At 42.2% G+C, this 144,179-nt stretch overlaps 6 protein-coding genes across 9 annotated transcripts in view; all 6 read right to left on the bottom strand.

Annotated features, from left to right (window-relative positions):
• Positions 1-24,426: 24,426 nt before the first annotated feature.
• On the bottom strand, positions 24,427-27,210 carry LOC117532949 (zinc finger BED domain-containing protein 1-like). The gene is made up of 5 exons (XM_034196566.1): positions 27,092-27,210; positions 25,251-25,482; positions 25,020-25,157; positions 24,866-24,937; positions 24,427-24,757 (listed from the first exon to the last, which is right to left on the bottom strand). The coding sequence occupies exons 2-5, from the start codon at positions 25,425-25,427 to the stop codon at positions 24,491-24,493; spliced, it is 654 nt and encodes a 217-aa protein (XP_034052457.1). The 5' UTR covers positions 25,428-25,482; positions 27,092-27,210; the 3' UTR covers positions 24,427-24,490.
• Positions 25,926-27,188, bottom strand: LOC117532948 (zinc finger BED domain-containing protein 1-like). Its single transcript, XM_034196565.1, has 2 exons — positions 26,802-27,188; positions 25,926-26,723 (listed from the first exon to the last, which is right to left on the bottom strand). The coding sequence occupies exons 1-2, from the start codon at positions 26,897-26,899 to the stop codon at positions 26,165-26,167; spliced, it is 657 nt and encodes a 218-aa protein (XP_034052456.1). The 5' UTR covers positions 26,900-27,188; the 3' UTR covers positions 25,926-26,164.
• A 35,324-nt stretch (positions 27,211-62,534) lies between the features above and the next one.
• On the bottom strand, positions 62,535-88,963 carry hace1 (HECT domain and ankyrin repeat containing E3 ubiquitin protein ligase 1). 2 transcript variants are annotated; one of them, XM_034196526.1, is made up of 25 exons: positions 88,677-88,963; positions 87,816-87,870; positions 87,480-87,569; positions 86,527-86,631; positions 86,315-86,390; positions 86,093-86,224; positions 85,367-85,449; positions 83,948-84,044; positions 83,752-83,853; positions 83,327-83,433; positions 82,658-82,808; positions 81,649-81,723; positions 80,111-80,415; positions 78,823-78,891; positions 78,592-78,679; positions 77,082-77,193; positions 75,256-75,353; positions 75,048-75,135; positions 74,312-74,461; positions 73,058-73,254; positions 71,562-71,693; positions 69,812-69,910; positions 66,408-66,478; positions 66,207-66,320; positions 62,535-64,988 (listed from the first exon to the last, which is right to left on the bottom strand). In XM_034196526.1, exons 1-25 carry the CDS (start codon positions 88,762-88,764, stop codon positions 64,886-64,888), a joined length of 2,787 nt encoding a protein of 928 aa, XP_034052417.1. In that variant the 5' UTR covers positions 88,765-88,963; the 3' UTR covers positions 62,535-64,885. The 2 variants fall into 2 exon arrangements, with proteins under 2 accessions (XP_034052417.1, XP_034052418.1); XM_034196527.1 differs by lacking the exon at positions 81,649-81,723.
• A 2,859-nt stretch (positions 88,964-91,822) lies between these two features.
• bves (blood vessel epicardial substance) lies at positions 91,823-107,564 on the bottom strand. 2 transcript variants are annotated; one of them, XM_034196558.1, is made up of 8 exons: positions 107,472-107,564; positions 105,927-106,168; positions 103,989-104,113; positions 98,981-99,168; positions 98,713-98,821; positions 97,826-97,993; positions 97,493-97,631; positions 91,823-93,917 (listed from the first exon to the last, which is right to left on the bottom strand). In XM_034196558.1, exons 2-8 carry the CDS (start codon positions 106,150-106,152, stop codon positions 93,784-93,786), a joined length of 1,089 nt encoding a protein of 362 aa, XP_034052449.1. In that variant the 5' UTR covers positions 106,153-106,168; positions 107,472-107,564; the 3' UTR covers positions 91,823-93,783. The 2 variants fall into 2 exon arrangements, with proteins under 2 accessions (XP_034052449.1, XP_034052448.1); XM_034196557.1 differs by lacking the exon at positions 107,472-107,564 and adding an exon at positions 106,287-106,306 and having other exon boundaries at positions 93,637-93,917.
• A 15,510-nt stretch (positions 107,565-123,074) lies between these two features.
• popdc3 (popeye domain containing 3) lies at positions 123,075-128,737 on the bottom strand. The gene is made up of 3 exons (XM_034196543.1): positions 128,135-128,737; positions 125,964-126,072; positions 123,075-123,856 (listed from the first exon to the last, which is right to left on the bottom strand). The coding sequence occupies exons 1-3, from the start codon at positions 128,641-128,643 to the stop codon at positions 123,578-123,580; spliced, it is 897 nt and encodes a 298-aa protein (XP_034052434.1). The 5' UTR covers positions 128,644-128,737; the 3' UTR covers positions 123,075-123,577.
• A 13,721-nt stretch (positions 128,738-142,458) lies between these two features.
• Positions 142,459-144,179, bottom strand: part of stx12l (syntaxin 12, like) — a 17,876-nt gene continuing 16,155 nt past the window's right edge. For both annotated transcript variants that reach the window (XM_034196508.1, XM_034196509.1), the window contains exon 10: positions 142,459-143,199. In XM_034196508.1, the coding sequence (XP_034052399.1) occupies positions 143,107-143,199 (93 nt within the window). In that variant the 3' untranslated portion in view covers positions 142,459-143,106. The remainder of the gene's footprint in view (positions 143,200-144,179) is intronic.

Here is a 144,179-nt window from a genome sequence, read left to right on the forward strand (position 1 = left end):
TGAAGTTGCATGAAGATTGTTCAAGTCTGAAGAGTTTCTCCATTGACTTCCATGTTAAACATTTGATGAATTATGGGATGTATCTCTGGAATTATGAAAGTTATGAATAAGAAAAGTAATAGCCATCGATTCCCGACCCAGCTGAACGTTTTTGATGTTTGAACGGAGTTTCTGCGATGTGGAATGTGGGAGAAGAAGAGGTGCAAAATAACCCGGCGGAATAATAAAGAATTTCGTGCGTCGCATAACAGATAGTTGGAATTCTGTATCAGCATTCCCACTAAATAATCTGGGAAGTGGGAAAAGGGGCAGGGCTAGATAGGATGAATACACTCAGTTGTAAATAGCCACATCGGTTATGGCACCCCATCACACCATAGGACAGTTTTTAATTAAACACAGAGGATGCTTATTAGTTTGCATGGCTGCATTTTTTATTGATTTATAGAAACACTACTCTGTTGAACTTCCAATGCTATGAAAAAAGGGCAAAACAGTGATATTGATATACACACCGTGTTGATTTAAATGTGCTAACAGTTCAGCGGCAGTTGATTTTGTTTTATCCACAGGGCTGGACAATTTTACAGAATAAGGTTTTTTAATTAGCAGGACCTTTTTAAAAAGATCATCGTGCACTTGATAATCCATCACCCTGTGTCTATTATGAGGATTTAGCCAGTAGGCTTGTGATATTCAATTGAAGATAGCTGGCTGCCAAACAGTGTTGTGACTGTTGCTATGACAGCTGTACAGGATGATTATTGTCCCAGAGAATTACTCTTTTTGATAGACATTATGGCTGCCAACTCATTGGTGATACTACATCTTTCAGTAAATAAATGTTTTTGGTCTTTAGAAAGAAAGTCTTAGCATCCATAAGCGTGTGCTGATCATCCTGTACATGCAGCAACATTTTCTGAAAGCTTTAATGCTACCATAACTGCATCCAAGTGTGATTTATTTGTAGGTTAATGCAAGGTTCAGTATGAGTCAAGGCCAAGTTTCATGTCACATCACAGCTTTTCATTCATTAGTAAATAGCAATGGGCTGGTTTGGTCAGAAGCAGTTAATAATTCATTCACCTGTGGAGCCTTCAGAATAATTTAAAAGGCCAGCATCAGCAGGCTCGCTGGACTTCAAATGAAGAAAAAAGCTTCTGACTTCACAATGAAAACTGATCAATACAATGAAGAGTAGGAGAAGCCTGGCTCCTTTGAATGTTGTCTGAGTAAAAACTATGAACATCATGGGAAACTGTTGAAAAGATATTCACAGGAGTCGGATTACATTCTTGATACGTTTTGTTTTCAACCTCATCCCCATTATTTCTCATGTTTTTGCACAAACAGGAAATTAACATAAAAGCAATACATTCACTTTAAGTTCAATGCTTTGAATGATAGCAGAGACTGACTTTAAAGGTCAAGATGGTATTATTTCATATTCTTGTTATTGTCAAATCTTTTTTTGTAAAGACACAAACCTTTGATCAAAGCCCATTGGTTCCTACTGTAGGTAAATCAGAATATGTTGGTTAGTTAAATAATTTAGTGGAACTGTTCACATTTGAGAACTCACACACATTTGGTGCTCTCGTATGTATTTACAATGGCCTGTTCAGACTAAAGGTTTGGTTTCATTACAACAATGTCAGCAAGGCTTTGTGTTCACATTCACCAATCTTTGTTTGAGAGATGGGGCTGTTCTTTATTATTCAATTTACAACGAACAGCTGTGTCTATCCATCTATGGTCTATTTGTCTGTTGCAATGTTTCATGATGTAGCTATAGAACTAGCTAGCTGTTCTGCAAGCCTTTTTTATGACTAATGACTGGCCGTTGATCTCTGGCTAGTTTGGAAATGTTGTTTATAAGTTTCTGCTTCAAAGGCTAGCATTTCATATTTTGGATGGAGGTTTGCTATTTTTTTTTTAGTTTGTATCTAAAACGATTGAAAGTGCTTATTTGAAGTATTCCTAATTGGACAAGTTATTGACACCAAAATTAGCCTTAATCTGTGTCTGTACTCTGCCAAGAGTCTCCTCGTTTTCTGCAATTCTACTCCTGCCCTTTGATTTGTCGGTTTGTTCTCTCACTGCAAAAAGAAAGCACACTGCAGAATCAGAGGTCTGGGATTGAGCTACTTTGGGTGAGCGATACAGTGCATGGGAGATCAGGTCAACCCTGGATAGGCTCCAATATGTCCAGAACTCTGCCGCCAGGCTTCTCACCCACACCAAGCCATGGCACCATATCACCCCCACCCTCATCCACCTACATTGGCTGCCGGTCAAGTCCCGGATTCAATACAAAACACTCATCCTCACGTACAAGTCCCTCCATACCCTCGCCCCCCAGTACTTATCGGACCTCCTCCATCCCTACACCCCTTCTCGGAGTCTGCGGTCCTCAGACACGGGCCTGCTCTCCATCCCCCGCTCTCGCCTCCGAACTGTTGGTGACAGGGCATTCAGTGTTGCGGCCCCCACCCTCTGGAATGCACTTCCTGCCGAGATCCGTAATGCTGCCTCCCTGGACATCTTCAAATGATCACTAAAAACACACCTGTTCACCCTGGCCTTCGGGCCCTAGCCCTTTTCTGGTCCCCTGGCTTCCTTTATTTATTTATTTGGTTTGCCCGCTGATTGTCTGTTTGTTTTGTTTGTCCACCATGTACAGCGACCTTGGGTCCCTTGAAAGGCGCTATATAAATATCATTTATTATTATTATTATTATTATTATAAACTACAGTGTGCGTTCATCCAGTGCAACAGCCTGGCTCATTATAGTTTTTGGACAGCATTGGAAATACACTGCACAGAATAGTGTGATGTATCAGAAGGACTGAGGACTTTGCAGAGTTTATCTTCTTGACCTACGCTGTTCTTGTTAATATCTATTTGAAGTATTTCATGAAATGTACTGAAAACAATTGAAGGCTCTCTCTCTGCGCCACAAAGCCATCCTCTGACTACAAGAGGTCATGTTGCTGCTGCCTCTCTACAGGACCAGAAGCATCCAGACGAGCAAACTAATCAGAACATGGACTCCCTGACTCAATCATCCCCTGTCAGGGCAATAATTACTCCACCGTCATCTTAATTAAAACTTGGCTTGGTAATTAAGAGTCATTGTTTACCTTGCAGGGACGGCATTGATATTCATGTCATCACACACTATTCCTGGCTTTCATTGCCCTTCCTCTGCTTCAGGCTCGGAGCCTGTCACTTTTCTCTTTTGTTATTGATGCTCTTTTTCCTGTCAGAAAGGCACTGTGCGCTTAAGGGGGACCTCCACCGACATCCAATTATCCCATGTTTGCTGATTGTCCCTGAATGGACAGCGGTGGAACTCTTTGATGAGTGGAAACCTTCCCAGGAGGTAGGATAGAGGAGGAAGAGGAGTAAAGGAAAGGCAAGTTAGGGGTCAGGGATGGTGCAGATGGAAGAGGGGACAGCTGCAGAAAGGTTGAGTAGAGGGAGGAAATAAAAAAAGAACAGAAAATGAGTTTGTGTTGGCAGTTGAAATGTCCTACCCTGGAAGATCATTCAGGGTGGCTGAGGGAGTTACAGTAAAATAACCAACACAGTCACCAGCTAGAGTCTCAATACTGATTGTAAAGAAACAGATGTTGGTGTGTCTTGATTTGATTCTGGAGGGAAAGCGTTCCCAGTTGGTCTGTCTATGGATTATGTCTGTACAATCCACACACACTACACTAACTCCTGCTTTGAAATTAATAACCTTTCTAATGTGGATATAAAAACTGCAGCTGAGTACTGCTGTTCCTGGGGATTCGCTGTGATAATGGATATTTATGCTGCATGAGGCAGAGCCTGGCCCTAGGTCGATGTTTATGCCATACAATCTTCTCTCCATTTTCTTTGAGTCTATTGTTTTTGCCCTCTTTTGCCTTGCATCTTCCAAATAATAACTGACTGTGGTGCCAACATTCAAAATCTAATAAGCTTGCAAACAATAAATGGGGTAAAACATTCTTCAAAGCTTTCTTAAGCTTTTATAACAACAAATTGGCATATTAAGACTCAGAAAACTCAGTTAATTTATCCATGGAACACTGACATTTGTATCCATTAAATATATTGCAAACCTGTATACTTGAAGAGGAAAATATAAAACAATTATTAAATAACAATACGAATTTTAATCAAATTCTGTTCAGCCTAACTTCAAAAAATGACTATCATCAATACTATTGTCAATAATTAAATTATGATTTGTTTATCTATTTGGATACTTATTAGCTGTTACAGCTCCTGGGGTCGATGAACACAAATGCTTCAGGATATACAGATGTAGAAACTAATATAAAAATATAACAGGGTACATTTTTTAAAACGTAATCATTTTCAGGGATTTTCTGATAAATTAGGCGATTTGGCGGGCTCCCTTTTTAATTCTGAATTAAATAATGTGAATAACAGTACCTTCTATCTCACACAGGCTCCACCCTCTACTGGACTCTATGGGTACTACTCTCATCAATGATACGCGAGCGTTCACACACTGAGGTTGTATAAACGTAGCCGGACAATCAGGGCGAGCCTACCTGAATGTGCGCGCAGCTCACAGTATATAAGGTGGCTACGCCTCCTGACTGTCATCATTTTCTCTTCAGCGAGAAGGACAACACCTGACAGAGAAAAGTTAAATGTTTGAAAGTGGAGGGGGTGAGACGAGAACAGTTGTCGTCATTCTGGTAGCCCCAGGTCGCCGCTCGGCGCCGTGGTACACAGAAGTGACACAGATGATGGTGGGCCAGCCATGGACAGTTCCTCAGTTCTGGGGGCGCTGTCTCAGGAAGCGGGTGCATTAGGGGCGTTACCCACTCTGGGCCAACCTCCCCAGGCTTGGCTCCTGAGAGGGACAGGCTGAGAAGGGGTGGACTGTCTGACAAAGTTATACAGACTATCCAGGCAGCAAGGGCGGGATCCACCACAGCCTGTTACAGGATGAAGTGGTTGGGATTCCTACAGTCACTGGAACTGGTACAGCCGGGCGATTGGTTCACAAACCATCGACCTGAGGGACGCTTACTTTCATGTCGAAATTGCTAGAAAGCCAAAACACAGGAAGTATTTGCGTGTTTTGCCTTCCAGGGGATAGCCTACGAGTACAACAGTCTACCGTTCGGCTACTCCTGTCCCCATGCACGTTCAGCAAATGTGTGACCACAGCAGTGAACAACAACAAGAAGCCCGCGTTTTATCCAGTTTGTACACAACGATGGAGAAACTTAACAAGCAGCAGTGGTCCACTGAAGAGACCAGCTACCTACTGGGAATCTGGTCTTCCGAAGAGGTATAGAGGAAGCTGGAGCACAATCGGCCATTGTTGTTGTTCTCGGTGTGAGCTGTGAGGGGTTTCCGCGCGGTTTGTCTTTATGAAGCAGGCACGCAAACGGTTATGTCATGACGCAAACGATGACGCAGCACCAGTCGGACTGTGAAAAGAGCCTCCGCTAAACCGAAGAACCGGTTCTGAACCTAAAAAGCTCTAGCACGGAGCTTGAACCGGAGTTGCGTTGGTGTGAATGAGGTATCAGTTAAATGTTGAAGGCTGGCCAACCGTCATGGTCCAGAAGTAACAGGAAATAAATGTTGAACTACGATTTAAGACCAAATAAAAATGTTTAGGTCACCATGGCAAATGCTGGTAGGGCTGCTCAAGTCATCTCTTAAAGATTGTTCGCAAGAAACACCAGCCTGTTTACATGGTCTGGTTTCAGAGATGAGCGCAGGCAGGTGACAATATTGCCACCTGTACTGAAGACCCTCAGCCACGCCCCGACACATGGGGTGACGCCGGCCAATCACAAAGCTTTGATGCGTTCAAGTGCATTATTCTGGCACAGGAAGATTATGTTACAGGACATTAACGATAAAACAGAATATTGTTGTTCTATTTTTAGACCCATCTCGTGATCGACTGGTTGGGCACCCCTGGGCTAGACCATAGGTCTGTTGTGGTAGCAAAGTAGTCAGCTGAAGCCACATCTTTCTCAACTTCCCCACGGCATTTGTCATATAGCGCAGGCAGCGCAGACCTGCTGAAATAATACCGAGACGGCATCGTGTAACGCTTGTCCAACGTGTTGACAAGTTGCTTAAAGCCCTGGTTGCTAACAGTGCTAACTGGGCACATATCTTTAGCGATGTGAAATGTAATGGCACCTGTAATATCTCTGTGTCTCTGCGAGCTCGTAGCGTAGGCCGTTGCTCTGTACAATGCGTCCTGAATCGATGACTGTGATGATGCGGTGGATGAAGTCGAGCGGGCATCTGCTTTTTGTTGTATTATTGCCCGGTCGTATTGCACTTTGTGGTTGTATTTCAGATGATTAAAGAGATTGGTTGTGTTAGCGTGTGGTGCCAACACACCCTGGTAACAAATCCTGCACTCTACTTTGTTTTGCTCCACGTCGGACTCCTGAAAGCCAAAGTACTTCAAAATAGTGGAAATAGTTTTACCCTTCTTTTTAACGAGTTGCTGCTCTTGATCTGACATCTTCGCTCGCGCTGAACACTCACAACACATGTCACTCCCACGTGGCCGAGTGGGCTTTTAGGGAGGGGCGAAAGCGCACCCAGCAAAATAATCGTATTTAGTCCAATTATGCTGTTTTCATAATCATCGCAAGCCATAATCGTAATCGCGATTAAAATACGATTAATTGCACAGCCCTAGTATACATACTAACATATAAGGGTATACTTAGTGTGGTTACTCCATGTTTACTAGCTATAACATTAACGTTACATCACTTCTTACTCAGTCAGCCAGAGTGCAGATATCAGATACCCCTAGCGCCGCCACTGGACCACAGCGCTTCAGCCGCTTCGCGACCATGGTATGAGGGTTTTATTTTATCTCAACGACCTCATAGTCACGGCCAGGTCCAGGGAATGGGCAGATGTTCCACACAGCCCAATTGATCTTACACCTAACCAAGTTGGGGGGTTGCGGTCAATTGGAAGAAGAGCAGTCCCATACCTCACCAGCAGGTGGGGTATCTGGGGATTTTGCGAGGGGTACGCCCCCATCGAGAGCGAGGTGTACGCCCCATCGAGAAGAAGGGCAGGCTACGTGCCACTCTGTCAGAGGACAGACAGACCTGGTGCGAGGAAGGGAGTCTAGAGCCTCTGGCCGGTACATTGGGCTCTATTCTATCCTGGCTATACTGGTGGACAAGGGGCTTGCTCATGCCACAGTCAAGGTGTATGCAGCAGCCATCTCGTCCTGTCATGCGGGATTTGGCGGCAGACCAGTCTTTAGCCAACCGCTTATGAAGCGTCTTTTGCAGGGGATCAGGAGACAGCGCCCAGTGGTGCATGTCTCCATCCCGCAATGGGAACTGCCATTAGTGCTCGAGGCTTTGGTTACAGAACCGTTGAGCCTCTGGAGCTCTCCTCCCTGTAGGTGCTATCATTGAGAGAGAGAGAGAAGCAAAAAGAAACAGCTTTGCTGCTTGCTTTGACTTCTGCTAAGAGAGTATGCGAACTAACCGCTCTATCGGTGCACCCTAGATGCCTTCTGGTTCGTGGTGACCGTAGCGGGGCGACACTCAGACCGAACCCCTCCACTGTTCCCAAGAACCTAAGGAGTTCTTCCAGGTCAAGGGTTGTACAGCTATACGGCTTTAGTCGTCCACCTATGCACGGCGGCGTCTACGCCAGGCCCATTCATAAGGTAAGTATCTCTTAGACATGTCTGGCTCCTTTTTCATCGTTGGTGCTTGCTGGGGCAACACAGGACTGGTGAAAGGAGGAGGGCTGTGGGTCAGTAAGCTGTATCTGACCCCCTTGGACATAATGCACTTACGTTGTCCCATGCTCCTTAGGGACCTGGGAAACGTGGTGCGCAGTAAGCTCCATACAGGGCTGGAAGACGCAGGCGGGGAGAGCCTTCCCCACTAGGGTCTGTGCACACACTACACGAGGTAAGCGTGTGAAGGACATAGTACACTTACGTTTTCTCCATGCTCCTGAGGCACCTGGGAAACGTGGTGCGCAGTGTGTAGTCACTCGCGCTGGTACCTGCAGGGTGGAGCTATGGGCTTGTTCAGACCAATTAGGCTTTACCCAGCCAAGTAAGCTGCGGCCCCGACTTCTCCACAGTCTCAACCGGGTGATAGGAAGTTGGGGTGCGGTGGCTGTTAACCAAAGGCCGGTCAGGGGCGGTGTGGTGGGTCGATGTTGTTGGAAGACAGAGCGTTTATCCATCGGGGCTCCACCCACTGTACCCATAGAGTCCAGTAGAGGGCGGAGCCTGTATGAGATAGAACGGTGGTTTACGTATTGTAACCCTAGTTCTATAAGCACACACGGAGCCCTCTACCAAGGGGCCCTGTCTTTCCTATGCCGCTCGCTGAAGAGGGTGTAGGATGACAGTCAGGAGGCGTAGCCGCCTTATATACTGTGAGCTGCGCGCGCATTTAGGTAGGCTCGCCCTGATTGGCCGGCTACGTTTATACAACTTCAGTGTGTGAACGCTCGCGTATCATTGATGAGAGTATTACCCATAGAGTCCAGTAGAGGGCTCCGCCTGTGCTTATAGAACTAGGGTTACAATATGTACCCCACCGTTTGTAGCAATAAACCCAGAACTTAGTACATTTCCAATCATATCCATTCCATTTGTCTTATTTTCAACTCATTGGTGAAAGCTGTTTTGTCATCCTATCCACACTTATAGTTTTGGGTTGAGGGGCCACAACAACTGGTAATCTTTGTGCAAATGTTCCTCAGGGTATTTTCATATGTCCATGTACCCAGACCAGACCAGATATACCCAAAATGACAGTCCAAAAAACTTCCATCAGTATGAAAACACTCTCTGGTTTTGAACAGTGTAACGGAGGTGATCCCTGGGCCCATAGATCTCGGCCTCCGTTACGGGTAATATAGCACTAAAAACATTGCACAGGAAGCAGGGGAATATATGTAATTTATGTAACTAGTTTGTCTGTCTCTGTTTCCTGGTTTCATGTTAAAAGTGTTCCCCTTCCCCCATGTCTGTGGCTGTTGATTGTGTGCACCTGGTGCCCTGTGTTGTCTCATCCCCCCCACCTGTGTCGAATTGCTGATTAGTGTGTGTATTTAGGGTCTGTTGCCCTGTCTGTTTTGAGGCTGGTAGTGTGTGTGAAATCCTGGTGGCTGCAGGCTGTGCCCACGTGAACAGCAGCAGCAGGATTGAGGCTGTGTGTATTGTGTTCATGCTGTAATAAATGCCCACACCGGGTTATATTTGGGACGTGCTGCCTCTGCCTCCTTGCTTGGTCGGGCTGCTCAATTGTCAGCTTCACAAACAGTGTCCATAAAAGGTTTGCTTTTAAACAGCTGCTGTTGGTAAATTTAAGCCGCTGCAGGTGGAGAGACAACATCCACCCATGTCCCAAAAGCATTATTTAGCATATTTTTTTCTGTCTAAACATAGATTCTTAGTGCTAGCAACCGGTAGAGTTGTGAACAGCTGTGTCTTGGTTTGCTCACATTAGGGCATCGTCCTCGAGGGAATAAAGTGGAAAACAAATGAAGAATTACAGTAAGCAAAACAATAGCAGTTTAAAATTGTTAACATCTGTTGCTGTTCAGTGCAGTTTCCTTTTATTAACCTCTGTGGATCTCTACCGTTTACAGACAGCTCTGCCGTCAACCTGCTGCTGTTTCAAAGACACATTTTTCTGCTGATACTGAAACTTGAATAGTAATTTTGGTCATAAGTTAATCAACTGATATTTCAATAGAGCCAAGGCAGTAGAACAACAAACCACTCGGCACTTTTATTAAGACTGCACGTATACAGTATATTTATTAATTGCATCAGAGTTCAATATAAAGATACTCTCGGCTATTTTGTGATGCCAAAACAAAAAAACGTTCATGATGGGACAGTTTTATGACTTGTTGCCATTTGTGCATGTAATGATTACAGGCTGATATGAACAGCCAGGTCTGGTATTTCCTGGTCCAAGGCCAGTCTGTTCTGATGCTTTAATGTTCTGTGGGTTGGGTTATATTCTGTCATCATGCTGGCAGCAGTCCGGGGCTGGTGAGGACATAAGGAGATATTAGCTGTCCAGTAATAAGAACAAGATGTATCGATATATCATTCAACAATGCTTGGAGCACTGCAAGATCCGAGGGTTTCTTCAGGGGACTGTGGACTTATTTGTGTGAGTTTTCTTCAGCTCGGCTCTGTAACAAGGCCATGGAATCCTCCAAGGGACCAATTTCCTCCTGTTCTGTGGGCCATGTCCTTTTCTTGTGTTCAGTTGAAGAGGAGGAGAAAGAGGGAGTAGAGGTGAGATTCGAGTAATTGGTGTACATGTAAAACCTAGACACCTGTCACTGTTTTATGTCGCCCCACAGTCTGTCAAAGATCGGCTGTTTTTATTCTCCTGTGAGACATATGTTCACTTTAAGCTGAACAAAAATGGAATTTCAGGATAACAACAGAAAATACTGCAGTTGTTTTGTTCCTGATCTACCGAGTGAATCGCTCCATATTTCACATTATTACCATGAATGTGGTGGTGGTGGTGGTGGGGGGGGGGTGCTGCTGTCGGGGCTTCAAAAACAGGATGTGACTGGCAAGTCAGAAAGCTCCAGCTCTGTTTCTCCACATTGTGCATCAGGGAGGGTACACTGCCCTGCTGACCCTGGATCAGCAGCCCCCTTCACAAAACAGGATAGACTCATGGTCAGTGTTACAATGTTACATACAGATTATTATTGTTGCCTTTCTTTTCCTTATGACATAGGAAAGAAACACAGTACTTAAGTAACTATAAGGGAATAACTAGTGCGTAATGTCAGCTTTTAATATTTAAATAACTAGATGTACTCTCACTCCTTTTGTATTCTTGTAACAAAAATCCAAAAATATCATCATTGTAAAATGTAAGCTGCATGCAGGTCAGATTGACAGCAAGCCCTAAACATTTTACTATCTTAATTCCCTCAAGTATTTCACTTTGACTTAAGCAATTAATTCAAATATTGTATAACTCCTGTGGGGTTTTTCGTAATACATTTCCAAATGGTTTACTGTGATATTTGGCAAATGTCTGTTTCCTGTTGTTTTAGTACACAACAGTTTTCTTATTACTGTTAATGCATAGTCTCTAGAGTGCCTGTCTTTTCTATGAAGATATTAACATTTTCAGTGAAGATTTGCGTTCATAGCAGACATTTGCTGACCTGCAGTCCTCCCAGGGTAGCCTTGATGACAACACTAAAAGAAGAAGTGCAACCTGGGAAGATTTCTCAGGAAGACGGATCACACAGCCTCTCTGAAGGCAGAGTTGCTGAACTTGAGTAAAGAGTTAAGGCCTTGACCGACCAAGCTGAGAAAAGTGAAATAAGGAAGCCATAGAAAATATACGAGGTATCGGTCTAAAAGAAGGAGCAGAAGAGAGGCAGGAAATTATGGTTTACAAAGCCTGGCTTCCAAACAAGCTCAGACCAAGCAAGGCAAAAAAACGATATTACAGAGTTCAGGGGGTAAGGCACGCTCACATACCAGCGCAGCAAAATGTACATCTGCCAGGATCTAACGGCTCAGGAGACAGAGGCCAGCCGTCAGTTACATTACATGTTACTTTTTATCCAAAGCGACTTACATACTCAATACTGTGGGCAATCACCACAGGATCAATTTGGGGTGAAGTGTCTTTCCCAGGGACACCACGACATGCAGTGAGACTCAAACTCTGATTCGAAGATCAGCGCATTAACCCACTACGCCACACGCCTCAGTTCAACATGTAGAAATACTGGACTGGACGACTAACTCAAATCTTTCTTTTGGTAAATTCCAGAGCTACAAGGTTTGTGAGTGTGGGCCCTGAAATTAGATTCCCTCTCATTACGCTTGTTTTTGGGGAATTGATGTCGTGTCACAACGCAGAGACCGCTTAACCACACCGGTTACACTTGCTTGGTTTTGTACAGGATTGTTATGTTTTCTGATTATCAAAATAGTTGGATAATCCTTTTTTCTGTCTAAATTATGAAAACGATCAGGTATGTTGCTTTTATTTCTTCCATGTCATTTAAGATACTCATTTAATGTGTGTTTTTGGTGATCAGCGTGTGTGTGTGATGCTCAGCATTGTATGTGTACCTCTTATCAGTTTCAAGTTATTGTCACGATTTTAGTCTTGTCATGGTTTTATTTTGAAATTCTGTTCTCCCTGTGGGTGATTCTCAATGTCGAGGAGGCTTTCTTGGTAGCACATGTACCTCCGAGTGAGTTCCTTAACCTGTTAAGCACTGAGCCTGTTTTTCATGTCTCAGGCTCGAAAATGACATTCCCAGAACAAATGACCATATCTTCCCTTCTAAAAGGGTTAAATTAATCTTTTTTCTCAAAGTAACGATAAACCTGTGAGTTGGATGTAGAAAAGTCAGAATCAATATATATGTTTTTTATTTTAAAGAAAATTTAGATTGAACATAGTAAAAAACTGTAAATTATAGTGTCCGTCCAAAAATTATTTTTTACTTAGTGAAAACTACCCTTGGATGATGGTAAGGTAGACTAAAAGCTTTAGGAATCCAAAGTACAACATATAATAAGTACCCTGTATCAAGATTGATGCAAAACAAGTGACATTTGACCTTTTTTTTTTAGAGACTTCTGGGTCATTTGGGTGGATTTTCCATATCTCTGGCCCCACTTGGTCGATTTTGCTGATTGACATCTCTTTCTAAACCGTCAGAGCCAATGGAATCGAGGGAAAGTTCCCCATACACACACAGCTTACCAAATAAGGAGTGAGAGAGACGCGTAGAAAAACCGGAAGCTGCGCTAACCTCTGGTGGCTACCATTAGCAGCTAATTCTTCTTCTCCGATGTTTGCATAAAAATGGAATTATGGATTATCAATACTTTTTTCAAAGTGACAGACACATTGCTATAACCTATGGATTAACCTTCAGCCGCGTTTTCTCGTTTTAATGCCATTGAACACGACTTTTGATCAGAACGAAAGGTGTTTTGCAACCTAAAGCTACTCGTGTGTTGTCTGTATTTGCTTCCCCTGTCACGAGTTCAGATAGCTCAGTGATGATCCTTATATTTCTATAATCTGTGGACTCTCAGGATGTTATCTAAGCTTGTTTGTGCAGATCCAATAAGTATATTGATCAGTGTAGCTAGAGTTCTGTGCTAACGGCCTTAAGATTGTTTAGCTCGTAGCTAATTCAGAGGCTCTGCGCTAGCTTTGTGGGTTTTTTTGAAAAAAAAAAGAAAAATCAGTTAGCTGAATTTCTTCCCGTTACATGGATATAAAACATTCATAGTTTATTGAATATTAAAGGTGGGGTAGGTACATTTGAGAAACCGACTCGAGATACACTTTTTGTTGTATTCCATGGAATGCTCTTAACATCCCGATAGCAATGAATATCTTAAGTGCTTTGACAAAAAAATCCATAAAAAAACGTCATCTGTGGAAGCCGTAGTACTTTAAAAAGCACGACCAATCATTTTAGCCGGCCCGGCTAAAATAACTGGATGGCCTGTCAGCCTTCCATCTGTGCACAAACTTATCTCATGCCCTCATTAGTCATGTGCGCGTTCGTGTGTGTTGGAGGAGGGGCTCTGTAAGGAAGTGTCAGATTTTTTCCGGCTGTGTATTTTCAAATTCTAGCGCACTCAAGCTGGTTTCTCCAAAATTACCTACCCCACCTTTAAGATGCCCTCAGACGCTGTTTCCTGCAGATGACACGAACATTACAAGCTTCTGAAAAAAAATGGGTTGTTTTAACTCAAACATTTAAAAAGGTTAATTCACCGCACATTTTCTGATGACTATGAACCATGCTATGAACTGATTTTTAATGTTGTGTATACAGTGTTCAACCACTTTGGGTCATATTGGTAATAGTACTCAAACATTTTTACTGAATCTGTCTGACGTCACCACGTATGTCCTCCGCCCCCGACGTGCCTAGACGTTCTATCACCCATGCCTTCCATGATGCCTTCACCAGAGTCCGCCATTAGCTCCTCGCCTCGGTTGAAATCGCTCAGACTTTTAAGAATACTTTGCTCACCGTGCTCTCACCGCCGGAATCGTGATCTTTTTTTTGGCTGCACTACTCTGGTGAGTTACGTCTTGCCTTTGCACAGTATTTAAATGATGTGTTATTCATTTCTGCATAGATGCACTTTGTCGCATGGTGTGTTAGTTTGATTTGAGCTCTTGTTAGCTAGCCTACATTTAATATCTGCCTCACTTGAAAAATGATTTAACTTACGTGTAAAACAGTATTTTTATATTGTTTTAAGTTATATCTCAAAGTGGAACGTTTGTGTTGCAAAAGTTCTCTGGAAAAGTCGAACCTAAAATTGCGGCAGGCGGCGCGTTTGCTTTCTTCTTTTTGTTACCGCATGTCTGGGCATGTTTTATTAACTTAGAGGCATAGAGGATTTACGTTCATTTCATCCACTACAATGTACCATAACCGTGCGTTCTGCATGTTTGTAAAAGCAAGCTAACTTACTTAACACTAGACTATTCATTTTACAAGGTAATTTATACCCCCCAGCGTTTTCAAATACATGTAACTCAGCAAAGGTAATGATCGCGCAGTGATGATACTAATACTTCTAGAATCTGTGGAATCTCAGCTTTAATCTGATATCTCGTATGTGCAGTTACGATAAGTATATTAAAGTATTTCTACCGTGAGTTCTGTGCGGTAATTTAGACTCTTCTTGTGAGACTCGTGTTTTGTTTCGGTAAAAATGGTTCGTATCGTCAGTTAGCTGAGTTTCGTTAAGTGGATATGTCACATTAATAGGTTTTTAAATGTTAAGAAGCCCTGAGACAAAGTTTCGTGAACGAGAACGGATTTAACAGATTAATAGTCTAGCGTTTCAAGTTAGCTTGCTTTTACAAACATGCAGAACGCACGGTTATGGTACAACGTTAGTGGATTAAAATGAACGTAAATCCTCGTTTTTATTAACTTATATGCCTCTAAGTTAATAAAACATGCACAGACATGCATGCTGTAACAAAAAAGAAGAAGAAAAGCGCGCCGCCTCGAAAATAGTGTTTCTCATTTTGTGAAAACTTTGCTACCCAGCTAACCTTCAATGTTTTTTCTCTTAAGGAAACTGAAGCAACTGGCAGATATATGGCTTCTTCAATCTGGTAAGCCTCACAGTGGATAAACTGACGCGCTGGGGGGGTGCGAGTGGAGCCTCGCAGCGGTGCAACTGTGGCATCTTTACGGCCCCTACACACACGGCGGTGGGCTTGTCTGAAGCTCGACCAGCAACCAATCACATGAATAACCCGCCCCGGACACACAAGCACGCGGTTTTATTGGCTAGAGCTTGTACTTGCATATGATTTGATTGTCACAATGCAGTTTGGCAAAGCGTGAAGTCACTCCATTCAAAGTGAATGGAGTGATGTTACGGCCCCTACACATGGCGGCGTGCGTTGACGCTTCTGCCCATTCACTTTGAATGGGGTGACGTCACGCTTAGCCGAACTGCATTGTGGGAGCAAAGCGTAGCTTTCATGTGATTGGTCTAGCTTCAGACATGCCCGCCGGCAAGCGTCAACGCACGCCGCCGTTTGTAGGGTGCCTGTGAATATTGTTACGTTTTCCAATGGCTTGGAGATGCACACTTTGTGCTGCTGTCTTTGATACAAGGGCAGAGTTACTTGAACATTATAACATTATTATTCCCTTGATTTAAAAGTTAATGCAGACTACCTTTACCCTGCGGCGCAATGAGATCATCAATGATGATCTACCTGTTGGAGAGATCCTGGAACGCTGGCCTGCCTTGAAAAAGGAGTCACAGGTGAAAATATTTTATTATTTATTACAACTATATAATTATTATTTTGTGTGCCTTTGTCACTGATAACTTTGACATGTTTACTCAGATTTAGCATGTTATGTTTCTGTTTATCTCTGCTGCCTTCAGTCCACATATACATTGTACTGACCCTAGATAACAACCTGTCCTTCACTGCAAACATCGCTGCTACAACCCGTTGCTGCAGGTACACGCTTTACAACATCAGGAAGATACGTCCCCAGCTGACTCAGAAAGCGACTCAGGTTCTGGTCCAGGCTCTCGTCATCTCACGCCTAGACTACTGTAACTCCCTCCTGGCTGGTCTACCTGCATGTGCCATCCGACCTCTGCAGCTCATCCAGAATGCAGCAGCTCGTCTGGTCTTCAACCTTCCTAAATTCTCCCACACCACTCCGCTCCTCCGCTCCCTTCACTGGCTTCCGGTAACTGCTAGAATCCACTTCAAGACACTGGTACTTGCTTACCATGCTGCGAATGGATCTGGCCCTTCCTACATCCAGGACATGGTTAAACCGTACACCCCAGCGCGTGCACTACGCTCTGCATCAGCCAAACGACTCGTTGCGCCCTCGCTGCGAGGGGGGACCCAAGTTCCCATCGGCGAAAACACGTGGGTTTGCTGTCCTGGCTCCAAGATGGTGGAATGAGCTCCCCATTGACATCAGGACGGCAGATAGCTTGCACATCTTCCGGCGCAAACTGAAAACTCATCTCTTTCGACTCCACTTCGAGCGTTAGAACTATTAACGAAGCACTTTTATACTAATAAAGGACTGGCTTACCTAAAGCCAGTTGAGTAGCACTTGAAATGTTTGGCTCTATGAAACCTGATGTACTTATATGATTCTGTTTTCTTCAAGGTTGTGTCTTCCTGTTCGAATGTACTTATTGTAAGTCGCTTTGGATAAAAGCGTCAGCTAAATGCAATGTAATGTAATGTACTGTGAATTAAATAGTCATTTTATATTTTGGCAGATTTGTGCAGAGTTTCACAGGATAACAAACCTCAACCTGAAGAACCACTTCTATGCGGAGTTGGATAGACAAGTCCCCCGTCTTCCGAGCCTGTTCAGGAAGAAGGCGGCAAGCAAAGGAAAGGAAGCTGAAGTTCTGGATCAGCTATTTGCCTCCTATGACCTCCAGGTGAGTCGGTTATGCCTCTTGGTGTTTTATTCTCATACTAGAGTGGATTATCTTTGTCAAAATGGTAATCTCTTCAGTCATCGAAGAGCCCTTTCTTGTGATATCAATTGTTGTGTGGCTATACTGTTTAGCATCCAAAGTAAAACAAAGATGTTCTCACACTCAAGGAACAAGGTGTCCATGTCCGACGTGCTGCTGTCCTCCGTGCTCTGCCTGCATATCTGCATGAAGATGACTTCACGTTTCTGAGGCTGTGGCATGTAAGTCAGCATAATAACCGTTTTCAATGTATGTGACATATCATCCAAATATATAGTTTATCTTGTTACATTGTTTCAGGAGCTCTATCACAGGAAGACAATTATTTGAATTTTTATAGTGAAAAAATTATAATAAATGATAGATTTAGTTTGAAAAAGTATGAACTGTCCTGGTGTCATCAAAGCTTGAATCTGTCACTGAAGTGTTGTTAATCAAACATTATATCTTGTGTTGCTCACATACCATTCAGGTTCTAGTTCCAAGATTTGAATATTGCCATAAGAATTGTAATTATTGTAAGGTACACAATGGACATGTTGAATATAATCTCCCTTTACTTCAACACTTCAGAAGTGTTGAATATGATTTCTACTTTAGGATTTATTTGAAATTGAAGCTCTAGGTTTCAGTGTAAAAAATGGGCTCACGTGGTTTAATAAAATACACAATCAAGAGAGGGCTTTCTTTCCTGCAGCATCAGTGTTCAATACAAAGTTCCCCATATTTTTTTGTATGTGTAGTAGGGAGAGATTATACTGTAAATATATATTCAGTTGCCAGTTTCTTAGGTACAAGAATTGTCAAGATCTGTCTGTGTTGTGTTTTGTCTTTTTCTGTCTTTGGTTTCCTGTTTTGTTTTGAAAAGTGTTCACCTCCTGTTTTGCCTGTTGCCTTCTGTCTGTTTTCCATCCCTGATTACCCGATTGTGTTCACCTTGTGCCCCTGTGTTTTCTCCTCCCTCCTCACCTGTGTCTTGTTTGCATGATTAGTCTTGTGTGTATTTAAGTTCTGTTTTTTTCTGTCTGTCTTTGTCGGTTCGTCTTGTGTTATAACTTGGTCTTCGGTGAGTGTTCTGTTCAGGGCCCGCAATTAACGATGTCCCGATGTCCCGGGGACCATAACAATTCCTACTGGGACACACATTTATTTTGTCTGGGACTATTTCGGGACAGTGAAAAAAAAATTAAAAGTAAACTTCAAAATGGGTGTTATTTGCAAAGTCATTGGAATCATAGAATGCATTCTACGTCATCCACTCTGCTGCTGACTGCTGCTAGACTCGCGCCAATGCAACGGTCACGACAGTTTAAAAAAAGAAGAAAGAAATGCTGAGGTGGTTGAATAAACAGCCCCCTGTTGCAAGCCCCAATTCTGCCGACTCCCGAAACGAAAACATCCCAAGTCCTGGTCATGATGCATCGTCTTCCACTGTGGTAAGTTAGTTGTCTTAAGTGTCAATGTTAGCAAGCGCTAGCGTTAACTAACGCTAGCAACTGAAGTGTGCCTTACAATGCATACAAACGTCCTAAAATGCGGTGTCATGTTCTTTTGAAGTTTGTGAAAATGATGTGAAATACGGTTGATCAGAATAAGAGGTGTAGCCGATCATTTTTGTATTTTCTTTGTCAGCCAGTCAGTGACCAGGCTAGAATCTTTAGCTGCAAAAACGTAAGGCATTTAGCTAATCATTTAGCTTTTCATCTTTTTTTAGTGTTTTAGTTTTTTTTGGTCAAGAACGTCAGTCAGATTGGGAGACGATTAGAAAGGGGGTCGCAAGGTAATTTTAGTTTGTCAATCAACTCTGGTATGAGAATAATGTGTCATGTTAAGAGAGAGTAATGTTCCAGTTGTTTTTGTGCCTAGGGGGGGGTGGGTGAATGAGTGAGAGCAAGATGATTGACATTCATGAATGAAGATAGAAGATCAATTTATATTCCTATAGTACTGACTTGTGAGGATAACTTGTAATTAGAACTGAAAACAGATACATTTATTAAACTGTATTATGGAACTTCTGTTTTTTTATTATCATTCATACCACTTTTATTGCCAGATAGAGGGTTCCGATCATAAAACACAGAGACCATACAGCCATACCATATTGAATTGAAAAATACAAATCAGAATTCTTCAATGTTGACATGACGATGATAAATTAGTCTGGATATTGAGAAACAATAGAAAAACATGTCTTAAAACAACTCTCTTCCCTTCTACTCTAGGAGAGGCAACAGATCAGACTAATATTCATATGTTTAAAAGAATAAGTATTTTAAACTTACATGGTGGACCAGAGTCTATGGTGTGATGATTTAGTGACAACAAAGTATCAAATTATATGTATTCTGCATAATTGGGGGGGGCGACGATACAAATTTAAATTTGGGACACTGCTGGTTATATCTGGGACAATACAAAGTAGAATTCGGGACAGTTGTGGGACACTGAGGAAAAAAGTTAATTTCGAGCCCTGGTTCTGTTCTGTCTTTGTGAATAGTTTAGCCTTGAAATAAAGGAGTTATTTTTGACACTTTAATCTGCATTTGGGTCCTGCTTCCTGCACACAGCGTAATATTACGAACCGACCTGAGATATGGGCCCAGCAGATCCGTTTGAGCAGGAACTATTGGATTATACCTTTTCTTTGTCTGACTGCGCTCATCGATGGATAGGAGCGGTCAGGGTTCAACAGCGAGATGCTGCTCTGGCAGAAGCATTCAACCTTACAATGAAGAATCAAGATTTGGTTAAATTCTTACCTGCCTGGCTTTGGATTACCTCACGGTTTGTTTTCCCGATCCTGATAGACCCAGGTCTCCCAATTCCCTTTTTGAAACCACACGCATCGGTGTGGTCCGTCTGGTGTCAGCCCCTGCTTCTCACCCAGTGTTTGCTACAGTCCAGGAGCCATTAGCTGGTACTCGTCTGGCTTTTGGAGGTCCACGGAGCCTCCAAACGGCTCCTAAAAGAAGGAGTCGCAAGGCCAGGTTAGCAGCACGAGCCCAAAGTGCCATGGTTCCAGCCCCAGTAGCCATGGTTACAGCCCCAGTTCTGGCCCCAGCTGCCATGGTTCCGGCCCCAGTTCTGACTCCAGCAGCCATGGTTCCGGCCCCAGTTCTGGCCCCAGCAGCTATGGTTCCGGCCCCAGTTCTGGCCCCAGCAGCCATGGTTCCAGACCCAGTTCTGGCCCTAGCAGCCATGGTCCCAGACCCAGTTCTGGCCCCAGCAGCCATGGTCCTGGCCCCAGTTCTGGCCCAAGCAGCCATGGTTCCGGCCCCAGTGCTGGCCCCAGCAGCCATGGTTCCGGCCCCCGTTCTGGCCCCAGCAGCTATGGTTCCGGCCCCAGTTCCGGCTCCAGCAGCTGTGGTTCCGGCCCCAGTTCCGGCCTCAGCAGCCATGGTTCCGGCATCAATTCCGGCTCCAAAACCGGCCCACATAGCCATGATCCAGGCTTCAGCTCCGGACCTTACAGTCATGTTTCCGGCTCCAGAACTGGATCTTACAGCCATGTTTCCGGCTCCAGAACCGGCCCATGCAGCCATGATTCCGGCTCAAGTACCGGGCCCAGCAGCCATGGTTCCGGCCCCAGTTCCAGCCACGGTTCCGGCTCAAGTACCGGCCCCAGCAGTCATGGTCCCGACTCCGGCTCCTCGTTATCTGTTGACTCATCGGCCGACGCCAGATCCCTGAGTCCTGTCGTCATACCGGCCGACTCTAGCACCTCGTCTCCTGCTGGCTCTCCAGCCGACGCCAGCTCCCCGTGTCCTGTCGGCGTACCGACCGACACAAGTTCCTACCCGAGTCCCCTCTCAAGTTCCTACCCGAGTCCCCTCTCAAGTTCCTACCCGAGTCCCCTCTCGAGTCTCCTCTCGAGTCCCCTCTCGAGTTCCTTCTCGAGTCTCCTCTCGAGTTCCCTCTCAAGCCCTCTCTCGAGTTCCCTCTCAAGTCCCCTCTCGAATTCCCTCTCGAGTCCCCTCTCAAGTCACCTCTCGAGTCTCCGTTCAAGTTCCCTCTCGAGATCCCTTTCAAGTCACCTCTCAAGTCAAATCTCAAGTTTCCTCTTGAGTTCCCACTCAAGTCCCTACTCATGTGCCGTTGGAGGTCCCGCAGACTACTCTTCTGCCGGGGGTCCTGCCAACCCTATGTCCTGTGCCGTTGGAGGTCCCGCAGACTGCTCTTCTGCCGGGGGTCCTGCCAACCCTGTGTCCTGTCCCGTTGGAGGTCCCGCCGACTACTCTTCTGCCGGGGGTCCTGCCAACCCTATGTCCTGTGCCGTTGGAGGCCCCGCCGACTACTCTCCTGCCGGGGGTCCTGCCACCCCTAAGTCCTGTGTCGTTGGAGGTCCCGCAGACTGCTCTTCTGCCGGGGGTCCTGCCAACCCTATGTCCTGTACCGTTGGAGGTTCCGCTGGGGGTCCTGCCAACCCTTTGTCCTGTCCCGTTGGGGGTCCCGCCGACTACTCTCCTGCCGGGGGTCCTGCCAACCCTATGTCCTGTCCCGTTGGGGGTCCCGCCGACTACTCTCCTGCTGGGGGTCCTGCCAACCCTATTTCCTGTCCCGTTGGGGGTCCCACCGATTACTCTTCTGCCGGGGGTCCTGCCAACCCTAAGTCCTGTGCTGTTGGAGGCCCCGCCGACTACTCTCCTGCTGGGGGTCCTGCCAACCCTGTGTCCTGTCCCGTTGGAGGCCCCGCCGACTACTCTTCTACCGGGGGACCTGCCAATCCCTTGTCCTGTTCCGTTGGAGGTCCCCCCGACTACTCTTCTATCGGGGGTCCTGCCAACTCTATGTCCCGTGCCTTTGGAGGTTCCGCTGGGGATCCTGCCAGCTCTATGTCCAGTCCAGTTGGAGGCCCCGCCATCACCTGTCCTGCCGGGGGTACTGCCAACCCCTTGTCCAGTTCCGTTGGAGGCCCCGCCATCATCTGTCTCGCCGGGGGTGCTACCAACTCCTGGTCCTCTTCTGTGGGGGATCCTGCCGAAGCCTGTCCCACCGGCTCCGGTTCCTGTTCGGCCGACACCGGGTCCTGCCCGGCCTCCGGAGCTGTTTGGCCTTCGCCCCACCCTGAACTCTGCCTTGCCCCCGGGCCGTCCGCCCGAGTCCCCCTTTTTGAACTCTGCCTTGCCCCCGGGCCGTCCGCCCGAGTCCCCCCTTTTTGAACTCTGCCTTGCCCCCGGGTCGTCCGCCCGAGACCCCTTCCTTGAACTCTGCCTTGCCCCCTGGCCGTCCGCCCGAGTCCCCCTTTTTGAACTCTGCCTGGCCCCCTGGCCGTCCGCCCGAGTCCCCCTTTTTGAACTCTGCCTTGCCCCCGGGCCGTCCGCCCGAGTCCCCCTTTTTGAACTCTGCCTTGCCCCCGGGCCGTCCGCCCGAGTCCCCCTTTTTGAACTCGGCCTTGCCCCCGTGCCGTCCGCTCGAGTCCCCCTTTTTAACTCTGCCTTGCCCCTGGGCCGTCCACCCGAGACCCCTTCCTTGAACTCTGCCTTGCCCCCTGGCCGTCCGCCCGAGTCCCCCTTTTTGAAACTCTGCCTTGCCCCCGGGCCGTCCGCCCGAGACCCCTTCCTTGAACTCTGCCTTGCCCCCTGGCCGTCTGCCCGAGTCCCCCTTTTGAACTCTGCCTTGCTCCCGGGCCGTCCGCCCGAGTCCCCCTTTTTTAACTCTGCCTTGCCCCCGGGCCGTCCGCCCGAGACCCCTTCCTTGAACTCTGCCTTGCCCCCGGGCCGTCCGCCCGAGACCCCTTCCTTGATCTCTGCCTTGCCCCCGGGCCGTCTGCCCGAGACCCCATCCTTGATCTCTGCCTTGCCCCCGGGCCATCCGCCCGAGACCCCTTCCGGGTCCTCCGCTGTCAGCCCCAGTTATTTTTTAACCCAGTAGTTTTAAGAGTGTATACAATTTCAGATTCAAACAAGTATGAGAGCACTCTCATAATAACGTAACACAATCAGAGACTGGATATATCCCCCTCCGCGGAGGACCACGCTCGATCCTCGGTCCTCAAAGTGTATTTAGAGAAATGAGATGTCCTTCAACATGGCGCGCTGAAATCCATTTCCGGGTCACTACCGGAGGACCGAGGATTCGAGGAGTCGAGGAGGGGAAATGAGAGGATTGAGAAACCTTCATTGTCTTTCCTGTCAGCCTCTATGTTTGTCACTATCGGGTTTTTTCTGGATGCTCCCTCGTGCTACCTGTTTATAGATTCATGGTTTTTGTTTTGTTTTTCATTGTCAACAGCTTTTTGTAAATTAAAGCTCGCCTTTTGTTACACTCTGAATCCCGCTTCTCCTCAAACTGCATTTGGGTCCTACCTTACCTCAAAACGGGGGGTTACGTATTGTAACCCTAGTTCTATAAGCACAGGCGGAGCCCTCTACTTGACGCTATGGGTACTCCCCTCATCAATGATAAGCGAGCGTTCACACACTGAAGTTGTATTAACTCCTGACTGTCATCCTACACCCTCTTCAGCGAGCGGTATAGGAAGACAGGGCCCCTAGGTAGAGGGCTCCGCCTGTGCTTGTAGAACTAGGGTTACAATACGTAACCCCCCGTTCTATCTCACACAGGCTGGATAACCGCCCTGTCGTCCTACACGTTGACCCACCACACTGCCCCTGACCGACTGTTGGTTAACAGCCACCGCACCCCAACTTCTTCTCATCCGGTTGTGACTGTGGAGAAGTCGGGGCCGCAGCCTACTTGGCTGGGTAGAGCCTAATTGGTCTGAATAAGCCCATAGCTCCACCCTGCAGGTGCCAGCGCAAGTGACTAACACTGCGCAAATACGCTTCCCAGGTCCCTAAGGAGCATGGGGAGAGCGTAAGTGCACCATGTCCTCCACACTCACACACACTTACCTCGTGTAGAGTGTGCATGGACCGTAATGAGGAAGGCTGGAGGACTCTCTCCGGGTAGGCGGGGGAGAGTCCTCCAGCCCCGTTTGGGGCGCACCATGTTCCCCGGGTCCCTAAGGACCACACAGCTGTGCTTCCATTCCCCATAAAACTCTGTTAGGGGACGTGCAAGCAGTTGTGGAGCCGCAGATATGAATCTGTGGTACTCTCTGGCAGCCCACTCCGCCACCAAACCCTCCATAAAAGGAAGTTTGGCCCATGGGTAGGGTTGGGTATCTTTGAATTTCCACGATTCCGATTCTAGTTTTCGATTCCGATTCTTAACGATTCTCAATTCCGATTCTTTGAGGGGCAGGGTAAAAAAATGATACATGCTTCTTTCACCAAAAAAACAACATTTATTTGAGTGACTGAAGCTACAACACAGCAACAGTCCAACTTTTAAAGGAAACCCCCCCCCCCCCCCCCATTTAAAAACAGTTCTTATTGAGGAAAACAAGCATATCTGCCTTCTCAGGCAGTATGCGTGAGCGTTCAGCACAGATTGTGTCACCAGCAGTCGAGAAAACACGTTCACTTGGGTGTAGAGGAAGCCTGGACACATAAATATGAGAAGGCCATGTCTGACAGGCAAGGATAGGTTGTTCTCATGTTCCACCACCAGGCCGCAGCGTCATCAGAAGTAACTATGCGTGGCATAGCCTTGTACATGTGCAGCTCCTTCTCTACCTGGTCCTGGATGGACATGGAATTCTGCTGTGGTGTCACCTTTTGGGCATCCTCATCAGCAAACAGCTCCTCCAATGGGGTCATTTTGGGGGTTTTGCAGGGATGCATTTGCTAAATGAATAAAGAACAACATATCACACAAAAGGAAACTTCCATTCAAAGCATAGATCATGATTAAGAAACCTTGCATATATATATTTTTTGCAAACATACACTTACATTCTCCTCTGCCTCACTCTCCATTCCTTCCATGTTCTCGTCACCATCTCCTCCACAGTCTAGATCTGTTGACTACGGATAACAATTGGCATTATTTATGATCAAAGATTTTAATGATTGAGGAGACATTATTTGTTCATGAATAACATTTCACCTTCTCAGAGTCGGTCAGATTTTTGGCCAGGAACTTCCCCTTGATCCGGTCCCAGACAGAAGCATTATCGTCCATCTTTTGTTTGAAGCGTGGATCCAAAGCAGTAGCCTCTTCCAGAAAGCTCCTGATTTCATCACTCTGAACACAATTATTGAAAATGTAGGATTAAGTCATGAATATAATTATTTAATGTATTCTTCATTAACTTCTTTATAGCCTCAGTTATTTTACCTGGTAACGCTTTGACAGATTTCCCCAAACTTGCTTTTTAAGGTTGGACACAAATACTGTGTCCCCATCAGTAACAGTAAAATGCATCTCAAGCTTTTTGAGAATGGGCAGAATCTGTCCAGATGTCGGGTTCTTTTCCGAAGAAACGCAGAGGGTGGACGTGTACATAACCCTCATCAGTCTGATGAAGTCCTCTGCCCGCCTGAGGTCTTCGTCAGTGAACCGGGCAAGTCTGAGTGATAAAGAATATTTGTATTATTAACTATAAGTTACAAATATTACATTTTAAACAAAAACAATGCTGTTTGACAAGGGAACTGCTCCTCTTTAAATCCATCACTTATCCACACTAATCAGTATAGTTTACATTGCTAGCTACTTTTTAAGTCATCTACATTTGCATTACCACATGCTTATAGTGACAGCTCTCTGCACTAGTTCTGGTGGCTAGACAATCACTTCCCTGATAATGAAGTATTAGTGTTTTGTATGAGTCATATAACTACTAAGCTACTGGATGCCATTTTCTTTTGGATCCATAAAGTAGCTATATTTTTTATCTATCAGTCTGACTACCTGTCCCTCTCCATAGGCTTTCTCAACCGTTGATCCAAGCTGGCTGCCTGAATTGCTGGGTATTGCTCGAAAAATCTCTCCAGCATTAGGTGCAGAGAATTCCAGCGAGTTCTCACATCAAGTATGAGCGAGTGTTGATGCAGCTCTGACAAACAAGAAAATCACAAATACTTTAACATATGGGATTTCAATTTAACATGGAGTAGTTATCATTTGACATGTTTGTTTTACATAGTTTTTGAAATGTTAATACCTGAAAAACGCATACAGTGCTTTGTATTGAAAAAAACAAGCATTATTTAATTAAATACAATTCACAACAATCAAATGAATGTAACTCAGTGAGTCTTACTTAGGATAGCCTGCTTCTCCTGGAGCACGGTCTTAGCCATTGATGACCTCTTAATCCACACAAGTGCACGGATCTTTGCTATCCATTGAGACATGATGGCCAATGAGTAGAGACTCTGTGCTGCCAGATTCAAAGTGTGAGCAAAGCAGCCCAGCTTCACAAATTGGAGCCTGTGTATGGCTACATCCATATTTGCAGCATTGTCAACTGTGACTGCCACTATTTTGTCAAAAATGCCAAAATCTGTCAAGACATCTGCAATCTCCTCTGCTATGACGATTCCTGTCTGGGCTTTGTAGACAGCCTTGGTTTGGAGCACTTTTTGCCTCATTTTGCCTTCCACTAAATAGTGTGCTGTGACAGTAAGGTAGTGGTCTTGCGCAATACTAGTCCAGCCGTCAGATGTGAGGGCAACATGGCTAACTTCACTAAGCTCAGTGATTATATTTGACTTTTCAATCTCATACCAAGATGGTATTAAGTGATTTGTCAGATAATCTCTGGTAGGGGGGGTGTAGTTGGGGTTAAGAGTAAAAAGCATGTCCCTGTAAACACAAAAATGATATTGTTATTGTGGGTGAGGTCTGGGCAGCTAGAAGATTTGTATAATTGTCTTTGCGTACCGAAATGTAGGTGCTTCTACTTCTGAGAAGGGATGCAGCCTTTTCACCACAAAAGCGGTGACTTTTCTGTGGCACTCCTCACGTTTCTCTACTGTCATCTTTCCCTTTGCTGCTAAGGTGAATGGGTTGACACGGGCTGGGACGGGCTTGTTAGCTTGAGCCGTTGTAGCCGCGCAACTACGCGACCGCAAACTTTCATCTACAAAAATATAGAATATCCACACATTTTACACACAACCTCTCAAACAAAACAACCATCCTTTAGTTTTGAGTGATGTTAACTTACATACCTGATTGCGAGGGCTCCGCTGAGGGAGTGCTCGGTGTTGGTTGAGCCGGGACGACAGCGGAAGACGACGGTGGTTGTGAGGCGGACGGAGACTGGCGAAACAGGTTGAAAACGGTACACTCCTTGATCAGTATACCGTGCAGGCGAAGGTGTTTCGTCATATTAGTCGTGTTCCCTCCTTTGGAGGAAATAAGTTTGGAACAGGTGTTGCACTCTGCCGACCCATTGTCTTTCCTAACAAAGTGAAGCCACACTTTAGAGCGTCTACCGCTCATGGTGGTCCCAGGTTAAGCTGTGTAGAAGTGTAGGTACAACGCTACATTTCCCGCCCCAGTAGGCTACGGAGAGCGGTGAGAGAAATTTCCTCAGGCATCGAAAAGCGGAACCGAAATTCACATTTCTAAACGATGCCGTTGGAATCGAAATGTTGGAACCAGTTCCAGTTCGGAACCGGTTCTCGGTACCCAACCCTACCCATGGGGGGCTGAAACAGAAAGGGCCGATTTTCTACTGAGGTCCGTGAACGCACCGCACTCCATCATAATGTCATTTTCACACAGATGGTGAAATGCACTGACTGGAGCGACCACACTAGGCAAGGTGTGTTTCCTAACAACAACACGCCGGCCACAATGTCCCTGCACGCGCATAGCGCTTTGACAGCACTTCCTGCGCTTTATCACACTCACATGCCCACTGGCTGTCTCCTTTACTGGAGTTACAACTGGGGTGGCGAGTGGGGAATCGTGCCTCATAATGGGTGCCCAATTATCATCGTAAGAAACGGATTTTGACGATTTCAACGAGACATTATGGGGGAATGTGGAATTGTGGAGAGAGATGACTCTGGGATGAATGCAATCTTTTTATTGACCACATTTTTCATACACACAACACTCTTCATTCGTTCTGGGAGGAGGCGGAAGGATTCACCCTTGCGTCTTGGGTGGCGAGACACACCTCTCTCGGCGCACCCCACCCTGAAGCTCTTTGTCGGTGCGGAGCCGGAGCAGAAGCCTGTCGGGATCGTGCCGCCTGTCTCCGCGGTTGCCGGTATTGAGCCGGCTCCGGGGGACTAGCCGAGGAAGTAGAGGGAGCAGCGGGAGCCATGGGTGCTATGGACCGGCGCCTCTCTCTCCTTCTCACAGTGACACCACGCTCTGCTCTTTGAGGAAGAGCCAGCGGCAGCATGTGGCTGAGCTGCGTCCTCTCTTCCTCCAAGCGTCTGAAGCGCTGTGTGACCGATGTGATCGATCCAAAGAGCCCTTCCATGGATACGGGGGCCCCAAGGAGATCATCACGGTCTTTCCTAGAGAGCGCGGTGAGTCCCAGCCACACGTGACGTGACCCCACTGTGGCCAGGGACTAGTGTTGCACGGTGTATCGATACTTGAAAGGTACCGCGATACCCTGCCGTTAAAAACGTTACGATTCCTCCGTTTCATTAGTATCGGTACTTTAAGAATGACGGGGAAAAGTACTCCGGTGAGAAAGCGCCGTTTTAATAAGAGCTGGGTGTGTTCAGCGCTCTGCTTCCACTCCCTGCACTGCAGCCGTGCCTGCAGTCCCGCCCCTCTCAAGCACGCTCAAGTGCCTCCCCTCTCTCGTGCACGCGCTAACTGCCAGAGCATGTGAGAAAACGAGAAGCATGGCTGCAAGTGGGAGTGCAACTGCCGCTGTGCCTCGGCTTGTTGACAAAAAAGCGAAATTTGGAAGTATTTGAGCTATATCTCTGACAGTGAGGGCAAGCCTACGGACACCACAAGGCCTGTCTGTAAGAAATGTATTAATTTTATTTAATATTAATTCTTGTCTTATTTTAGTATTTATTGTTTTCATTGTTTAAAAGTTTGTTATGGTTCTGGTGTGAAATAAAGCACAATAATTACATTTAAGACTGTTTCCCTTTTTTTAAGAAAAGTATCGAAAAAGAATCGGAATCGCAATTCTTGACTTGGTATCGGTATCGAAACCAAAATGTTGGTATCATGACAACACTACCAGGGACATTACACGGTCAGCTGCGGTAGCCACACCATGGATCAGATTATTCATCTGTCCAATGCTGCGGTCCAAATAATCATTCCGGTCCTGAGATGGGGAGGGGAGGGCGTCCTGCTGAGGAGTAATCAGCGACACGCCCAACACACCCAGATTATTTGCCGCTGCTGCCATCTGTGCTCCGAGACGGAATATTTTTGTCAAAATACTCCAGCGTCTAACCGGGCCGTAGAACCCCTGGCGGAGGCGGCTCGGCGGCAGTGGTGGGTGAGCGGTAGCGCTCCGCCGCCATGGTCATCGCCGCCATGGTCATCACCAGGGGGAAGTCCTGGCGGACAGACCTAGGCGGACAGACCTAGGCGGTAGACCTTCGTGGAAGCCGGACCCGGAAGTGCCCGACAACGAGGAGTCCTCGTCATCCTCCTCCCCGGGGAACGGAGCCATCCGTGCCGCTGGAATTGCGAACGTAAATGGCACCTCCCCGGTCATGTCCTGGTCCCTCATCTCCACCACATCGAGCTCCTCCTGGTAATCTGTGTCGCCAACACACGGTGAGACGTAATGCGTCTGGAAATGACGTCTGAGCTGTGGAAGCAACCGGCAGGCAGAGCAGGACGGCGAAGGCTTCACGGCGTCCACGGCGTGGTCAGGCCCCAAACACTCAAAACAGAGGTGGTGGGGATCGGCGCCCGCTATCAAGGACAGGCTCTGGTCTCAAGGATTGGCGACTCCATGAAGGTATGATACTCTTTCACTTTCTTTCTTCTTCTTCCAAACATTTCCACCTTTCTCTGTGTTGCTGCACACTGAAGAGAAAAAGGATGACAGTCAGCCGCCTTATATACTGTGGGCCTGCGGGCGCATTCAGGTAGGCTCGCCCTGATTGGCCGGCTACGTTTAAACGACTTCAGTGTGTGAACGCTCACGTATCATTGATAAGGGGAGTACCCATATAGTCTAGTAGAGGGCGGAGCCTGTGGGAGATAGAACCTTGACAGTTATTTTCAAAACACTTTTTTTTTTGTTGCATTTACTATGTCATCCAACAACCTGCTTTTAATTGAGAAAACTAAGTGTCGGATAGCGTTTTTCAAGAAATACCAGTCGCATTGTTAGGCGCAAAGTTCAATAATGAATTTAAAAGTTGTGTATTGCCAGTTACCCTCAGAGTCCAGTGATAAGAAAGTTCAACTTTTGAAGTGGTTACAAATAACTCTGGTTCTATCAACTCCGCCGTCTGAAGACATGTCAAATGTCCATGTTAGAGTTCAGGACCTTTCTCCATGTTTCTGTCCCCGCCACTTTTTTCTGTTTCTGTTCATGTGAGCATTGCAGCAGTCTTACGGCCCGTCCACACACAGGCATGAAAACAATCTTTCAAAGCTTCGCCCATTCACTTGAATGGGGTGACGTAGAAGATTTTTAATCTTCGCCGAACTGCATTGTGGGGAGCGGAGCATGGCTTTGCAAGCATCGTGAGTATCAAAAGTTGAGCAATGTTCAACTTTTGATGCTCCCGATGCTTTCGAAGCTGGCATCAGCCAATCAAATCCCGTTTATGCAAATGTGGAGTCTATTTTTATATAACATTACAAGACTGATTGTTATTATTACATTATGCTTATTGTGCTCATGAGATTGCTATAACTATAGAATAAATAGACACAATCACTAATCCCAGGTTCTGATGGGTTAGATACCAACGAGGGGAATAGTCAGAAGAAAGTTTTAGCTTGCAATAGAAAGTAGCAGAAGCCAGATGTAGGCACTGTAGGAACAATGAGTTATTGAGGCTATGGCCTTGGCCGCCTGGGTTAGCTCCGCGCCCACGCATAGCTGGGAATCAGTATAACCAAGATTCCACTTTTCTGTAGAAGCTTCCTCAAAACAAATTACGTATGATGGTGCCAGAGTAGGGAGGGACTTCCACAGGCCGGCCGAATGCTGATTGGAGGATCGTGTTGCCAAGAGACTCTATCTGAGTCTGCGCACCAACCAAAGAGAACCAAGTCTAAACCGCGGTATCTCTTCAGCTAGTCTTGACCAATCATAAATGTACGGGCAACGCCCTGTGTAATAAAAATGTATTGTCGCACGAGGTTCGAGGCTCTTGACGGATTTGGTGGTTACAGATTACAGCTTTGCTGCCTGTGATTCCCAAAGACGTGATGAGTCCTTGGCCAAGTGAATATATATTTTGCTCTCTTTACAATAAATAGTTAAACTTAGAAGTTGTCTGTCTTTTCTGGAATTCTGAACCCAACACAAATCCCGCCAGTACAAGCGCTAGCCAATCAAACCGCGTGCAAGCTGGGAGAGCCCGACCGCAGTTCATTTCCTCATATTCCAAACGAGAAATTACGGTAGCAAATCACCCGGTTCTTTACGACCAGAACTATTTACCGGGATACAAACCGGAGGAGCGAGGCATGGAGGGAGGTGGCAGAGACAGTGGGTGAAACTGGTAGGTTTTCGCCTGTTTGGGGATTTTATATCCAGTTTACTTCATTTTAACATTGCTATTGCTTTGTATGTCGGGGGCGGGAGATTCATGTGATTGGTTGTTGGTCGCCTGGGCGCGTGAAATCGCCAAGCTTCAGACACGCCCAGCATCAAGATTTTTCAACATTTTTTTTCATGCCTGTGTGTGGACGGGCCGTTGAGTCTCTCTGGAGGAGCTATGACCGAGGGTACACTGGTGTATTCTCCGGAGTCGATTTCAGCCAACAGTGATGTTTAAAAGAGGTGTGACGCATGGCTGGACTTATGTCAACGAAGCACAGCTCTGCAACCTGTTCCCGTTGTGATAAGTTATTTAAGATGATCAAATGTGCATCAGACTTCCTGCCTTTTACCGTTTGTTTACTCACTAATTATATCCCCTGGATGTTAGGCTATTTCATTTTTTAACAGAACTGCTTTCATTGTGATGCGATGTTTACAGTGAGAACATCTGCTGAGGTTAGTGCAGAAAGCAGAACAGTGTGTATAATATATATCGCTTAATAATATATGTAACAGGCCTACATTACATACTTTATTTGTATGCTTTAGGAGACATCTAAGTAGATATGTTTCATGAAACCATATAGTGACACCATTTCACATAATAAAATATACATGGGCTGTAGCCTGATATTTATTATATGTTTTAGGAGCTGTGTGTGTGTGTGTGTGTGTGTGTGTGTGTGTGTGTGTGTGTGTGTGTGTGTGTGTGTGTGTGTGTGTGTGTGTGTGTGTGTGTGTGTGTGTGTGTGTGTGTGTGGTGTGTGTGTGTGTGTGTGTGTGTGTGTGTGTGTGTGTGTGTGTGTGTGTGTGTGTGTGTGTGTGTGTGTGTGTGTGTGTGTGTGTGTGTGTGTGTGTGTGTGTGTGTGTGTGTGTGTGTGTGTCCTCAGGCAGATCCCCCAATCAATGCTTTGGAGCAGTATAATCTTACAGACAGAGGACTCTGTGACAGAACGAACACACATCTTATCATGTAGTTTATCACACAAAGGTCACATGTTTTCCTCTCTGAAAGCTGCATTTGTATATGTTTTAAACGTCCTTGTCTCATGACATCCATAGAATTAGTTATGGATTAGCATTAGCATATGGATTAGCATTTGTATATGTTTTAAACGTGTGTGTGGCCGACGGGCGGGTCTCAGTAGCTTAAGGTAGTATCTGACATATGTGTGCAATCATAATGGCAATGTGTATACAGCGTTTCGTGAATATCGGAAAAACGATATGCGAGTAGTTTGGAATAATTTGCGACATGTAAATCGTCAAATGGTACATTCTCCGTTAGCTTACGAGCTCCTCGTTTGAGCGATCGACTATTCCTTCGCAATTTAACATCAGATTGGATATGGGCTCATTTCCCCAGGAGGAGTTCACAAGAATGTGCTTAAAATGAATGAAAAACGCAAATATTTCAAAATGGGCGTCTTTCTGGGGGGCGGGGCTAATGGAAGCCAATTAGAAACATGTCTGTGCCAAAATTCGTGAAGATCAGAGCAACTATATGTGACTACCACACAATAGGGGGTGATACTGAGCTGTTTTAACAAAAAGATTAAGTTTTTTTTTTTTACATTCTCGAAAAGGTCGTGGGCTGTGACGTGTGTCCCAAGTTTTGCGTTCCAAAGCACATTTTAGCACATTGTCATTAAAAAAAAGTACAGGCCACGCCCACATTCGTTGCGACACTTTAAATATAACTTCATACTCACCCCCAGAGTATGTATACAAAAAAAAAATGTATTTCGTCCATCCTTTCTTGAGTTATACATTTGTCGTGTTTTTGGCGCCCCCTATTGTCCAAAATGAAAATACTTTTGTGTACCTATTCCCCAATACAGGCTGAACCTATCCACCAAAATGTGGATGTTTTATTTGGATACATTGTTGAGTTATGAGCATTTATATCTAAGCCCTGCCTTTTTGCGAACACGTTTAGAGTAATGAGGGCCATATTTATCGACTGAACATGCTCATTTCCTACGGTAATGTGTCTGACCCTCCACCGATGCTGTATACTAAGTTTGGTGTTGAAAACAAAAAATTAAAATTTAAGTTAAGGAGATAATATGTAGAGCAGGTCCACCCGAATAAGTGCAAAATGTCAGGTCATTTGGAATTACGGTGCGACTTTGTAGATCTTTCCAAAAATGGAAATGGCCATAGGTGGCGCTAGAGAGCATGTTGGACAATTTGAACATATTTACTCCAGAATGTTGAATTTTTCACCGATCCTGGAATCCGTGCAAAATTATATAACTTTTGAAGCATCCTAAAGCCCTCAAAAACAGGACGAAAGCGCAGTATAATAATAAGAATACCTAGAATAACAATAGGTTCCTCGCACTTAGTGCTAGGACGCCGTTGGGTCCTAGCGCTCCGAGCTCGGGCCCTAATAAAATTGTCTGCGTTAATTAACCTGTTAAGCCCGAAGGTCCCCGCCGGCAGGGACCCTGGGTCTTTTTTTCACGATACTGTGTCTCAGGGGATCTTAATATTTAAGAACCTATTAATGTGTTATACCAGATTAACGGAAATAATCTCAGCTAACTGCCGATACAAACCATGTTTACCAAAACAAAACACAAGTCTCACAAGAAGCATCTAAATTACCCCTGAGCAAAAAATGCTAACGGACATTGGCACAGAACTCAAGATAAAAGTACCCTTATTACTTATCATAGCTGCACATACAATATATCCGATTAAAGCTGAGACTCCATAGATTATGTAGGTATATAGTATCACTGAGTGATCCGGACTCGCGACAGGGGAAGCAAATACAGTCATCACAACACGTACCTTTACGAAGCTTCTAGGGAGATCGTCTCACAAGTAGCTGTCAATCTGATCAAAGTACGTGTTCAATGGCATTAAAATGTGAAAAAACGCGGCTGAATCTGTTAATCCATAGGTTCTTAACGTCCATGTATAAAAAACTGATTGAATTTATAATCCATAATTCCATTTTAATGTAAAAATCGGAGCGTAAATGCTAGCTGCTAATGGTAGCCACCACAGCTAGCTGCTGCTTCCGGTCTCGGCGATGCAGCAGTCTCACACATACACATGACCAAATAAGGACTATGTGGGAGTTCCCCTCGATTCCATTGGCTCTGACTGTCAGAAAGAGATGTCACATGTCAAAATCGAGCAAGGGGGGCCAGAGATATGGAAAATCCACCCAAATGGCCCCAGAAGAGGGTTTTTTTTGCTAAATCTGTCTTAAAAAGGTCAAATATCACTTGTTTTGCATCAATCTTGATAAAGGGTACTTATTATATGTTGTACTTTGGATTCCTAAAGCTTTTAGTCTACTAACCCATCATCCAAGGTTAGTTTTCACTATAAGTACAACATATTTTTTGGACGGACACTATAATTTACAGTTTTTTACCATGTTCAATCTGAATTTTCTTTAAAATAAAAAACATCTATATTGAATCTGACTTTTCTACATCCAACTCACAGGTTTATCATTACTTTGAGAAAAAAGATTATTAATTTAACCCTTTTAGAAGGGAAGATATGGTCATTTGTTCTGGGAATGTCATTTTCGAGCCTGAAACCTGAAAAACAGGCTCGGGGTTTAACAGGTTAAGTAATGCATTAAACAAAAATAATAACGTGTTAACTTGCCCTGCCCATACAAATATATATTGCATGGTCTTGCTCTTACTTGTAATCAAAGTCCTGTGGTCTATCCTTCTGGACAAATATATCAGTGACTCTTTGTAGTTTGTTTGTCTCTCCATCTCATTTTTGGCTAAAGCTAGCTAATGTGGAGGGGGAGCAAGCACATTTGCTTCACCAGAGGCAGGAGAATATTGAGCCTCAGTTATTTGAGGTCTGACTCAAATGTATTTGTTACTATAAACCTATGAGCAGGGTTACAATTTGCTGTCTGCTTGGAGCTTTATTCCGTGCTGTGCTGTTTCTCCTGACTTCAGCTCATCAGATGTAGGGTGAATATTCATATGGAGCACTGCCACCCCCAACCCCACATATAGCCCAAAGTATAATCTCTTCTGCCCCCCCTCCCTCTACACCCTCACCCCCCATGCCCCGCCGTCTGTCTCCTCAACCACCGCAGCACCAAGCCAGCGGGGTGGAAAATTGCATCTTGTCATTTAATTTCCCAACCCCCCTGAAAAATCTTTGTTTTCACAGTATTAATCTTTCTGCTTTGCTCCACTTAAGTTGAAAGCTCAGCAGAATGAAGCAGGCTGTATCTGAATCTGCAATCTGTGGGGACTGAGAAGGCACAGAAAGATGAATAATGATCAGCCGCCTTCTTCGCCCTCATGTTACAGTTTGCTCCCCAGAGAAAGCAATAAATTACCTCCACCGTAGAATCAAGGTTCTTCATTGAAATGCATCATTATTAAGAAAACAACAACCTCATTTGCCTCCTACAGGTGGACCAGGTATCAGTGTGTTTCCGTCAATTGTTTGATTAAGCCAAGCATTATTTAGTTGAATAAATTGCTAACAAAGCTTGTCCTGATTAAAATGGTGTCACTAAGAGTCAAGAGAAAGCATGTTTATGCACATGTAGTACACATACATCACACCACAAAATGACAAAGTGGCAAATATTACATTTTTATTATTAAAAAATGACTTACTGTAGGAATAACAGGATGACTGTATTGTGTTGAACCAAGTACAATGTACAATATAATATGTAAAAAAGGGCATGCTAATGTTGGGAAAATACTGAATGTACTCTTCCAATATCAGAGTAGCACCTGATAACAAAGGAACAACTGTAGCTGTGTGCATGACAGGATGTATGATTACCTAGAAGAGCATCAGGACTGTTTTAGGAATATGATATTTTATGTGATTAACATGATGATTCAGCCTCTATGGTAGGGATGGGCAAATGGCGGCCCTCAGATCAATTTATAAACAACGTAATTCATAAAAAAAAAAATGTTTTACTTGTAGTACTGATGCCGTCCACTAGACTTCTAGTTACGTCGCGAGCTGCATACAGGATTTCGTTCGGCAGCCAAATACCGCAAAATAATCTGACGCAATTCCCGGGGAAACACTCACAAGAAACACCGGCTGTTGTTATGCCTGCTGTGACTTTAAGATACCGCTTGTAATGATGCCTTTACAAGCTTCAAAGTTGTTTTTATCATCTGAATTTGGCGAAACAAGTTTAATATTCTAAAAACCAAGACTTTGTTTATTTGAAATCAGATGAAAACAAACTGTCACGGACCCTGCCGTGTTATCTATGATTACTATACGCTTTTCATTCATAATTTCAGCGGGAGGGAGGGGGAGCTGCGCTGAGGAACAGCAGAGTGCGGGTTGACAGTTGTCTGTGTTGACACTCCCATTATTGTGATATTTGTTTAGTGAGCTTATTAGAGGATGTTCCCTGAAAGATTGTAAAAAGTCAATGAAGATGTCAGACTTAGTATATTTGTTAATAATTTCATACAATACATGGAATTTGTGTGTGTTCCAAATTAATCTGCGGCCCCCTGGTGGACAGTACATAAATGATGTGGCCCCCACCACCATCCAAGTTGCCCATCCCTGCTCTATGGAGATAGACATATGACAAGCATGATCATTTCTGACGTGGGCCTCAGCTAATCTTAACAAAACATTGTATACTGCTTGGAACACTATTCCTCCATCTTGTGACTTTGTAACTCCCTCTCTTGTATATCAGCATGTGAAGGACACTGTTCAGGAACTAGTTGTACCATATGCTCTGTATGTGATGACTACTTCCATTTTTCCAAGGATAATAAATACATGTATCCTGATATTGAAGCTCAAGCCGGTGACGAGTGATATTTTTTTAACACTTAATATTCCATTAAGATCCATTAAAATGTGCAGTTTCTGTTTTTGAAGTGTACAGAGCAGCCTATTACCATCATCTTGATGTCACACTTCTAAAGTTGCACTCTAAGGTTGTTAGAGTCAAATATTTGTTCAGTAAAAGTCTAAAACTCATAATGTCTACATTTGGTCCTTCATTCTTTCATCTGTCCATCGTGATCTGCTTTTCCGGAGTCAGGTCAGGAAGCAGTTCCAGCTCAATAATTCTCTTTCCCTAGCCACGTCGACCAGCTCTGACTGGGGCATTCCAGGGCGCTCCCATACTGGCGGGAAAACACTTCCACCTGATCCTGGGTCTGCCCCTCTGTCTCCTCCCAGGAGCGGCCGAGGTGGCATCCTTACTCGGTGTCCGAACCACCTCAACTGACTACTTTCTACGCAAAGGAACTGCTTCTCTACTGTGAGTCCCTCCCAGATGACTGATCACCTTATCCCGAAAAGAGACGCCAGCCACCCTCTGGAAGAAACCCATTTTGGGGGTTTCAATCAGCAATCTTGATTTTTAGCTCATGAACCCCTCTTCATGACCAGGTGAGAGTATGAATGAAGATATACCGGTAGATTGAGAGCTTTGCCTTCTGGCTCAGTTCTCTCTTCATCACAACGTAGTGGTAAAGTTATTACAATACTGCACCCCTTGCTCCGATTCTCTGGCCCATCTCACACTCCATTGTCCTCATCCTTCATTTAATTGTGGTTAATAGCAGGTCAGTAACAGGATAAAAACTCTAGTATCCTAACCCTACATGCCCTTCCACCACCCCAACCCTACACTCTTATGTTAAAGCTGACCATTGCATGTATGATATATGTGTAATGTGTGTATATGTAAAGCGCTTTGAGTCATTGAAAAAGCGCTATAATAAATGTAAGGAATTATTATTATTAAAGACTATGTCATGCGTTGGGCTTGAACTTTAGCCCGGTGAGGTGCAGAATTGTCCAATATTGACATAAAGGACAAGTTCCTGGGACTCCTTACATCCTGGGGTGGTTTGGTGAACAAGGCTCAAAGTTGTCCTCTGATCTTAGCAGACTAACAGTTTTAAAAAAGGAAAGTCAATGCAAAGTACAAGCTAGAGGACACATCTCTGATTACCAATCACCTTGTTTGGTCCCCATAGCCTCATTAAAAGGAATGTATTGCAGTCTGACACTCCCCACCCAGAGTCAACCAGATTGATCAATTTGTACAAGCCAAGGCAGGCTCATAAAAGACACGTGCTTAATGAAAACACAAATAGATGTAGATAGAAGAAGGCATTCATTCAGGCGCAGGGCGGGGATCAGATGGACTCAGGATTCCACCCAGGGAGCGTCGGGAAAAGAGGGTTATACTTATTAACCTTTCTGAAATGGCTCATGAGCCAAGTCTTTATTGATGACCCTGGTTATGAAGTCACAATGATTTCTCTGGGAAGCTGAAATGAAAGGTTAAACTATTCACATGAATTGCTCTACGAGGCTGCTTATCGACAGCCCTTTAAGCTTCAGGCAGCACGGTGAGAAGAGCAGAGAGAGGAGAGGATGAGAGTGGCCAGGGATTTGATGTTGCTGCGAGTTATGAACAAACTGTTTTTTGATAGCGCCAAGCTTTCTAAAGGGCCTATGAATAACTCAGACGGTAGGCGCTGACGACAGCCGCCACGAACCTCACAGGATTCGATTTTCAATGAATAAAATCACTTGGGGACTTCACATCGGCAAACACAATGCATTTGCACATAAATGCGCAGCTCTCACTGCTGGGGCGCACAGCAAAGATGCCACTCTTTGTCTGATTACATTAAACACCACATAGCATTCATGTATGCGCAGTATGCACAAACCATGTTGGATTACACAGAACATACTGCATTAAGGCAAATAGAGTTAGGGTATTTGAAGTTGTGTAATCACTTCCATGCCAAAGGAAAATACATTTATAAGATGTATTTACCCCCTGGTCTGCAACAGCACTGAAGGATAGAGATATGTAGTTAGTTGTTCAGTTGTCCCACCCTTGGTTCCAGGACATGCTATCTCGGATGGGTAGATACCACAGAATATTCTGCGAATGTTCTCCAGAGTCAAATTCCTCATGATCTTTGAAACGCCCTGACCTTTCTTTTCAGGTCTAAATGCACTCCAGCAAGTGATAAGTAAAAGTTGATAGGGGTATAATTGTTTATCAAAGCACTAGTTTGAATTTAGATTGTGGAATTTATATTTTCAATACTATGCATAAACGGTTACTGTTGTTAACGACAATAAACAACTATATTAAAATATATTAAAAAAAGAATTCACCACATTTAGCATTGCACTCATTGCATCGTGGGGCCAACAATGGACAGTTAAAAAGGCCCCTTCTTTGAGCTTTCCCTTTCCTGTAGTGTGTTATATAGGTTTGTGTGCATGTAAATGGTCTGAAAATGCAAGAATCATTGAAATACCTCCATTGGACTCCTGTGCTCCTTCCGTTACATATATTGACATCGCTGTGTAACACTCGCACGCGGCACCGTAACCAGTGGCACACTAGGAATAAGTGGAATAAGTGTGCAAAATATTTAAATTGTATTTTTGTGTGCGTGTGTGAGACAGACAGACAGACAGACAGACAGACAGACAGACAGACAGACTTACAGACAGACAGACAGACAGACAGACAGACAGACAGACAGACAGACAGACAGACAGACAGACAGACAGACAGACAGACAGACAGACCCACCCAGTTGGACAGAGAGTTCATATCCGGGCTGGGCAAACAGCTGATTGTCCTGAACCTCCACACTGACAAAGCTCTGTCTGGCATCTCCTCACTGCTGCTGCATCACTGATAGAAGTACTTTATGTTCTTACTCTAAGGCAGTGGTTCTCAAACTCTTTCTGTCAGGCCCCCCCTTTGGAGAGAAAAAAAAAGTCGGGCCCCCCCCCCCAACACAAATAGTCAGGCTCAGGTAGCTTGACGTTTCATAGAGGGTGCTCAAACATTTAGGGTTTCCCATTAATGTACCGGTCGCTACAGTGGAATGTTCTACTGCAACAATCCCCACGCATATACACAACGTACCCGCGACTGTTACAATGAAGGCTCGATAATCAGCTCACGGCATATAGGTGTAAGCAGGGGTCAAGTGCTATTTTTATAGGTGGTGTGTGGACCTCACATAGGGGGGTCCGGGGGCAAGCTCCCCCCCGGGAAGATTTATTTTTAAATATTGAAGTTAAATGCATCAATCTGGTGCACTTTGAGAGCAAAATGAAGAGATCTATGGACACATCTCTCAACACGTAATAGTACTGTACTGCATCATATTATTTTCGAATCAATAATTTTTCAAATTATGATTTTTTTTTTTTTTTTTAACCATTTTACCTCCTGGTCTCTCGCGCCCCCCGGCATGCCTCTGTGCCCCCCTGGGGGGTGCGCGCCCCCCACTTTGAGAACCACTGCTCTAAGGAAACATGCTACAGGTGGAGGGTTTGTGTACCATTGTGAAATTATATTGATTTCCTTGTAAGTCGCTTTGGATAAAATGTTATTAAAATGTTTTTAATAATGACCTTACTCGACTACTATCCCAGTTAAGCAATGTTGGGGCCTAATCCCATGTTTTGGTGATCTAATAATCTAATTAGCATATTTAAATTATAGTTAAGTAATTACAAGTACAATTATATATTAAAGCGATTTGTTATAAGCATGAGCATCGGCGTTAAAAGTGACGGTAATTTGCCAATATGGAATAGATTCATTATTACTGTGTATCACCCTAACCCTATAAGGATTGAATGGATCTTAATGTTATCATACTATAATGACAGAGAGCTCTGCGGTTGTATGTCTGTGTTTATGTGTATATCAGATCACTGTTATATTTCTGTTGCATTACTTTTTCATAATTGTTGTTGTAAAAGGATCAGATGTTGTCTCTTCTCTGTCAGCTGTACTGTTCTGTAGAATAATACTTTCAGTGTGAATCTATACGCCTACTGCCTGAATCTGCTTCATGGTTTCCACTTTCTTTGTTCATTTGTTCTGTTTTTAATTCAGTAGGTGAACCTATATGTTCATAGAATAGTGTGTGTGAGCTGAACTGTGTATTATCTCTCGAATCCCAGTCCTGTGTCTGCTACAGCAGGGAGGAACCATGTTGTTGTATCTGTCCAAACTCCTGTTTACTAGAACAATAAGGCTCCTCCTCCTCCTCCTCCTCCTCCTCCTCCTCCTCCTCCTCCTCCTCCTCCTCCTCCTCCTCCTCCTCCTCCTCCTCCTCCTCCTCCTCCTCCTCCGAGAGCAGTCTGCTGTGTCCCTAAAGTCTGGTTCTGGTTGTTAACAAGCCCAGTATTCAATGTGAAGGGTAAAACCTGCACAACATTATTACACTTCAAAACAGCAAGTTACTCAGAGAACACTCCCCCCCTCCTTTTGACAGGTGTTCATGCATTATATATCAGCGGAAACCTTAGTGCATCCACAGCAGCTGCCCTCCATTTGTGTTCATTCAATTATTTATTTTTAATCACTTTTTGCACTTATTAACATCCCAAAATATCCACAGTTATGTTTTCATTATTTGTTGGTATCATCATTCGCATAGGTTTTCAATAAATAATGTTCTTGCTTTAATTACAAGTTTTCCATAGCTTTCAATTATTTCTGTATTTTTCGTGTATTCAGCCATGCGTGTATTCATTTATATTGACTTTCACATATTCATGAAACCATCTATTAAGACATCTATTTATTGAGTGACTAATTACCTAACATACTGTATATATATATATGTACCTTTTGTGGCATTCAAAATATCATGCATAAACTAATTGTCTTAAACATTTGAATTAGTGATCTATTTATATACCAACTCTGTCAATTATGTTTTATTTAGATAGTTATAATTTGTCCCTTATTTAATTATTCATAGATACCCCATTTTTTTTTAAAAAGTTGACATGTATTTACTTATTCATTTATTTACTCGATTAACCACAGTTTTTATCAACTGATATTTGTTTATTTATATTCATCGAGATATTATTTATTACGGTTTGTATTTCTTTATTTACATAACACTATACAGAACTGACTCATGCATTTATTTATTAACCACAGTACATATTCACTGAATCATTCATCAATTGAGATATTATGTATTCCTTTTTTTCCTCCATCATGCCTTTTCTCCTATATTTATCACTTAAGCATCATTCTTGAATAAAAAAATCACATTCTTGCCGCTACAGGCTTCCAACATTTCTCAGAGTAAATCCAGTGTTGCTCAGTAGAAAGTCATTTCAGGTTTTACGAGCTGCTGCTGCTGCGGGGCTGGGGGGGGGGGGGGGGGGTTAATGTCAGCACTCCTGTGTGGGCGGGTGATTAGGGCCGAGGCGAGAGACGTCAAATCAAATCAGATCTGAAATGTGGCATTATGCAGCCTTAATGGATATTAACAGCTCTCAGTGTCAGCACTGCCTTACCTGCCTTCACCTCGCTGTTTTCACGTCAGGCCAACAAACCACTAAAAGCTGCAGAGCACTCTATCACAGCCACATGCTTTTAGGCCAGGAATGTGAATATGACCGTGTGTGTGTGTGTGTGTGTGTGTGTGATTAGGAGGCTCACTGGGCTTTTCACAGCAAAGCAAACTGGACCCTCTGATGGTTTTTGGGTTTGGGTCCCATGACCTAAATGATCTCTGATGAGATGGAGGGGCCTTGGACTCAGTACGTTTGACTTTAGAACTGACACCAATACCCGGTTCATGGTGTGGATCTCTGCTTTGTGTAGACAGAGAGATGTGAGACCATCATAATATATTTTGCTGAACATTTTGGAGAATCATATATTGGGTAAAACCCCCTCTACTGTTGCTTTGATTTATTTGATTATGGTTACTACACTGATGCACTAAACATATTATTGAACTAATGTATTGCTATATTTTGGATATTTTGTGAGGGAGAATGTGCAGCAAGGTGGTTGTAATGTAGGGACACACTCTGAGGTCCGGAGTGGAAAGACATCATTGTTGTGCATCATAATAAAACACACATCCACATAACGGGCACTATAGTGGTCATTCTTTTCTTTACTGGGGACAGTTTATCCTTCATGAATCCAGAGTTTCCTGCTCTCCACAAATATAAAAATGAATATTCAAAATGTATTCCATGGTTTGTTCACATCCAATTTTTCAACAACATAGTCAGTACGTCAGTGACAGGCAAATATTCTCACTCTTATGCAGGGTCACGAAAATGTAACTCTGGAAATTGGTTACTGCATCTTTTCTGTTGATCAGTTTTTGCATTTCCCTGTGCTCCAATCTACATTGTGTTTTTGTCATTTATTTACTATGCTGCAGAGAGCCATGTGCACAGTGATAGAGTTTTTAGTGCAGCTACAGAGAAAACACATTTATAATCTACATGAGAACCACCTGTGCTTTCTCCATCTTTGTTCAAAGCTGGCGATTGGTATTTGAGACGTAACAGAATCGTTTTTATCAATCAGTGTATTAAAGAGAGCTTAAATACTCGTACTTTATTAGGATGTGTTTGGGCATTTTGTCACATCCACTTTCTCTACAAAGGTAACCCAGGCATTAAGTGTATAATGTGAGAACCAGCATCACACTCCTGCAGTATAGGACTTCCCTTTGGCCCTTCATCAGCGACCATTAACACAAAACGACTAACAGTGATCCATCGGACCTTCAGCTCCTCCACGTTGTATCTCCTTCTTTACAGGGATGTAATGGCAGGCCCCCATGGCTAATTTCCCAAATTCAACATTGATGTAGGTATTAAACCGTGAGGGTGAGATGTCAATCAGGATTGGATGTATCAGTGTGTGATGATTAGAGCTTCTCACTCCAGGAAGCATTGAGAGACTAATCAGAATAATCACTTTAATGATGCCTCTTCCAGAACTCCGGGGAACCTCACGACTTCCTGTGTGGTCCATTTATATTCTGCCTAATGACATGAGGGGGATGAGACCCAGACATGTCAAAAGAGTTGAATTATACGTGTGCCCGGAAACGTACATCTCTAAAAAGGACTTTGAGTTGGAATGAGAACTCTTATACCATTACTTTGAACAAAAATACGTGTATAATATTTGCATTTGCTGATCAATGTCAGTCTGTCCCTCAATGCTCTAGAACAAGGATCTAACTCTTAAAAAATGGTCTTTGTACATCAAAGGGCAGCGCAATGAAACGCAGACAAAGAAAAAAACAAGAAAAACTGAACAAAAACAGTAGTGCATTCCTGGAGAGCTTTTTATGAGTTTGCCTCAATTCAAAACTCAACATCGGTGATCATCAACTTTCTCCAATTCTGAGCATTGTGCTACCAGCTTTGCAGTAGATGTACGATATGTGGCGCTGTTCCAGCCTTATGGGCCTTACCTGAAAAAATAAGAGATCTAGAAGAATGAATGGTTTGCATGGGAGGGGGAGGGGGTCAATGGAGAGAAGAGAGGATGAATGGATGTGACAGAGGACAGAAAAGGGGACATGATATATTGAACATACAACAAAAGTGGTTGCAAGGTGATTTGAGATGATTCCGAGATGTAATGCTGAACCAGTTGTTAACCTTCCAACTTTTAACCATTATCCCGATCATTCCCTGACATAATTAGTTATTCTTCCGAAAACTAAGGTTTTTCTACAGTTTTATTGCAAAAGACACTTTTGATGGCATTCCCATCAGCTTCAGTTGTACTTAGTGTAGAGGATGATACAGATACCTGCTTGAAATCAGCATGATAGTATAGTCATTGTCGTTCTGACACAGCCAATAGCATGAATTTGGACAGGTAGTCTTGATAACCAAATGTTTCCCATAAACCTTTTTACAGTTGACATTTAAAGCCTTTTTTGTCGTTTTGAATTACATTTTGACTGCCAAAACAAATTGTGTTTTGTGAGGCAATCATTAACAACCTATTTCTGCTTGTTCTTACGTCTTAAACTGCACTTATACCTGGAAACCCTCCAGAATTAGGAGTAGACACCAATAAATACAACCAACAAGAACACTTTGATAAGTGCTTGGAATCACTTCATCAAGTTCACTAAGGACATACTGGAGTGCTGATCAATGGAACTGCCTCATATCAACCAGGTTGGACAAGACTGGCCTGGTTTTTATAAAAGCTCAGTATGGTCCTGGTACATGTTCAGTCTGATATTGGTCATACCCTTGACACCTCTCCTGTGTACTCATTACCCACGATGCTTTGTGTGGAGTACGAGGGGCCGATGAGTCTCTTTAGTGATCCTTTGCCACACATCAATCATGAGTCTACGGGACGTTGCGAGCCACAGAAAAAATCAGTTTGACCTGTCCGGGACTAAATTAATTATCCAATTACTCTTTTCCGAGCCACTGTGCAGCCCAGATACCTTAGAAGCTATTTACAACAGACTGCCTCGCCGAGATAACAAAGGGCCGGCTGCCGTATAATCACTTCACATGGTGAACGATTGGCGCAGAACTCCTGAGACGGCCCAAAACTCCCCACACTTCAGAGACGTAACAGCATATTTTACTTTCTCCCCTAGTGTAACTCATGATAAGGTAATGAACTAAATTACACGGAAAGAAGACTCAAGGGAAGTTATAAAAACTGTGATGTTACGCATTTGCTCTCACGTCCATCTCAATCCTGCGTTCAGCCACAAGGAAACTACTGAAACATTGATTTAAATTAAATGTATTATAAACAAATGTCAAATAACTGTATAGTAAAATGCAATAATATTAAGTTGAACCAAATAGTTTTTATCTAAACGTAATATTATTGCTTTAAACTAACCTTGTACAGTTATGTGAAATCTGTTGACACAATACATTTAATTAAAGTCAATGTTTCAGTTTTTTCAGTGCAGTTGATTCATTACTTTTGCAGCCATCCATTTTGTTTTTATCTTGCCTAAAGCCCTGAGGGGAACGGTAGGAAAACTGCAGGAGTGGGCATCGCTCGCGTCAAAGCTCAATTACAGCCTTCTTCCACTCATCACCTTGGGGAGAGGAGGATGTTTTAATCCACGGTTTTCACCACAGCCGAAGATACCGGCCAGCTAAAAAGATTTATCAGAGTTTAATAACAATCTCGATATATCAAAAGCGCTCCGGCAGATATCGCCACGCTGCGCAGGACAATACGTCTCCCCTTGTTGTCCGGGAGTAAGCATATTTCTCTCTAGAAAATAAGAAAGGAAGGAGCTCCATACATCTCCTGCTGCTCGGAAACAAGTGTCAAAGGCTGCTGCCTGTTATCTCTGTCGGAGCACCGGGGCTCAGTCACTTTCTTACATATGCTAATGAAAACCCATGTCCTTGCGCCCTGTGTCTCACTTTCCTTTATCTCCACAATTTCAAGAGAAAAGCCGAGCTCAAGGGAAATTTGAGTTGTGGAAGTTTCGTAAAGAACCACTGAAAAGCCCTTCACATGCTTAAGATCAGGCATGGGCAGTAACCAGTGGTGTTTTTATATGTACAAAAGTGGTGGGGCACAAAAAACTTAGATGTCTATATAAGCTTCTGCAGTGAGGTTCATGGCTGGTGAGGCACTGGCTCTGACTCTTCAGGTTTACAAGTATTATATTTTGACCTAAATCAAAATATAATATTATTTTCAAAAGCTTTTTTTGTCTGATGCTTCAATTAATTTTAAACAGACAGTTCAACAAAAGGATACCCAAAAAAAATTATTTTATCATTTAAATATTGAATTGTTCTCTCTTAGTAAGATCCCATTTTCAATACAATTGCAGTCTTACCTTGACTTGAAGATTAAGTCCATTTGCCTATCCTTCTGGACAAAAATCTCTATTACTTTTTTGTAAAAGTCCTCCTTATCTTCTTGTAGTTTCAAAAGTCTATCATAAATCTAATCTAATCAATAGATTTATGATTCGAAAATGATAAAAGTAGAGTAGACATGTGGATATTATCCGGCTGAACAAAACGTGCATTTATCAAACAGGTTTGTTTCCCACAGATCTTATTTGGAGCTATTTTCTAAAATTCTATGGAGAATTATCATTGATTTTTTGTCGAGGGAAGCCATGCGCAGCTTACTTCCGGGTTTTAGGGTGCGTCACTGGCTGCTTCTCAGGTCGACTATTTTCATTTCCTCGCTCCTCGGTCCTCGGTCTCACCGGAAGTTGATTTGCCTGCGCCATCTTGAGTACCGTCCCATGGCTCTTATTTCTGCCGGAGGACCGAGGATCGAGGAGCGAGGAGCGATAACGGAGGAGCGATAACCGAGGAACCACCAGACCATCCTCCGATGAAATCCTCAGATACTCGCCCCGCCCCCTTACTGTGTATCGCTCACTGATTGGACGATGCAGTGCATGCACTGATCTCATGCTTCTTGACATGAGAGCAGTTTCCCAGCGGAGTGAAGAAAATACATGAACCTCACGGGAGTCACTCTTCAGTTTATACCGTGTTTTGTTTCAATTAATGTATCATTTAGTTACAAACATGTGATATCATATATCTGAACAACAAAGTGGTCAAAAATCATTTTATTCATTTGTTGGAAACATTTTCATGATCGCTTTTTTCGTTTTACATTTTCATTTATTGTCATTTCCATTCAGTCAGTCATTAAGTGCTATTAAAATGTTAATGTGCTACATATCCAAACAAACAAACAAAGTGTGCAATCCAATGAATGTTAATCTAACTGGGTTTTGATAGATAATATATCTCTTTTTCTTCTCTCAATTAATTTATTTCTATTGTGCACTCTAATCAATATTAATCCAACTATTGTTCGTTTATACATTTTAAGAATGGCGTTTATCTTTTTTGAGAATGAGTTCTTATTTTATTTTATTTATTGGGATCTACAACAGATGATACAAATGTTTGTGTCAGTAAATGTGTACTAACAGAGGCGGGGGTGTGTGTGGAAATAACGGGGACAGAGCTGGCTGCTGTCAGACGATCAGCTGTGCAGCGTCATCACAAACGGACGTCGCTTCACGTGACGCTCCGGAGGAAAGGACGTCCCATTGCTCTTAAAACTCATTTCCCTGCTTCTGGTGGTTTCCTTGCGTCCCTCCATGCTTCCCTGGTGGGAGGGACTAAACGCAGGGAAACGACGCAAGTGAGGGAAGCAAGGATTTCATTTAATCGACCTGAGAAGCAGCCACTGCAGCTCTCTCGTCTCCTCTTCACACACCACACTTTTCGCGGCACACGTACTTACAGCCAATCAGCTCTGAATTATGTGAGATGACGTATGGTGGGGATGGCAGCACTATGCCCCTATGGTCATTATTTTTTTGCCACACACATTAAATAGGACAATACTCTGAGCATGCGCAGTGTAGTTGTTATAGTCACCATTGATTTAGACAGAGAGAGGGAGGGGCATGATCGGGTTTTGTCCTAATTGACACTAATTAGAAGAACACAGACAATGTACAGACGAATCCGATGATTAAACATGATCTTAAAATATATTTTATATATATTTTTTTTTTCTTTTCATTTTTTTGTAATAATTATTTGTAATACTTTCTGCTGACACTAGGTGGGGCTGTGCCACCTGCCCCTAATGACCAGTCGCCACTGGCAGTAACACATTACATGTAACCGTATCTAATCAGGATACACAAATAAAGTTACAAATCGGATTAGATACTTTTCTTAGATTGGGGATTACTAGCAGGGTTTAAATGTTACTAAAATCTAAAAAGATCATATAGTGTTTGATGTAAAAGGATCAGATGTTCTCTCTTCTCTGTAAGCTGTACTGATCTGTAGGATAATACTTTCAGTGTGAATCTATACGCCTACTGCCTGAATCTGCTTTATGGTTTTCACTTTCTTTGTTCATTTGTTCTGTTTTAATTCAGCAGGTGAACCTATATGTTCATAGAATAGTGTGTGTGAGCTTAACTGTGTGTATTAAACTAAAACGGAGCATTTTCTGTCAGCTCAGATTTTATTTCTGCTTTTTTAAACTGTAGTCTGTGCTCATGTGTTTCAGTGTAGGTGTATAGGCTGCTGCCTGAATCTGCTGAATGAAAGGCAGCTTTCAATACAATCATTTTTGATCCTATCTTGGTTTCTGAAGAAACAGATAGGAAAACAATTATTTTTTAACATTGTTCTGTTCCCTTACACAATACACTTCAGTCAAAAACATCTTATTGACATTTATTTTTATTTCATGTTTGCATTGCATTTGATATAAAGGTAATCCAAAAGTAACGGGGGAAAATAAGATTACATTGCTTTTTTATTTTGAAATAGAAAATATAACAGAATTAAAAAGTAAAATATAAACAAGTTGACCATAAAAGATCAAAATCTGCGGACTATTTGTCAAATAGGGTTAGGGTTAGACGTCATGGTATGAAGGTCCAAATTATAGCTAAGAACATTTGAAAGTAGAATTTTATTTACATCAAGTGTACAAGGAATGGCATGTTGAATTAAATACAAATGTACAGTTGTGGTCAAAAGTTGACATACACTTGTAAAGAACATGTATTTCATGACAGTCTTGACTTTTCAATAATTTCTACAACTCTTATTTTTCTGTGATAGAGTGATTGAAGCCCATACCACTTGGTCACAAAACAAAAATCATGAAGTTTGGTTCTTTTATGAATTTACAATGGGTCCTCTGAAAATGTGATCAAATCTACTGGGTCAAAAATATACATACAGCAATTATACAAATTGGTAACATGTCCCTTGGCCATTTTCACCTCAATTAGACCACAACTGTAAAATGTACAGTGTGAAGAAAAGTCCCGTTATAAGTCCAGTTAACCGAAGAGAAACTATGGACCTGTAACATATTTTGACAGGTAACTAGTAATTGTAGCAGATGACATTGTTTAAGAAACCCTCCCAACCCTGCTTAAGATAGAACAAGAAAGTTAAAGAACAAGAAAGCAGTATTCATATTGAAGCTGGACCTCTGCCAACACCAACGGAGGAAGGGAACTTGGCCTCAATAGTCTGAAAACTCAAGAAGGAGCTGTGAGATCAATATGGCATGTCAGTGGCCTGAAGGCCTGACAAAGACACCCTGAGGCCTGGCAGCTCCACACATGTGGGGGGGGGGGGGGGGGGGGGGGGGTGCTGGCGGCAAGTGTGGTGGCACGAAGCTGCAACCCCTCTTGCTGGGGGGAGTTCAAACACAGAAACATGATTACAGCTTTGAACCACCGACCCCTCTAACGCTGTCTCCACTCATGTATATTCATGAACGCCGAGCCAAAAGACGCAAGGCCAAGGTGTGGGAGAATCCACGCACACCGACGCACACACACACACACACACACACACACACACACACACATATTATGGAGTAGTTAATCTGCACTTTGATGGGTTGACCCTGTCATAGTGCTGCGAGGCAGGAAAAAGAACACAAGGATCGTGACCCTGACCTCTCTTTAGAGAGCAGAGGAAGAGGAGGATTCATGCATAAAAGAGTAGCCTCTCCCTCTCCGCTCTACATGTCCACTCACGATGCTTTGAGTCAAGGCTGCCAGCTTTATCTGCTGCGTGGGAGACAGCTTCAGAAAGTTCCAAATGCTCAGGAGAGCGGCTGTGTGGTGCGCTTTAGTTTAGCTGCGGCGTTAAATAAGACGTTACTTCAGTCAGAAAACGTACATGTTTATTAGAAGCAGCAAATAGTTTGAGTTTGGCTTCTAGGCTCGGGCCTCATCACTCCAGAAATGTACATAAAACATTGAGTAATGATTAAATAACTATCCCCCACGGCCACGAGCCTACAGGTGGATGCTGGGGTGGTGGTGGGGCAGGAACCTGAAGGCAGCAGGAACCTGAACGCAGCAGTAGCATTAGCGAGGCAGAGGCAGGCAGATCTGGCAGCTTAAATGGAGCGGCAGGTTTAGGAAAATGTGTTTGGTTGGTTGTAAGAGGGACGAGGCGCGTCACGTGTTAATGTATCATTGCTGCTCGACAGTGGCGTCGCCTGGCCCGCCTATATACCCCGCCTATATGCCGTGAGCTGATTATTGAGCCTTCATTATAACAGTGAACTGTGTGTGTGTGCGTGTGGGGAGTGTTGCAGTACAAAATTCCACTGTAGTGCCGCGGCTGCCGCCACTGTGGGCTAAGCCCCGAATGTTTTCAGGTCCAGGCGACGCCCCTGGTGCTCGAGTTGACTGCCTGAACTAGCTCGCAGGCTTTGCCCCATTTTTGCCTAACCAACCACTTAGTAATGATCCTTTCTCTTCGAAAACACTTCTCATGAAGCATAAATCTCATCTTTTTGTCACTGCCACTCAACGTTTGGTTTCAAATGTTAAGTGGACTCATTGTTGCCCATTGTGGCCGTTTGGGGTAAAATATCCATTTCATTAGAGCATGGAGACATGTCACAGTAGTCGAGGCACATGCAAATATGAACCTGAAAATGAGCACAACAGGTCCTCTTTAATGATCATATAAGGTGAATCTTTTTGACCTCTTATCTTTGACATCGTAATGGAGACATTTCAGAAAAAGGGGGGCTACCCTGCCCAAGGGCACATAAGCAGTCCCCACGAAGCATACTGGAATCCCTCATGCTACAGTCCACACTCCATTTATTGTCAGCAAGGCGCCTTGAACAGCCAACCCTAAAAAGCCAAGTCTTCACAAACTGATACCACCACCTAGCCCCAGGTGCACACTGACAAACATTACATTTTGCTGCATGAGCATCTTCCATGACATCCTTCCACACATGTTGCACACACAGAAGAGTGACATGGCTTCAAATTCCAATTATACTTTATCATTTACATTTTTGAAAGTTTGAGGCATAAAGCAAAGTTATTGAGGTACCTTCTGCATGTGACTGACACACTCTCTGGACGAGCGGGGAGCAAATAAAGATGAGAGTGTGTGCATGTAAATGTTGTTTGAAGCTCTTTTGTACCAAATAGAGTCTTTATAATGTAACCAGACAGAGTGGCAAGAGCTATTCAGACAAGCTGACACATTCTGAATATGTAGTAGGAGAGACAAGACTGTGTTGTGGCAAGGCCTATTCCTCTTGTTAGCTTGGAGGACTGCGACTCCCCCCCCTACACTCCCACCGGGCCTATCCCTGAGCCTGGCTGGTACATCTCTGGCTGGTGAATTAATGAGTGAAAGCAGCTCCTGTAGCGAGGGTGCCACAGTGTGTTACGGCTGTAGCCCCATCCTGGTAAGCGGCTGTGAAGGCTGCAGTCTGCTTCAATGAGGAGCACGAAGAGCTGGAGAGGAGAATGGAAGGGGGAGGGATGGGAGTTTGAACGAGATAACACTGCTGCAAACACCACCTGTGTGCAAGGTACAATCAAAACAACAAAGGGTTCAGAGGAGCACAGGAGGATGGATCTGTATGCTGAAAGCCAAGGTGAATACGTCATTTACCACAGAGTAAGGGCCGCCGAAACATATGTGACTTACCAAAGATGAGGTGTAACCCGTTGAACGTAAGATCCATTGAGTTGGAGACCACAGTGAATATAATTTCTAAACTAAAAAGCATCATAGGATTCAGGAGAACAGTAATATACATGAGTTATGTGAAGTCTACGAGCAACTTCATCATGAAGGGAATGTCTGCATCTGAATGATTTGAGCGGCCTGAGGAAGCAAAGATAATCAATATTTCACAAGGAAAATAGATATATTGAACAGATAAGTCAAGTAGAAAAGAAAAATGATTACACTTTCATTTTGTATTAGTCTGCAACAGCATCCTGTTAGGCGAGCAGAGACACACACATAGTGATATGGTCCTATGTTGGGAAGGATTGAGGTTATTGTTGCAATAAATTCAGTTTGTACACGGTGGTAGGCAAAATAAGACCTTCCCTTCATGCCACTGATCCATATTTATTTCCTGTATCATCACCTATATATGATTATTTTAATCTTCTGGTTATTTGTTCATTTTTAAACTAAATGTAGGTCAAATCAATCATCATTTAGCTTGGACATTTGATCTAGATTAGGCTTAACACTATGACATATATCTGTGATCTGGTCTGATGATCTGTAATACATATTAAAGCGTGGATAGATATTAACACCAAGTGGGACTTTAGTGCTTAAAAGGATACATTTGGATGTATACGTCATTGTCTCCTTACCTTTGAGTGAACCTCTCTTCCCTCTCTTTGAATGTGTCCTTGCCTCTCTCACAATATGTTTGCAATCCATCTGTAATATTGTCCTTCTGATTTCCCATTTCCATGTATCTATTGATATTTCTCTCACTCTGTACAGATGACATCTATTACATGTAGGCTTAGTTAAAGTTTTCCGGGGGGAGTTTTTCCTTATCCGAGGGTCAACGATAAAGGATGTCATATTGATGAAATGTTGCTGCATTGTTTTTCTTTGCTTTCTTGTGTGGCCTGAACAGAGCACACAAACACACAGAACTATTTTGTCAATGTACTTTTGTGTCAGTGGCTACACAAAGTCTGCTAGCTAGTTTTAAGAACAACAGGAAACCCGTAAAACTAAGTTAGCGTCAATGACAAATCAGAATGTGCACTTTTCTTTCACATGCACAATCTGCAACACAGCAAACACTAAATGTTACCAACATGGCTCTTCCAGAAAAAATCACCATAACACTAAGTAACCTCTCTTTATCCATGGAGTGAATTTCAACTTTGCCTAGCATAGCTTAGCATTAGCCTGTAGCCACATAAGGACTGTTTAACCTATATTTATTTACTGTAATTTTACTGATGGCTTTATTATTGTAATGACGGTTTATTCAGGCTATTAAAAAGCCACATGGCTAAGTTAATGTATCGCAGACACAAGGCGTTAACCACCTTTTCTAACCCGGAACTATTATCCTGCACAGATCATATCCAATATGATTACAAGTTATTTTGTTCTGAACAAGGACACCCAAAGCCATCTTTGATTCTGCCATATTTACAGTTTTAGATTTTTCAATTAATGCTTTTTGGAATATACATTCCAGGTTGTTTACAAAAGTGTTGCCACAATAAGGTGATTAAATGTAAGATAATTCGTTCTTATTGATACAAACTGGATTTCGAACGTGATCCTAATCTTAATTATTGTAATTATGATTCATAATTAATATTTCCCCTGATAGCTATATGAATGCCTTTTGAGCTACTGCACTTATATAATTTAGCTCCACATTCTTATCAACCCCTATTGATAAAATGATTAAATAAAATGAATAGTTTAATGATATTAATTATTATTTCAAATTGTAAAAATACCAACTTGGTCATTTTACCTCCAAACATGAATTCCACCAACAAACAGTTTGTTCACTACATGTGTTTGTTATGATAATTAATCTAATCTAAAATAATAGAATATATGAATGAATACAAACAAGATTGACTGACAAGGATAAGGAAGAGGAAAATATGGATGTTGTATCCAACAGTTTCAATGATTTCTTTGTAAATGTTGGACCTGAATTAGCAGGCAAAATCCCTGATGGAGGAACATCAGAAAAAAAGCTGGAAAACTTAATAAAACGTAATCCTTTCTCAATGTTCCTCACAGCAGTGGATGAAAGGGAAGTAGTTGATATTGTAACGAAAAGTAAAAACAAAAATCTACCGATTGTGATGACATTGACATGACTGTATTAAAAAAGGTTATAGAAGTTATTTCAAAACCATTCACACACATATGTAACTTATCATTCCAAACTGGTGCATTTCCTAACAAAATGAAAATAGCAAAAGTCATACCTTTGTTCAAAGCTGGGAACAAACATCACTTCACAAACTATAGACCTGTCTCACTTCTACCACAATTCTCAACAATTCTTGAAAAGCTTTTCAATAACAGACGATTTCATAGAAAAACACAAACTTCTCACCGAAAGTCAACACGGATTCAGAGCCAATAGATCAACATCGATGGCTTTAATAGACTCACTTGAAGAAATTACTAGCTCAATTGACCAAAAGAAACATGCCATTGGAATATTCATTGACCTAAAAAAAGCATTTGACACAATTAATCATGACATATTAATAAAGAAACTGGAACGTTATGGAATCAGGGGTGTAGTTTTGGAATGGGTAAGGAGTTATTTAACCAACAGGCAACAGTTTGTGAAGCTGGGAGAGTGTTGTTCTTCATATTTGGACATTACATGCGGTGTCCCCCAGGGGTCAGTATTGGGGCCGAAACTATTAATTATGTATATTAATGAAATATGCAATGTATCGACAGTACTCAAGTTTGTTTTGTTTGCTGATGACACCAATATATTTTGTTCTGGGGACAAAGTACAGCTACTATTGGAAGAGATCACAGCTGAAATATGCAAACTAAAGTTATGGCTAAACAGTAATAAGTTATCATTAAACTTGAATAAAACAACATTAATCATATTTGGAAATAGCAATACACTAGCATCCATTAAGATAGATGGAATTTTCATTGAGAGTTAAAGAGCATAAATTCCTTGGAATCACAATTGATGAGAAACTGAGCTGGAAACCACATAAAACATATTCATTCCAAAGTCTCAAGAAGTATTGCAATATTAAACAAGGCAAAACAGATTCTTGATCAAAATTCCCTTTACATTCTTTACTGTTCATTGGTGTTACCTTATTTAAGTTACTGTGCAGAGGTTTGGGGCAGTAATTATAAAACTACAACACAATCCCTATTTATTTTACAAAAAAGAGCAATAAGACTTATTAAAAATGTCGGCTATAGGGATCATACAAACCCATTATTCTTAGAGCTAAAATTATTAAAACTGTCAGATCTTGTTGAATTCCAAATTGCACAAATCATGTTTAAGGCAAAAAACGTTGAATGACCTGGAATATTCAGATATTGTTCAATGAAAGACAAGGGAATTATAATTTACGTGGTTCATTTATATTCACTAATGTTAGGGTGCGCACAACAAAGAGAAGTTTTTGTGTTTCTGTTTGTGGGGTGAAGATCTGGAACAATGTGAGTGAGGAGCTAAAGGGATGTCCAGACATCCAACTATTCAAAAAGAGGTATAAAGACACAATTCTCATAAGGTGCAGGGAGGACACTGCTAAACCATAACTGTTTATGTTCTTGTTTTGTATTATATTTATGAATTTGTGTTTGTATGAATTTGTGTATGTACATATGTGTGTATATATATATATATATATAAATATATAGAGACCATTCTCCTAACTTGCCTGTATATATTATATGAATGATTATATAAATTATTCAAGGTTAAAGTATACATTGATATTGTGTTAACATATATTAAGATGTAAAAAGCAAAAAAAAAAATTTAAAAAAGGGAGAAGGGGTCGGATTAAATAAGTGTAAACTTCTTCCGAGCCCTTTTCGGACGTGTAATTAAAGCTAAAGCGTTGTTGTTTATTGATATCAGACAATGATACTACAGACTATTCAATTATTAATTAAATATTTGGTTTTCTTATTGCATTCATTTGTATAGTACTGTATCATGTCTGTATCATCTTTTGTTTCATTTGTATTTTCTTTGGTTTTACACGCTCGAAAAAAATAAAAAAAATAAACTAAACTGCAGCTTCAAACACAGCTATCTGTTACAGTCTTGATGCCATGGCCCTAGTTAAAGTGTTCTCTATGTGCTTGTAAGTATTAAGTATTACCTTTGTGAAATGTGTTGCCACTGATGAGGGGGCTACATCGAACACAACCACATGTTCAGCCTCATTGCTTTGTACTGTTGATGGGGAATGTGTTGGGAGAGGCAGGACAAGGTGTTTTGTGCAATGAAACAGGGTGTTGTTGTACAGCAGGAGCAGTGAGTGTGTCCCTGAGTGTGTGAGAGTGCAGGGCTGAACAGATATAATCAGCGTGTGTGGATGCAGAGTAATAACTCCACAGGGGGAAAGCTGGGGAAGTGAATCTGTCTCTGTCATGAAGACATGGAGCAATCAGGAAAAACCCCAGCCAGCAGAAAAAGAAGCAGCAGTTAGGAGCTCAGGAAGTGGATCACCTGTGTGGAGGAAGGCCAATGTGAGAAATCATATTAATAACATATATTTATTATATCATTTATGAGTTTTCCGTTTGCTTTATAAGTAGAAAGGGATGACTGCACATGGCTGAAGCGTCTCTTTGGACAGCCACTCTTTGAGTCTATAAAAACTGAATTAAGCAAGGGCTACATTGAGCAAGTTAATAAATGAGGTCAATTATATTTAGCAGTATGCAAAACACGCTGCTTAAATGGTTCCAAAATGAAGGGACTGCCAGTAGTGCATTAAAATCACAAAACTCTTTAAATGACAGTCTGTTAAGTTGTCCAGCAGCAGACACACTAACAGTACACCAGATCAAATGTATACGTGATGTATTGGAACATATGGCATATGTTTAATATAACCTTGTTTGCATAATCACATGACTCTCGGTATAGTGCTAACTTGCACTCACAATGATGAAATGACCTTCTTAGGGTATGAGTAAGGGTCCTATGGGAAGTTGCAACGCCGGCCAGATGGAGAACTGTTTGGACCAAACCAATTTTGCTTTCGGGGGTGGCCAACGAGATAAAGAACAAACACAGCGCTGTTCACTCAGACTTGCCGGACTTTTGCCCAGTGTGTTTGTGACTAAATAATAAAAGACAACTTATTGAGTCAATGAGTTTGAATAGCATGATTTCCACCACAGTTTCACCACTTTCCACCCTAAGGAAACGGCCCATTGAGGAGCATGAGAATCGCCATGGGCCTTGCCGGAGCTCTGCTTTCTCTGAGTGCCATTGGAAATACAAGTGGACCAAGAAGAATTAACATGAAGACATGTGGACTGAGAGATAACTATTGATCTGGATCATCATACTGCATCATCAGCTCTTCTGTTTTAATTTCCTTTCACTCTCTGATTGATCAAGGAAAATTCATCCACTCTCCATCCACCAACACAAGATCCTGTGGTTGGGCTGCCATGCTTCAGAGCTCATAGGAACCGCAGCAGTTTAAATAGAAGCAGGCTGAGGCACCATCTGGTTGTTTGGCTAATGGACCTATCAGCTTTTTCACAAAACAAAGACAACAGCCTGTCAATCACACCAAAGTTCATTTAAACACGTTAGGTGTGAAAGCTCACTGTTTGCTCTGAGGATTCATTCATAACCAATCATTATTAACACATGGACATACCTTCTTGGAAATCAGTTATTACACAATATGTTATGACGAGTATAACTTTGTTTGATGATGGATTCTCTTTTATCTTTCCCATAAACATGTCTTTCAGCACTTATTGTGTGAACATTTATATTTTTTATAGAAAGTGCATTTAGGGGAAGACAGAGGCCTTTATCATCTAATGCAGCGGTTCCCAAACTTTTTCTGGCAGGCCCCCCCTTTGGAGAAAAAAAAAAGTCGGGCCCCCCCAACACAAGTCAGGCTCAGTGGCGGCGCCAGAGATTTATTTTGGGGGTGCTGTGGGGTAGCTTGACGTTTCATAGAGGGTGCTCAAACATTTAGGGTTTCCCATTAATGTACCGGGCGCTACAGTGGAATTTTCTACAATCCCCACGCACACACAGTGTGACAGTTACAATGAAGGCTCGAGGCATATAGGTGTAAGCAGGGGTAAAGTGCTATTTTTATAGGTTTACAGATTTACTTTTTCTTTATGGATATTTTACAAATCATCCTTTTAAACTTTATTCTTTTTTTACTGTCATATAGTATTTCATAGCTGTTTTTCATTTATTCTCTTATTTTTTTATAACTATAATGATCATATAAATGTGTGCCTCGGAAATAATTGTTTACATTAATGGTGACCAAAACGTTTGAGACCCACTGAGATAACACTCAGAGAGTCCTTTAGCTCACTGAGTCTCTCTGTCTGACAGGAGAGGACTCTCCTCCACCTTGTTGTTGAAAAAACTCCTTATATCCGTTAGCGTAGCTCGCTAGCACCAGAAGCTAACAACAATGATCTCCGGTACCGGTGCGCTCTCTCTCTCTCGCGCACGCACACAAAATGGCTCGTTCCACACACACAGAGCCGAGCTTTAATGAAACACAGAGACCCAGACGTAATAGTACTGTACTGTATCATATTATTTTCAAATCAATAATTTTTCAAATTATGATTTAAAAAAAAAAAATTGTTTATAACCATTTTCCCTTTATATGTTTTCCTGGTCTCCCCCCTGTCATGCCTCTGCGCCCCCCAGGGGGGGGCGCTACCCCCACTTTGGGAACCACTGATCTAATGCAATGTGTCCCAAATTACTTGAATATGAGATAAATAGTTACAAAAAGTGAGGTGCAAAAAGGTTCAATCTAGAACAGCTTGGTTTGTGGGTTTGAATGTGATTGACCTGTAAACGTCTTCTACTGTGTTTAAGTCAGACATTCTGTACAGTATGTGTTTAGGATCAGTTGAAAGGCTGCACAGTTAGAAGGCAAGTCATGTTTAAGGGTTAGGGTTAGCATCTGGTGCTTATTTAGGACCACATTCAAGATTTCAACTGAGCTGAAGCAAAAATGGCCTGACTCCAGAAAAAATCTGTATTATCTGGGGATCTTCCACATCCATGGGGCCATAGAGCAAGCATACTTCCGTTTTCCTTAACCACCGCCTCACATAACGACCTAATAACTGAAATAATGCCTTAGATATAAGGGCTTGTTCTTACAAGTTGATTTACGTTTGAATTTTTTTTTAAAGGACAGCAGATAGCTTACACTCCTTCCGGCGCAGACTGAAAACTCATCTCTTTCGACTCCACTTCGAGCGATAGAACTATTAACAAAGCACTTATATACTAATAAAGGGCTGGCTTATCTAAAGCCAGTTGAGTAGCACTTGAAATGTTTTTGCTCTATGAAACCTGATGTATTTATATGATTCTGTTTTCTTCAAGTTTGTATTTTGTTGGTCGAACGCACTTATTGTAAGTCGCTTTGGATAAAAGCGTCAGCTAAATGCAATGTAATGTAATGTAAAGACGCCTCTCTCCCAGTGTAAGTGAATAGTAAAAATTATTTTTGGACCCAATGAAATCAGGATATGAAAGTGTTGCGGCTGTGGCTCAGTGGATAGAGTTCTGGACTTCGAATCAGGGGGTAGCAAGTTCGAGTCCCACTGCAGTCAGCATGTCGTTGTGTCCCTGGGCAAAACACTTCACCCCAAATTGCTCCTGTGGGGATTGCCCACAGTGCTGAATGTATGTCAGCCACTTTGGATAACATTTAACATAAACTGTAATGTTGCCACTACGAACATTTGCTTCAACACCCGGCTCTCTTTCTGGAGGCTTGGTTATTATCCGAGCAAAAGAAACAGAGAAATGTACCTGGAACTGAAGTGAGTGGAGCCCCACAGAGCTGCCCCCCTGCAGCCTAAACAGGGCATTGTTCTAGAGTAGACCCTCCACAGGACACCACACAGTGTCTCTGCACAGAGGTACATCAGGTGCGCTGCCGATCTATACTCTGAATGTCAGAGCTCAGTGAAAGGCTTTGTGTTCCAGGCTGCCAGCAGGAAACAGGTTGCACTTGAAAAGCTGTGACCATGGCAATACCAGACTAATGTTGTGAAGAAGTTGTTGCCATGGCGAGCATAAAGAAGAGTGCAGTCCATTATTGTTGCCATGGGGACCAGGTAATCTGGTGAAGAATAGGGCTACACAGATCTGTGGGGTTTGTCAGGAGAAAAATATCATTCATCTCGAGTCGCCATGGTGATGCTTGTGACCTGGTCACCAGGTTGGTCTCAAACTTCTGTATTATTGATATCATTAGCTCCCGTCTCATTACGCTTGATGTCACTCGTGCTGTAAAAAGCTTTCAGTGCAATTTCTGTCCGATTTTTCTTAAACAGGAAAAATCTACTCAGATATTCACAGCATTAAAATCCCATCGGCATTTTCAGCCTTAATAATTGAGTTAACCATGTTGATGCCGTTTCGGATATTGAAATAATGAGTGAAAGAAAAACAGTTCTTATCATTTATTATTTGCTTTTGTTTTATATTATTACAACACATTCTTATGTAATCAGATACAGCTGCTCAGATGCCAACGTTTTCAGTATTGAGTAAGAAGTGTTTTACTGTTTTATACTTTTCAAGTGTTAACAGTATATGACCATAATCATGAGGGAGAAAACATGTGTTTGTTTGACAGACTGTGCAACCCCAGCTATGTCTACCTTAATATTCTCCTTACTCAGCAGACCAGTCATGTCCTCTTGTGTGCTGCTATTATGCACCAGCTAGACTCTATATGAATGTTGCCTATAGAGAAGGGAATTATTTTGCGTTTTGTTCCTCATGTGGGCTCACCATTTTGCTCTCTTATTCGCTGCATAATTGTTTTCCTTTAATAACATGATCCCATCCATTTGACTTGGGGTACACATAAAGCTTTTGGTTGGCCTTCTCTCCTGTTTAAAGGGGCCCTATTCTGCTCTTCTTCTTCATATCAGTATGTAGTGTTTCTACTGTGACATGTCTCCATGCTCTAATGTTCAAAAAGCTCTTTATTTTTCTCATACGTGCTGCAGCACCTCTTTTCACCCTCTGTCTGAAACCAGAGCCCAGTCTGCTCTGATTGGTTAGCTGGTCTGCTCTGTTGTGATTGGTCAACTGCTTAGAGATGTCTCAGCCCTTAGAAAATCAACATACAATGTGATGGAAAGTAAGCCAATAGATGTCACTATGTTACGGAAGTAAACAAACAAGTCCAATGGAGGCGTTTCAGGCAGGGGGGGGGGGAGGGGGGTGAGAAACTCCCTCATGAGGGAACACAGGGATGGTAGCCTTTGCAGACCATTTATATTCACACGCTACATTAAAGGGAAACAGATGCTGCTCTCTCTGGATGTTGGGACCTGCTGCTCCGACCCGGTGACCCCGCACAGCACTCATGCTGCGGACACTTATGTTTCTCCAGGCAAACACACACTTTGTGCACACACACACCACAGGGCATCAGCTCCTCACCGTCCCCTCACACTCACTCCATCCTAAATGTTATCTGCCACAGTGTTTCCCTCTGCAGAAACATGATGAAATCTGAGATTGTCAAAACATTTTTTATTTGAATACAAACTCAAAGCACAGCGTACATTTATGGTAAAATACATCATTTGATGCTGGAGAAATATCTATAAAGGATCCATTTTCAATAAACATGAACAACTGTTTACAAAAGCATTTCTGATAAGGCCTTCAAATCAATACTGATAAATAATGTGAAATATGAAATACACTCTCTTTACATACGGAAAGACCTCATGGCATGCTCCCGTCTCTTTTGGATAAAAACTCATTTTCAGCATGTTTGAGAAGGCAAATATACAAATGAAAGACATCAACATGAATAAAATGATTTCAGCATTACGTTTTTGGCACTGCAAGCCAGACACGTTCATGTAGATCAGGTATTGCTGCTTGTCAAAAACAAGAACACACACAAACAGAAAGTTATCACTTGGATGAAGGGGTTCATGCAGCGAAGAAGCCAGATGGAAGTAACCTGAGTCATACAGCACGTGTAGTGACTGGGATTAATATCCATGTTCAGTCTGCACACTCATCGGCTACAATACACTCCAAATCAAAGTCAATAAATATCTATACTTGGCAGCGCTCATTTTAATATGTATTTGGTAGAAAATCAAGAAATAAATTCCCCTTTTCCTCACTGTGTTGGTATTATTGGCATTATTTTGTATCGTTATCTCAAATGTATTTTCTGACAAATCGTCTCTGGAATTTGAATTCTCCAATCCTTTACAGACAGCCCGCCTCATGCAACGCATATTTTTGCGAATGATATTCATGATATGCACAGGGGAAAATGGCGGTGTAGTAAATCATCTTCCAATCGTAGCCTCATTTAAACCACTCAAAATAATAAAAGCAACCTCACTGTGATCACGTGTTCTGGGTCTATTTCTTCTGGTTAGAGACTATTTGTCCTAATGAAGGTAAACCGGCTGTGCAATGACGTGTTTCTATGGAGAGAATAGTGTCCAACTAGGCGGGAGCGCTTCCCTCGACGTTGCGCACCACTTGAAATTGTCACCAAGCGCTGCGTATAAAATTCAGATGATTTCTACTTTGACCTTGTTTGCCATTGAGCTGTAGGTGCACTTACTGATCAGATAACAGCTATGTGTAGCGGCGCAAGCCTTTACAACACATAGAACTTTCACCCGCACATTTAAATGTGTAGATATTTAACCTTGCTGTGTACATTTATACTGTTACTACATGTTTATTTTGTTATTATTATTATCCTTGTGTGTATTCTCATGTTTACTTTGGGTTACTGTCTTATTCTGTTGCTGCTTTAACACCTGCATTTCCCAATGGGGATCAATACAAGTCCATCTTATCTTAAGCTAGCAGGGGAGGTAACCATTAGTACCACAGCCAGGCTCTGCCCCCCCAACACCACGGTGCGATAAGAGCTAATCGTGCATCATGTGAAAGCAGCTTTAATCCTAATATTACAACATACACAGACAGACAGTGTTCTTCCCACTCTGAGCCAACAGTGTGTGCTTGGCCCTTTCCTCCCTCCTCTCAACGTGCACACAGCCAGCTGCAGAAACAAAGGCTTCTCTGGTGTGAGGAGCTCCAGCCATCAGCCTCCATCAGGACTCATGCTGTGTAGCTGCTTTGTAATGCTTATGGTTTTGGAATGCAATCATCACCTATCAACAAAGGCTTGAATGTGACTAGACATTTTTGGTCATTAAGTGCTTTGATTTGACTATATGTTTCAAAGTTTGGCAAACATAACAAACAAAGTAGGTTCCTCCACAGTGCAATAAAGTATCAAAATCAGCTTTCATATTCGAACCTTCGCGTTGTGATCCTCTAATAACACCCAGTCGTGATAGTGTGTGGTTTTGGATCTGGAGAAGAGCTACTAGGACGCGCAGTTCTGTGTCTGTGCGCCTGACCTCTGCACTGTGAAGCTGTGATATGGATATGATGCAGGGAAATTGATTCTATGCACGGGTTCCATATGGAGAGCTCCATATGCTAAATCCATATTTGACATTCAGTAAGCATGCATGAATATGCTTAATCGTGATTATCATTATTATCCTGTGTCTTCAGTAAATGATTTGTGGTATAAATGCTGTCTTCATCAGATAACTGCATGAAAATAGTGATATTCAGAAGATACTAAATAACAATTTGCATAATTAGCAGATAACAGCTTGAATAATGATAATAAGGAAGTTGAGGTTCTGGCACAGGTATGGATCCAGAACCTGTCCCTCCATCAGTCTGTGCTCCTCTACAGCAGCTCATTAGTCAGAGGCGTTCCCTTTGTGATGTCCAGCATGAGCAGCGTCTGACTACACAGAGCAGTCTGCACACACTCACAGCAGCACAACGATGAGGTGTTCACGCCATGGTGTAGCCGTAGCTCCCACAATGCAGTGCTACGAGCAGCCGGTCTCTCAGGACCTCCTGGCTCGGGTACTCTGGGAGTTTCAGCATGTTGATACTGTGAGGAGGAGGAGGAGGAGGAGGAGGAGGAGGAGGAGGAGGAGGAGGAGGAGGAGGAGGAGGAGGAGGAGGAGGAGGAGGAGGAGGAGGAGGAGGAGGAGGAGGAGGAGGAGGAGGAGGAGGAGGAGGAGGAGGAAGAGGAAGAGGAGGAAAGGTGTTTCTTTAGTCGTGACAGAAGAAAGAGCTGCGTTGATATGAATACCTGACAGCAGAGACACACTGCCCTCTAGTGCCGGGCAACAGCTGTCCCTCAGCTCAGGCTGCTGGGGGACAGGCCGGGGAGAGACGGATAACATGTAGTCCCTTATTCTAAATAAATGGGATTTCTAGCAAAAATCCAATGTTACAATATACTTTAAAAGCACATGCAGTCACAAGTCTCTCAACACGGAGGGAAACGAGTCTTGAGTGAAACCATAGCTAATCTTCCAGTCCATCATCGTGGCCTCTAGTTTCAAATATGATATTAGGCGTGCTGCCGGAATATGCTTTATTGCTTCCATTAAGACTACTTTTAAGAATTCAATCAGAAATCCTTTTTTGTAAATTGAACTGCTGCGGGACAAATAAAGGATTTTTGATTTCATTCCTCTTTTTTGTTCAGATTGTATTTCTGCTTTTTGAAACTGTAGTATGTGCTCATGTGTTTCACTGTAGACGTGTATCGGCTGCTGCCTGGATATGCTGAGTGAAAGGCAGCTTTTCCTATCAATACAATCTCTGAGCAGAGGACACATCTTTGATGTCTTGGTTGAACAGCAGTGACCACTTTGAAGGTCATGTACAGTACTATGAACTTTGTTTGATCAGTCATCAAGAATAACAAACAAAGGGGTTGGCCATATCTGAGCATCCTTGCCAACCTAGAGACCTCAGAAATCGGGAGCATTTCAAAACCACCGCGGGGGGGGGAGACATGCTGTAAATGGTCCCAGGCCGGGTTCGAACCCCGGCCGTCGGCTCTATCAAGTGGGCAATATGGTGACCAGGTAGCTGTTATTGTTTGTAATATTAGAATTAATATAGAGACTTGTTATATTTTTTGTTGACCGCAAACTTTTTCCAGAGCTGTGATTATTTGTACAACATTTCTGTGCATGTTGTAATAAGTTGATCATTTCATTTTTTGTTTAAATTACAGTTTTTCGCCACATCTTTGGACCTTAGCCTCTCCGAGAATATAGATTGTTTCCTGAGCACTGACAGAGAGCCTTACCAGGTGCTGGAGGTAGGCAGCAGGTTGGAGGTGAATGGCATTGCAGCGATGCTGAACTTCTGTAGCCCGCTGCCCCCCATCAGGAAGGCAAAGCCCCCGTGAGGAACCCTGGAGCTGGTGGAGAAGGACTCTCTGTTACCATATGATGAACATTCACACATTCTTCTTTGTCTACGACTTTATTGAAATCAGCACACGAACCTTCCAGTGACAAACTGAAGCAGCAGAACCCGCTCCCCCTGGGTCAGACTGTGCACCACCTCCCAGAACCACTGCAGGACACACAGGAGCTCATTCAGAGGACAACATTATAACACCACACTTACACGGCTTCGTTAAACAATAGATTCTGATTGGTCAATTTGGATATTCCAGAGGTTGTTCATTTTCGCTAACAGAGCGTTGCTAAGGAGGACAGAGCGTTGCTAGGGAGGATCAGGGGACTATGTGCAGGCATATCAATCTGCAGAAAGAAGTCCGGTGAATGTAATGTCAGTAAGAAAAAGAGCGCTGGACGTCACATAAGTCAGACAGGAAGTTAACAATAAAGGGAACAGCAGGAGAAGACAGACAGGAAGTCAACACTAACAGGAACATGGTATGGGCTCAGTGCTGCCGTCATTTTAAGTTACATTGCTGTAGCCGCGGTTCCAGCCGTTTGGAAGCAGTGGAACGGAATATTCATCAATATTTCAGATTTTTATAAATCGTTTTTTATTCCCTGCGTGACAACTTTCTACTTTCCTAAAATAGCGTGTCTGTAATAATTCATGATTAAAACAGACACATTATTCATATTATTTGATCAATAGAACAACACATTTGCCAGCATTGCAGAGAAGAAACATAGTGTGTCAGTAGCAGCATGTTACTGCTATCCCACCCACGTTGGTCAATCATTCCATCACAATTCTCCTTTTTTGATGTAGTGTGGGTCGATGGCATCAGTGTGCAACTTAGCGTGAAAGCCCAACCATACTCACCAAGCTCAAGATTCATCTTATCTTGGGATAAGTAAACATGATGCACGCAGCTGCACTTTATAGTATCATATGTCCATAATCTTTTTGGTTTTTGTAGTTGATATGTCTATAATAAAGTATTCAACTATATTCAGTATTTTCCATATTGTGTTTTCTTTGGATACTTTATATTTGTTCTAGAGTTGATATGTATATACACTGGTTTTGTTTATCTGTCATTTGATCCTATTTGTACTTTATTTTCATTCATCCGTTCATTTGATTTACAATACTTTCTGCCACAATATTTAAATCATCCCCTGAACTAAAGACTTGTGTCAAACAAACATTTGAGTAACTTGGACGTTTGACAAATGTCATTAATATACAAAAAAGAGTTTAGATCCCAACACTGAACCTTGTGGGACTCCATGTCTAATCTTTATATATTCAGATGTATTACCAGCTAATTGTACATATTGTTGTCTATTATCCAAATAACTACTCAATTGTTCTGAAATCCGAAAGCCATACTGACTCTAATTCAGCATTTGACTCTTTTCAATAAAATAATCAAGTTTTTACAGATTTTTTAGGGGGCTCTCTATTTATTCGTAATAATTCATCATAATCATTCAAGAGTGAATGGCAATGCAAGTCCATGTATTTACTCCCCCTAGTATTGTCCCTGTAAGCTTGGAACATTTGAACACATCACTGAACATGGAAACATTTCAACTAGGTTCAAAATACTCTGAGGCATTTTAGAATTTGCTGTTTTAAAAGTGTTTTTAGTTACTGTAATTAACAGATGGTGATTTCTGTTGGTTTGACTTTTGTAACAAGAGGCCGGCAAGGGCAGTCATTTCCCCCTACTCCCTAACTACTGCAATATATATATTTGTACAATGTATTTGTGTTATTAAAGCTGCTTCTTCACTACTTGAATATGTTCACTTGCTTTTATAATGCTGCAACTTATATTTTATCCATGGATCTGTACTTTTTCGATGTGCCTTTACATGCTTGCCTTTTTATTAATTATTAGGGATGTAACGATATACCGAATATCGCGGTAAATAAACGTACCAATACCGTCGTGAGACTGACAAAATCTACCGCGATTTTTTTTTTTTATTTTTTTTTTTTTTAAAACACTTTTATTTAACCAGGTGGTCCCATTGAGATCATCGATCTCTTTTTCAAGAGAGACCTGTCCAACATGGCAGCAAGTAGGTTACAACAGAACACAAAAGGACATCGTATTTACAGGGCTACATGTACATACCTAGAGACATTGACAAGTACCAACAGTATATTTATATCTCTGTCAATAAGCCTCACCTTCTTGGCAAAAACTGTATTGTTTTTGAAGTGGTGGAAAGACAATGCACAGTTTGACCCACTGCTGTCACCCATGGCCAAAGCATATCTCTCCGTCCTACTGAGGTGGCGTTAGACTTTTTCGCTGTCCGTCATTTTGACAGACAGGATCGTAAAATGTCCGTCATAATCCCTTATTACCCGTCGGGTCTGAACAGTTCACAAGAGAGCACGCTCGTGAACTGTCAACGGGGGGGGGGGCGGTGTTATGCCGTGTGTGCATGCACCTCGTGGGAGCGCACACAGCGTAAAGCAAAACCTCCCAGACATGTGTTGATCTGTAGGCAAAGTACGGTTTGGAAACTATATCATTTCCTTTTGGAGGGCATGCATACCACGGCATAACACCGGAGCCTCGCTGCGGGGAAACGTTGGCGCTGTTCCGAGTTTGTTCTAATCTGTCAAAATGACAGACTGCTTTCAGATTTTTCCGTCATTGATAAATAAAATATTCGGTTAACGCGACCACTGCTGTCCCAGCAACATCAGTACCAAGCGAGAGAGTTTTTTCCAGAGCAGGGGATATTGTAAATGCCCAAACATCCCAGCTTATAAATACCTGGAAATGTGGACATTCTCATATTCCTAAAAACCTGTCTGATGATGCTGAGTGAGTGACTAGTGAGTTTGAGTTGAGTTACTTGAAAAACTAAAGTGAAACCTGATTTATCTTATTGCAGGGTCTGATTATTAAATGTCTTTGTTTATTTGTGAGGTGCAGTGGCACAAAGAAAATGCCTACTTTGTTTGGTAGTACTATAGGTACAACAACACTTGTTCCAGTCTGTTACTGTCACTTTATTTTTGACACTTTAAAATACTGCTATCCTACTAAAATGCTGTACAAATCAGATTTATTATGTAATAAAGAAACATTTTCTGAGTAAAAAAATGTTTATTGAAATTTTTTTTTATTAAATGTATTATTCAATATCGTAAATACCGTACCGTGGACTTGTTATCGCGATATTATCGTACCGTGAGTTTTTGGTATCGTTACATCCCTATTAATTATATTAGTCTACTCGTGTTTTTTGCCTTTTCTCTTCTGTCTCTTTGCTGTTGGAATGTACATTTCCCAGCTTTGGGACTAATAAGAGGATTTCTAATTTTAGATCATGGAATGTGTAAATACGGTTGCGCTTTGATTGATGTGCACTATGATGAACAGAACAAATCACATTTTAAATAACATGCCAACTGCAAAGCTTCATGGATACATGTAGTGTGTGTGATGTCAGACAGAAGAAGAAAGCCCACCTTGATGACCGGCTCCTGAGGGTCGTAGCCACTGGTGTACTCTGTGTTCCTGTACCAGTCCTCCACATCCACCTCTGGCATCCCTGACAGCAGGAGCTCCTACACACACACACACACACACACACACACACACACACACACACACACACACACACACACACACACACACACACACACACAGCACACACACACACACACACACACACACACACACACACACACACACACACACACACACACACACACACACACACACACACACACACACACACACCACACACACACACACACCAGCACACACACACACACACACACACACACACACACACACACACACACAGCACACACACACACACAACACACACACACACACACACACACACACACACACACACTAACACACACACACACACACACACACCACACACACACACACACACACACACACACACACACACACACCACACTACACACACACACACAACACACACACACACACACACACACACACACACACACACACACACACACACACACACACACACACACACACACACACACACACACACACACACACACACACACACCACACACACACACACCACACACCACACACACACACACCACACACACACACACACACACACACACACACACACACACACACACACACACACACACACACAGTAAAAATGACCTCTCCAGCTATCAGTCCACTCTCTGTGTTTTGGTCCGATAGGGACTTGAACCTTCGTCTCGCCCGCCTATAGATGTTGCAGTTTGATTTCTTAACTGGTTGTAAAGATCTTTAACTGAATAAATGTTCTGATATCAATTCCAATAGCTCCATGAAGTGTATTTATATTTATTAATAATGCTTTTTTTTATTCGTATTTAAAATATTTAGACCTCAATGTGTAGAAATAATTGTATCTTTATGTAAGGTAATCTACGGTGGAAACTGAGCTGGCTTTCTGCTGGGATTGAACTGTAAGCGGAAACACTACAGTTATATATTTTTGTAATAAGAAACAGTATTTCATGTGCATCAGTCTGCTTTTGTAATCTTATTATTTTATAAATCTTTGATTGAATTGTTCCTCTTTCAACAAAAATGTAGGTATATTTTAGACAATTTTATTGAGGGACAATTCTTCTACTGCTTGTGATAGACATGTATGACTTTCAGCAGCAGAACAACACATGTGGTTTTCCAGTGAGGCTGAAGGATGTTGTGTGAATCTGAGTTCATATAAACTACAGTTAATAAAAAGGTACAGGGCTGCAGTTGGTTTGTTTTAAACAATCTTTGGACAACAATAAAGCTCTATAGCACAGAGGAAGAAGATATTTCAGGCTTTGGAAACTCACACATTAGTAAACACTTTCATTGTTGGTTTGACTCTGTAAGGGGATTATTTTAGTCGATCAGAGTGACAGTGATGAGCTGTTCAGATGTCCTGCGATGACAGCGAGTCCGAGGCATGTCCGACAAATGCACGCTGGGATAATCATCATGCTACAATATTGATCAGGACATTAAATCTGCCGACGCACACAGAAAAAACCCTCTAATGGAGTTGGAAGGAAGGACGGGCTTCAAGGTGACCCTAGCACCCTGCCCCATCCAGACATGGCTAATCAATCCCTGCATCAGAGCCGAGCGGGCAGGCAGGGAAACAAGGAGAATGGCAACAGTGAGAGAGGTCGGATGAGAGAAGTAGAAAGAGACAGGAGGAGGATGACTAACCAATTCGTATTCATCGAAAAGTTGAATGAGCGAGGGGAGGATGAACGTGTGGAATCCTTGCAGGAAGGCGTTTATCTGAGGCTGGATGGCCCGCGTCATCCTCAGCTCCGTCACCAGCTGCACGTACTCGGCCTGAGAGAGGACACACAAACAACCGCGGTTCAGAGTCCCCACGTATTCACACTGATAGATAAGAGTCAGAACTCATACATAGTTATTCTCTCGGCTCCTGCTTCTCCTGCTTGAAGACAGTGCCCTCTGCAGGAGCACTGCAGTACTGCACCCTGTAATTGGGACTCTTCGTGGCAATTAGCTGGAGCAGAGATCAATCGCTCATAAGAGACCAACTTCAGATGAATATACTAGAGGGGAACTTAAATTGCTCATTAATTATGCATACTTTACTCTGTCATAAACAACATACACGTAAGACACCAGTCAAAACTTTAAAACCAAAGAGAAAGAGCCAGTCTAAAATATGCAGATTGTCTCAGATACATTTGTAAGATGTTTTAATTGTGGACGCCGCATATTTAAATCAACCCAATCTATGAAAATGACCTGACGTTTGGCAAAGCTTAGTATTCAAAGTAAGCTGCATTCAAACAGCATATGTTTGGGTACCTAAAGTCTTTAGGCACACAACCTGCTGCTAAATATACATAACCTTACAGGAACTTCATTTAAAAAAGGGGTAGTTTGAAATGTACTTCCTTCTTGCTGAAAGTTAGAGAAGATTGATACCACTCTGATTCAGATAAATGCTAGTCAGCGTAGCTTAAAAAAAGATTGGAAACAGGGGAAAACAGCTAGCTTAGGTCTGTTTAATGGAACCCTGTCACTTACTAATAATACTAACTAATTCATATGTTAGATGTAATTTGGTACAATGTGTACAAATATCAAATAACCTTCTATAAAAATACCTTTTTACTAAAAATGTTATGCATAGTTAATTCTGTCAATTATCCCGGCCATATTTAACATTTAAACATCGCAGCTAACACTATCAAACCTGATTTTGTAAAGAAGGAAAGAAATGTAGCCTCTTGACATTCAGCCCTGTTTTTAAATTGAAGTTAAGTCAAGTTGACATCAAGTTTCCATGACAACAAGAAACCAGGTTACTCGAGAAATAGGATGTAGAAAATTGGACAACAGGTTTACATGCAGTTTAGTGACCCCCCTCTCCTTGAGTAGTGATATATGTGGCTGCATTTAACTTCCTCAAAGGACAGGCTGTGTAGTGAGAGCACATTGCTTTTCTTACGACCACAAAGTGTCAACATAATAGACTTTTTAGCGCGCTTCCAACCTGTTTTATTATTTCTTTTTTTATTATTATCCATCCATCTTTTTTTCTTTTTCGGACCCTTCTGGGGTATCCTAATCCCAAGTGGAAGAACCTGATCTCTATTTGACCTATAATGAATATAATATGAATGTAAAATAAACCACTGAACGTTGCCCCGCCTCTGCGTGTGTTTGTGTCTGACCTTGTTTTCCTGGGTGACGAGAATGCTGGTCCCTCCCAGTTTAAGCGGCATTTCCTCCATGGCCCCGAACACATCCGTCTCTACGGAGAAGGTGAGCTCCAGACCCAGATCACTGATGTCGTTGTCCAGAATCCACTGCAGGTTCTTGGCGTACTCTGGATCGATTGACGACACGTCCTGGTAGTTCACTGGGATGCCTGCAGAACAGATGCACAACAGCATGAAGTATCAGCCATCAGGAGGCCGTTGCAGAAATGTTGTTGTGAGGATAACCCAAAAGGTTCAAACACTTGGTCCTCACAAGTACAGCTAAACAAACTGCTATAAATCTGCTATAAGTATGGAATTTATTTATTTTGAAAACGTGTGTTTTAACAAAACATTTTCATCTTTGATATTCACTAGGGTTCAACATCTATACTGTACAATCCAATCCTGTATTTTTTTTAAACAAATTAACTAACTTTAGAATAATAATCAAGGAATAAATGACGGATCCTGCTATACCTATAAACCTTACAAATGATCAAAACATCACTACAGTTATGTGAAAATTACAGAGTCGAACAGTGATATATTGTTTTGGGTGATGTAACCTGGAAATATTATTTAAATTAGCCTCTAGCTCAGTGCTTCTCAAGGTGTGGTCCGCGGACCACTGGTGGTCCGTGAGCGCCCCCTAGTGGTCCGTGAGTATATTGGTAACATTTCACATTTGAAATAAATAAATAAATGTAAGTTTCCGCACTCTCGCGGGAATATCTCCCCAATGGAGCGATGTTAAGTTTCACTTTTGATTGCATGATATAGCCCAGCGCAACACCTTCATCACACATGTTGCCACTTGTTTGTACCATTTTCAGGCGATTTCTAATCTGTTCTAAAAAAACTATGTGTTTTGTTATATGTGTGGAGTTAGGTGGTCCGCGAGTGTTTTTTTATTGGTTAAGTGGTCCTTGGTATGAAAAAGTTTGAGAAACACTGCTCTAGCTGTTCCTGTGTGTACTGTTCTCATGTATCGATAGCAACCAGCCACATTGTTGTTGTTGTTACAGCTCTTAGATCTGATGTTATAAGCCATGCCTTTCTTGTATATTCAATCATCACATGGCAGAGGAAGTCACGCTGATTCCAGCGTGAAATGTTATGCTAGTAATAACACTTTAAAAGGTTAAACGCAAATGGCCCAATCATTTTATACTATCAACCAAGACACTATTGTGACTCTTTTCCACAGACATGAGTGTTCTTTACCCAGAATGTGTTTGTAGAAGGAGCGGGTGAAATAGATGTTGACCAGCTGCCGGTGGTAAAGAGCCAGACCAAGGATCTGACCCGCAAACTGAAAGTAGTTTAGGTGGTCCGGGTTCACCGACGAGTTACTGTTGGGCTGAAAAGTGGTGCCTGTGACACACACACACACACACACACACACACACACACACACACACACACACACACACACACACACACACACACACACACACACACACACACACACACACACACACACACACACACACACACACACACACACACACACACACACACACACACACACACACACACACACACACACACACACACACCACACACACACACACACACACACACACACACACACACACACACACACACACACACACACACACACACACACACACACACACACACACACACAACACACACACACACACACACACACACACACACACACACACACACACACACACACACACACACACACACACACACACACACACACACACACACACACACACACACACACACACACACACACACACACACACACACACACACACACACACACACACACACACACACACACACACACACACACACACACACACACACACACACACACACACACACACACACACACACACACACACACACACAGTTATTCTACAGGATTAAGTTCGACATAGTCACACTGAATGTTGTCAGGGTAAAGGAAAACACCATGTACCATCAGCTGACTGTGTGAACAGACCGTAGTCTGGGTTGATGATCTCATTGGACAGGACGTCAAACCACTCCCGGACCACCCCCTGACCCTGGGACACAGAAACACACAGGAAGAGAGATCAGACATGGGACTGGAGCTCTTTTATTCATCAGCAGACTGCTGGAACAGAAAAGGATTCATGCAGTGTGATATGAATTCAGAAACCCACCATCCCCTCCTCGCCATGGAAACGAACAGCGATGCCCTGTTTGAGTTTCTCATTGGTGGACTTAGAAACCATTTCACAGCTACTCCTGAATATAGAATCTGTTGGTGAGGGCAAACAAAACTAGAATTAGTCTACTGTAGAGTAAAACATGTAGGTGAAAAATATGTCGAAGAGAGATGGAGATGTTTTTAGACCATAGCAGCTTTAGGCGTTCTTTTTGGATTGTGATCTGAATGATTAAAAGATCTTTAGCATCGATAAGACCGACATGAGGCGTGCAAAAAAATGTAAACCAATGTGGTGATACAGCGGAAGTGCCAACAGTGAACTGTTGTTAGCCAACATGCAAGTTTGTGTTTCTGCTAGATTACTAGACAAAAAGATGTGACAATGTAACATGCGATGTCTCATGGTATTAAAAAGTCATGGTTTTATAACTCAAGCTGACCTATCCTTCATCAGGCCATCTCACATGTATCTGCAAAAACACTCAGACACTAAAGCAGCATCAAAATGCCTCAGCCTGCATGTTCCAAATCCAGTTAATAACACTTCTTCCAGGGAGGTAATGGTAGGTCTGTTTTGGGCTTATTGTAGTCACTCAGTGGCGAGCCGTGACTTTTATACCCTAGCCCTCTGACCCCCCCCTTCCCTCGAATAAAAGAGTTATTACGTCACAGCGTATATTTCAGCGGAATATCAAAACAACGGTCCGGGGTGAAAAACGCATCAATGACAGCGACCCTCTACCACACAAAACAACACCTGTAAATAACCCAATTTGTGTTCTTTGAAATTGAAAAGGATATTGCATCGTGTGTGTTACTTTCGTTGCAGTTGTATATATGTCTTAAGTGTAATTTGGCTTGGCTTCCTATTTTTTATGGAAATGCTTTTATTTTGAAGGCGAGTTTACGCTGTTGACAGGATGTTGTTGTTGCTATGGAAATCTTGACCCGTTGTCATAACACATGCATAAACTTCCCAGCGGGCTGAACTTATCCACGATAATAAAGCCCACCCATTTAGAGGGACGATATGATAGGTCAATTCAATTGTACTGTCAGTTGACATTACTCACTCGTTGAGTTACCCTAGCTGGACCATCAACCAGCTCCTATCTTCACCTCGCAGAGACAAGCTTCTTTCATTTAACCCTTCACATTCCAACAGAAACTGAATAGGCAGATTCGAAGGATTTATTTCTTTGGAAATGTTATTTTAAATACAATTAAATCAAGTTATTTTGGTAAAATTAATGAAAAATATAACTCGAGGGCCCTGATGGCTCGCCACTGTAGTCACTGAATGTTCACACTGTGCAACAAGTGGCACATTTCCACTCACTAATTCTATGTGCATTTGCCAATAGAGCGGTGCAGTAATGAGTCCAGGGACTCCAAAACCCGGAAAAGCCTTTCACCACTTTCAGTTCCTGTTTTTAGCTTTGCAGTGTTAATTCAAAGCTATGCAACCATTATGTAGTTTGTTTTTAACTTTATGTTAGCTTTTAATTTCTACCGATTGCATTCATGCTTCAATATCTCAAAGTGATGTTAATATGTGGAGATTATCCTGCTGAGCGAAACGTAAAAGAATCGTAAGCGTGTGTTTGCCACATATCTAAATCCACTAGGGAAATCCTATTTCTTTTGTTGAGGGAGCCATTGCGATGCTTACTTCCTGGTGAGCCATTCAAAAATACGTCATCACTGCACCACTCTATAAGAAAGGCTTCAAAACATTAGTTTGTAAATATCATCTGTGAATGGAGTTCCTCTGATCACCATGCACTTCCTGTGTTCATGTGTGAAGAGGCTGTGTACCTCTGTGGATCAGCAGGATGTCGTTCTCATTGACCGGGCGATGAACCATGTCTGAGTCTGGTTGGCCGGCATGCAGATGCTCGTAGAACCACTCACAGCGTTCCTTGAAGGGCTGAGGAGAGAAAATAAGACTTTATCTCACGCTGCACAGCACTTTCCTAAACTAATACCACTTTGCTGCGCTTTCAACTCTCAGACTGAGGATTTTTCAGTCTCTACCGACGGCTGGGAAAGCCTTCAGAGCTGAAACACTCTGTAATACAGAGATGAGGCTAGGGTCTATTTGCATTATGTATGCCTTTGTTCTCTGAGCAGTGGAGGAAGAGTGAAGGATGAGCGTGGTAGAGTGAGAACGGCTTTTCCCCCTGGGGCTGCAGGGCGTACTGAGAGGAATCAGGAGATGAAATCAAATTCACCAGGTTAAAGTCTGTAATTAAAACAAGGGCCTACTCCCAGGCGAGCCATAATCCATGGGTAACGAGGCTGGAGCGCTGCAGCTCAAATATGAATTCTAAAGAGTGAGAACTGCACACAACGCGCGGCAGCACTTAAAATGTATGAAGCCATACAAAACGGGATTTTAGACAAGTGTTATCGCCGTGTTGTAACACCGGTAAATGATCCTGAAGTGAAGACAGGAGACTTTCAAAGTTACTTTACAAAAAGTCCCTGTAGACACAAACATACACACACAGTAAATAAAGGACAAAGAATAAGGTGAATACTTTTGGAGCCTCAGTGCAGTTTGCATAAAACGCTAATTAAACAGTGTAGGTTGAGAGGAGACATTTCTTTGGGAGATGATAAATGGTGGCCCATTTCAAAAAGTCCTGCCAGGAATCATCTATGTGAGGAGAAGTGATACCAGGCATGTCAGCCTATGAATGCTATTGCTTCATCATATATACATCAGTATCAGCATTCACCGATAAGAAATTGCAGCAAATGTCAGACATGTTTGAAGTCATGTTGGCTTCATTGACACTGGACTCTAAAGGCTAAAACAGATTCATAGTTGTAATTTAGAAAAATCTTTAAATGATATATGAAGTTGTATTTATTTATAAGAACTGTGACCATAGTATATATAACGGGACATTGACAGTTCAAAGTCATTGTTGTTTGTCTATAACATTTTACCCAAAAACCAAATATATTCAGCTTAAAATATTTAAAAAAGTAGCTGGAAAAAAACCTGCTTTATCAATTAATTCAATCATTAATTAATCATCAAAAGAGTTGAATAGTGAAATGCCTAATCGATTAATCTACCAGTCACTTTGGAGGAGCGCATACTGGGTCATAGTGGCCGTCTATGAATATTTTAAATTCAAATTTGATTTGTAAAGAAACTCACATTTGAAAATAAAAATGAATATTGTATTGTGAAAAAAGCAGAACTACAGCTGCTATCTATATTCTTTAATAAATACAGGGTACTTTTCATTCTTAAAAATGTGCTTCCATAAATCCCTCAACACATTTAATGAAATATTCCATCCCGTCTTACCTGGCCCTTTATGATATGCATGAAGCGTGACATCAACTCTGGACACTCCAGGAGGAAATGGAAGTGGTTAAAGATGATCTTTGGATTCCTGAAGGACAGGAGACAGAAGGAGCAACAGGGGGAGGAAGAGGACGTGGGAAGTGATACAAGTGGCCTCAAGGTAAAAGGAAAGAGGTTTCTGGATCAAGTCTGTAGGTGCTGCTGAGCAGGAGGCTGAAGTATGGCACTCACCTGGTTACAAAACACTTGAGCACCTCGCCATGTTTGCAAACAAACTCTATGAAGCGAGGGGACGTCATTCTGCATGAGGAGAGAGAGGGAGGAGAAGAGTGAGGGAGAGGAAGTGAGTCAGACAGCACAATCTCAACCACAGAATCTGTTTAGGCATTTACAAATACATATATTTTATAACTGAGTAATGGTGCCTGTCAACCGTATTCTAATTTTAAAAGATTACAGTAGAATATCTGATTTGTACGTCATTAAGTCCAGGGTCAATATTTCTGACTTGTGAGTTATAGCTAGGGCTGCAAAATAATCTAAATGGTACTGTATGTATATCTCAATATGGACTACTGAAATATGCAAATCAAAGGAGGCACGATGTTAAATGCTACAGATGTATTGTGGCCAAAAGATCTAACCGAATTTGTTTGGTACAGCAACATTTTTTATTTTAAATCACACCTGATATTTTTCAACGATATTGATGACGCAAATATGATCAATCCCTCTAATATCAGGGATCATATTGCAATATCAGTGAAATATATAATATAGTACTTATAGGCCTTTTACTGATAATTCCTTTCATTTGGATAAATATAATTGTTGTTATTGACTGGCCTCTGGCCTCATTGCACATGTACACTTGACCCATGGATAAGCAGCAAGTATCCTTCATTTGAATAGTAATAGAGAAATGTGAGAGCAGTATGAAGTAATGTAGCATTAGCATTAGCGAGTATGTTTGTAGCAGGCGCAGCAGTGGAAGAAGTACTCCGATTTCTTACTTGAGTAAAAGTAGCACTTCTCAATAAAACATTTAAAAATACTCTGTTGCAAGTAAAAGTCCTGCATTCAAAGTCTATGAGTAAAGTACAACAGTCTTGGCATCAAAATATACTTACAGTACTAAGAGTAAAAGTACTCCGTTTCAGAAACATATATATTTAATTACTGCATTCAAAGGTGAAGCTTATTATAATCACTTGATAAATACTGCTCCTGGATATTATGTTTATTTATCAGTAGACTTGTATTTTGTTCTAGCTAATAATCTTAATCTGAAAAGTTACTATTAATGAAAGCTGTCAGATAAATGTAGTGGAGTACAGTACTTGAGTACACTACTGAGCAGGTGAGCCCCGAAAAGATAAGGATGGTTTCACAAGGAGAGGGTTAGCATCAGCTGTGACCTAGACGCAGCTTCAGAACTCCTACAGACACGCAGTACCAATATGTCATTTTCCTCCGTATATTGATAATATGATATGAGGGCTGACAGGTGGAGGCTGACCCTTGTGGCATCTGACAGGAGCAGCACATGTAGAAGGCCTGGATCACGGCGCTGAGGCGGCTGGCTGTCATGGAGATAACGTCCTCCCCGTCCGCGTACACCTCCGTCTCCATCCCCGTCTGAGGGTCGAGCAGCGAGGGCAGCGAGGGCGTGGAGCCTGAGTGCTCCGCCTCCCGCTGTTTGAGGAGCAGAGAGGCTATCTCGCTGCTGGAGGAGGAGGAGGACGGGTTCTTCCTGTTCCTGTCCAGCTCTGTGGAGATAAGCACCAGCCACTCGTCCAGGGAGTGCCACAGCAGCTCCATCGGCTGTGGAGAGACACACGAGGTGAGAGATCCCTGAAGACACTTACAAGAGGTTTTACATTCAGAGATTTCATTTTAAAGAAGAAAAAGCTCCAGAGAATGACCACATTCTGAGTAAAGCAGCATAGAAGTTGGTTTTATTAGTATGGTTTATCAAAATGACAACAAAAAAAGTCCTTACTTACCTCTTTGGACAACATACATTTTATTCAGGATATGAGATACTTGTCTCTGAATATTCTCCTCCATATCAGCATAATGAACAGATGTTTTGTTTGTTTGCAACGCCCTTAAACTGACAATTAAAAACAAGAACATCTTGTTTCCGAATAGTTTCCCCTTTGCATAGTCCATATTCTATGGTATTTAGTTCTTTGGAACTATCTTCTATGGAAGAAATAGTCCCTGTGAAAACTTGCCATCTTCACTGTATTCTGTATTCTGTATTCACATCTTCATTGATATCTAACAGACAGGAGGTTTTATGTGGTCTCAAAACCACCTCTATCTGAATGGCTGGATGTTCTGTTGTTACTTGGGTGAACTAACCCTTTAAAAACCTGCATGATAAGGAGGGTTTTTAGGTACTGCCTGGGCATAATCTCTTTATAGCATCATCCACATCAGCAGTAAAATAAACATGTATTCATTGTATTATAGTCCTCTTTTTTTCAATAAAATATGTTTTTTATGAGCAGTTAGCAAATGGATGTGGAGCCACGTGCTGTAGAGAAAAGTCATACATTTCTTCGCACATAATTCCTCTTCACGTGGGATATTTCTGTTGAGTCAGGTTAGTGTAGGCAGTGTGGGGAATCTTTGAGCAGAACTAGATTACATTCACAGGATTGGAAAGACCTTAATAGATGTATGTTCTGATGTAAACATATTTAGTTATAGTGAACAAAATCATGTGTGCCAATCATGCAATATACTGTTGTGTACTGTAATGCAACAGAATGTTTGAACCATATTGCCCGCCTTAAGTGTTCAAACCCACCAACATGCAACAGTGCCAATCATCTTCAAACAGGTTATTATACATCAGAGTAAATCATCCGTCAGATGTTCATTCAGGGACAGATGGAAGGTAAACCCAGCTAACTGACCATAGTGAGTAGGATTAAGGGAATACAGGGTTCCAGAGATCATACTTCTCAAATGTCAACATGTCAATGTTATTGACATGCAGAGGTTTGTGATTAATTGCAAAAGATGAAAATATCCATGGCTCACATCAAAGAAAGCAGAACCTGTCCAGGGACATTCATCTTTTTGTACGGTCTCCACCTCCATCTGCCTCGTAATCATCTGCAACCAACGGAGTCAATTCATGGCGCTGCTTCAGTTCAGAGGATACAGTCAGGTCAGTACGATTATTTGCCATTGATTGTGATACTGCCACCAGGACTTGCCAAAGCAAAACATGTTCAAACCCCACTCATTCATGCTTTAAGCTGCTGTTACTAATGCTTTTATATCAGCCTAGGCAAATGACTTCCAGCACTTGTAGAAACAAAGCCACAATGCATTATCAGGAATGTTCGGAGTCTTCTAGCTCGTTTCTTGGCTACTCTCACAGTATCGTTTCTTTCATTTTTATTTCAAAAGCCGGAGAATAGGCTAGCAGATACTAAATACTCATATTTGAGTAAAAAAAAAAGTAAATAAACATTTTGATAATGGTCACGTGTCATAAAGATACATGACTAACACAGGTATTACATTCCATTGTGCAAAAAGGATAAGATCAATACGAAATTGTTGTTGCCTCCAATGTTTGTCTGTAAAAATATTGTTAGTGTTATTTTGTATCAAAAGTTAACAGCAACTGCAAAAATATATATATATATTGTTTTGAATGCATGGTGCAGATTCGACCTGCTGAAACAATGCACTGCATTAGTCTAGAATATATATATATATATATATATATATTATATATATATATATATATATATTCTGATTCTGATATATAGTGGGAACAAAAAAAAGTACAATTATATTTTATGATGCGTTTTATAATTAAATATCCAAGAGTTAATCATTAAGAAAATCATAATTTTAAAAGTATTATTTATAAATATTAGTTTTGATGCAATTAAATTATTATTTTGTTGTTGTTGGAGTTTTATCCTCAAACTTTTGCAAGAACACAGAGCATAATATTACCTCCATCTCAGCTCCTGCATAGTGCTCTCACAGCCCATCCAGATCAGTAGCATTTGCATACAGCTCCACTCACCTTAAACACCTGGCTGCGAGGGGTCTTGTTGCCGTTGTAGCCCATATCATTGCCATTGTTTGGTGATGAAGGCCCCAGGAGGAACACATGGCAGAAAATACGAACGATTCTCAGCAGACTCTTCATCTGAGCCTCATAACTGCTGGACAGGCTGAGGGTGGAGAGAGAGAAGAGGAGCTCCATCTTAGCCACAATCCATTTTTAATGCAGATACATGAAACCAAGCACACTGACACAGAGAAAACAAGTACAATGCAGGGAGGCATGATTGTATGCTGGTCATACAGTATGTAATTGTCTCATGTGCCTGCAGTGAGTGATGAAGAGGAGTATATTTGACTCTAATTCAACTGGATAAAAGAGAGAGCACGTATTTGTGATCTTTAAACATCGTTGTTCCTCTATTACAAACTAAAGCAATAAGACATCAGTTGGAACAGAGACAATACAGAAAACTGTTCAATAATCTAATATCTGCAGTTGGTTAAATCTGTATTTACATCACAAGCATTATGGAATAAGTTGATGGGAACCACAGATTGTTGTTTTTATATTTCTGTTTATGTATGGGTTTAAGAAATGAGAAATTAAGTTAACTGAGAACAATACATATGCAACTAAAAGAAACACAAACAAATAAATAAATCCAATAATTATGTACAATTATACCTGAGAAGCTTATGTCCATTGGTGGTAGCCACTTCAGCAAGACTGGTCAGAATCGTCTGGTAATGACTGTCACTCTGCTGAGAGACATACTCCAGAACCTGCCGGAGCTACACACCCAAGCCCACCATTTTTTTGTTTACATTTTATTTAGCTGACACGTTCATCCAAAGCAACATTCACATCACACCAATTTCCATAATTACAATTTTTATGAAGACTTTGGCTGAAAATGAAACATGAAGTATGGTCAATCAGGAGGCCATAGCAAAATGATTTTGTATTGACAACCCAAAATGTGCTCACAAAACAGGTTGTTCCTCAACACTTGGTCCTCACAAGTAAGTTAAGCAAACACATATATATACACACACTGCAATGCGTGTAGAGGGGCTTATCATTGAATGGATAGTACAAGTGTGGCTTACCATGCTCTCTTTCATTTCCTCGTTTTGTGTCATCTGTATGAGGGTCTGGAAGAGTCTGCTGTGGTGCTGGATGAGGATCTCACAGGTCTCCCCATATCCACCCTGAACACACACGAGGGGGGGACAGTAAGTGCATAACTGGAACAACACAATACTAACAGGGAAGAGTGTAAAATGCATGAGGCGGTGCCCTCACCTGCACACAGAGATCCATAGGGGTGACTCCATTCTTGTCAGCGAGGTATTTGGCTCCTCGAGAGAGCAGGATCTGCGCCGTGTCTCTCTGGCCATGGCTAAAGGAAAACACAGTAATGGATAAGTAAACTAGTAAACTATCCATTTAAGGGCGGCTGTGGCTCAGTGGATAGAGTGCTGGACTTCGAATCAGGGGGTAGCAAGTTCGAGTCCCACTGCAGTCAGCATGTCGTTGTGTCCCTGAGACACTTCACTCCAAATTGCTCCTGTGGGGATTGCCCACAGTATTGAATTCGTAAGTCGCTTTGGATAAAAGCGTCTAACAACTAACATGTAATGTAAAAGGTATTTAAGAATATCATTGGACAGGTCACAATACAATCATTGTTTCTGTCATCCGGTAAATTGACAATTTTTTACTGGAAAATATGCTGAAGTCCGACTTATTTAAAACTCTGCGTTAGCTACATTCAAGACGTCACACATATGCAGAGTGGATGTTAGTGTATCTTTTTAGAGGCCTACTTTGTTCTTACATTTGTTGGAGTTAATTAGAGTTAACATAGCTATAGGGAAACTGTTACTGTTGCTTTGCAACTGCCAGTACCAAAACTAATGCAGACAGAAACGTATAACTGCCAAACTACCTAACTGCCACTGTGCCCATTGTCAGTCATATCCTATAAATTGGTTCAACTCAAAAAAGATATAGACACGGTATGACGCATTTCTATGAAAAGGTTCCTGCACCCCTAGTGTGAACAATCAAAAAGAAGACTGGCCTGATTGTACAGTGGATCACAGTGATGCACTTACAAGGCACTTTTACATACATTCATTAAGTATAGTGGAAGGGTGGTGTTGCAGCAACCAACAGAACATATTAGAAATCTACATGCATTGATGTCACTCTTTTATAGCTTAACTAAATCTTTGTACGCTCCATAAACAGGAATCTTTCCAATGTGTGTGACATTGAAACCTTCCAGGAAAATGTTGGACTGGCAACAATTTCTGATTATAAAACGGACAAGTCAAATCAAGCAATCTGATTGGTTCTTAGCCGTGATATACTGAGCGTATACCACGGGTAGAATTGTAAGTTACTTTTCACAACAAGTCAGTATCCCTCCGCGTCTGAGAAAAACAGTATAGAGTTGGGCTGAAAAGCAAACTGCCTGCAGTTTGCTTTTCAGCCTGGAACAAGAAAGCAGCGGAGAAGTAACGGGGCAGTGTTTAAAGACAGGTTCATGGAAAATAAACTTTGATCAGTGTTGCTGTCATTTTAAGTTACGTTGGCACAGTTCCATCCATTGCTACTGGAAGAGACTACTTTTTCTTAGTGGAAGCAATTCAATCAATATAGTGTTGCAGGATCATCTGGAGCAAGGTTTAAAAATGACATGGCGGATGACATCACCTGCAGGCGAAGTAAAGAGGCGTGGCTCCGGAGACGTTGGGCCGGTTGATGTCGGCTCCACTGTCCAGAAGACACAACACCGTCTAACAGACACAACACACACTCATCATACTGGAAGCGTACTGGGTGATTAGATCAAACAAACGGAGGTGAAAAACACTTGATAATCATTTTGTACAGAAACTATCTTGAGTTTCTATAAACCCAGTATGTAATGGATAAATGATAAAAGGGTTACAAGGTTATCAGGAAATCTGGTATATTTGAATATTTCTGGACAGGAGATCCATCCAAATAATGTGTATTGTGCTTTCAGTTTCAAGTATCCACAACATAGCTTTTGAAATACAGAGTTAATATTCTGTTTATCTGCATTATAATCCTTACTAAAAACAATGTTTTAAATATCTTAAAAAACAACTTCTACTTGCAGAAATCTTCAATTTGCATTCTGACTGAGAACATCATTTTGATGAGCTCCTAAACCACAGTAAGGCTTCACTATTCTTGATTTCAGTGGGTCCGAAGAAATATGGATCAAACAGTGAAGCAACACAAAGGCGCTACCGTGAGCTTACAGGGGCCGAGTAGCAATACCACTACTTGTTAAACACATCACGTAATGCCCATACAGCACAGACCCTAAAGGCCTAGGAGCCTAACAAGCAACTAAAGTGAATGGTGACACTGGTATTTCATAATTAAGATGTTTTCTAATTGGCTCACAGTTTTGTGTCCGTTCTGACAGGCCACGTGTAGAGCTGTCTGCCCCATGGCGTCCTCCACGTCCACGTTGGTGACGTGCTGCACCAGATCATGGAGCAGCTCCGTCCTCCCGTTGACCGCCAGCCAATGGATCTGCAGCACAGCGTCACACGGACAGTCATTATGACTGCAGGTAACACTACAACCACTCGATTAGCGAGGATTACAATGATATTCACTTACAGCGGTCAGTCCCTCATTGTTGCAGATGTTGACATCAGCATTAAATTCCAGAAGTTTTCCCATACACTTCTTCTGGCTGAGGAAAGAGTGGAGGGAAGTGTTAGTTTAATAACCTAAAGTCACTCTGTTTCAGTGGTGGAATGTAATGAAGTACGTTCAAACTGAACACAGCACAAACATTTAAACAGGTTCAATGTATGTTGGTTTCTTACCCGTTCCTGGCAGCGAGGTGCAGGGGGGTGCAGCCGGAGATGTCCTGGTAGTTTGGGTTGGCCCCTCTCTTCAGCAGCAGAACCAGACACTCCACTGAGCCACAGCTGAGAGAGAGAGAGAGAGAGAGAGAGAGAGAGAGAGAGAGAGAGAGAGAGAGAGAGAGAGAGAGAGAGAGAGAGAGAGAGAGAGAGAGGAGATAGAGAGAGAGAGAGAGAGAGAGAGAGAGAGCAGCTGAAAACACTTCCCCCCCTCTCAATATCTGACACATCATTATTTCATTTTTTAGCAACCACATTATAATATATACCCTGAACCAAAAAATCTAATGTGGATTTGAAAGATTCCAAAAGTATATTTGAGCAGCAGTAACAGTGAGTAAGGCAATAGTCCAGCCTTATATAAATGTATAAACCTATGATATATAATAATAAGTTTTCATTCAGTGATGAGGGCTTAATGTGCATAGGTATTTGCAAACACGCATATTTTTGCGTGTTGCCATTTTATTTGGTGTGTATTGTTTATCTTATTAATTTATATAAAATAATATTTTTATTTTTTTAAATGATCATTTGTCCTGCTGTTTTTTCCACTGAAAGGCGCACTGCTTCGTCTGTGCACCAATATAATAATGCACCAACCACACAAAGAACACTGAGTGGGACATTTTCAAGTTTAAATGTCAACTGCAAAAAGTCTCTCAAAGACAACCTATCCAAGGAAGACACTAGTTTCTCCATCAGCTCAGTCCATGTGCAAACCCATACCCACATATCTGCAGTAGGCTAATATAGGCTGGTCTCCCTCTCATTGGGACTTCTGTGTTTTCATATACTACTTTGGCACGAGGCTGCACCACACACATCTTCTTGTTTATCTGCTGGACAGGAAGGAGGGTACTGGCACACTTCAAGGGTGTACTTCCTATAAGACCAGAGTGAGTATATCTTACTTGGCAGCGATGTGTAGCAGACTCCTCTTCACTCGACCAAAGGCATAGTTCACATCAAACTTGGAGTTGAGCAGCAACTCTGACACTGACCTTTAGGAGAGAGGAAGGAACAAGTCAATGACTTCCTAATGAAACAACAATATGAAACAGAACAAGCAGCGAAGCGAGCCTCGATACACGTGTTCTTCCTCTAGCTCTGAGATCAGTGTGTGTTTATGCTAAAACCTACTTGTTATCTTCTTTAACTGTGTTTGCGTATGCACCATGTACACCGAGGCAAATTCCTCGTGTCTTTAAACCTACTGGGCGATAAATCTGTGTCTGATGCTGTCTTACCTGTGCTGGTCAGCCATGACCATCGGCATGAGTGTGTACACTGCAGTCTCATTGTCTGCGGAGGGAGGACCAGAGGAGGAATAACACTATTAGACTTGAACATTGAAACAGCATGACAAATGTAACAAGTCAATCCCCTTCTGAATTCTGAGTCTGAACACAAACTCACCTGGGTTACCTTGTGTTTATATAAATACATTGCATATTTGTGATTGCAGGTTAAAAAGTGGCTTAATTCTAGTATTAATCCAGTTATTATGATAAGTCACCATTAATAGACATGTTGTTGAGGCAGACAGTAAGTAAGAAGGGGATCGGCTTGAGAACCAGAAGGACCAAAACATCTTTGAGCAAGAAACCAAACCCCCAACCATTCGCTATTTTTTATTTAATAACAGAGTAAAAAAAGGAATTTCCCTAGGAGTTTAATAAAGTCATGAAGTATGCCTTGGTCATACATTCCAGAATGCTGTTACATTAAGTCTATATAATGTATTGGTAAACACCTTAGAGACAATGTGCGTGTTTGCTTTGTGCTTTTTTTAACAGCACAGATAAGAACATTCCAGTAACTTTTCACAACGTTGTAAGTGTACTTTATATTCATCACCCTTACTTGGTGCTGTCAAACATAACACTGAGCCTTGAGGCTGCTCCTGTATGCTAGGCTGTCAAAGCCAAAAGTCATACACTGAATACAGACCTTTTTGTATACAGTCTATGACACAGACATGTCAGTTATGTCCCCTACTTGCTGTGTAATGAACTCAGTGACAGACAGAGGCAGGGTGCTGTCACCTCTCACTCTCTGTTTACACGGTCAGCTCCTCTGTGCTAGCTAAAGCCGTTAGCATCCTGTACCTTCCGGGAGTTCCACCGTCCTGGCCCGGCGGAGGGAGCGGGTCAGCCGGCTAAGCTGTACGTTGAGCTGCTCCATCGCCCGTTCCATTATATGTTAACCGTCCAGCTAGAGGAACCGGGGGAACAAAGCCTTGCCCGTCGAATATATGTCGTCCTAGTGGGGGGGGTGTTGTTCCTGGGCGTCGTCCATGGGCACCGGCAGAAGGGAACCGTTCCCTCACCGACCTTTGATTTACAGCTCTTCTTTTCTCCTACCACACTGCTCTGCTGCTCCACAACCCTACTGATACTTCCTGTTGTGATGACGTTTACACGCTATGCGGTGTGGGTGATGTAGCCTAGTTTCCATGGCTTAAAGTGAGCATTTTTGCAGGTTATTTGCAAAATCAAAATGGTATATGTCATCAACATTATGTTTTAAATGATGGTCAAACGTCAGGGCAGGTGAAAGATCAAGATGATCTGCCGTAATGCCAATAGATTGTATCAGCTCAACCATAGGCCAATTGTCAGACCAACTATTCAAGGGCCAGGCTGTGTTTTTCATCATTCACTCCCTTTCATGTAGTATATTTTATTAATCAGGACCCTTAATTTGTAATTGAAGAAAACTCCCCACTATCCCACTGGGATTCTTGGAGCCATACGTGTAAATCCACGTGTATTTTTAAAGCTAGCATGGGTAATGTATTTTATATATTTTTTGTTATATTGTATATAATTGCTCAAAAAAGTGATTATTGCACTATGCTGAGTGAAGCAGCATAACAAAAGTAGAATGCAAGAGTGTATCTTGCACAAGATTGTAATAGTCTATCCATAGTGTGACGTAGTCTGACCGCTGCAGAAAGGAAGGACCTGTGGTATCTCTGCGCGAGACACCATGGGTGCTAAGCAGGGCCGGCCCTAGACCTTTGGGGGCCCTAAGCGAGCTTTGGCTTGGGGCCCCCCTCACTCTAGCGCGTTCTCACTACACACAACACGGAACCAACTTTTGTCTTATGATGTTAGCATAAGAACACATATTGTATAAATAAGTATGTAAACACTGTGGACCTAACCTCATCTAGGGGGGTCCAGGGGCATGCTCCCCCGGGAGGACTTTTTTTTTTAATATTGAAGTTAAAAGCATCAATCTGGTGCACTTTGAGAGCAAAATGAAGAGATCTATGGATACATCTCTCAACACCCATATGAAACAGAACTGTAAACAGATTTTTCTTTATGAATATTTTACAAATCACTCCCGCAACTGACAGGACTATTCTTGTTTTGTCATATAGTATTTCATAACTGTTTTTCATTTATTCTCTCTGGCTGTCCATCTCATAATGTTCACATAGAAACTAGCTGTCAATAGGAATATCATTCAGAAGAATTATAATTTCATGCAAAAAAGAGGTTGCACATTTAAATTCAGGTGTTGTTATGGCAACGTCAGTGGCCAAACAGCCACATTTACTGCTGCAAATACGTTCAAACATCCTGTCGACACATAAAGCAGTGGCAACTATGCCACCATTTCAGCTGACTTTTTCTCAGAAATACTGTCACATAACATCCATATATTTCAGTGCTAGGTTGATGCTTAGCTAAGCTAACTATGGGTAAGCAGTGGCGGACTGGCCATCGGGACGTTGCGGCACTTGCGGTACCGAGGTGGGCCGGTCGCATAAGTCACTAGCACCAATTGACAATTTACTAGCGGTATTTACTAGCAGTATTTACTAGCTTTATTTACTAGCTTTATTTACTAGCAGTATTTACTAGCAGTATTTACTAGCGGTATTTACTAGCGGTACCGAGGTGGGCCGGCGGTACCGAAGTGGGCTGGTCGAGAGTCCCGGGCTGATTTTTAGTCCCAGTCCGCCCCTGACTGTAAGGCAGCTTCTAGCTTCATGTCAAACAGTAAGTCAACATTTCCCAGAGAGCTTTCTTTGAAATCACCAGGTAACGCTAAAAAACATTACATTCAGATTGTATGACAAAGTGTTTATTTAATATATCTGGCTAGCTACTTGCTAACGGTTTAGCTTACCCCCGCGATTCAAAGTAACGTCAACGTCGCTGTAATTTATGCTTTGCTTACATGTTCGCATAACTTGTAAGTTTACTGACATTTGACCTTGTTGACCTTGTTCATCTGGCTCAAGTGGTGGCTCTGGGGTCGTTGTGTGAACCACCACTTGAGAATTGTCGTATTTTTTAAGAAAAAAAGCACGGTTAATGTATTATATTATTAACTCAATAATATAATACATGACTTTGAGAGTAGGCAATCTAGGCATATTAACAAAATTAATTAAACATACTTATCACGGCGACGGTGTACTGAGATTATTATTTATTTTTTGCTAGGGGGCCCTTAGTGGCTGCGGGGCCCTAAGCGGCCGCTTATGTGGCTTAATGGGTCGGGCCGGCTCTTGTGCTAAGTGTGTTATCAAAAAACAAGTGAATTAATAAAGTAGAAATAGTAGTAGCGTAATAGTATATTCAAGAAGTGTTTTAATTGAACTAATTAGTCTTATATGATTTATACAAATTGTAAAGACAATCAAATTTCAGCACATACCAAAAAATAAAAAACATATCTGATGATTGTTAGTAGTGTAATTACTACTGCTAAAACAACTTTATCATTCAGTTGTCATCTTATTCAATGTATACATAGAAAATATATTTGTATACATTTGACTGCTAGAGCTTAACAATGGGCAGTTATATCATTGTATATAACCTTCAATTACTTTAAAAGTCTGTCATACTTTCTCACTTGTTACTAACTGCTACTGATACATCTAATCAAAAATATGTAAGTCATATACATCATTCATAAGGGATCAGTCTGTCTTCCAGATTTTGACAAATAATTATTTAAAAAGTATGTGGAACTAAATAGAGGGCATTGTTTCTCAACCATTAGACCACATTTTTTCTAAAATAACTGTTTTAAATGCTGAATAAAAGATAAATTACCTATTATATAAAATGGGTGCCTTCACACTGGGTCAGCAGCTCACTGACTTCACTGTACTGAGCTGTGCATAGATACAGTAGCACAGTGTGGCCACAGGGGGGCATCCCATGTCTAGAAATACTAGAACATTAGTGACTGACAACTCCGTTTCAAATCACTTTCACAAATCTGAAAAGCAAAGTACATTTATTTTTACAAAAGTTACAATAATAACATAATCCAAAACTTTAATATATAGCAAACAGTGTCAGGACATGTCACTCTAAATGTATATTTAACACCCACAGTGCACTCCCATGATACCCCTCACTAACAAAGATTCTGTTGTGAAAGTTGTGAAAAGTACAAATGTGTGTTTATATTTAGGAAATGTTTGTGTCTGTAATATGAAAAATATAACCATGGATTTGCATCAATGCTTATGACTTACAGAAACAATGAAAGTATGTATCTCTCTGGAAATAAAAAAAAAGCTATCAAAACACACTTTACACTGCTATTGCTGAACATCGTTAACACGAGCAGCAGACAGACAGTTAGCATTTAGCAGGTGAATATAAAGCAGCCAGATATTTTTCCATGGAGTTGGTGGAGAACAAACCAGAGCTAAACATACATTAGAGGCCACTACAGTGGACAGCTATTCAAAAGGTGTTTTCTTGTATATGCATGGGTTTTGATGGCATAGTTGCACATTAGCCATTACATAGGACCCTATTGCATCATCCCATACACTGCCACTCAGTGGAAAGTCAGTATAAGTGCATGATACATGTCTCTAAACCAAGATGGACGACAGAAAGCCAGATGGACCAAATCACTCGTCGATATCTTGCCAATCCTTTTATGGAAAGCGCCCCCTGCAGGTATAACAATGTTGGTGACATCAAGTAACAACTAAGGAATCATATAATTCATAAATTATCAAAGTATTGATTTTATGTTTGCAGGAAATTATAATTAATCACCTGTCCACTAAAGTGGACGTCATGCATCACTGGCTATATTTCAACTACAATTCATACTGTTACTGCTACTGTTGTTCTTGCAAATACTTCATCTGCAATATCTTTTTGGGCCGTAAATCAATATACTTAAGTTATTATAATGTCATTTTAGGTTTGCACATCTTTATTTATCATTTTTTCAAAATTTGCATCTCTTCAGTTCAAAATGTAAACACATACTGTCCACCTGAGTGGACATATACATCTTTCTTTGAAAAAGTTTGATTAAAAAAAACTAAAGTTCAAATCTTGTTTTTCATGCCCCAAGAGCAATACAAACACTTGGTAAAAAAGTCCTGACTGAGGTTTTCATAATTCATGCATGAAAGGGTTAACATACAAACATCTCTTCATGGTGGTAATGTTGCTTTGTGCCGCTGGATGGGCAATTGATGGAAAACATATTCATCGTATCAACTTTGTGAAGCTGCATTCACATGGTACGAGATTTGCTCTTTGCGAACTCCGAAGTTTGGCGCAAGGCCTTGCCGTAAAAACAATTAGTTAAGTTTTGTATCTATGGTTACCTCGCCTGCTGACTTGCAGTGAGTCATCTGATTGGTTGCTTGAACGAAGGTCACTGGTAAAGGAGGTCTAAGTTGAAATAATGTGAACTTTGAACGCAGCGCTTTGCGACCATTTCGAGCGATGTGACGCCGAGGTGGTTCTTCGTAGTCGGCAGCAATGCTTTCTCCATAGAAACACAACTTTTTACTGCGTATCATGTGAATGCAGCTTAATAAGATGACAATATGTGAACTCTGCGTTTTACAACCTGTTCACAGAAGTCAATTATTGTAGATTCAAAGAAATAAAAATGAAAAATCTGATTTCTCTACGAATAATTGTTTTTGAATTGACATAATCATTTTGATCATCTCTTTTTATATGATTTTTTTTTAAATAACTTTGACCAAGATATTTGATTGGGTATAATAAACATGTCTGTGGTAAATGATCAGGAACATATCTTTGACCTTTCTCACTGACATGTGCTGCCAGATATCCTTTGACCCAGGTTAGTGGGCAGGGCTGGTAATGTGGGCCATGCCTGTGTAAGGACCAGGCCCTGGTTGTTATAAACAGACCTACACGACACAATATGACAAGCCCCCCCATGCAGCTACACCTCCTCAGTGGTGGAGGTGCTGGGCATCCGCTGAGACTCGGAGGGGGCAGACTCCTCAAAGACGTCGTCCTCCATGCATTCTTCTATGGGCTTCATCTTTTTGGAGGCCTTGGTGTCAGGAGATTTTTCTAAAAAGGAAAAAATATATATCAACTCAATCAATGATAAATATGCAACAACCTTTTTTAAATATTGTGAACAAATCCATTTGAAATCAGACGACATTTTTATTCAACAGCTGAAACGTATTTATTTTGGATAAGCTTTTAATTAACGACATCTTCCTTTAACCCTTTTATTATTTATTATTGTATATTTTTTTAAATATATTTATTTAATATTTGTTAATATTTTATTGTAATTCTTCATTGTGTCATATAATAATAATAAACAAGCTTTATTTATATAGCACTTTTCATACAGCACGTGCAGCTCAAAGTGCTTTACAAAATGACACATCACAAGTTAAAGATAAACAACAAGAAATTCCCCTCAGATCAGATGTTAAGACCTTTGCAGATAAATGCAGCAAAATATAACATTTTAACAGGTTAAGAGACAAAAGGAGGTAAAAGGTATGATAATACAAATAAAATACAATAAAATAAATAATGATTTCTCTCGGAAAGATTAGACACAAGACAACCGAATAGATGCAAAAATATAAAACAACAGATACAACAGGTACAACAGAAATACAAATAAAAAGATAATAGTAATAAAAACGTCACAATTCTAATAAAGGTTAAACGATTAAAATATTTCAAAACAAACGTAAAAAGACATTTAGCTATTAAAACTGTTCAATAAATAATATAAGATACAACCCTTTAAGACCTATACAAATAAATAAAACAATATAATGGAGGCGTGTGGCGCAGTGGATAGAGCGTTGGTGTTGGGATCAGGGGGTCACAGGTTCAAACCCCACTGCAGTCAGCATGTCGTTGTGTCCCTGGGCAAGACACTTCACCCCAAATTGCTCCTGTGGGGATTGTCCACAGTATTGAGTAAGTCGCTTTGGATAAAAGCCTCTAACAAGTAACATGTATGTATATAAAAGTAGGTAAATAATAAAGACAAAAATACCATTTAAAGTGGGGGGTTGCTAATAAAAAGCTAATCGAAAAAGATTGGTCTTTAGCTGGCGTTTAAAAATGTCCAGTGATCTGGCCTCTCTGATATGTCTTGGTAGTGTGTTCCATGAGTGGGTTATCTGTTGTACATTTTTAGATTGTCCATCCATCCATCCATCTTCTCCCGCTTATCCGTGGTCGGGTCGCGGGGGTAGCAGTTCCAGCAGAGAGCCCCAAACGTTCCTTTCCCTGGCGACATCAACCAGCTCTGACTGGGGGATCCCAAGGTGCTCCCAGGCCAGCGAAGAGATATAATCCCTCCACCTGGTCCTAGGTCTACCCCTTGGTCTCTTCCCAGCTGGACGTGTCTGGAACATCTCCCTAGGGAGGCGCCCAGGTGGCATCCTAATTAGGTGCCCGAACCACCTCAACTGGCTCCTTTCGACGCGAAGGAGGAGCGGCTCAACTCCGAGTCCCTCCCTGATGACCGAACTTCTCACCTTATCCCTAAGGGAGACACCAGCCACCCTGCGGAGAAAACCCATCTCGGCCGCTTGTATCTTTTTAGATTGTTCTCTTACTTATTCTACCTGCATTTCTTGAAAACGTATATATATCCTCTGCATATGCTGAATGTGTGCAAAATAGTTTTAACGATTGACCTGAATTACATTTCTTGTTTTCTCTCTACAGTATATTGTGGTGTATGCCATATTGCTAGGCACTTTGAGCTTAGTTTAAATAATGTTGTTGTTATCTATTTAAAAAAATGAAGCACTAAACGGAAGCTATATTAGTACCATAGGCACATTCTTTGCTAAGCTTTTTGCTACATACAAGTAGCTCACTGTCTATTTTCAAATGTATTATCAAATGTGAGTACACACACGCACGCACGCACGCACGCACGCACGCACGCACGCACAAAAAACTGTTTGTAGAATGAGGAAGTGGACATCTTGAGATAAAAGCTGTCAAGAGATTATGCCAAGATGAAGTAGCTTGCAATTCAGTAAATATCTCATACATTCACGTCTATTCCCACTGGCAGCACATAGACTGGCGTCATTTAAGTGGGCTACTTCAGCACTGCAGCATTGCTCTTCCATTAAGGTTTGGGTAATCGAAAGGGACAGCATGAAAAATAAAGCAGCAGGAGTGTAGATATGCTGATCTCTAAAACATCTTCCTGATACATTTCCATATGTTTCCATATGCACCATACTGATTGTGCTGCAGCCTTTCTGTGATACATCTGTAATCTTCAACCCAATATGAAGTTATCAGGTGTAGCTCATCAGACTTGCCAGAGCCCAGGTCCCCTTTGAAATATATGCTTGATAAAATATCCTTCCCTTAATATCAGAGGCGGACAATATGTGTGATATGTCATCTTATGCTACACTCCCAGGTGTATATCTGCCCCTTAAACACACAATGATCCACTCTTTACTGACTGAACCGATAAGCATAACATATATAGTATTTGCATATGGGTACCTGGTTCTTGGCATTTTGGATTTGCTTCTAACATGTAACTTTTGTTGTTGATTTTTTATCTTCACGTTCATCTGTATATTTGTCTTACTCTCTAATGCTGGTTTATTTTTATTTCTATTTTGAGATGTTTCTATTTTAGAATTGTTTATTTCTACTCTTTTATTTATGCCTTGTTTTGTTTTATGCTGCTGATACGAAAACATTTCCCCAAATTGGGATTAATAAAATACATTTTATTTTAACTGAGATTTGGTTCCTAATGCTAAAGCAGAGTTTGCTACAAGGTGTGGTTACTTTGTACGATACGATATGATCAGACAAATATTAATTGTGATTGACAGATCAATACCACATCTTTGGTTGTACTAAAATACATTAACATTGGTGGGGTTTTTTATCCATTAAGAGCATTTTGTTTAAATTATGTGTTTTGATGGCCAGAATTATCAGCCCAATTAATATCATAGCTAGCTAGCATGATATATTTGGAAGCACCTAGCTAACCAAGGTACAACACACGTTAGCTGGTAAATTCTCCAGCTCCCCCTCTCGTCCAAGTACGGTCACCTCTGGTTCCTAAAACTAGATGCCTGGGCCGAAAGGCTGAAATCAAGGCTTCAGAATGGCCCAAAAACCAATGGGTGATGTCATTGTGACAACATACACCTCTTTCATACAGCCTATGGTTAACAGGAAGTCCGCCAAACTTTGAAGACATTTTCTGTTTTCAGGCCAAACTGTTGTACAACTACCTTGTCAGTCTGTAACGTCAGTTGGGCCCAAAAATACTTTCCCCATTGACCTATTAGGAATGAGACATCTGTAAATCATCATACTATTTTTATGAAGGCGAGTCAACTACAGAGTACAATCACTTGAAAAGCCACAATATATATATCATTGAGGCATAAAAGTTGTAAAACACTCTAAAACTGAATGCAGTTATTTTCCTTATCCATTCATTTGATTTGGACGGAGAATGGAGGCAGGACCCAGTTCTCTTTATACATCCATGTTTTCAAAAGGGAAATCAATCAATGGAATTATTTACTGTAAACTGGTGTGCTGTAACAGAGTATTGGGTAACGGTAAGACAATAAAACATGTTGTATGATAATGTGACTTACGTGATGATCCCGCAGAACCTCTTTGAAGAATCTGGTTCAGAACATCTTCAGTGTCGCTGGTGCTCGCCATACTGTTCCTCATCTGCATCATAGACAGCTGAGAGCATAGGCTTGGCTGACGGTCTATCTTCTTCAACGCCTGGGATCCACCACCATCATCATCATCATCATCAACATCATCAACACCACCGTCATCACAATCATCATCACCATCACCATCATCATCATCATCATCATCATCATCAACACCACCGTCATCACAATCATCATCATTATCAATAAAAAGTGTGCATAGTATGTACAAAAAAAGGTTTTCTTTAGAAGTGGACCCACCTTGTCACTGAGTGTGGGGTCGTTCAGAGAGTACAGTTTGTTGGTGATGTCTTTGCCAATGAGGTACCTGAACACCTCATTGAGGAAGGTGTCTGACTCCAGGAAGAAGGTGAGCCTCTCTCGAGACCAACACAGGTACTTACAGTTCTCCTCTGCCATGATGGTCACCTGTTCATCAGACACAGAAACATCTGAAACTAGAATTGGATGAGCTCTCCAATCAGTAGAGAAACTTCTGATCTATTGTTCTTTTTACCACTGCAATCATTAACCTGTTGAGCCCTGAGCCTGTTTTTCAGGCCTTAGGCTCGAAAATGACATTCCCAGAACAAATGACTATATCTTCACTTCTAAAAGGGGTACATTCATCATCTTTTTTCTCAAAGCAAGGTTACACCTGTGAGTTGGATATAGAAGTGTCAGAATCAATATAGCATTTTTTTATTTGAAAGGAAATTCAGATTGAACAGAGTAAAAAAATGTAAATTATAGTTTCTTATAAAAGAAACCATTACTTATAGTGAAAACCACCCTTGAATGATGGGATAGTAGACTACAAGCTTTAGGAATCCAAACTATGCCATAAATATGAGGATGGATTATCAGTAATCATTTCAAAGTGACACAGACACATTGGATTAACCTATGGATTAACCTTCAGCAGCGTTTTTATCGTTGTAATGCCATTGAAGACCACTTTTGATCAGAACAACAGCAAAGGTGAGACAATGTCCCGTTTTTGCTCCGTAAAGCTAAGGGGGTATGACACATTAATAGGTGTTTAATTTTAAGAAGCCCTGAGACACAGTTTCATGAAAGAAAACCCTGCAGCCCCCACAGGTTAAGGTGTAGATTGTTTTCCTTCGTCCAAAAGATGTTATTCATACCTGAAACTTCTCTCCTCTGTGCATCTCAGTGGACCTGAACTCTGGAGAGTCAATGAATGCATTTGTATAGATGTTGTGCAGGAAGTGGCTCCTGTATGATACCTTCATCCTGTCACGCAGAAACAATAGTCAAATTTACAAAAAAGATATTCCATGCACATTTTATTCCAGAGAAAACGTTCACTTTGAATCCATTTTGTGGAATTAGGGTTAGGGTTGGTGTTACTGTGAAATCTCGTAGACATAGAGGAAAACAAACTTGACATACTTTCCCTTGAGGAGAATGCTGAGGCGTTCGTCCACAGAGGTCTTGTCCTCTGCAGCGTAGGCCTGGCCCTTCTTCAGAGTCTGGATGGTGCAGAACTGTCCTGTGAGCCTCTGGAACAGAGCCTCCTTCACATGCAGCGGCTCAAACATCCGCTTGTAGACCGACCGAAGCTCCCTGTCGATCTTGATCTGCCAGAGCAAAGACACAGCCTTTACGCATCTTTCTTTTGAGAAGTTAACATAAAAAGCAAACTTCAATAAATGTTGAGGAGGTGTCTACCTCAGCGACTGGTGGCAGTATAATGAAGAGTCAAGTACAACTACCAATATCTGAGGCTAATATATTTGGGCTATGTTGTATCCAGCAGATATCCAGGCCAACACTTTGTCTTCTGTCACTTGCTAATTGTTGCTGATTAGCACCTTGACATGTAAGAATTGACTTGGAGATGGGAGATGACTACATCTACAATTGTTTCACAAGCAGTAGTTGACAAGTTCATTTTAGCAAATAAAAAGTCAGTGGTCTACCATGCTGTGTGGACCAGGTCCTTCCTACATTCAGGACAGGGTGGTTAAATCATACACTCCAGCTAAGAGTGGGACCCAAGATACCCCTCAACCAAAATACACATGTTCGTTATCTTGGCTCCAAAAGGATTGGATGTCTACACATCTTTTATCACAGAATAAAAACCCTGCTGTTAAAACTACACCTTGGCCAAAAATATGTAGTATGTTACGGTTGCTGTTTCTGTCTGCTCATTAATCTGCCTGTGAGTGTTTTCAGCCAGTGGTGTAGTGGGTGTTGGACGCGGGGGTACGCCGTACCCCCACTTATTTGGAGCATGATCTTTTTTTTAATAGTCTAATAAATATAAAATCATTGCCAGTCTTATCAGTTGTAAGTGTGTATTTGTTGTAATAATGACAAAAACATAATACATTTCACAGTAATTATAATAAAAAATAAAAACGATTTCCTTAAAAAATGATGATTCGTCACATCACGCTCGTGACCCCGCAGCGAGCTGGCCGTGGGTGTGTCACGGCCAGCTTGCCGGTTTTGCGGCAGCTCTTTCCCTCAAGAACGCTAATGAAAAAGCTCTATAATGACAGGCAAACATTTTTTACTTGACTTATTTTCTAAAAAGAATATAATTCACAAGAAGAAAGAGGCTAGCAGCACCGAAGCTACAAGTGAAGCTGCTACTAGCACTACATCATCAGAAGAGCCGCCTAAAGACGTGGATAATGCTAGCTAACGTGCACGTTAGCTGAGCTAGCAACGTTCCCCTGGCTAGCTCAAGCTCACCTTTCCCAGAGGTATGGACGGAGGAGATGTGGCGGAGGAAACAAGAGGCTACCCGTGGATAGACTGCAAAGCTGGGAAACTGGGCTGCAACGTTTATTCATCCATTTCGGATGTATCAGTCTTCAAAACGCAAGATGTGTGTGTGTGTGTGTGTGTGTATGTGTGTGTGTGTGTGTGTGTGTGTGTGTGTGTGTGTGTGTGTGTGTGTGTGTGTGTGTGTGTGTGTGTGTGTGTGTGTGTGTGTGTGTGTGTGTGTGTGTGTGTGTGTGTGTGTGTGTGTGAAGCAGCGCTGTCTGCTTATTTGCAATGTAGGCTAGGCCTAATCAGAATAATTTCAAGTCCAGATTCAATGTTGTTTGCATAAGTAGGCTATATTTTTGGTTTCGTTTATTTAATAAGTTAATTTCAGGACAACTTTGGGAATTTTGTTTGTTTGTTATGAGTTTTAAATAGATTTTGAAAGTGGAGATAGAGAGAGAAGCAGCGCTGTCTGCTTAGTTGCAATACTGTAGCTTATGCAATTTAGGCCTATAAATTGTTTATGTAACTTTATGTAGGTGTGTCCATGGTTTTGAGTCTGTCTGTGTTGAGCGCAGCGACGTCTGCTTTTTGCAGTACAGTAACTAAAGTAGGACTAAGCATACCGGTAGTTTCTGTGGACCTGTCTGCCCGTTTTGTGAGTGCACTGCGCGCGTGCGCACTTGTGTGGCATTGTTTGGGATGACCTGATTTAAAATAGCGTCCCCCCAGTAAAAAAATGGCGCACACCTGCTGGGAGGAGTACAAAGGCCGCGGACTATCACCACTCTGGAGGCTCTGTGATGTGGGACAGACGCCTCTAGCCTCTTGGTGCATTTACTTGTTTGGTTGACATTTAGTGCTTTTGTGTTATGTGTTAAAGTTGTACTGTTTAGCAGTGTGTTAAACCCAGTGCTTCTGTGTGTGATAAGAGATTACCGTGTACATGTGTAAATAGGTTCCAGGGTAGCTTAACGGTTAGCACCTGTCGATCAGCAGCAGCTGTGGTTTTTGCACAGCCTTTTCAGTTATATGTACCACGTTTAACGTGAGGTTTTTGTTTTCCCGTTTATTTAATTATGACTCTATATAATCTGTCAAACTCCCTTTTGGAGTCCTCCTTTGTTTGTTCATTAGTTAAGTCGGCGCCCTTTGGCCATTTTGTTTGTTTCAGGCTGCTTGCCTGCCATTTTGTTTCACCCTTTTACAATAAAGCCATTTATAATTATTACCAATTCCAATCTGGTGTATGTTGCTTTCCTCTTCCCCTAGTCGGGACGTAACATAGTTGCAGGATTGTTGCCTCTTTAAGTTTGCTTCTTCATGATTGATTGCACCTATTGTAAGACGCTTTGGATAAAAGCAGCAGCTCAATAAAAGGTGTTGTAATGTAAAAAAGTACTGTTCTGCTCTCACTGGAGGCTCTTTACTTACTCTAATCCAGTGGTTCTCAAACTTTTTCTGTCAGGCCCCCCCTTTGGAGAAAAAAAAAAGTCGGGCCCCCCCCCAACACAAATAGTCAGGCTCAGTGGCGGCGCCAGAGATTTATTTTGGGGGTGCTGTGGGGTAGCTTGACGTTTCATAAAGGGTGCTCAAACATTTAGGGTTTCCCATTAATGTACCGGGCGCTACAGTGGAATGTTCTACTGCAACACTCCCCACACACACAATGTACCCGCGACTGTTACAATGAAGGCTTGATAATCAGCTCACGGCATATAGGTGTAAGCAGAGGTAAAGTGATATTTTTATAGGTGGTGTGTGGACCTCACATAGGGGGGTCCGGGGGCAAGCTCCCCCGGGAAGATTTTTAAATATTGAAGTTAAAAGCATCAATCTGGTGCACTTTGAGAGCAACATGAAGAGATCTATGGATACATCTCTCAACACCCATATGAAACATAACTGTAAACAGATTTACTTTTTCTTTATGGATATTTTACAAATCACCCTTTTAAACTTTATTCTTTTTTTAATGTCATATAGTATTTCATACCTGTTTTTAATTTTTTCTCTTATTTTTTATAACTATAATGATCATATAAACATGTGCCTCGGAAATAATTGTTTACATTAATGGTGACCAAAACGTTTGAGACCCACTGACAGGGCCGCCCCTCCCTACAGGCCAATCACGCAGGCTGCATGGAGCCCCGCCTTGCGCGGGGGGCCCCACCCAGAGGGCCTCAGCTGCTGTGCGCAGTTCTCCGCTCAGTTCTCCGCGCACCCCCCGCGAGAGTAAGAGTGAGAGGTGAGACAAGGGGAGCACGTTTGTAACCCGACACCGTTGCAATGAATCGACATCTGACCAATCACGACTTTGATACGGCCACTAGTGCAGGTGAAGAGATGTCGGTGAAAAGACAGTTTCAGTCCGGCGCAAGCTAGAGGGAAAAAAACAAAACATGAAGAAACTAGAGCATCACTCGAAGGTGGGTTATTGTATGAGTCAAATGTACAACTTGCGAATGTTGTATAAGTCAAATTGCCAATTGCCATATTAAAACATCAGCTGCAATTCAGGACATGAAGAAGGCAGTCTCTGCAGAGTATATACTGTAGGCTAATGGAGATGCAGTTATTTCCAGCATTATTTATTTAACATTCATTCAAGTATGTTATGCCTTTTATCTGCTAATGTACAGGAGGAAGAGTGATCAACTGTCTGTCTAGTTGGTTAAAGTTTACAGCTTAAAAAACATTGAGCCTTTTTTCCCCTTTTATTCATTTTTATGTCAATTTGCACATTTCATGGTGATGCTCAGCCTCTCCCCTTAACTCCTAACAGTCATCATCATCTCAACCACAACACAGAGAAATACTGATAGAAATGTGTGTGTAGTTGTTGATACATTGCTGACAGAGGGAACTAGAATACAGATTTAAGAAATATCAGTTTTTGAGCATGTCATAAGCATGTTTTGTCTTGACTATATTACAACTATATTATAATAAAATAATATAGTAGGCCTATTTACATTATTGAATTGATTATGATTATTATTATTATGATTATTATTAGTAGAAGTAGTTTATTTGCATTAATTATATATTTTTTCACTCCTGTCGGTTGGGGGGGGGGGGCCTCATCTCACAATGTCGCTTGGGGCCCCAAGTTGGCCAGGGGCGGCCCTGCCCACTGAGATAACGCTGAGAGAGTCCTTTAGTTCACTGAGTCTCTCAGTCTGACAGGAGAGGACTCTCCTCCACTTTGTTGTTGAAACAACTCCTTATATCCGTTGGTGTAGCTCGCTAGCACCAGAAGCTAACAACAACGATCTCTGGTGCACTCTCTCTCTCGCGCACACGCACACAAAATGGCTCGTTCCACACACACACAGAGCCGAGCTTTAATAAAACACAGAGACCCAGACATAATAGTACTGTATCATATTATCTTCGAATCAATAATTTTTCAAAATATTTTTATTTTAATTTTTTTTTAAATAACCCTTTTTCCTCCTGGTATCCCCCCCTGTCATGCCTCTGCGCCCCCCACTTACTTTGAGAACCACTGCTCTAACCCCTCGGTGGCAGCGACACATTTGTTCTGCATGTCATTACCATAAAGCAGGACCAAATACAGGACGATATGCTGCTTCCTGCCTGAGCCAGTATTTTCATTCGGTGAAACGGCCTGAATGTAAGGCCACGTGAATGATGATGCAGAACTCACCGGCCTGCGCTTGTACAGCAGGAAGAACAGATGCATGAAGTTGACGAGCAGAAACACCACGTTCCACACCATCACATCCAGGTTGCAGCGGTACAGGGTGGCCCACATGATGAAGAGAGCGCATCCTGCCGGGTCAGAGACACAGAGCACACCGGGTTTAGGGGAGGATACATTTTGACAATGAATGAACTACTTCTCAAATCAAAGTTCAATATTTGAGTCTTGTTTAGTATCCATTCACTAAGAAACATCATGTGTAGTTACTGTATTGGTCATTTCTAGAAGTGAATTTACAATGATCACCAAAACAAATAAAGAACCAATACAGGATTTAGCACAGACATGCAAAGACAAAGAGTAAAAGAAAGAAATATAACGAAGCATTACACAAAAATAATACAAATAAAAAAGGCAACTTATTTCCATAGCAACCCAAATGCTGTTTTTAGACCACAGAATTGTGAATGATTAGATAGACATCTACAAGTCTGGATTTAAGTTTTGAAGCTCACGCTATAGACCTTTATGTTAGAAACAGTAAGAGAAACATGTCAATATGAGTGTGACTTGAAGAGGCCCAATTATTTTAATTTCCAGGTTCATATTTGTATTTTGTGTCTCTACTGTGACAAGTCTCCATGCTTTCATGTTTAATGTCTTTAAAACCAGAGCCCAGTCTGCTGTGATTGGTTAGCTGGCCGGCTCTGTTGTGATTGGTTAACCGCTTAGAGATGTGTCGCCCCTTAGCTTACAATGAAATAGAAATGCAAGTGTTACATAATGATGTCACTGTTACGGAAGTAAACAAACGTACACACTATAGAAAAGGGAAAACCCCAAAATCATAATAGGGCCCCTTCAAGCAAAACGTTTGTAAATTGATTAGAAAAGTTAAGAATATGTGTAAATGAACACAATACAGAGTATATTTGAAATGTCAATATATGCAAATATTATATTACTGTATGATTTTGTTGGCTCCAGAGTACAAATTAAACACACACTAAAAATAGATCATTTGGCTCAAACTGTTACAATTCATTTATTTATTTCCCCTTACATGATGAACTACTGTTGCTCTGTACGTTTACTTTTCCTCTTTCTGTTTCTCTGTGAAAGCCTCTGAGACTAGCTTGTGCCAAAAGGCAGAATAAATAAATGAACTGTAAAAAAGTCCCATATTTACAGCTGCTTCCTGTCTCCTCTCTCCTTCCAAGCAGAAGATAAACATGTTGGAAGTGCTTTTTCCATCCGCCATTCTCTCCATCTGTCGCTGCACAGAGCCTGCCTCAGCTCTGCTCAACAGATCCCTCTCTGAGCAGGACAACTTTAGAACAATCCTCCAAAGCTTAGCTCAACTGATCTTTCAAGATTCAAAGGCTTTATTGTCATAGGCACAGTAGCTACGGTGTTGTTATGCATTGGAAATCTTAAGTCCCAGGTTCAATACAAATAGTGAAAGACTATGTTGCAAGAACAATATGCAAGTAATGCAGATTAATTCAACTTTATACATCCAAGTATACATCCTTGTACACAAAGCTATCTGCATGGCTTTACACCTGTCCTACCAATACTACACATATTATATTTTATATATAAAGGTATATCTATATTTAATCTATAATTCGTGTAAATATTGCTATATGTTCCTGTTAGAATATTTTTTTTCCGGTTATTTTCTTACAATTTACCTTCTTTAACTCTGTTTATGTGTATGTGTAAACCTGCTTGGTAATAAACCTGTTTCTGATTATGACATGTCAAAAAAAATACAATAAGCTAAAAGTTGCAGTGTGATTGTAAATGGCTTGTTGTGGTCATGATTGACCAATATGTGGGTCACTTGTAACTAGAATACATGTATTGTTAGCCAATGTTCCCTGCTTCAGTGTTATCAGCACAGGAATGGCCTGAGCGGGGGGTCGGGGGACAGACCTGTCATGAGCAGGAGGCGCAGCAGGATCATGTGCAGGCTCATGGTGCTGGGGAGGGCCAGAGCCAGCAGCAGGGCCAGGCTCCCCAGGTGGAAGAGGAGGTGGTGCGCCTGGTCCCATTCTGTGCAGGAGGTGCTATTCAGCTCCGCAGCCGGGACCCCTGGAGAGGCGGAGGGGAAGGAGGGCAGCGTGGTGAAGAGCGGAGGCAGCGCCGGGGTGGAAGACATCCTGCGGTGGGGTCACCTTGAAAAGTAGGGCGAGGTTGGAGAGAATGTGGGTAGAGGAGGATGAATACAGGTCTGAAAAAACCTGCTTCTACTTGGTATGTTCCACATGTAACGCTCATTACAGATATTATCACCTTATAAAGTTGTTATGTTAAACATGTTAGCAAACTGTTTCCTTTGGTATGCCTCCTGCAGCTTTCAGTAACTCCACCTGAAGAATGTGTAGTTTTAAATATCCTTTCAGTCGTAGTTCAATCGTCACAAAAACATAATTTGCTTACTTTTGCAGCATTCATGCAGCAGAAGGTACATGAAACATCCGATCATACCAATGTGGGGGGGGGACTTACTAATTATTCCTCCTTGTTGACCCACTAGCCTTAAAGTCACACCATCATAATTGCCTTTTTGTGTTAGATATTTCTGGATCTTTTGATACAAACCAGATCAAAACAAACAGTGTAGGCTTACGGCTTAACAGAGTTAATTGTATATGTTGTATATTTTTTACAACTGTCTGAAGATATCGCATCGAATCATATCGAAGCTTTTTACTTAACATAAACATATATACATACATATAAATACATATTTTCTTTAACTATCACATACTTGGTAAAAAATTGTTCATGTACCCAGAAGTGTGCACTTACTTAACATAATTTACTTTACTTGAGTACTTCCATTTTCATGTACTTCTACCTGACTACATTTCAGATTGAAGTGTACTTTACTGCATTGCATTTATTTCATACTTGTTACCTTTTACATAAATACATGTGTTCATGATATATGTAGTACCAGCAATGTACTCATCATTTGCTCCATATTGACAAATTACAACATTCTACAACTCTTATAGTTCTAATGATAAAAACAGAATAATATAATATTCCATAATAATACAACAAATTTATAAGATGCATTCTGCACAATGAGTACTTTCACTTTTGATACTTGACTTTCACATTGTAATGGAGTATTTTAAGACTGTGTTAGTACTTTTACTTAAGTAGATGATCTGAGTACTTTTTCCATCACTGCATGTCCCAGTGTTCCTTCAGATACTTCAATAAACTGCATTTAATGATGAATTGAAGGAGATCACATATTTCCATTTTGTTTGTTATTTCTCTACGTGGACGACATACCATTCTCCACTATGCATGTAAGAGTATCAGCTGCTGTGTTCCTGTCTGATGTGACGGGGCTCTCATGTTATAAATAGCAGTGGGAAAAACACCCAGCCTCTCAGGAATATCTCACAGCTTCTACTTTCTGACGGTTCTTCAAAGTACAGAGAGGAAAGCGTTACTCACCGATCAGCAGCAGAGCAGGAGGAAGATCTCTGGGAGACTGAAGCAGTGAGGGGTCTGTAGGCTGGACCCTCTGAGGGGGGGGGGGGGACAGACAGGAGGGGGCGGGTGTCAACATTCCACGCAGCTGAAAGGGAGAGACTAAAATGGTCAGGAAGGCGACAGCAGAGCACGTTCAGGGGCTGAGAGCTCCAGCAGGGGGGGACAGAGCACACTGACCCCAGATCTGTCACTGGGACGGAGATGTCAAAAGGCTTTTATTTAAAGGTCCCCTATTTTACTCTTTTTCAACAATGTATTATATGTCTCATACTGTATATATTAAAAACATGTCTCTGAAGTGTTAGGCTGAAACAGATCATTTTAGCATCCCATAATCCCCTCTGTTTCAGCCCTGTTTCAAAAGTGCTGATTCTGTAGCTTTAAATGTTAACGAGCTGCTGCTGGCCACGCCCCTCTGAGAGATTTTTTTTTCTTCTAAAAACAATGGTGCGTAGGAGGAGATTCAGGTGATAAGGGGGGGGGGGGGTACCTTGGTTGGTTATTGGCTAATGGTTACACAACCCAAAAAAACATTGTGACATCATACAGTGGCCAACATCTGATCAGCTCATTTTCAGAAATGGATCAGGACAAAAAGAGAGAGAATCTTTGTTCCTGAAACTTTACAATCTCTTTAGGGACACATATTTATGTATAAAGGCATGAAAAAGTGGATTTTGCATAATAGGTGACCTTTAATGATCTGCCAATACAAAGGTATTTTGTATGGAATTCAACATTCCAAAATTGTATTTTTATTGTTATGCTTAATATATAATAATTAATAGATGCTCATCCTTAAGATTTTTTTTATTATTGAAGCCCTTCTTGAACACACTTTGGGTGATTAATAAAATAAGATGTAATTAATATTAACATGGTCAACTAAATATTTTATTTCTGCCAGTATTATCTTGTTCACATTGTTGTTGGACGGGCGAAGGTTACACAACACACAACACAGATATACACTCATGCAACATGTGCTTTATTTACTTACTCTCCACATAAAATCAAACTTTATTTATTTAGCACTTTTCATACAGCCGAAATAAAAACAGTACACAACCCACCCCCTTTCCCAGAGGCCTGTACTACGAAGCTGGTTCAACCTAACCTGGATATGTTTGAGTTAGCCGGTTGGCCTAATCCAAAACATACGCGCTCTCGCTAAGCGGTACTACGACGCTGGTTATCAAGTGGATCGCTCAAGCCAGCCGTGTCCTATCTAGTTAGGTGCGCGTTCATATAAAATGGGTGGTATCTGGAGCATTCGACCAATCACAAACACGGAGAAGCCAGAGCCCTAGAGAGATAAGAGTTACGACACTCTTTGATGTCGCCGCCAGCCGGTCACGTGGTTTATGTATGCCGGGATAGTTCAAAACGCACTTTCGTTGCAATGCTTCTCTGTGGCAAAAACAGCACAAACATGGTCAAAATAGTCATAGATTAAACCAACGCTGTTATTTTTTAAAGATTGCTTTCATATTTACATGATGTGGTTACACTTTGTATGGATTGGCACTATTTATAAGTTTCGTTATTTAACGATATTTTGAGGGGAAAGTGTGGTAGCACAAGCAGGCTATGTTGCTGTCACTGCCAGGGCAGTCACGTCCGTAGTATAGTTGCGCTGCGCTGTCATGTTCTTCTATGGGACAGACAGACAGCAGCGATTGCGTTATTGAATGGTAAATATATATTAAAAAAAACACACACACACACCCAAGTACTTTTTCAGCTGTAATTGCATTATTGCATACTTTTTATTGACAGTTTTGCATTTGGAGAGGCAGGGTGACAACGGAAAGCTTGGTAGCCTATTACTTAGATACGTTTTACATTTTTAGAGGGAAACGTTGGTGTTCATGTTAGCATGGGTAGCATGATCATGTTAAGACTATGAATATCATTTTACCACAACAGTGGATGAACAATTGATATATGTGTTTGAACAAGAACAACAGGAAGAACAAAGTAAAAGGGACGAACAAATGTGTGAACAAGTATTAAGAACAGTGTATGGAAAAAGTGATGTGTGTTAGAACAAAACAAAATGAATGAGAAGGAGAACAAAGAGGGTTAGGGTTCAACAGAAAAAGATTAATTCAGCCAAAAAACACAATTTTGATTAATCTAAAGTGTAAAACAATCTTCAACACAGACCAAATTAGTGCCCTTGGACAACAAAACATGGTGGAGCAAAGAAACGATCAATTAAATTGAGAGAGTGGGAGACTAAAAATGATTACTATGATAAATATTCAAACTATTTACAAAACTATTTACAGAAGCTCCTGTTGAACCAGCAACAAAAACAGGTTTGTCAACAATAACGAGGCCACTTTGCCAGGGGGAGGTGATCCAGCGACGAGACATTAAAGCCATTCATATTAGGTTCTGTTGAGACACTACAGAATATAAAACCTTCCAAGCCATGACCTCTCAGAGGAGAATGCAGCACATCAAACTGGAATCAGGAGTGTGAATAACACATTTTGACCAAAACAAATTGTTGCTTACCAATACAGTGACTGAACATTGGACACCAAAAAGTTTGACCTCATGTCGTCACGCAACACTGTTACTGCCCTAAGTCATTTCAAGATGGAGGAGTATGATAAGGCCATCAGCTTGCTCCGGGACTCCATCCATCTGTTTCGGGGCCTGAAGATTGGTCCCAAGGGCAGCTGGAAACCAGTCCAGACAGGACTGGTGATGGCCACAACAACAATCCTGGAGGTCCAGCATGACCTGTTGAGACAAGGGCACACATTTGTTCTCACAAGCCGCTTCACTCAAGACTGCCTGGAAAACACATTTTCGTCCATTCGTCTGAGAAACTCTGTCCCAACACCTGTAGAGTTCCAATATGCTCTGCGCGCTGTCACTGTGGGTGAAAAAAAAAAGTGCTAATTCTTTTTTTTAAGTGTTTATTTTGTTAAAAATAAACATTGTGGATGCATGAAGGAATGAAGGATGAAGGAAGGATGAGCCTAAAAGGCTCATCCTTCATTCACTGCTGTAGAGTAGCCTATTCAGTAGGCTATTATTTGTTTAAGACTGAATAATACCTTTGAAGAACAATCATTAAACTAGTGTGTATATTACAATACAAAGGAATCTATCCTAGCATGCCATCAAGCATTAAAAAGTAGCGCTAGGCTAGTTGTACAGTACAGATGAGTTAACACGGAACAGTACAAAAAAAAACAAAGTACAGTCAACATGTCACATAATGAAATGTTACTATATCCCAAAATTCAATGAAATATTAAATGAAATATTTATCACAAACGCCACCTCATTTCTACTAGTGCTAGCAGTTAAGTCATATCATACAGAAAAAGCCGACTAAGGATGGCTGACACGGTCAGGTTCAGCAGATAAAAACCAAAATAACAATAAAAACACATAATCAATCTAAATCCTGCTTGTTAGTTACCCAGCATCAATGATATATAAGCTGCTAGCGATTCATTACTGAAATCTTACCTTCAAAACTGACGAAGTCGCGCTAGCTAACTAGCAGGCAATGCTAGCTAAATTGGTTGTAACAACCAAGATAAAATATAGATAATTACGCTGTGCATATACAAATGAAGACCAGTATAAGCATCATAAAGGGCCTCTGATACAATATAGACAGTTGACAATTCAAAAGAGTTCGATATTTCAGCAACTTACCTCTGGAACTAATCGACGCGCCGTAATGTAAGTGAATGAGGTTCAACGCCCAAATGACAATATTTTTGAACTATTTCGATGTCCATACCCCGGAAGTAGGCGCCGCCATTTTTTACAACGGAGGTCTATGGGAGTGTCGTAACTCTTATCTCTCTAGGGCTCTGGGAGAAGCGTACTGACAACGCAGCGTCATACTTCCTGAATGAAAAGTCAACTATAATATTTCAATCAGGAGAGACGGTTTTTGATGTAATAATACATATGTATTGCGCAGATGCACAAATGAATGCAATGGTAATTTTGGCGATTAGGCCCCGTTGTGCAGGAAGTATCATTCGGGAGGGTAGAGCCGATCCGATGAAACCCCCCTGGGGTCTAGACACTGGTGGTGGTGAATGGATAGTTGGGTCGGTCTGAGGAGGAGTGGTTTAGCTTGACCCTGGATTCAGCGGGACGGGAGGTGAAAAGGGGGGGGGAGGGTTGCGTTGAGTCACCTGAAATGACAGCTGTCAGAGGGGAAAGCGCAGATTTAAAATAATTTGATGGAGCGTTATGATAGGCTCTTGGGAATAGAGCGAAGTGATTGGTTAAGCTGAAGAGTGACGCCACCGGTCACTTATTGGGAGGAGAGAGAGTAGAAACATGGAGATAGAAATACATGAAGAGTAAATACGGTCTTCCTGGTTGAACTTGCGCTAAGCTTCATTAGTCAAATATGAAGAAGTTAAACTTTAAACATCCATGACTTAAACACTTTATCCAGGATAAAAGCCACATAGCTGCACCTGCAAGGTGAATACAGCTGGTAAAAGAACAAGTGTTTGATGCATCATGCGTACATTAACAGGTTTATGATATCACTGCCCCGTCTAAGACACGAGTGGATCTGACTTTAATTACATTTGACTCAAGTGTTTTGTCAACTTAATGTGTTGCTTAAAATAATACTTCTGCATACAGTAGGCCTATGTGACACTGTGAGTGTTGCACAGCTAGATACGGCTCAGCTGACTCAGATAAGGAAATATATGATACATTATGATGTGATGTGATGTGATATGATAATGCAACACATCCTCACTCCCAGATCGGCCTATGTTGACGTTATGTCAAGTCCCCTGTCGGCTTTTTCCAACGCAAGGGGGGGGCCCTTAGCGTCCATTTTCAGCTTTCCGGGATGTCCATATGCTTCTATGGACGCTCATGGAAGCACGGCGTTTGTTTGTGTCGGCTGCCCTTAAAGGCAATGTGAGCGTCCATTCTCATTGGATAACGGAGAATTGTACACCCGGAAGTAAGTATTCCCCTTACTGTCGATTGATTTTACAGTGATATCTGCACTACTCATCGACTAAAAAAGACCAGATTATCCTCGTTAATTACACAACATTGATTGGTAAATTGTGTGCAATGCTTTTGTATTTTTCCCCTTCGATTCGGAGAAACAAATATTTTTTTGGAGTAAAGGATGGCAGAAGACACTACACTACCCAGAATCCCCAGCTATCGTTTAGGACTACACTATGTGCTCTGTTTGACAAACCCCGTTTTTTTTCACCATTCATTCCAATGGCTGACGTCTGTCAAGTGATCTTCAAATTTCTCCCTGCAGAAAAAAAAAACATGGCCGAACTTTGTTTTATTCTCGGTGGAAAATGCCTATTTTAAAGTTAGTTTGGCCATTAAAATGCGTTTTGATGTCATTTGACGCGAGAAATATGAGTTGTTATTTCAGATTATGTGTGCAGTGGATGTACATGATCTTTAGTTTGCTAGTTATTACGAAGATTACTTCAGGAAATTGCGTCCATAACGTTTTCATTGTTACCAAGGTGGTTGCTAGGGACGCTGCTATCGATATTATTTCCGTTATGTTGTGTAACTGTTTAATGGTGTTATCTTTATTGCTACCCCCTTCCCCGTCAATGTATAGTGTTGGTCCACAGCGCAAACATATTAGTTTAACAAAATCCGCATCTAAAGATAGCCTACGTTATTTTCCCCTGTGCAATTCCAGCCTCACATCTCACAGCACATCGTTATTAACAAATACCGGAAACAGACCAGAAAAATAAAATAATACTTTATTCCGAGTGTGCTTGCTTTTCTCTTTGAAAGTCATCACATAACGGCATTGTAATACACGGTTCGGCTGCATTAAATATTACATATCTGCCGTAGTTCTGTATTTATAGAGCCCTGATGAGAAGACTTCTCGACAAACATGAGGAACTGAAAACGTGACGTGGATCATAAATATATCAGCCATTAAACAACATCTTACATTTATTTTCACACAATACGTCTCCTTGCAGTATCAACACTAATTCGGCTGACTTTTATATTTGATCCAATTGGTAGATAGGCTGTATTTACACCATAAAGGTGCACAGCTGATATAAAGGGACACCTAGTGGTTAAAGCATGTTATTGAATTTCATTATTTGTATTATTAGATATTAATAGGATCCCTATAAAGTATATTCATTACTCGTTATTCTCTACTAATAGTTAATTAAAGACTGTATATAATGACTATTTTGCACATCCCTTTCAAGATTTCATGATTTTCTAAGGTTTGTTGACTTATCATATAGGCCTACACAACTATGGTGTAGTTATGTATTGAATGAAAAACTTGGGTCGCAGGTTCCTCAATAGTGCATTACAAGACATCTATCAATATTTGTGCATACCTCCAGCAATGTTAACTATGTTGAAGCACTTATTTTAACTGATATTATACATAATGTATTATACTCTTATAAGATGTATGTAGATATTTCATCTCCGGCCTTGTCCGGTATTGAACAATCAATAAATAAAGAACACAGAATTGTTGAATATAAAACACAGAATTTGTGTGATTATACTAAATGATTTACAATAAACACCACTGCATATTTAACTGTTACACATGCTGATGTAATGCAAATGTTCCAACTTGGGATCAATAAAGTATATCTTATCTTAAGCTGATCGATGGCTATACTGCCATATTTGCAAAATGTGCCTCTGAACCTTGACAAGTGCATGTTTCAGGCTTATCAATTAATGTAATGTAATGTTATCAATTAACAACAGGGGTCACAAACATAAGACCAGCTGTTAAATAAAGCTCTTCTGACCTTAGCTGGCATGTGTGTATATATATATTAATGCTGCCCATTATGGGCACAAGCAATTTTCACCCATTTATTAATTATATGTTTTAAATTTGAGTGTTTCCTATCCCCTAAACCTCCAGGGATGTACACAGTTCAATACTGGCAACTTCTTATTATGGGAAATACGAAAACGTCTTTTAAAACTACAACTCCCAGTAGAGACGTGCCATAGATAGAGAACATGTTGCGAAACAGAATAGCCAGCATGTGTAGTTCTGGGGACGGGGTGGGGGAGGGGGGGACGCGGTGGACCCGTTCAAATCCAGTTTTGGACAGTCTGCCGTGGTTCCATCCCATTTCAAGTGCTGTTCGAGGCTCGGCGTAACCCTCGGAGCACACTCTCCAATCACAGAGCTTGAGGACTATCACGGGGTTTGTCAAACAGAGCACATGGTGTAGTCCAAACGATAGCTGGGGATTCTGGGTAGTGTAGTGTCTTCTGCCATCCCTTACTCCGAAAAAATATTTGTTTCTCCGAATTGAAGGGGAAAAATACAAAAGCATTGCACACAATTTAAACCAATCAATGTTGTGTAATTAACAAGGATAATCTGGTATTTTTTAGTCGATGAGTAGTGCAGATATCACTGTAAAATCAATCGACAGTAGGGGAATACTTACTTCCGGGTGTACAATTCTCCGTTATCCAATGAGAATGGACGCTCACATTGCCTTTAAGGGCAGCCGACACAAACGAACGCCGTGCTTCCATGAGCGTCCATAGAAGCATATGGACATCCCGGAAAGCTGAAAATGGACGCTAAGGGCCCCCCCCTTGCGTTGAAAATGGACGCTAAGGCCCCCCCCCTTGCGTTGGAAAAAGCCGACAGGGGACTTGACATAACGTCAACATAGGCCGATCTGGGAGTGAGGATGTGTTGCATTATCATATCACATCACATCACATCATAATGTATCATATATTTCCTTATCTGAGTCAGCTGAGCCGTATCTAGCTGTGCAACACTCACAGTGTCACATAGGCCTACTGTATGCAGAAGTATTATTTTAAGCAACACATTAAGTTGACAAAACACTTGAGTCAAATGTAATTAAAGTCAGATCCACTCGTGTCTTAGACGGGGCAGTGATATCATAAACCTGTTAATGTACGCATGATGCATCAAACACTTGTTCTTTTACCAGCTGTATTCACCTTGCAGGTGCAGCTATGTGGCTTTTATCCTGGATAAAGTGTTTAAGTCATGGATGTTTAAAGTTTAACTTCAAATACTAAGAAATGATCACATGACTTGAAGTCATATCTGATTTCAGATGTGGGAAGTTACTAAGTACACTTATTCAAGTAGGCCAACTGTACTTAAATACAATTTTGAGATATTTGTACTTTACTTTGTTTCTACTTTCTACAGTTCAGAGGTAAATGGTGTACTTGTACTCCATTACATGTATGTAATACCTTTAGTTACTTTTACTGTAACAGAGTATTCCTACACAAGATCTGAGTACTTCTTCCACCTCTGTCTGATTTCAAACTCTTCCATTAACACCCTGAGGAAGTTTGCAACTGTGTGTTTTAAATAAAACTGCAGCAGCTTGACCACAGAGCGTGAACGTTGTGATCAGCTGATTTTGCGCAGTTCTCCAGTGTGTGCGCAGGGCACAGAATGTGCACAGGGGAGTCTCCAACGCAGTCTCAGAAAAAAAACGTGTAATAACTACGTTGGTCCACAACGTAGGACGTAGTATTTCTACAAAAACGCCTCTGAAATTGTAAGATCCCTACGTTTTTTTTCACCATTCATTCCAATGGCTGGCGTCTATGTCACGTGATCTTCACATTTCTCCCTGCAGAAAAAAAAAACATGGCCGAACTTCGTTTTATTCTCGGTGTAAAATGCCTATTTTAAAGTTAGTTTGGCCATTAAAATGCGTTTTGATGTCATTTGATGCGAGAAATATGAGTTGTTATTTCAGATTATGTGTGCAGTTGATGCACATGATCTTTAGTTTGCTAGTTATTACGAAGATTACTTCAGGAAATTGTGTCGATACAACGTTTTCATTGTTACCAAGGTGGTTGCTAGGGACGCTGCTATCGATATTATTTCTGTTATGTTGTGTAACAGTTTAATGGTGTAATCTTTATTGCTACCCCCTTCCCCGTCAATGTATAGTGTTGGTCCACACTCCACAGCTCAAACGTATTAGTTTAACAACATCCGCATCTAAAATTGTGGCATATAGTATATGCCACAATTTTAGATGCGGATTTTGTTAAACTAATATGTTTGCGCTGTGGACCAACGTTTTTGTAGAAATACTACGTCCTACGTTGTGGACCAACGTAGTTATTACACGTTTTTTTGTGAGACTGGGTTGGAGTCTCCCACTGCAGCCAGTTGGCGGAGTTTCGGCACAATTCTGTTGATCATACCGACGTTAACCCTGTCTGTGCACACGGTGAACAACTCTGTCGTCCGGTGATCTAAGCCAGTGGTTCCCAAACGGTGTGCCGCGGCACACTGGTGTGCCGTGAGGCAAGTCCAGGTGTGCCGTGGGATTTTGTGACAACTGTGGTGACCACCTATTTAACCACTGGGACATAATTCAAACTTGGAACTACAGTTGCGGTTATTGTTCCCACACGGACATGTTATGGGTTACCTATAAATAGTGTGTACCCTCTTGGCTCTCTCTTGTCGACCCGGGCTGCGACCCGACAACATGTCCTTTACAGCATGTGAATAAATCACTATTCTTGCACCTTCCTTGCACCGCCTCTGACTCCATATCTCTCGGCACAACACTGGTGACCTTGATACGTCTTGAGAAGTTTCCGGGACGGAGCCGAACACGGCAAAAGGAACTCGAGTTCCTTTCTCGAAATGCCGGGGTTTGATTGGAGACGTCCGTGGCTGCCACCGGCACGCGGACTGAGTCTCGGTGCGCGCTCCGCAGAAGGCTGGAGACGTTGCTCGCCGTTCCCTCATCGGCTTTCTATCCAACGGGGGGACGATGCACGACCTGCTGGGTCGACCAGCAACCCCATTGCTACCTCATGGGTTTGTTCTTCGGGGCGTGCGGCTGCACGTCCCAGCTGCTAACCACGTGGGGCTAACGACGGCTAGTGCTAACGGCTATCAGCCCTTTTGAGTTTTTTTTTTTTCTGGTGCCGGAGAGGAGGTTCGACCAGCCGGTTGACCTCATGTGGACACTCTCACCTTTTTCACCACCTCCACGGCGGTTCCAGACGCCACTCACGTTTCCATCGACGCCTGGGTGGTGCACTCCTGGACCCCCTCTCGCCTCGACAGTTCCGGACGTCGCCCATGCTCCATCGGCCCATGGGTGGCGCGCTCCGGGACCCTGTCTGGCCTCTCCTGCTTCCCGGGGATGCCTCAGCGCCTGCTGAGGACTTCATGCCTGCCGCCGCGGCACGTCTGCCTGCGGCCGGGTTGCTCTCCTGCTTCCCGGGGATACCTCGACATCTGCTGAGGACTTCATGCCCGCCGCCGCGGCACGTCTGCCTGCGGCCGGGTTGCTCTCCTGCTTCCCGGGGATGCCTCGACGCCTGCCGAGGACTTCGTGCCCGCCGCCGTTGCACGTCTGCCTGCGGCCGGGTTGCGCTCCTTCCTCCCGGGGGGACTGCTCCTCTCTTCCGGGGATACCTCGACGCCTGCCGAGGACTTCGTGCCCGCCGCCGTTGTGCGTCTGCCTGCGGCCGGGTTGCGCTCTTTTCTGCTGGGTTCTCCGCGACACCTACTGCGGCCCCCTTACGACGGCCCGCCCCCGGTGTGGGTGCCCTCGCCCTCGTTAGGGCCCCTGCCCTCTCCTGCGGCCCCCTTTCGTGGCCCGTTCCATGGCCCGGTCCTCACCTGTGGCCCCACCCTCCTCGGCCCTTGTGGTGCTTCCTCCACGGACGTGGGGATATATATTTTTTTGCCATGTTTGAATTCTGGGGGGGCTTGTGTGGTGACCACCTATTTAACCACTGGGACATAATTCAAACTTGGAACTACAGTTGCGGTTATTGTTCCCACACGGACATGTTATGGGTTACCTATAAATAGTGTGTACCCTCTTGGCTCTCTCTTGTCGACCCGGGCTGCGACCCGACAACATGTCCTTTACAGCATGTGAATAAATCACTATTCTTGCACCTTCCTTGCACCGCCTCTGACTCCATATCTCTCGGCACTACACAACCATACATTATTATTGCAATATACAACTACACAAAAATAATTATTTGTATTTACCATATCAGTACTTTGTAGGTTTATATGTACGTAATCTGCGCGACTTGCGCGTCCACATCTCCACGTGCAGTGCTGCATAAACATGGCTGAGTCAGCGATAACTTTCGAGGGGTGGAGGTATGCCCATTATTTTGAGTTCGTCCGAAGAATAGACAGGAATGTGACGGTGAGGTGCAAACTGTGTCCAGGCCAGAAGCTGTTATCCACTGCTGTAAACACCACGTCAAACCTCAACAAGCACCTGCAAAGAACACATGCTAAGGTGAAGCTACCGCACATGCTATTTGTTGTTTGTTTATATCACGTATTCTGTTCTTCTTCTCTGTCTTCCGGTTGTTGCCTGTTTTGAATGACAAATACACACTACCGCCGCCTGCTGGTAAGGAAAGTTATTGCCACTCACGCATGCGCAGTTTGTACGTGCTCGGCGAGTAAAGTAACGAGTTACTTTATGTAGATAGTAACGAAGTAGTGTAATATATTACTTTTTTAAAAGTAATATGTAATATATTACATTTTTTTGAGTAACGACCCCATCTCTGGAGTTGGCATTCTCTACTCTGATTTACATGAAGAACAACAGGAGGTCACGGCTCTCTGTTGAACAGGACTTGCGAGTAGCCCTCTCCTCAGTGCCACCAAGGATTAAAACATTCTGCGCGCCTCGACAGGCACATGTATCTCACTAATTTGTAAGTCGGCAAAAATATTTACAATAGCACATGTTTCAATGCTGATTGCTGAAATGTTACATTTATAATTTTTAGTTCAGGACCATGGACAATGCAGCTTCCTTGCATTGACAGTTCTCTGTGCTGAATTTCTGCTGAGTTTCCTTTGCCTCATTTTTAATGTTGTGACCTGTCTGGTTTAAATGAGTGTGTTGCTGCTTTGATGAAGCCTAATTTGATAACGTTTCAAATTAATTTCTGAAATATTTCGTTAATAAATATTTCATGAGTAATATAGTTGTCTTTTATTTGGCATTAGTAAATAATTATGCACATTTACAGATATTTTACATGATATGAGTGATAACACGTGTTATAAGGGCTATTTTGCACAATAGGTGTGCCTTGAGATTTTTACTTGTCCTTTGGTGTGCCTTGGGCACAAAAAGTTTGGGAACCACTGATCTAAGCCTCTGCCTCCTGTAAGCTTCACAGGTCCGTCGGTTATGTCCTGCGCGGCTCGCACAGCTCCAGGTCAATCAGTCAAAGTCCGAAGATTTTTTGCAGGGAGCGAAACGGCAACGTATATGTATTTTTGTTTTGTTTTACTCCATTGAGTGTAGACAAGAAACACGTGTAGACGAAATATGTGTTTTGTTTTGATGTTTTGAGTAGTGATGTGTCGGTCGCGAACGAGCCGGCTCAAAGATCCGGCTCTTTTAAGTGAACGACGGGAGCCGGCTCTCGCCCGCGAACGAGCCATTTTTGCGGAGGGATCTAGATCGGCATGAAGGCACATTATGCAATGTGCACATTATCCCGCTTATTACATGGCCATATTCTCAACAAAGTAACGACATGACTCCCAATATTAATGAAAATGATTTTAGAGATTTAAAACATAGTTGTATTGATTTAAATTGACATGCATCCGCTAAGAAAAGTAGTCCGTTGTTACTGTTTGAACTAACGTAGCAACGGCAGGAACTGCTTCGATAGTGTTTTTGAGGAGCTTTTTGATTACAGATTTGAAAACATCGTTGTTTGCTTTAAAAGTAGCATAATTCATTTAGTCAAACCTTGGAAAGTATCTAGATATCCCTGCCCTAATGCCAAAGTAACTGGCAACTGAATATGTGTCGCCGTTTGATGTCTATGTCTGGACCGCTGCGTAAAAAGGAGGGTTTCTGCCCCATTACTTCTCTTCTTACTTCTCTAAAAATAAAACACGGAGGACGGAGATTCTCCCCCTCTTCTGACAGCCCAGCAGCTGATCTCAGAGCACGCTCCCCTCTCCTGCAGGGGGGCGTGGTCAGCTGCAGCTCACAGAATCAGCCCCTGCAAAAACAGCGCTGGAAAGAGCAAATAGAGCGAAATGAGGCATGGCTAAAATGCAGGATCTTTTTGGTATTTTGAAAAAATAATAATATTTATATACTTTATATAGGTCGATACAGTAGCCCCTTTTTTTAAATAGTTTTATAGGTGTTGCTATCTGTTTTGTGTAGCGTGGTTCTACAAGCAAGTCAATGCATTCATTGGGTGGTATCAGAGAGTTGCACGGGTCTGTAAATGCAATGAAAATAATTGGCCACAGCAAATCATTTATATTAAACATGTAATTTTTACTTTTGAATACTTCAGTACAAAGGATGTATTGAATAATTTAAGTGATATATGTGTACACATATAAATCATTAGTCAAAACAGGGCTACATTTGATTTAATTAAAAGGTATAATAAGTGGTAAACTGATGAGCCGTTTGGGAGCCGAAAGAGCCGGCTCTTCTTGGTGAGCCGAGCCAAATGATCCGGCTCACCAAGAAGAGCCGGAATTCCCATCACTAGTTTTGAGGTACGCAAAGGCGCGTAGTGACACAAGTGACGTTGCGCAATTCAGATTTGTGCCGCGCATGCGTACCTGCGTACCAGTTATGTGCACCCCTGTTTATAACGCTGTGAGCATGGGTCTGCGGAGAGAATTTCTCCGCGATCCCAACGTAGTAGCCCGAAAAACGTTTACTCATTCAAACAGTCGTGGTAGATACCTTGTTTGTTTTAAACATCATAAATACACAAACAACAATGAATACTTACAGGTTGTGTACCCGAATCTCCTGCTGGTCCAAACAAAGTAGGAACAGCATCGTTCTTCAGTGCCCTACGCTGAACATATCCGCCATGAATCACTGAAAGGTTTGGGAAGCTTTGTTTCGTGAAAGGCTGGCAGAGGGTGTGGCCTCTGGGTATTCACACGTCACAGTACCCAGGAAGAAAATGAGAAATCTCCAACGAGGCGTTTTGGGGAGGTCTTTTCTGTGTTAGAGTTTTACTCGCTACAGGGTGTAGGCTACTTTGAGGGTTTGTGACTCTGCAGACCGTTTACATGCATAAAAACCTTCATAACACACAAGGGGACGGGTAATAATCGGAAAAGCATGACATGGGACCTTTAAAGTTGACAGGAACAACAGATCAGTTCTATAGAGCTGTTAACGTTTTCTCAAACTGCCTGGGAAGAAACTACTGATATCCTTTTCCCGCCAAATAGGCCGTGTATATGGAGGAAATACCTTCTGCAGGTTTAGCAAACAAGAAGAAAGTGGTGGATACTTTATAATTAGGCCTCTTGCTTATTTCATCTCTCTTCAAAACTCTAGATTGGCAATTCATCCTTTCAACGTACGTCGCATAGCATCTGAAATAGGCGGGTCCTCCCTGACGTCACGTTCCTGTCAGGGGCCTCATTTATAAAGGGATATATGCTAAAAAAATGGCGGACACCAGTTTCTAAGCAATATTTCCGATTTATAAAATACAAACTTGACGGGAAAATGTGCGGTCCTCCACGCAAACTCTAACCCATGCCTACGCACTAAGCACAAAAACGGGAGACGAGAAACTGCGACACCGTTGGCAGAAGGAAGAATGGAGAGAAATATGTGGAAATAATACCATAAACAAAATGTTACCTCTCATTTATCATATATGAAGAATTCATTTTCAAACATTGATTAAAGCCAATCTTAAAATGATTAAACAAACGCCTGTTTGCGACTCCTCAGTGCTCACAAAAACATAACTTGGAGAAATAAATACGGATATGTTATTTAAAACCACCTCGACTATGTTGTGTTAATGTTAAATAAATGATGCAGTTTTGCATTTCTATAGGTTGTACGAGCATGGTTTTATATACTATCACGTTTAATCATGTTTTATGCCGTTTGCTAAGACTTGATAAGTCGCTCATAAAACACAGGAGGTATGGAAACTAAGAACACCATATGTGGTCAATTGTACAGCTAATATAACACAACACATTAGTTGTATTTCCTCTAACTGGTGGATATAGAGTTGCTGCAGTGGAGAGGCTGCGCACAGCTGATCGACAGCTGGAACACAAACCACCAAATACGAAAACATAATTCAGATCCAGTCGTCATGACTCAACTCCGGAGGGATTCCCCGATCATGTCTTACAGTCTCTCATCAAGGGGGGGTCTCCTGTCCCCGGTACAAACACACTGCCTGAGGAAGGCTATGTGTATTTTTGTTGTCATGAACCTTTTTTGGACCACTTATTTATTTATTTTGGTGACGATCCGACCTCCATGCTGCTACTCTGGTTCAAACGGCATCCACCAAACAATATGATTTATCTCCACCTCCCCAAAATAACCAAAATCTGACACGGTGTGAGATGTCTTTTTTAGCTGTTCTGTCGTCATTTCCTGCGATCTTCTTCATAAAGTCAGTCAGAATGAATGAATGAATGGGCGTTTATTTGACTATTTATAGAAAAATATGGGCGTTACGTGAAGCCCGCAAAAGCTGCACCGCATTGTTTGGTGAATCGGAAAATGTCTGAACATGTCTGTACCTATTTTTGGGATTTCTACTACGTAAGCAACCTTCCCACGTGAATCCTACGCACGGCGTTATAAATGAGGCCCCAGGTATTTTTCCAGCACATGAATGAATACTGATTGTAACCTTTCCCGCTGAAATCACGTGACCCCAGTTTACACGTAGTAGCAGCCCCCTCGAGAGTATCCTCTGACACATGGTGTGTTGAAGTCTGCCAGCTCCACCTACATACTTTACATGAGGTCTAATAATGTGGGCAGATTAAACATAACAACGCTGGAAACACACTAATCCAACACAGTGCAGATAACACCTATTCCTACATGCAAGGAGTAACTTTAGTGTTTATGGTTTACAGCAGTGTGTGTGTGTGTGTGTGTGTGTGTGTGTGTGTGTGTGTGTGTGTGTGTGTGTGTGTGTGTGTGTGTGTGTGTGTGTGTGTGTGTTTAGGCAGTCTTTGGTCTCTGCACCGGCACTTGCAGGAAGACATCTGCCTTTTCTAATTCGGTCCCTGGCATGTGACAGTAACTGGGCAAGCGCAGATCGTAGCGGTGGCCGGAGCTGTCGAAAGCCTTGTCGTTGAGAGAGTACAGCTTATCTGCGATATCGTTGCGCACCACCAGGGCAAAGATCTTAGCAATGTAGCGATGTTTGGCAAAGAGCAGATAGAGTTTCTTCCTCCTCCACACCACATATCTGCAGGGGTTATCGGCACACAGCGTCACCTGTGGAGAGGCAAACACACAGTAAATGATAACAAAGAGGTGAGGCTGACAGGAAACACGCTGCCAATCATGTGTCAGTCAAAGGAGAACTCCACTTTATTACAATGTGGGTCTTATCTTGTAGCTTTGCCCATAGTTTAAGAAATGGCTGTGATCGGGAACAGATGGTTGTAATAGACTGGACATATCCTTTAATGGGAAAAGATAGGTAGGACAAAGAGAGTAGTGCAGTGTGGGCCGGCTTCAAAGTTATCCTCACAAAAGGTTCCCGTCAAAAAGCAATGTAATATTTCATTGGATTGGGCTTCTTAAATACAATCACAGGATGTAAATAGCTAAGAAAACTACATAAAGGTAACATGACTTCACATCACCACCGCTAAGCTAACACAGCTAATGTTTTTGACATTATGACGTTACTGGTTATCAATAGTGGTGCACGATAATTATCGGCCCGATAATTATCGGTCCGATATTAGGAATTATGACGTCATCCCGATAAACCCGATAACAGTATTAATAGCCCCGATAATATACAATATATTTTTTGGGTAAAAAAAAAGAATAAAATACTGCGGTGTGGGTGGATTGGGATGAGGGGTGCTTGTTTTTCACTCGGCTCCTCCCGTTTTGCCAGTACTGTGGTATTAGTGGTTTAGGAAGAGGGGAGTTTTTCACAAATCCAGCGCTCCCTAACTCATGCCTGGCTGTGACGTAAATGGTGTGCGGCCGTGAAGCCAGGACAGTAAACAAACATGTCGTCGGTAGTATGGGACTATTTCAAAGTTTCAGAGTTAGATAGTTCGCTTGCTATTTGTATTAACAAATGCAGAAGTTCCACGAGGAGGGAAAAAGGCAACGAGCTATAATACTTCCAACCTGATTAGTCACCTGAAACATCGCCATCGCTACGATGGTGTGTTAAAAGCGTACGAAGACGCCTGCGCTGCTAAACTAGCGGCGAATCCAAAGCCAGCTGCAAAGGCACCGGGGCTTTTACCTATCGACGAGGCTTTTGAAAAAGGCAAGAAGTTTGCCAGAGACGACCCCAGGGCTAAAACGATCTCTAACTTCATTTTGCTCACTACTAGTCTTTTTTTTACCACCAGGTGTGCAAAAACTACAGGTACATTTAATATATATATATTATATTATTATCGGTTATCGGTATCGGTCTTGAGAAGCAGGAAGTTATCGGTATCGGTTTCAAAAAACCAATATCGTGCATCCCTAGTTATCAACCAACATTTTTAAGAAGCTTTAGACATTAACCAGTGGGGTTTTTACTGACTTGTTTTATGTCCTCGAACAAAACGAGGAAATTGTGTGAACCACAGACCTAACTTCAGAAATCTAACCAAAGAAACCTTGAAAAACCACTGACTTCGAGACGAGCGACCCAGAAATGCTATAATGGAAACTCATATCAGGGTTTAGGACTCATTCCTTCTATAATCCATAACAATGTTAATGTTCAAAGTCTGATCATTCGTGGAAAGGACAGTTTTGTTGGTATGCATGGGCAAACATTAGAAACATAATTGATATTGGCCGCAAAATGCCCCAAAAGATAAAAATAAACGTTCTAAGATAAACTAGTGTGTTCACGACTAGTGCACCACTGTGGCCCATTGGTGAGTTTCTAATAAGATGAGCAAATGTTGAAGTATCCAGTGACCAGACCAGGACCAGGACCCAGGCGTGGCTCTCTAAAAATAGAACGCTGTTATCGTAAATGCTTTTCATTGAAACTTACGTGTTTCATGACATGACATGTCAAATTTGCTGTTGTGACGAAGAAAATAATTGTAACAATATATCAGAATTTGCACACACACACAATAATGTTTATAGTAACCATTTCATTTACTAAGATTGATTGGGTAAATACAGAATTTGGTGTGTAAGCCTTATCCTTCAATCAGGTGGTTATTAGTATGCTTTATTGGCATGAATGTAACAAATGAGTCATTTAGGTTAAGCTGATGGTGTCATAAAGGTGTATGAATCTAAAATGTGGGTTACAGGCATAACAGTGTATGGTTGCAATGATATTCCTGAGTTATTAATAACTGAGATGTGTTAAATGTTTGTGTGTTCAATTGACCTGGAAAACCCCCTCCTCCGATGGTCGGAGAGAGTCCCACTCAGGTGAATCCAGAAACTGGAAGGGGTAGATGTAATGCAGGAACTCTCCGTTAACCGTCACACAGACTCTGTAGGAGAACGGAGAGACAGGTGACATTACTCACCCCCCTTCCAATAGGAAACAATATTAGAAGAAAACAGTCAGGGAGTGAAAGTCAACGCAACAACTGTACACACAACAACACTGTGTTCGTACGCAGCTTATCAGTGGGATGTCCATGCAATTGCTTGAATTACTTTTTGGTTTTCATTTAGGTTACTTTCATTCTTCCTAATTAAGAAAAACATTTCATTAACAATTATTTATTCTCTCTAGTATTTGTTTGCACTTCATTTAATATTGACGTAATCCAAAAGTAATCAGGTTAAATGACTTTAGTGTGCACACATACCTGTGTGTATTTGTAGTGTGCGTGCATAACATATGTACAAACAGAGTGGAACACTGAATCTCCCCCTAGGGGTCCAATAAAGGTTCATCTTTATCTTCATATGTTGATACTCAGATAAGCTTACTGATGACATTTGACTAAGTTATAGTAATTGTAACAGAACCAACCAGCTAATGCTCCTGATGGCAAACTAAAGTGTGTGAATGTTAATGCAAGATTGACAGAATCTGCCAAAGAATAATACCTTGTGATGTTTAAATATGCAAACCTTTAAAAAACGTGTCTGCTGTTGTAAGAGGACATAAGTCAGCTTAAAAGAACCATCCAATTACAAATGTATATTATTCACCACATTTTAGAGTTAAATGTTTAAACAGACTTCATCTTAACCAACACATGTTCATTCATTTTAAAGATGTTTTTAGGATGAAATAAAAACACTATTTCCTCCCAGAATTGGATAGGTCAATTATTATAAACAGCATTGCTAATCACCAATGAAGCCAGCGGGAAATCAGAAGCACTAGTGCATATAGCAAAGTAAGACAATTACTCTAGATGGAAAATAGTGAAAAATATCATTTTGAATTCCACTGTAAAGTATTTAATTTGACTTTGAGTTCATTATTTCATTTAGCACGAATATATTTGACCTATTCCTGCATTTAACTTGCACCATTGATTCATTAGCATTGATGTTGTTTCTCTTTATGTCTTAAAAGTATGTTGCTCTGTTGGAGGGGCCAGAGACTTCAGACTCTGTCAACAACTATGAGGTAGCTATTGGGCACATGACAGTAACACTTTGTAATCTTTTAATATTAGAATGCATTCTATGCTGTATTGTCTTGGATAAAACACAGGATGGTTTTATTGGCTTTAATGGGGACATGTTTACACCTGCATTTCTAGGGGAGGGCTGAGCTTGGGCCCCCTAGGCCACCTACAAATGAAGCGTCTATGATAGCATAATTTGTAATAGATACTAATTATGTTTTTTATGTTAGTTTGTGCACTAACAAAAACTAAAAAAATGTTGAACTGTGTCATATGCATCCCCACAGAAATGTTTTTAAATGTTTCTTATGATGCACAATTTATTTTGTTTGTTGTTAGCCTCAGTGATGTAAAGTAACTAAGTAGATTTACTGTACTATTAAGTACAATTTTGAGGTACTTTTATTTTAGTATCTCCATTTTCTGCTACTTTTTACTTCTACCCTAATACAATTCAGAGGTATAGTGTGCTTTTACTCCACTAAATGTATTGAATACTTTAAGATTACAGATGTGGATGAATGATGTGAAATATAATCAAGTGTTGAATCAGACTTTAGTTCCACCTGGAGTAAATCCACAAGCTACCCTGCAGTACACAAAGTCATTCAAACTAGCTGCACCTTTACCAGCTTTGAGAACACTTTCATGATCAATCATTATTAAACATATCATATATATTATTCTGAAATGGACCAATCTGCACAATGACTACTTTTACTTTTGGTACTTTAACAATATTTTTGATTGAAATACTTTTCTACTTTTACTTGAGTGATATTTTGAATGCAGGACTTACATGAGAATTCCTACACTCTGGTACGTTTACTTTATTCAAATACAGTACTTATTCCACCTCTGGTTAATAATAATCTCCTGCAGTGCAAAACTTCATTACAACTTGAAATAGGCCTACAGAAAGTGTCAGACTATATTCATGTTGAAGGTAAACACAGGTCACCTGCCGGACAGCAGCACCGACAGCTTGTCTATGGCAGTCTTCCCCTCCACGGCGAAGCACTGGTCCCTCTCTAGGGTGTGGATGTCTCCCTCACAGCAGGTCACTATCTTCCCGAACTGAGTGAGCGACACCCCCAGCTTCTTAAACATGCAGTTGTAGAGCTCCTGGAAGTCCTCACTGAGGGACACGCTCCTCAGGCGGTAGGACACATGCAGCACCTGTCCCAGACACACCCCGAACAGTGCGAAGCTCCACAGGAAGGAGTCCGTGGTGCAGGGGTCCCCCCAGGCCCACAGGGTGGAGCAGAAGAAGCCCAGGGTGAGGAAGGTGAAGAGGTAGAGGAGCCCGTAGAAGCCGCTGCCGCCCATGAAGCCGAGGAACAGGAGGATATTGGCGAGGTGGAACACGGAGCCCTCCGCGGACTCCCGCCACGCCTCACACAGGGGCTGCCCCGCCGCAGCCTCCACCGTGAAGTTCAGAGCCTCCACGTCCAGAGGCTCCATGTCCATGTCAAGTGAAGAAAACTACCAGAACATTGGAGCCATGGGAGTCACAGAGCGGAGGAACACGCGCAACATGTCCTGAGTGTTCACCTGACTGTGTGAAAACAAAAGCACCGAAATAACACCGGAAGTAGCCTCAGGAGAGGGACACAACTGACCGATCATTTTTTTCTAAATTCGTGTTCCCATAAACAATTTGACTGTTATATTTCATATTCTAGGTTTTGGGCAACACAAATAATTGTATTAAATTAGAACCAAACAGTATGTTTATTGCATATCCAAGTTTTTGTAAGTAAGTTGGTAAATTAGTTGGCTTTGGCTATTAGAATATATATTATGTTTCATTCTGGTTCTATGGCGTAAGGACACAGGTCACGCAAGAAATTAAAAATGTTCAGCGGGCTCTTTAAACCTCAGTCACAAATATTATACTTTTATTTTGAATGTCAAAACATCGTATTTCCGGTTTGTATGTTTCACTGCGTAGCTTGACCATGGCTGGCCTCAGTAATAAAATATGATGTGAATATGATAACAGGGGTCCCCTTGGTCCTGCTGTCCTCCTGATTCTAAATGTGAACTGTGATGTGTTGGGGAAATGAAACCAAAAAACAATAAAAAAATATGATTAATTATGAATAATAAGTGTTAAAGCTACAGCGCGAGTGAACATATTGCCTCTCATAAATCAGAAATATGAATGGTTATGAATGTGAGCCTGCTAAAGGTGACTAATATTACTGTTTACTGGTTGGGATAAAGTGAGTGTGGGTGATATATCTGGGGCAGCAGAGAATCCCAAGCGTATTTCACGTCAGACATAAGGGGTCTGGCCCCGTTTTCGGATGAGGGGTAATGACAAAGGAAAGCAGAGGAAGGGCATCAGCTGCCAGCTTTTGAGCTATTTTTATGAGGATGAGAGAATATAACAGAACTGTTGCATGTGTCTCTGTAAATGTTTAACAAGCGAATGGATTTATCTCCCTGCATAGGACATCAGACTTTTTAGAGTATTTCCACTGACGGACTGTTTGACTGCATACCCGATTTTAAATTGAGAGAAATCAGATAGCCACCAGGTTTTGGGAGTAATGGATTACATGTAACTGGATCACGTAATCAGGATACATAAAAGTAACTTTTTCCTTACGGCTACATACAAAAAAGTGTGATCAGATTACCCAAAAGTTATAAAATAAAGCGCATTAGCTTTTGAGTATTTGCTCATGTGTTTCATTGTTGGTCTACTTCCTGAATTTGCTTAATGAAATGCAGGTTTTTCTTAAAAAAAACAAATTTCTAAGGTTACATTGTTCTGTTGTCTTACATAATACACTTAGTGTAAGATTTTATATTTATTTTGTCTTGTATTTATTTGCATTGCATTTGGTATTGACGTAATCCAAAAGCAACGGAAGTTAATCAGGTTACATTACTTTTATATTTTATATAACGGAATACATTTTTAACTAACCCTTCCAACCCTGATAGCCACATATGACAAAGGGCCAAGCAGCACTAATGTTGGTGCGCATATAAGGAATGAAGTTTATATTATCACTGTTAGGAGCAGATGTGTCCAATCACACTCCACGTTCTCCCAAACACACTCCTGAGAGACACACAGCAATATTTAATCCGAGCCATGGCTGCCAGTCCTCTCTTATTTTTAGCCCTCCCTGGATAGATCACTTTGGGTTTTGGGGGGGGCAGTTGCAGGCTTTCATGCTGCAGCCAGAAGGTCTCAGGTTTCATCTCACACATGACAGCTATCAGTGTGTGTGGGAGGGTGACTTTAAAAGTGTATACAGGAACAGTTTGCCTGTAAACATTTAAAATGTAACCTGGTCTTAAATGACATTTATTTAAACAGACAGTGGCAGAATATTAGTTTTAGTATTATTAGATCTCAGCGCTGCCTTTGATACTGTTGACCACAACATATTGCTAGACCGTCTAGAAAACTGGGTGGGAGTTTCAGCAACAGCTCTAAATTGGTTTAGTGCCTACTTAAAAGACAGAAAAAACTTTGTCTCAATAGGCAACTACACATCAACTTTGACAAATATGTCATACGGGGTTCCTCAAGGCTCCATCTTAGGACCTTTGCTTTTTAATATTTATATGCTACCTCGCGATCTAAGCTATCACATCTATGCAGACGACACCCAGATTTATTTTAAATTCACACCAGGAGACTATTCTCCGATTAGAACACTGAGCAAGTGCATTGAGCACATCACTGACTGGATGACTCAGAACTTTCTCCAACTGAACAAACAAAAAACAGAGATCATTGTTTTTGGAGCAAAGAAGGACCGATTAAAAGTAATCGCAGAGCTTCAGTCGGCAGACTACAAAACCACTAATAAAGCCAGAAATCTAGGTGTAGTGATGGACTCAGACCTGAATTTCAACAGCTACATTACAACAGTCATTAGGTCTGCTTATTATCACCTGAAGAATATATCGAGAATTAAAAAACTAATGTCACAACAGGACTTAGAAAAGCTTGTCCATGCTTTTATTTTCAGTAGACTCGACTACTGCAGTAGTGTATTCACAGGGCTGACAAAAAAATCCATCAGAAAACTGCAGCTGATTCAGAACGCTGCTGCACGTGTCCTCACTAACACTAAAATAATGGATCACATCAGTCCGGTTCTGAAATCTTTACATTGGCTTCCAGTCGGCCAAAGAATTGATTTTAAAGTACTATTGCTAGTTTTTAAATAATTACATGGTTTAGGACCAAAGTATATTGTTGAACTCCTACATAATTACGAGCCATCAAGGTGCCTCAGGTCTTCTGGGACGGGTCTCCTATCGGTTCCGACAGTAACAACAAAACATGGAGAGGCAGCATTTAGCTGTTATGCCCTGACACTCTGGAACAAACTACCCAAATCATGCACGTCCGCAGAAACGCTTACTATTTTTAAATCGAGACTAAAAACATATCTCTTTGCCGCTGCTTTTAATTGAGATGATCATATTCGAACTACAGTATGCCTTTTAAACATGTATTGTATACCTGTGGTGTTTATTTTTATTATTTTATTATCTTTGCTTTGTAATGCCTGTTGTAAAATGCCATTATATAATGTGTTTTTACTGTATTCCAAAAAAGTCTTTTAATTTGTTTTGTAAAGCACTTTGAATTGTCGCGTACAGAAAAGTGCTATATAAATAAACTTGCCTTGCTTTGCCCTGCCTTGCCTTGCCCTGCCTTGCATAATCAGAGTATTTAGATAAAAAAAGGTTATGTAACCTGATCACTTTCAGGTCATTTTGGATTACTTCAATATCAAATGCAATGCAAATTGATAGAGAAATAAATATATATCAGATGTTTTTAAATTGTTAAAGTATATTATGTAAGACAACAGGACAATGTAACCTTAACAAAATTGACAGTAGCCTATACACCAACAAGGAAACACATGAGCACAAAAAAGCAGAAATACAATCTGAGCTGACAGGAAATGCTCCGTTTTAGTTTAATACACACAGTTAAGCTCACACACACTATTGTATGAACATATAGGTTCACCTACTGAATTAAAAACCGAACAAATGAACAAAGAAAGTGAAAACCATAAATCAGATTCAGGCAGATAGGCGTATAGATTCACACTTAAAGTATTAGTGAATAGTACAGCTTACAGAGAAGAGATAACATCTGATCCTTTACAACAAACTCTATAGGCTATGCTCTTTTTAGGTTTTTAACAACAATGTAATCCTGCTAGTAATCCCCATTTTTAGAAATCTAACAATAATCTGATTCTGTCTATTACTAATGTAACTGTAAACCGGGAATATAGTTACCTTTTTTTGTATCCTGGTAATGTAATCGGTTACTCCCCTCGCCTGCATGGTGTTGAACCTTCCTAACTCTGCACTCTAACCAAACTGACTCCTTTCCAATACTCCATTACCGCCAGCACTGTAACCCTTAATCAACAGTTCATTCTCTTGTGTCAAAGGAGCAACATTGAAGGGGTCCTTTGGCAGAAATGGAATGTAATATTCATTATTATGTTTTCAAATGAGGATAATCCCCTGGGACTAACAGTCGTTTCTTTTCTTTTATCTTAGAATGAGCCTATCTACATTTAGTGTGGAAGAAGGCCTATTCTCCTAATTTCTAGTGGGTTAAACCAGGTGTATTCAATTACAATTCTAGATCCAAAATCTCCTCCCAGCAATAGTTTGAACCTCATGTGTACCTAAAGTAGCCGACTTGGGTTAAAACATTTCAATGAGGAAAAAAACGTTACAGTTTCAGATTTTCTTTTTAAATCCATACACAGTGACCTTCCAAACCTGCCTGTTGTACCTTGTTATAATTACAGTAATATTATTAATAATTCTAATAATAAACTTTATTTATAAGCACCTTTCATGCAAGATGCAGCCCATGTGCTTTACAGATAGAAATTAAGTCACAGTGACTCATAGGAATTAACAGAGAAAGTGTGAAATAACTGGCGGCCGACGAGGGCTTCAGGCGTGGGAAGACGAGATGAAATGGTTAAATTAGAGAGTATGGAGCAGGTGACAATAACCTGTCTTTAAAGTTATTCAAAAGAAGGCAAACGGCTCAAAAGAGGCTGCTTTTTATCTGAGGTTGGGGTAATTTCATAGATTCTTCTAAGCCATTCTTCATTTGACCAACCCCATCATACATCCATGAAGAAGAATAAAATCTGCACCTTGGAGAGAAACAGAAGCCCATCTAATTTTAATTTCTCGCAATCAAGATGCCCCCTGTTTCCTCTCCTCATACAGTGCAAATGGAGGAAGAAAATCGTCACAATTGCTGGATCTCTGCACATCAGCAATGCAGATCAGTGCAAATGATGTGCGTTCAAGTCTTTGTAACAGGAAATGAAAGAAGAGCACAGACGATTTGTAAAAAACAAACAACAAAAGACAATTTGAAAAGCAGATTGGCTCCCTTTATCCTCCCAGCATAATGAGAGAAGAGGAGACAGAAGATTTCTATCTGACCTTTTTCCTGTGTTACCCAAGAGGTTTCTATTCTTTCAAGGAACACAGCCTTTCTCTATAAAGTCCAGGGGGAAACCGGAGGGTACGGATGACAGTGTTACATGGACCTCTTCACATGTACTCTCAAACCATAAAGGTGACACAACACTATGTACTGTGAGAGCTGCTGTACAGTATATCCACACGTACAGCATGAACAAAAAAGGTAACTGTATTCCCTTAAATACAAAAATCTGATTACTGTTACATTTCTAAACATTGGGGATTACTAGCAGGATTACATGTTAATACAAAAACTAGAAAGAGCATATAGTGGTTGTTGTAAAATCTCAAATGTTGGACTGTACTTCAGTCAAAAAGCCAAGCTGCAATCACTTACCTGCAATTTACTTTTTGGAAACTTGACCCAGATTTGAAAAAAATGTCAGCCTGCACCAAGCCATGATAAAAACAAATTGATGGAGTCTAAACGATTGAGGGATCCAAATAAATCGCAAAAAGTATCTGGTACCAAAAGTATATCCAGTCGTACCATCTAGGGAAATTCTTTATAACAGACCCCCAGGGAAACTCCCTCTGGAGGGAACACAAGGATTTTAGACTTTGCAGACCATTAACATGCACACAAATCTATCGAACACACTACACTACAGGAAAGGGAAAACCCCAAATGCATAATAGGACCTCTCTAAAATGCTCTGGTTGCTCAGAAGCTTCATAGAAATGTAGCTGCTGATTAAAGTCCTTCTCCATCAATCTAATATTAATGTATTTATTTATCTCAATTTGTGCAATACTTTGTTCTAGACCAAAAACATTCTCATACTAGTTTTTAGAAATGGTTAACTAAATTAAGTCGTCTAACTTGTTGTTGATTGATGTGGCAGCTCGTCTTATAAAGTGTGAGTGCGCTCATGCTGTGTCGAGTGCTGAGTCATGGCAGCGGGGGTGCAGCGAAACCTCTCAGACCTGAGGACCATTCAGGGAGGTGTAGAGTGCTCCTTCACTGCCATAAGACGGCGTGTAACCACGACAACCCCAATGTTATCTTCATTACATCCCACACTCTGTCATCTTGTTGATTATTCGATTCTGCATCATGATACATGATGCGCCGGTGAAGATGGCCGCATTGTCGTTTGGCTCCTCTCCAACTTTGCCCTTTTTCGTATTTTGTGCATGTTTATTTACTTTTTGCCGTTTGCTTACCACAATATGGTGTCACCACACAAGCCCCCCCAGAATTCACAAGTAAACAAAATCCGTATGGCGGGGAGGAACCACACGCCTACCCCCACGAGTCCTGCATCGGAGCCGGCACAGCGAATTCCGCCTGTGCGGCCCCCGTCAGAGGGCGGATCGGAACAACAGGTCCACACCCCCTGACAGGAATCAAAGCTGGAGGGCGGCCCCGTCTCGGCGGTCGAGCCAGCACCACCGGCCGGTCCACGTCCAAATGAGCAGCCTTCACCCGGTCACCGTGCTCCAAGACCCGGAAAGGTCCATCGTAAGGGGGCTGCAGGGGGCCTCTGTGTGCGTTGTGCCGTATGAAGACGTGCCCAGCCGAGCGTAGCTCCGCGGGAACTTGGGACCCTGGTGCACCGTGCTGCGAAGTCAGAACCGGAGCAAAAGCCTCCGTTGCGTCTCTCAGGAAAACCCACTGGGCCGTGGCAGACCAGGGAGCTGATGCATTCGGGAGGAAATCCCCTGGAACTCTCAGCGGCTGCCTGTAAACCATCTCCGCTGTATAGCACTGCAGATCTTCCTTAGGTGCAGTCCTCAGGCCCAGCATCACCCAGGGCAGCTTGTCGACCCAGATACCGTCCATAAGTCCGGCCTTGAGGGCCGCCTTCATGGAGCGATGGAAGCGCTCGCAGAGGCCGTTAGCCTGAGGGTGGTAAGCGGTAGTTCTGTGCAGCTTAACCCCCAAACCGCCTGCCACGGCGTTCCAGAGTTCGGAAGTGAACTGAGAGCCCCTGTCTGAGGAAATGTTCGACGGGGTAACAAAACGACACACCCACGTTGCAATGAAGGTCCGGGCAACATCTGCGGCCGACGTCGAAACGAGCGGAACCGCCTCCAGCCGACGGGTCGTCCTGTCCACCATGGTGAGGAGGTAGGAAAAACCCTGAGAGGAGTGCAATGGACCAACCAGGTCGATGTTGACAAATAAAGTCAGAGGAACTCTCGGTCAAAGGCGCTGTAACTGCGTTCTCTGGGCGTCAGCTGGCTGCTGAAAAAGGCAAGCGGCTTAAAAAGGCGAGCGGCTGCCAAGCGCCCTCCACCCACTGCGCCGACCGCGTAGTCCGACGCGTCCGTGGTGATGGAGATGGGAGCCGTAGATGATGGGTGTGCCAGCAAAGCCGCCTGAGCCAACGCGGTCTTGACCTCAGCAAAAGCGACGTCCGCCTCTGCTGTCCAGTCGATCGCCTGGACGGGGGTCTTGCCTTTCAACGTTTCATACAGCGGCCGCATGATGTGTGCGGCCCGGGCGATGAAACGGTGGTAGAAGGTCACCATCCCTAGAAACTCACGGAGCGACCGGGCTGTGAGCGGGCGAGGAAAAACCGCAACAGCCTCCACGTTAAGGCATCAACCAAACGCCTATTCTTAACGTCCACTAAGAGTCCATGAGCACACACAAAATCCGCTCCGAGGAGGGGAAAATAAATGTCCGCTGTCACAAAATCCCAGCTGAAATGCTGTCCTCCGATCCACAAACACATAGGCCTCACGCCGTACGTGCGAATGGGACCGCCGTTAGCCGTCTCGACGCGGGAACTACGCTCCGTTGAGCGCCCGTGTCACACAGAAACAGGCCCCCCGAAACGCTGTCGCTGACGAAGAGGAGCCTGCCCCTCCGTTTCCCGGGGGTTTATAGCTGCACGGAGCGATGCATTTCTTAGCCATTGTCCCGAAACGTGCGTGGTAAAAGCACTCTCCGGTGTCTCCACGCCGGCTCGAAACTGCCGTGTCCGGCATCCGCCATGCTCTCTTGCCTGCAGATGGGCCACTGAGCGTCGTGGCTAACGTCTCTGCTCCAGGCTGTTGTGTAGCCAGGAAAAAGCGATCTGCTTCATCAGCCAAGGCATGGGGCTCCGTGACAGGCGTGTTGGCCAGCGCCGTCTGGACCCGGGAAGGTAAGTGACGCAGGAAAATCTCCGTGAATAAAATCCGGGGATCTTCCCCCCTAGCAGATTTAGCATGTTCTCCATTAGCTGGGATGGCTTGCTGTCTCCTAGGCCTTGAATGTTAAGTATCTGGCGGGCCCTCTCCTTAGCAGATAAGCTAAATGTCTTAAGGAGAAGGGCCTTAATCGCCTCATATTTGCCATGGTGTGGGGGGTCTGTGATAAAACCAACCAACCTGGACGACGTGGAGCCTCCTAGCGCTGCTACAACATGGTAGTACTTCAGGTCCCTGTCACGGACCTGTCGGCAGGCGAAGTGCGCCCCCACGTGTGCAAACCACGCCGCTGCGGCATTCTCCCAAAACTCCGGCAGCTTTACGAAAACATCGCGCTCAGCCATGTTCGTTAATTTTCCAGAAACTTTCTCGGAAAAGTCGGGGTCACCAGTGTGGTACCGAGGAAAGGGAGTCGGAGGCGGTGTGTTTAGAATAGAGTTCCACTCTTTATTATAGGTTAACATCCAGTAGGTAATACACGTCTGCTCTGCATGACAAGCTAGCAGGACTCAACAGCTAACACAGGTGTTCCCACTAAAGGGTCCGTGTAGCAACACAACAAGCAAGGTGAATTATGGTCCACAATATGGTGTCACCATACCCTATTAGTGTCCGCTTAAGACCTTCCTTTTTGATAAAGCTTATAGTTACGGCCCGTCCACACAGCGGCGTGCGTTGAAGCTTCCAACGCTTCTGCCCATTCACTTTGAATGGGGTGACGTCACTTTTAGCCGAACTGCATTTTGGGAAGCGACGTGGAGCGTTACTGGCGTTGCTGGCTTCAAAAGTTGAGCAATGTTCAACTTTTGACGCCTCAACGGAGGCGTCAGCCAATGAAATCCCGTTTATGCAAATCTGCCAGTACAAGCGCTAGCCAATCAAACCGTGTGTATGCTGGGATAGACTACGCAGGTCATTTCCTCATATTCAAAAAAATGGAGGGAAAATTCATTATAGCGGTAGTGAATCACCCGGTGCTGTATGATCAGTCTCTGTTCATCTACCGGGATACAAACCGGAGGAGCGAGGCATGGAGGGAGGTGGCAGAGACAGTGGATTAAACTGGTAGGTTTTCGCCTGTTTGGTGATTTTATATCCAGTTTACTACATTGCTATTGCTTTGTATGTCGGGGGCGGGAGATTCATGTGATTGGTTGTTGGTCGCGTCGCTCGCAAAAAATCCCCAAGCTTCAGATACGCCCACCTCCAAGCGTCAACGCACGCTGCTGTGTGGACGCTCCGTTACGGCCCGTCCACACAGCGGCGTGCGTTGACGCTTGCCGGCGGGCGTGTCTGACACTCGACCAACAACCAATCACATGAATCTCCCGCCCCTGACACACAAGCAGCGGTTTGATTGGCTAGAGCTTGTACTGGCATATGATTCGATTGGCTGACGCTTCTGCCGAGGCGTCAAAAGTTGAACATTGCTCAACTTTTGCAGCGAGCCACGCCAGCAACGCTCCGCGTCGCTTCCCACGATGCAGTTCGGCTAAAAGTTAGATCACCCCATTCAAAGTGAATGGGCAGAAGCGTTGGAAGCTTCAACGCACGCCGCTGTGTGGACGGGCCGTTAGGGCTGATTAGATTCAGCCCCTAGTTTTGCTGTTATAGGCTTAGACTGTCGGGGAACACTTTACTTCTTCCTTCTCTCTGTCTGTACCTGTGTACTCTCATGTTCCGAATAACCCAGCTTCCCCCAAATGTCTTTTTGGTGTCTGTCTACGCCGGGATCCTGAGTCGTGGCTGTGTGCCTGTCACTGTGATCTTGTCTGATGCTCACATTACTACTTCAAGTCTTCTCTGATGGCTGCCAGAGGGTTGTTGACATCCCCGTGGATTCATCTTCTTATTACAGACACATGCATTTCCAAACATTCGGTCAACCTACGCTGTAAAATGTATTATCTCTTACACACGGCATCTATTGCACGTGTGACCGTCCTGGGAGAGGGATCCCTCCTCTGTTGCTCTCCCTGAGGTTTCTCCCATTTTTTCCCTTTAAACTGTGGGTTTTTCTCCGGAAGTTTTTCCTTGTACAATGTGAGGGTCTAAGGCAGGGGTGCCCAACCTTTTTTGAACCGAGAGCTACTTTTAAAGTTGCCAGTCTGCCGAGATCTACCAGTCCAAATAGAGAGGCGTAGCCATTACTGACAGCCTACTACCAGGTAAATACACACTTCTACTAAAACTGACCTTTGTACGATTAATATTTCATAAAATACTGCAGATCCTTTATCTTACCTCTTTCTAATCTACACACATACAAGTATTTAACTGAAGTTACACAACAGTGTTGTTGATACAGAGTTGGAGTTTATTCACACGTCACATACTACAGTGGGTAATGTTTTCAAGAAACATTGAACAGTGCTGCCACATGTGACACAGGAAAAAAGAAAATACTCTGAACCCTTTCTTTGCCATTATATACAAATAGTGTTGCTACAAAAGTATAAATTAGGCTTACTAATAAGACAACTCAGATCTGCAGCTACACAGGAATCTGCTGCAACAGTGCAATACAAAAGACAAAATTAATAGAATCAAACCCTTTTTTTGTTGCATTTTAGTAGAGTATAAAAATAAATGCCTTTAAAATAGGATGCAAGCAACACTAGTTTCTTAACCTGAATTGATAATAGACTATAATCAATTTAAGTTTGCATTCTTATACCATTTTGTACAATAATTATAATGAATAAGTTCAAACAAACTAAAACTTACAGCAGATTAATAACGGTATCTAACTTGAGTTTTTATCATATCAAAAACCTGTTGAAATGCTACTGTTATTTTTATTATGCATCGGCAGCCTCCAGGAATGCTTCTTTCACAACTTCGCCGTCTTTGAAAGACTTCATGTGTTTCGCAAGAACGTGACTGACACGATAAGATGCTATGGTAGCAGCCTTGCTCTTGTTGTTGGGCCTGGTGAAAATGGACTGCTGTGCATTTAGCTGTCCTTTCAGGCCCCTCCCCTTTTGGAGCGTAGGGCAGAATTAGGAGGGAATTCCGTCTCGTAGCGTTTGTGCACTGTTTTGAAATGCCGCTCCTAAATTACCCTTCTTCGATAAAGCCACGCTCGCATTGCAGATGAGACAGATGGACTTTGAATTGGAATAGATACAAAAATAATCATCCTCCCACTCGGAGTGAACATTATATATGTTTTGCTTCTGCCATAATTGCGGTCTTGTGTGTGCGGACTGTCACTCCTGTTGACACGGACAACGTAAGCGAACTAGTGCACACTGCCCACTGCTCACCAGCCACGCCCCAACACATGGGGTCACGCCGGCCAATCACAAAGCTTTGATGCGTTCAAGTGCATTATTCTGGCACAGGAAGATTATGTTACAGGACATTAACGATAAAACAGAATATTGTTGTTCTATTTTTAGACACATCTCGCGATCGACTGGGAATCTCCCCGCGATCGATCGACTGGTTGGGCACCCCTGGTCTAAGGTCAGATGGTGTCGTTTTCTCATACTGATATTCTGCACAAATTGTGCTGTTGTATTTACTGTATAGTGTCCTTACTGTAAGGTAATTATTATATGTAGCTACAGCACTTTAGATCGACCAAAAATCGTTTTAAAAATGTGCTATATAAATAAAACCTGATTTGATTTGATTAAAACAAATAGCACTTTACCATTGCTTACACCTACAATATATGCCGTGAGCTGATTATCGAGCCTTCATTGTAACAGTCGTGGGTACACTGTGTATGTGCGTGTGGGGAGTGTTGCAGTAGAACATTCCACTGTAGCGCCTGTACATTAATGGGAAACCCTACATGTTTGAGCACCCTCTATATCAGCGGTTTTCAAAGTGTGAGGCGCACCTCCCCTGGGGGGCGCCACAGAGCTTCAGGGGAGGCGCGGCGTGAGAAAAAAATAACGAGAAACTGTGAAAGTTAACTTCAGCTAACTTTATGCGAGCGGCAACATGGATCAATTTTTAGTGAAGTTACCTAAAGTGAAAGAGGAGACAGCGTCTGGCAGAAAACGTCAGCTTTGTTTTGAAATAAAAGTTGTGGCTCATCATCGGACATTTATGAGTGAAAGTCTCTAATGTCCGAGTGCAAGTGAATGCAGCACAAGACGCGAGCCTTGTAACCCCTCCCCCGGCCCTGGCGCGAGCGAGGAAATGCGATTGAAGATTTCATTTGAACGGGACGGCGCATTCGGACCCCAAGTACTGAAGGGATGAGGTATTTGCGGTCTACAATGACAGAGAAGAGACTGTGAAGTTTGGCTGTACTCAGCATTGAATCAAAACGCACTAAAGCTTTAGATCTTAATAAGTTTGTGAGGCGTTTTGCTGATCAAGATGGTAATCGCCGCATTCAGCTGTAATAGGCATGCCAACTTGATGCTCTGCTCACGGATGACTCGATGAGTATAACAAACTGTTAAGATGATGACCTTACATCAGAGTCCTGCACGGGTCTGATTTTCAAGACCCGCTCCCGCCCCGCACCCGCGACGTGCAATACCGAACCCGCCCCGCTACCCGCACATATTGCCAATTAGTTCCGCAACCCGACCCGATCCGTCGGCACAAGATCCGCAACCCGACCCGAACCCGCATATATATGAGCAGTGAAAACGTGCAATTATTAACACACGCAGTTGCATATTTGTCTCAAAAAGCGTGGGATGTTGGTTATTTTTCTCCATCTAGGAACCAAAAGCCTCCCAGACGTTGGATTTCGCTCTTGAGGAAGTGTTATTGAAAATGCTGTATTCTCCGCTAGAGAGCTTCACCTCAGCCATTTCGAATGTGGCACGCACAGCAGCAGATTGATGCGCTGCAGAGGTTATGATTATGCGCGGTCCCGCGGGGGAGAGGTCTGAGGATTTAAACATTAAACTAAATTATTATTATTTTAATATATTTATTATGCAATACCCGCGACCCGACCCGCATCATCTTTGTTTTACCCAGAACCGAACCCGGAAAAAAGCGTTTGAAAAAATACCACCCGCGAATCACCTTTTTTGCGACCCGATGCAGGACTCTGCCTTACATGTGTACATTTTTTTTTTCTGCACCCAAAAAACAGTTTTAAGTCCTGAGAAAGTCAAATAAGACGGTGTGTAAAACTACACTGCCCAGCCAACAAAAAGTAACCACTTTGATTTAACTAGACCAATAGGTAAGGGCATTCCACTGGATAATAATACCCCTGCATTATAGCAACAACAACAATAATAATAATAATAGCAATAATAATTAGGAGGGGGGGCGCGGCTGTTCTTATGTTCTCTGAGGGGAGGCTCACCTTCCCACACTTTGAAAACCCCTGCTCTATATGAAACGTCAAGCTACCCCACAGCACTCCCAAAAGAAAATCTCTGGTGCCGCCACTGGCCGCGGCACATGACGGTTTTGTGTGCCCTCCCATGAAAATCGTATGCCCTCTCTGTAGATTTGTTCTGGCGCCGGGTCTGGTGTTACATAGGGATGTCACTATGTTACGAGAGTGAAAAAGGAGTCCAATTGAGGCGTTTCAGGCAGGGGGTTGAGTGTGCTGGAAACTAATAGTGCATAACATCAGGTTAGCTGGTGCCTCTGGTGGACAAAATGAGACATGACATGTGGAGCACTTCATCAGGTGGAACTGTATTCAATTCTCTCAGCTGGGCACATACAGTGAAACAAAGTGTTCTCTCATGACAGACATTCTGCCAGCTAAAACACTTGATATTTCCTTTTACATTATCATGAGTAACACACTCCTTATACTGCAAATACACTTCATATAGAACAACACAGGGTCACATACTGTAAAAAAGATTGCATTTGACACCGTCCTACAGTAGCGATAAATGTTACACTGAAGGAGATGTACTCTTTATGTGTTGGAATGTAGAGTTTATTTGTCATTCACATACACACACACAAGTTGGTGTTATAAATAATAGTAGTCATACATGGTTTCATTGGCGTTTTAGTGTCCCAAAACATTTAAAACTTGTCAATTTTAGTATAGGAAACACATATTTTTATGAATATATCACAACATATTGGTAGATTTGGTGTGCTGTTAGCCTAAAAGTACCCAAAACATAAAAAACAAAGAAATACATCCACATTCAGTCACACAGAGGTTGAATAAAGGGGCAACATTTAGCTTTTAGTGTGTTGGGATATTTAAATACAAATACACAAATTAAGTACACAAATACAGCGCTCTCTCACTGTCTCTCGGTCATACACACACTGGAGGTCATCTGAAGGTGTGTCTCCTTATTTGAGTGCCTGCCAGATGATGATGATGAAGATGATGAGCACCAGCGACAGCACCATGGTCAGAATGCACATCCTCTTACGGGACTTCCTCTGCAAACAACAAGGGGCCATGTTAGTGTCATCAGATTCAGAACAAGTGACAGTGTATGGAGACAGGACATCATAGTAAATGTATTCATTCTAATAAACAGCATGAATCAATAACTCTAGATGATTCTCTTGATCTTACTGTCAACTTATCACATGAAAGGTCCAAACCAAAACGGTGTTACTCCTTCTCTTAATACTTCCTGTGTCAGTGCTGTAAGCTCACTGCATATGGAACTAGACCTCTAAAGAATAGATAATAAAACAAAGAAACCTGAGAACTAAGGCAAACATTGTGAAAGGAAATGGCATTCCATCAAGCTGAAAGAACCTTGTTTAGTCTTGTAATGTAATATATATATATATATATATATATATATATATATATCAGGGTTTCCGCTAGGATTTTTTCTCGCCGGTCAAATGTCCGAACAGAATTTATTTTACCGGACAAATTTGAAACTTACCGGTCATGTTTCAATAAGAATAATAAGAATTGTGTAGCAGAGTTTCCGTTAGCAGGTAATTACCGGACTAGGAACGGATATGCTGATGTTTAAAACTCAGTTAAGGCCCTGTCACACTGTCCCGAAATTGACACCCGATGGACACACGATAAAGGAAATGTTCAAATTCGGCTGTGATCGTAGCAACATCGGGCCATTCGTGAGGGCATCTTAAGCCATCGTAGGACCGCCGGTGGAGTTTCTCAGGCTCCGACAGCAACTTAGTGAGCGGCAACTTCGTAAGGCACTCGTGAGGGCATCTTGTCAAATCGTGTCATCTTCGTGTTATCATCGGTGCATTCACCCTCACTCTGATCGGGGCGCATGCCCGATGGCACCGATGATAACAAGATGCCCTCACGATGGCCTTACGAAGGGCACAATTGACACACGAATTCAACACGAAAATGAACCATCGCAAGGTCCTTCGGCAATTTTTTGGCATGCCAAAGATTTTGCCACCGCTCACGAAGTTGC

The sequence above is a fragment of the Gymnodraco acuticeps genome, unplaced genomic scaffold, assembly GCF_902827175.1.
Source record: "Gymnodraco acuticeps unplaced genomic scaffold, fGymAcu1.1, whole genome shotgun sequence".
Lineage (NCBI taxonomy): Eukaryota > Metazoa > Chordata > Actinopteri > Perciformes > Bathydraconidae > Gymnodraco > Gymnodraco acuticeps.

Coding starts and splice junctions, on each gene's coding strand:
- LOC117532949 (XM_034196566.1), bottom strand. CDS start 25,427: ATGAGGGTTATGTACACGTCCACCCTCTGCGTTTCTTCGGAAAAGAAC. Junction 25,158..25,250: donor ATCTGTCAAAGCGTTACCAG/GTAAAATAACTG, acceptor AATTGTGTTCAG/AGTGATGAAATCAGGAGCTT. Junction 24,938..25,019: donor ATCTGACCGACTCTGAGAAG/GTGAAATGTTAT, acceptor TGTTATCCGTAG/TCAACAGATCTAGACTGTGG.
- popdc3 (XM_034196543.1), bottom strand. CDS start 128,643: ATGGACATGGAGCCTCTGGACGTGGAGGCTCTGAACTTCACGGTGGAG. Junction 126,073..128,134: donor TCGGTGCTGCTGTCCGGCAG/GTGACCTGTGTT, acceptor GTTCTCCTACAG/AGTCTGTGTGACGGTTAACG. Junction 123,857..125,963: donor CGGAGGAGGGGGTTTTCCAG/GTCAATTGAACA, acceptor GCCTCTCCACAG/GTGACGCTGTGTGCCGATAA.
- hace1 (XM_034196526.1), bottom strand. CDS start 88,764: ATGGAACGGGCGATGGAGCAGCTCAACGTACAGCTTAGCCGGCTGACC. Junction 86,391..86,526: donor CACCTCGCTGCCAGGAACGG/GTAAGAAACCAA, acceptor CTCTTTCCTCAG/CCAGAAGAAGTGTATGGGAA. Junction 64,989..66,206: donor CTGCCTACCTCCAGCACCTG/GTAAGGCTCTCT, acceptor TCCTCCTCACAG/TATCAACATGCTGAAACTCC.
- bves (XM_034196558.1), bottom strand. CDS start 106,152: ATGTCTTCCACCCCGGCGCTGCCTCCGCTCTTCACCACGCTGCCCTCC. Junction 104,114..105,926: donor GCGCCTCCTGCTCATGACAG/GTCTGTCCCCCG, acceptor CTGACCCGGCAG/GATGCGCTCTCTTCATCATG. Junction 97,994..98,712: donor ACAGAGGAGAGAAGTTTCAG/GTATGAATAACA, acceptor TCTGATGAACAG/GTGACCATCATGGCAGAGGA.
- LOC117532948 (XM_034196565.1), bottom strand. CDS start 26,899: ATGACAGTAGAGAAACGTGAGGAGTGCCACAGAAAAGTCACCGCTTTT. Junction 26,724..26,801: donor GTAGAAGCACCTACATTTCG/GTACGCAAAGAC, acceptor TTGTGTTTACAG/GGACATGCTTTTTACTCTTA.